This window comes from Spinacia oleracea, chromosome 4, assembly GCF_020520425.1.
Source record: "Spinacia oleracea cultivar Varoflay chromosome 4, BTI_SOV_V1, whole genome shotgun sequence".
Taxonomy (NCBI): domain Eukaryota; kingdom Viridiplantae; phylum Streptophyta; class Magnoliopsida; order Caryophyllales; family Amaranthaceae; genus Spinacia; species Spinacia oleracea.
The window spans coordinates 21,878,458-22,022,636 of NC_079490.1; the positions used below are offsets into that span (position 1 = coordinate 21,878,458).

Genomic DNA, 144,179 nt, shown 5'->3' on the forward strand with positions numbered 1-144,179 from the left:
GGAGCAAATATAATGTAAGCTAAAAAAAATCAAATACAACGAACAAAGACTTTTTGTAAAACAAGATTAAGTGCACTGTCAGTCTACAACTGCTCCTTAAACAATAGATTTTATGTAATGATTAACTTAGGTTATGTTCGGTTGTTCAACTTATATTGTCTGGTATTATCTTAACCTAGGTTCCTTTCTATTCGACTTATCTAGCAAAAACTTATTTATTTGTCCAAAACAAAAACTTATTTTATCTTAATTCATCTATAATGAGTATGAACTTATCTTAATACATTTTGTCTACAATAAGTCAAAATAATTGAACATGACCTTATCTACACTTTTTGTCTTCGTTTGAAAGTCAAACAGACCCTAGTACTCCTTCAACGAATCAAGACTTTACTTGAATAACTTTTTAACAGGAAACAGAAAACACTACTCATACATTTTTTCAGGAAAGAAATAAAAAATATAATAAATTTTCAACAAATTTTAGATTTTTTCTCTGAATTTCTACGGAGTAATTCAAAATCAAATTTTCACAAACAAAAAATGAGGTATAATTACTTGTTTAAAGTGTTGTTGATTGGAGATTCCGGCGTCGGAGAATCCAACTGGCTTTCTCGATAAATTCGTGCCCTAGAATCACCGGCGGCTGGTTTTCGGTCATCGCTGCTGCGACGTGCGCCAAAACGACGAGTTTCATCGAACTATCTTTTCCGATTAATCCTTTCAAAGTCGTCAAATTCTGTGACGGAGTTTTCTTCAGCCACGGTGATACCAGTGGAAACTGATCGGGAATTTCTGATATTGCTTCTGACGGTACTGCTACGGCAGCGTTAGACATTTTCCGCAGCATAAAGTTCATCGTCCCACTTGCACTATTTAAAGATCAATTTTCAACCAAATTAAAATTGAAGTCAAACTTGAGTAAAGCATCTCCATTTTTGTTGTCATTAGAGATTGATTTGAAATTCAAGCTTACCTTGATCGATCTTCGCCGAATTCTGGTGATTTTAGGGGTTATTAGGTGGTGGAGGTAATGTGAAGGGGAGAGTAGTAGACTAGTAGTTGCATCACTTGCAAGGGTGGAGGGAGCTGTAGTGTTGCTGATTGGCGGCAATGGATGATGATGCTGTTGGAGGGACTAGACGAAGGCGGGTGGATGATTTGATAAAATGATTGGAAAATTTGTAATTATTAATCCAATCTTTGTCCGATTTTCTTTAATTAAGCCTACCTATGCGATATTTCTAAATAATCCAACTTTTATGACCCAAGTACTATTATTAAGCCTAGATGACCGGTTACCTGCTACAAAGTCAACGTTAAAAACGTTGACAACCTAAAGTTGGTTTCCCTCCTAAAATATTGGACACGTCATCATCACTTGCCACCTAAACAGGGATTTCATTTTTTTTCAAAAAATCTTTAACCCTTCTCTTCTCTGTACCGTGTTTCAATTCCTCTCTCCTCCATTACTGCTGCTTCAACCATAATTGTACTGGTTCATGACATCATCAGCGATTTTCTTGTGGAAATAGGTGACTTCATCCACGCGCATTCAAATTTCATCTCCAAAATCGTACAATTGAAGGTGAACTTACGAACCTTAGTGTTTTTGTTCCTTTTTTGGTAAATTTTGAATTTTGGGCTTCCTTGATGGTCAGTTCGTAAAAACCCGAGCTGTTGCAATAATAGTTTTTTTATGTTGTGGGATGTTGGTTATTGTGGTCTTATTGAAAATTTAGAAAGAAAAAAAAACCTTGAATTTGAAGAAGATCCAGATCCAACAGGCAATTGCTTTACCCCATCCATAGCAATTGCTGATTATTTTTTATGAACTTCGAATGGAGAGGTATGACCGTATCAACGCGCGGATGGTGCAGACCTGCACGTAGATCTACGTGCACTTGCACCAAAACGCAAAAACATTAAAAGAAAACGCAAAAAATAAAAAAAAAATACAAAAAAGAACATAAGAAACTAAACAGAAAGAACATAATAGAGTAAACGAAAAGAACATTAACCAAAAGCTGAAAATAACACTAATGTTAAAAAACTAAAGAAAATGTACAAAATTGAAAATAACATATTCTCTCTCCTGGTACACTATAAAAAGAACAACTATTTTACAAAAAGAACATCATGTGAAAAATACAACAGAAAAACAAAAAAAAACATATTATTGATAATATTATAAAAAATTAAAAAACAGTAAAAACGTTAAAAAGAACACAAAATAATTAAAAAAGAACAACAACTTTTTTAGAAAACACAAAAAACAAAATCAAAAGAAAAATAAAATAACAAAAACTCAAAAGTTTTAATATAAAAAAGATAACAAAAAAAAGAACAAGAGAACAAAATAGATGAAAAAGAACAATATTTTCTTTTTCCTTATCAAAGAACAGAATGAAAGAGACGAAAAGAACAACAAATTTATGTTCTTTTATTAGTTGTATTTGTTCTTTTCAAACCACTTAGTATTCTAATTAAAAAGACAAAAACGACGATATTTTGATGCACTTAAAACTAGATCTATATTTTTATTTAAATATATTTTTGTTCTTATCCAACGCATCAGATCTATGTTCTTTTATTAAGTGTTATTTGTTCTATTCAAACGATTTTATGTTCTAATTAAAAAAAGACGAAACGACGATATTTTGATGCACTTAAAACTAAATCTATATTTTTTTAAAAGTATTTTTGTTCTTTTACCACGAATCAAACTATGTAGTTTTTTAAGTGTTATGTGTTCTTTTCAAACCATTATATGTTCTTTTTTTAACAATCTATGTACGTTGATATAAAAGAACAAACTATGTTGATGCCACAGTAAAAGTAAGTTGTGAAAAGAACATTACAATTTGAAAAGAACATTACAATTTGAAAAGAACATTAGAGGAAAGAACAAGGAAACGTACCTTAAATACTTGATCAACATTTATCAGGAGCATCAATATCTTTTAATAAATCTTCAAAAATTGATCTCAATCCTCGGAAAATATCACGCTCTCCAGATATTCTCTTGCTTCGAAACTAGCCAAATTGAACTAGTGTTTTTCTTATTCACTCATTTTCAACAAATGAGAAACATTCAGAAAGAATTTTAGAGAGAGAATAAGGAGAAAATATATTTTTTACTCTTTCACTCACCATCTCACTCTTTCTCTCTCAAAAAATCTCTCTTATGTTGAGAGAATGTAAATCCTCTCCTCTTTCTCTCTCTAAAATGTATTTCTAAATGGCTAATGGTTATGATTCATAAGTACAATTTTTTATATATATAGTTGCTGAAAAATAGAAAATGAAAAAATAGGAAGTAGAATCAAAGAATAACAGAGAAGGAGAAAGGAAAAATTCTTAAAGTGTGCATAATGAGAACTATGCACGTGTTTTTATTTTGTTCTTTTAACAGAATATTATAAAAAGAACAAATGAAAAGACTAAAAGAACAAATAGAGAGACTAAAAGAACAAGTCAAGTACCTTGTCCAACAATAATATAGGATTCGGAATCATCATTTTCATCATTCTGTTATGAATTATCAAGCACATTATTCATAATATTTGAAAAAATAATAGGTTAACATGTATAAAACCAAGAAAAAGAACACAATCAAAAGAACAAAGGATAAATAAAAGGTAAGAAGAAAAATAACACAATAAAATAAAAAGAACAACTTATGAAACACAAATGAAATTGAAAATAATTAAAAAGAAGAACACAATAGAATGAAAGAACAAATTATGAAACGCAAATGGTCTATTTTTCTACTATAATGAAACTGTTCTTTTAATACGAGCATAAAGAAACTGTTCTTTTAATACGAGCATATGTTCTTTTAATACGTAAAATTGTTCTTTTCTGGAAAAAATCGTAATTACATAATCAAAATCTTAAAAATCAGCGATTTCAACGAAATCAGCGTGTTGTTACATAATTTGATTCATTAAAATCATCAAAGCTATCAAAACTCGATTATTACAAAAACAAAATCATCAAAATAATCAAAATATCATCAAACACACGATTATTACAAAATCAAAATCATCAAAACATAGAATTTATTATTTCAAAATTGAAAAATTACCTCCCAAAATCTGATTATCAGTTGCATAACTCAGATTTGAAGAAGAAGAATCGATTTAATTTGATGTTGAAGCAGAAAAATCAACGAATTTTTGGGAATTTTCACTACTTTCTCTCTCTAAGAACCATTTTAGAAAACCTAGTTCATACTTTCTCTCTCCTCTTCACAATTTGAGTTCAAAACATAGAATCTAAAAGAATATATATCGCAAGAAGAAAGCAAATCGAATAAAAAACGCGAAAAACAGAGTTGAAAAGAACAGAGCCTTTAATGTTCTTTTGTTCAAGGGTATTGTTCTTTTGTTCAAGGAAAATGTTCTTTTGTTCCCGTGATTTAATGAAACACGCGCGTTTTATGTGTTTTTTATGTCGTTTTATTTCCGGTGCACCTACAGGACGGTGCACACGCCTGCACCATCAAATTTGCGTGACCGTATGAGGGATCGACAATGGTGGAGAAGAGGTAGAAGAGAAATAATGGAGAGGAGTGCAGAGATGAAGCAGAAAATCGCAGAGGAGAGAGGAACGAAAATTAAAATAGCAATTAAAGAAAATAAGGGGAAAAAAATATAAAAATATTATAATTGTTGTATGCCACGTAAGGGTGAATACTGCCTATAGCAGGTTAGTAACTTGTTAGGCTTAATAATAGTAGTTGGGTCATAAAGGTTGGATTATTTAGAAATATCGCATAGGTAGGCTTAATTAAAGAAAATCGGGCAAAGGTTGGATTAATAATTACAAATTTTCCAAAATGATAAACATAAACGTACCGCTTCTTCATGTTATGGTTAGTGAGGCCTTCACCTTATTTCAGATTTCAGATTTCAGATTTCAGATTTCAGATTTCAGATTTCAGATTTCAGATTTCAGATTTCAGGGTCTTATTACTTATTTCAGATTTAATCAGATCAGAAAAAATAAGTTTAAATCAGAAAAAATAAGTTCAGATCAGATCAGACCATATCATATTATTATTATTATTATTATTATTATTATTATTATTATTATTATTATTATTATTATTATTATTATTATTATATCATTGTTATTATTACTATTATTGCTTTAATAAAAAAGAATGTTGTTTTCGGTGGAATTAAAATCTATTATTTAAGGCATAAAAAACATTAAAAAAATATTCAAATTCATCATGTCCAAATTAAAACCATTAAATCCAGATCAGAAATAATATGATCAGATCATGTCCATATCAGAACTGATTTTTACAAATCAGAACCATTATATATCCTGACCAAAACCAGTATGATCACATAATATCCAGATCATAAATGATTTGTACAGATCATGTCCCGATCATGTTCAGATCTGCAAAGATCTTGTCTAGATCAGAACCAATCCTTACAATCATGTACAATCCTTATAGAACCAATATCTTCAGATCAGAACTGATTTGTACATATCATGTCCAGATCAGAATCGATATGTCCATATTAGAACCGGTCTATATATCGACTGTACAGATTATGTTCATATCAGAACTGATCTGCAGAGATCATGTCCATATCATAATTGATTTGTACAAATCATGTCCAGATCAGAACTGGTATGTCCAGATCATGACCAGATCTGAACTGATTTGTACAGATCATGTCCAGATCAAAACTGATCTGTACAAATCATGTCCAGATCATAATTTATCTGTATAGATCATGTCCAGATCATAATTGATATACAAAAATCATGTCCATATCAAAACCGATATGTCCAGATCAGAACCGATCTATCCAGATCAAAATCCATACATGTAGATCAGAACCCATATATTCGGATCGATCTATCTAGATCATGCCTAGATTTGTATTGATTTGTCAAGATCAAGTCCATATCAAAACTCATACATTTAGATCATGTCCAAATTTGAATCAATCTATTTCGATCAAAACTGATTTGTCCAGATCATGTCCTAATTAGAACTTGTATGTACTCATCATGTCTAGATATGTCCAGATCAAAACTTCTCTGTATAGATCATGTCCAAATCTGTACTGATCATGTCGATATTAGAACCGATCTGTCCAGATCAGAACCAAATTTGTACATATCATCCCCAAGTCAGAATCGATATGTACAGATCATATCCATATCAGAATTGATATGTCCAGATCATAACTGATTTATCTAGATCATGTATATGCCTATCTAATATAATGAATAGTTGAATCATGAGCAAAGTCAAATAAATAATAACAATATTATAAATAAGAGTAACATTTATTTTACACATAAGTCGTTTAATATTACTCGATATAGATTTTTGTTTAAACTTAATTCTGAAAAATCGATCAGACCAGACCAGACCAGATAAGGTCAGATCAGATCATACCAGGTCAGATCAGATCATACTAGATCAGATCAGATCAGATGAAACCAGACCATATCCGATCAGAAAAAATAAGTTTACATAATATCAGATCAGAAAAAATAAGTTCAGATCAGACTAGACCAGATAAGATGAACCAGCTGATCAAATCAGGAGAAATAAGGTGAACTAAACGGGGCCTAAGGCCCTGTTTAGTTCACCTTATTTCAGGACCTTATTACTTATTTTAAATTTAATCAGATCATATCAGACCAGACCAGATCAAATCAGACCAGACCAGATCAGATCAGATCAGATCAGATCAGAAAAAATAAGTTCAGTTCAGATCAGATCAGACCAGACCAAATCGGATTATTATTATTATTATTATTATTATTATTATTATTATTATTATTATTATTATTATTATTATTATTACTATTATTATTTCATTGTTATTATTATTATTTCATTGTTATTATTATTAATATTTTATAACTATTATTACTTTAATAAAAAAGAATGTTGTTGTCGGTGAAATTAAAATCTATTATTTAAGGCATAAAAAAACATTAACAAAACATTCAAATTCATCATGTCCAAATTAAAACCATTAAGTCTAGATCAGAAACAATATGATCAGGTCATGTCCATATCAGAACTGATTTTTATAGATCAGAACCATTATATATCCAAACCAGAACCGATATGATCAGATAATATCCAAATCATAACTGATTTGTACAGATCACGTCCAAATCATGTTCAAGTCTGCAAAGATCTTGTCTACATCAGAACCGATCCTTACAGAACCAATATGTTCAGATCAGGTGTGATTTGTACAGATCATGTCCAGATCATAATCGATATGTCTAGATTATAACTGGTCTAGATATCGACTTTGTACAGATTATGGGTGCGTTCTGTTCAACTTATTTGACCTGAACTTATCTGAATTTATCTGAACTTATCTGAACTTATTTTTACTTATTGGAACTTATTGGAACTTATCTGAACTTATATTGAACTTATCTGAACTTATTGGAACTTATTGAAACTTTTAATAGTAGTAATAATAATAATAATAATTAAATTAATAAATTAAAATAATAATAATCATAATAATAATAATAATAATAAATTATAATAATACTCCGTAATAAATATAATTAAAATAAATAAAAATAAAAATAATGATTATTATTAATAACAATAAAAAAAATTATTAAAAAAATAAAAATAAATAATAATAATAAAAATAAATATAACATAAAATAAATAATAATAATAATAATAATAATAAAATAATAAAATAATAATAATAATAGTAATAAAATAAAAAATAATAAGTAATAAATAATAATAATAATAATAATAATAATAATTAATAATATATATATATAAAAAATTAACGTTTTCAGATTTTTACAGATACGGGTTGAAACGGATTCGGATTTTAACGTGTTAGGGTTTTAATGGGTACGGGTTGAAACAGGTTTGGATTTTAACGGGTTTAGGATTTAACGGGTATGGGTTGAAACGGGTTCGGGTTTTAACAGATCCTGGATTAAACGGGTACGGGTTTAAACGGGAACGAGTTGAAAAGGGGTTGGGTTTAAATGGATTTGAGAATCATATTGGTCATCTTCATGTCAGATCGGGTAAATCGGGTTTGAATGTAATGGGTCAATTTTCGCCGAATTTGGGTTCTTATCGGTTCGGGTTAATATCGTGTCGGGTTATTTATAATCATAATAGTAATATATCACTAATAATAATAAGAATAATAATATTAAGAAGAAGAAGAATAATAATATAAGAATAATTATTTAATTATTATTTTTATTATTATTTATTATTATTATTATTTATTTATTTATTTATTATTATTATTATTATTATTATTAATTATTAATATTATTATTATTAATTATTAATATTATTATTATTATTATTTTTATTATTTATTATTATTATTATTATTATTATTATTATTATTATTATTATTATTATTATTATCATTATTATTATTATTATTGAATCTTATTGGAACTTATTGGAACTGAAACTTAATTTTTTAAGGTGAACAAAACACACCCTATGTTCAGATCAGAATTGATCTGCAAAGATCGTGTCCATATCAGAATTGATTTGTACAGATCATGACCAGATCAGAACTGGTCTGCACATATCATGACCAGATCATAACTGATCTGTACAGATCATGTCAAGATCAGAACTGAACTGTACAGATCATGCCAGATCAGAACTGAACTGTACAGATCATGTCCAGATCAGAATTGATCTGTACAAATCATGGCCAGATCAGTATAGATCATGTCCAGATTAGAAATATACACAGATTATGTCCAGATCAAAATCGATTTGTACAGATCATAACCCATATGTGTAGATCATAACCCATATAATCAGATCGATCTATCTAGATCATGTCTAAATCTGTACTGATTTGTAAAGATCATGTCTATATCAAAACCTATATGTCCAGATCAGGTCCCGTATGTCCTTATCATGTCCAAATTTGAATCGATCTATTTCGATCAAAACCGATCTGTCCATATCATGTCCAAATCAGAACTTGTCTTTACCGATCATGTCCATATCAAAACTGCTCTGTATAGATCATGTCCAAATCTGTATTGATCATGTCCATATCAGAACCGACCTGTCCATATCATATCCAGATCAGAACCAAATTTGTACATATCATCCACAAACTAGAACCGATTTGTACAGATCATATCCAGATCAAAACTTATATGTCTAGATCATAACCGATCTATCTAGATCATGTCTAGGTCTATCTAATATAAGGAATAGTTAAATCATGAGCAAAGTGCCAAAGTTAAATAAATAATAACAATATTATAAATTTGTGTAACATTTATTTTACACGTAAGTCGTTTAATATTAATAAATGTAGATTTTTGTTAAAACTTAATTCTGAAAAATCAGATCAGATCGGATCAGAAAAAAATAAGTTTAGATCATATCAGATCAGAAAAAATAAGTTCAGATAAGATCAGACCAGACCAAATCAGGAGAAACAAGGTGAACTAAGGCCCCGTTTAGTTGCTAAATAAAAAATAGAAGGAATATCAATCCTCGTTAATTACTCATCATGATACCAAACGTAAAAACAAAAAGGAACGGAGAAAGTAGTCAGTTGCTTACTTCATTAGGGACCGACTTAAAAAGTTACCCTAACTCCCTAAAGTACATAATTAATTTAAATACACACGATTAATACGTTCATTCATAAAATCACAATGTGATATTTTAGCGTTTAGTTATACGTAATACATGTTAGTTATAGTTTAAAGAGGTAATTACATAAATAATCTCAACAATCTAAAAAGACCTTTGTGGCAGATGAGCCCCACGATTCCAAAGTATGAAATGTTCTGAAATAATCCAAAGCATGTGATATGTCTTCCCGAAATCACTCGATTATCTACCTAAACCGTTTAGCAGGTTACTTTCACCAGTGGAAAAAGGCCCATTTGCGTCGGTGAATTTACATCGCCACTATACACATGTGACGTAAATGATAAATTTTAGCTTTAAGTTTTAGTCATTTGTGTCGCAACTCTACTAATCTGCGACGCAAATGACTATAAGACGCTCGCAGAGTCATTTACGTCGCGGATTAGTAGAGTTGCGACGAAATTTAGTCACTCATTTGCGTCACAGTATTACTAATCTGCGGCGCAAATGATTATAAAAACATCTCAAAGTCATTTACGTCGCTAATTAGTAATACTGCGACGCAAATGCGTTTGAAATATTCAAAAAAATTTAATTGGCGCTCATATACCCATACTTTACTTCTGCGTTTGTACTGCGACCTAAAATAGAAACCAAGAAAAAACCTCGAATCTTCACTGTTTACTCACTGCCGTTCACCGGCCTCTTCGTTCCACTACCTTTCTCCGGCCTCCGGCCTCTTCACTGTCGTCGCTGCCTCCTGCCCGTTCAACGCCGCCGACCTTCGCTCATACCCTCTTCATTGTCGTTCTTCACTGCCGCCGCTGCGTTCTTTCCACTACCTTTCTCCGGTCGCCGCTGCCTCGGACCTCTTCACTGCCGCGTGCCGCCCCTGCTCACAGCCTTTCTCCGGCCAGCTTCACCGCGGGCTGCCCCCTGCTCCAGCTTCACTACCGCCGCAGCCCAACTTGTTAGGTTATGATACATATGAATAAACATAAATCACGCGGAAAAAGCATAAAGCCAGGAAACATATTATTAACACATAATCATTTAGCATAATTCAGATGCATACACTTTGTAGCGTGCCCTCCCTAGCTGCGCCCGAACCGAACAAGAACAAGTCTTTAGGACTCCAAGTGTCGTCCCTCCGTAGATAGTCCACAGCACGTCCGGATCCGCCTTAAGATTGACCAACTAGAATCGCCCTTAAGGTACTATAAATTTTGGCTAATAGGGCAAGTGTTTGTTGCTGATTTTTGCTTGAAAATCTTACCTTTGAATACTTCAATCCTCGATGTAAATATGTGACCCTAGGCACCTATTTATAGAGTTATGGAAAAGGATTTGGAATCCTATTAGGATACTAATTTATTTAATTATAATCCTACTAGGACTCTAATTAAATAAACTAAATCTTTTAGGATTAGATATAATCATATGACGAATCCCGGTACCCTTAGGATTCGAGTAACACACTTCGAGTGATACGCTAGCACTACACGCAGGCCTTGCGGCCCACGCACAGCGCCAGCCCACTCATCGCAGCCCCGCGCGCGTGCCAAGGCCATTGCTAAGCCTGGCCTTGCGCTGGGCCTGGCGTGGCTTGGCAGCGTGTGTTTGGGCGCTTGGGCTTGCTGGGCGTAGGCCTGGCTTCGTGCTGGGCCTTCGTCTAGCTGAAGGAAATAATGCCCTTGGTCCAAGTATGCATTCTATGTTAAATCTAATAAGTGCGGTTCAGTATTAATTAAGATCAAGTGAGCTGAATGCCTAGCTAGAGGCCGCTTCAGTTCAAGTGGAATTAATGATATTAATCCACAGCTTACTCTTGACTGAACCCGTAGGGTCACACAAATAGTACGTAAACGGATCAAGTATTTAATGGCATTAAATACTCCATGTATGGATATTCGGAATCGACGGATCTTGGTTTCAGTGGGAGCTGAGATCGTCACAGGCAAGAAATGAATGCTCCGGAAACGATGATATTGTCGGAAACGGAAATATGGATCGTATCGGAAATATAAATATTATCCAAGTCGTAGATGTTGCCGGAAACGGAAACATGGTACGTATCGGAAAATATTATCGGAAATGGAAATATTGCCGGAATCGGAAATATTGCCGGAAACGGAAATATTGTCAGAATCGGAAATATTATCGGAATCGGAAAATAATTCCGGAAACGGAAATATTAAATATTTGTTCGAAACGGAAATTAATTCCGGAATCGGAAATATTAAATATTGTTCGTATCGGAAATGAATTCCGGAATCGGGAAATTAATCGGAAGCGTATCGTACGAATTAGCATCGGACGAGGCCTGCCAGACGAAGGCCCAGCACGAAGCCGGGCCATCGCCCAGCAAGCCAGCGCGCCACAACGCACCAGCCAAGGCTGCGCCAGGCCCACCGCAAGGCAGGCCCAGCGCGCGCCAACGCTGCGGCAGCGTGTGGGCCTCGTGGCAATGGGCTGCGAGCTCGCGGGCTGCGCGCGCGCGCATGGCGCCCCTCGTGGGCTGCTGTGTGTGCGTGTGTGTGTTTGTGTGCTATACGAATCCTAAAGCTATCAGGTTTCGACATATGATTAAATTCCTAAACCTAAAAGGATGAATTAATTAAATAAGAATTCTATTAGGATTCTAGTTTAATTAATTCGTATCCTAATAGGATTACAATTCCCTTTCCATACCTCTATAAATAAAGGCCTAGGGTCATTATTTTGCATAGAGTATTCAAGTATTCAAAGTGATTTTTGAGAGCAAAAATTCAGTCATATAATTGCCTACATTAGCCGAAAATTCTAAAGTACCTTAAGGGCGATCCTAGTTGGTCAAGCTTAAGGCGGATCCGGACGTGCTGTGGACTATCTACGGAGGGACGACACTTGGAGTCCTAAAGACTTGTTCTTGTTCGGTTCGGGCGCAGCTAGGGAAGGCACACAACAAAGTGTATGCATCTAAACTATGCTAAATGATTATGTGTAAATAATATGCTTTCCTGGCTTTATGGTTTTTCCGCATGATTTATGAATTGTCATATGTATCATAACCTAACAGTGGTATCACGAGCCTCTTATTATTTTCATAATCTAAATTGCATGAACATGGTTAAATATTACAAATTTGCAAGAATTAAAAGGGGTGATTAATTTTCGTAATTGTTAATTAATTGCAAATTGCATTTATTTAATTATACGTACGCAGTTTTTCAGTAGTTTCTTCATTACTCATCCAAATCGAGTGCTTTTTGTGTCAATTCCGCATGTAAAAGGCATTCTAAAATTTTGACACTTTGTTTTTTTCCGCATATAAAGTTTTTTTCGGCCGAACCCAGAATTCTCAAATTCGAAGCCTAACTATGACTTTTCGGAGGTTTTAGTTTTTCGAATGCAAAATTTCGTAAATTTAACATGTTAAATTAAATATTTGTGATTCTTGTTGATAAATCTTGAATTTTTGATTGACCTACTGTATATGTTTAACAAGTTTGAATGCCTAGCCTTGTTAATTATGCAATCTAATTTGTAATTATGATTAATTTGCTGAAAATTGGAATAATTTAGAATTAATTTGATTTTCATAATTAGTTATAATTTAATTAGATACCTATGATTAAAAACCACCATAAAAATTGTAAATTTATGTTAAATTTTAAATTTTTATGACCTAGACTTGAATCCATGTTAATCGGAAATCAATTAAATAATAAATTTTTGATTTTTCGCCCTAAAATTATGAAATTAATATTATTTATTAATTTGTCATTGATTTTGAATATAAATTTTAAATTTTTATGCGATTCGCTCATATAACTTGCACGCACAAAGCAATGGACGCTACGTGTTACCCTTAAGGGGTGTTGTATAGTGCGGGCATGTGACGACGAGCAACGGAGCTCGTCGCCCATGCGGTACGAATGCAATGAGCAAGGCCATGGTGCACGAGCGCAAGGCAGCAGCCCTGCCTTGTGTCGTGGGCTGTGTGCGATGGGAGAATGGGCGAGGGCGAGAGCAAGGCACGAGAAGTCGCGTGTGGGCAGCAAGCGAGCTGCGCCACAGCGCGCACTGCCTCGCGCAAGCATGCGGAGCCTCGCGCGCAGCGAGCGCTAGTGTGCGTGCGACGAGCGCTGCGCCCAGCGATGGCGTGCAGCGTGCTTGTTGCGACGTGCGACGAGCGCTGCGCCCAGCGATGGCGTGCAGCGTGCTTGTTGCGACGTGCGACGAGCGCTGCGCCCAGCGATGGCGTGCAGCGTGCTTGTTGCGACGTGCGACGAGCGCTGCGCCCAGCGATGGGCTGCGGCAGCATGCTTGTTGCGTCGAGCGCTGGCGCGCGCATCGAGCACCAGCTTGCGTGATGCCTTGCGATGGTGAGTAGCAGCGATGCGACGCAGCGCATGGGCTGCGCGCACATGGCCAGCGATGGCTGTGTGCGTGTGGCTAATGGGCGTGCGTTGCGTGGGATTGTTGCGTTGCGATTAGATCGTTTTGAAATTTTAATTTGAAATTTTCAGTTTACGTAATTTTAATTAATTTTAAAATTAATAATTTAAATTATTTTCTTGGATTTTAATTTTGAATATTGTAATTATAATAAATTTTATTTATTCTAATTATTTTACTAAAATTAAAATCATGAATTAATTTAAATACGACTGAAATTAAATTAAACTTTTTGGATTCAATTATAAATTTATATGAGCTTTAAATTTTAATTAAACTTGTATGTTTCCGGTTAGACTAGAAATACATTTTTATGTTTAAAATTAGTAAAGCATATGAATTTATTGGTTTATGTGGGAGCCCTTTTTAGTCATAAACTCTTGATTAGGTCTACAAATCCTTAAGGTTAAAACAACTTGATTAGAATTAATAAGGACTGAATAATTTGTAGATTATTGGTGCCCTTGATTAATTGCTGCAAATGTTTATGTGATGCATAATGTGTTTTACTAACCAGCTATGTGGGCCATTCATGATAATGAATGGGTGAATGGTATATATTGTATATGTACTGTTTTGCAGGTTATGAAGTGACTAGTATGGCCCAAATAGGATAGAAAATATTGTCTGCGTACCATTAATTTGAATGTAATTGGTCTAAAGTACCAAAGTAGTTTTTCAATTCAAATATGGTCTGCGTACCATCAAATAGTTGTAATTAGTTTAAATTATAGCTTATCCTATTTGAAGAAAATGGTGCCTCCCACGGAGATTTTCAAGACAGAATTTGAAGTTAAAGCTTCAAGATGAAGTCGGGCCATACTAGATCACATTTATCTTATGCATGTTTTAAGTTATTTATTGCTTTTAAATATGTCTTAAAATGCATGAGATCAAAAGCTTGATTATGTTGCATGATTAAGGATTTTAGTTCACTTAAAATCAATCCAACATAGTAAGAGCCTTAAGTTCCAAACTTAAAAAAATTGAGTTAAAAGGTGCCATGCCAAAATATACACTTGCTTGGATATCCTTTACATCAATCTAGTAATAGTTTTCGCTCAGCGAGGTGTTACTTATTGGTCCTAAAGGGGCAAGGTACACAAATAATTGTGAGTACATGTTAGTTTTGGTGAAACTCAACGATATAAGTAAGGAGTCCTTTTATGTCGTGGCAAAATCGATAGGTTTACCTAATAAGTTCTTAGACGTACCTATCAACCAAGAATAGTTTCTAGACTATTAGCAAAAGGCTTTTTCTTACCTAAGATGTTTTAGGATTAAGTCGACAAACTGTGCTTAGTTCTTCAATGATTTTAGGATCTTGGAATCATTTTATTCACACCTGCCGGAACACATAACTTGAATAAAATGCTTAATGAACATTGAATTATGCATGTATGCTAGAATTTAAGTTTATTAAGAGAAACTGTGAATGGTTATTTATTTGTTTATTCTTTTCAATTGTAGTTTTAACTATGGCAAACAACAATTCATTCAACATTCGATCAATTCTCGAAAAGGAGAAGTTGAGCGGGAAAAACTTCCTTGACTGGCAAAGGAACTTGCAAATAGTTCTTATGTAGGAAGAAAAGGAGTATGTCCTAGAAGAGGCGATGCCCGAAGCCGCAGGCGACGGGGTCACTCAGGCATCCCTCAATCGTTGGATTGATGCCAACAAGGATGTGAAATGTCTAATGCTCGCCACCATGAGTGCAGATCTGCAGAAAACGTTCATCAACTCAGATGCTTTCACAATCATCAGTGAGTTGAAGAACATGTTCCAAGATCTGGCTCGAGTCGAAAGATTCGAGACTCATAGGAAAATTCTTGAGACCAAGCTTAAGAAAGGCGAGCCCGTAAGTCCACATGTTCTCAAAATGATTGGACTCATTGAGAATATGAGTCGGCTGGATCAGCAATTTTCTCAGGAAATGGCTATAGACACCATCCTCCATTCTCTTCATAGCGGGTATGATCAGTTCAAACTGAACTACAGTATGAATAGTCTGGACAAAATGGCTCAAAAGTGATAAGCAGGATGTGCTTATGGTGCGTGGGGGCAAGTTCAAGAAATCTGGAAAGAAGAGGAATGCTAAGAAAGGTGGCAACAAGGCCAACCCAACTAAGCAAACTGGCGCCAAATCTGTAAAGAGGAAGGTCAGTCAACCCACTTCTGAATCCGAATGCTTCTACTGCAAGAAGAAGGGGCATTGGAAGAGAGATTGCTTGAAGCTAAAGGAAGATCAGAAGAACGGAACAATCGTTCCATCTTCAGGTATTTTCGTTATAGACTGTATACTTGCTAATTCAACTTCTTGGGTATTAGATACAGGTTGTGGCTCACACTTATGTTCCAATCCACAGGGACTAAGAAGAAGTAGAAAGTTAAGCAAGGGAGAAGTCGACCTACGAGTGGGAAATGGAGCACGGATTGCTGCATTAGCTGTAGGAACTTATTATTTGTCGTTGCCCTCCGGGCTAGTTTTGGAACTGGAAGAGTGTTTCCATGTTCCAAGTCTTACTAAAAACATCATTTCAGTTTCTTGCTTAGATGCTAAGGGATTTTCCTTTTTAATAAAAGACAATAGTTGTTCGTTTTATTTTAAAGAGATGTTTTATGGATCTGCTAGATTAGTCAATGGACTTTATTTATTAGATCACGACAAACAAGTATATAACATAAATACCAAAAAGGCCAAAAAGGATGATTCAGATCTCACCTATCAGTGGCATTGTCGATTAGGCCATATAAACTTGAAACGCTTAGAAAGACTTCAAAAGGAAGGAATTCTAGAACCATTTGACTTAGAGGATTATGGTAAATGCGAATCATGTTTACTTGGCAAAATGACAAAGCAACCTTTCTCTAAAGTTGGAGAAAGAGCAAATGAACTATTGGGTTTAATCCATACAGATGTATGTGGACCAATGAGTACAAATGCTAGAGGTGGTTTCAGCTACTTTATCACTTTCACCGATGACTTCAGTAGATATGGTTATGTCTACCTAATGAAGCATAAGTCTGAATCCTTTGACAAATTCAAGGAATTTCAGAGTGAAGTAGAGAATCAATTAGGCAAGAAGATTAAGGCAATGCGGTCTGATAGAGGCGGTGAATATCTGAGCTATGAATTTGATGACCATCTGAAAGAATGTGGAATTCTATCAGAATTGACTCCTCCTGGAACACCACAATGGAACGGTGTGTCGGAACGGAGGAACAGAACCTTGCTAGACATGGTCAGGTCAATGATGGGTCAGGCCAAACTTCCATTAGAATTTTGGGGACATGCACTAAATACAGCTGCACTCACTATAAATAGAGCTCCGTCTAAAGCTGTCGAAAAGACTCCATATGAATTATGGTTTGGAAAGCCTCCAAATGTGTCTTTTCTTAAGATTTGGGGATGTGAAGTATACGTCAAACGATTAATTTCAGACAAACTTCATCCAAAATCTGACAAATGTATCCTTGTGGGCTATCCAAAGGAAACAAAGGGGTATTACTTCTACAATACATCTGAGAACAAGGTGTTTGTTGCTCGAGATGGTGTCTTTTTGGAGAAAGATCACATTTCCAAAATGACAAGTGGGAGAAAAGTAGACCTCGAAGAAATTCGAGTCGAACAACAAACTCTAGAGAATGCTCAAGATGACATCCAGGATGAAACTCAGAGATCTTTAGAAGAATCTGGTGAGAATCATGGTCGATCTAGAAATGTTACCCTGCGTAGATCGCAAAGATATAGATCTCAACCAGAAAGGTACTTAGGTATTTTGACGAACGAGAGCTATGACGTTCTATTACTTGAAAGTGATGAACCTGCGACTTACAAACAAGCTATGACGAGCCCTAGCTCCAAGCAATGGCAACAAGCCATGCAATCTGAATTAGACTCCATGTCTGAAAACCAAGTATGGGATTTGGTCGATTTGCCAGATGGCTACCAAGCCATTGGAAGCAAATGGGTTTTCAAACTGAAAAAGGACAAGGATGGGAAACTTGAAGTTTACAAAGCTAGATTGGTTGCAAAAGGTTACAGGCAAGTCCACGGTGTGGATTACGATGAAACCTTTTCACCAGTTGCAATGCTAAAGTCTATTCGGATAATGTTAGCAATCGCTGCATATTACGATTACGAGATATAGCAGATGGATGTCAAAACTGCTTTCTTAAACGGCGTTTTAACAGAAACTGTGTTTATGACACAGCCTGAAGGTTTTGAGGATCCAAAGAATGCTAAAAAGGTATGCAAGCTAAAGAAGTCAATCTACGGATTGAAGTAGGCATCCAGGAGCTGGAATATACGTTTTGATGAAGCAGTCAGTGACTTTGGTTTCATCAAGAACGCAGACGAATCTTGTGTATACAAGAAGGTCAGTGGGAGCAAAATTGCTTTCCTAGTATTATATGTCGACGACATATTACTTATCGGAAATGACATTTCTATGTTGAACTCTGTCAAGATTTGGCTTGGGAAATGTTTTTCGATGAAAGATCTAGGAGAAGCACAGTACATATTGGGCATCAAGATTTACAGAGATAGATCTAAAAGGATGATTGGACTTAGTCAAAGCACTTATATCAATAAGGTGCTTGATAGGTTCAAGATGGCAGACTCCAAGCGAGGCTACCTACCCATGTCTCATGGAATAACTCTAAGCAAGACTCAGTGCCCAAAAACACTTGATGAGCGTAGACGAATGAATGGGATTCCATATGCATCATTGATTGGTTCAATAATGTATGCTATGATATGTACACGCCCGGATGTTGCGTACGCACTCAGTGCTACGAGCAGATACCAGTCAGACCCAGGAGAGGCGCATTGGACTGCTGCCAAGAATATTCTGAAGTACCTGAAAAGGCACAAAGATGATTTCCTGGTCTATGGTGGAGATGATGAATTAATTGTTAAAGGCTATACGGACGCAAGTTTCCAAACCGACAAAGATGATTTCAGATCACAGTCTGGGTTTGTCTTCTGCCTCAACAGAGGTGCAGTAAGCTGGAAAAGTGCTAAGCAAAGCACCATTGCGGATTCTACAACTGAAGCGGAGTACATTGCTGCACATGAAGCAGCAAAGGAAGCTATATGGCTAAGGAAGTTCATAGGTGAACTTGGTGTAGTCCCCTCCATTAAAGGACCAATAGCCCTGTATTGTGATAATAACGGAGCTATTGCACAGGCAAAGGAGCCTAAACACCACCAGAGAGTCAAGCATGTACTTCGTAGATTTCACCTTCTACGAGAGTTCGTTGAAAGAAAAGAAGTCGAGATAAACAAGATTGGAACTGATGACAACATATCAGATCCATTGACTAAACCTCTGCCGCAGGCGAAGCACAACTCGCACACTGCAGCTATGGGAATCAAGCATATTGGAGAATGGCTTTGATATCCCTGTTTAATGTTTTAAAGTTTTAGAGTTTAAATCTTTGTAAAACATTATTGGTTAATCATTCACAATAAATGAAAAGAATTCATTTTTCCATTTAATTTGTGGTTTATTAAATGATGAGTCCCTTCAATTTGACGATATATTCAAGATAGACTGTCAGGACCAGTCCTGTGACTAAGAAATGTCTATCAAGTGAACTTGAATGTCAAAGTTTGAAAATGGTCCCTAGTCGGAGTTTTCTATAAAATTGGACGCATAGAAAACGTTAGACGATTAGAATGCAAGATGACTAGTAGTTCTGTTTCTTGAACTATGTGGACATGGCAATGTCATAATCATTTGCATAGATACTTACTTTGGGAAGACTAGTATCGGACAAGACCTATGAAACTTTACTGTAAGAGATGAAAATCTGTCATAAGTAAATTTCATTAAAATTATTAGACACTAAATCCTCAATACCTGAGTGATTTGAGATTACTTGTTTGAGAACTGGTTGCTTTGACGTTGACCAACCGTCGCACCGTAAAAGGAGGCCATAAAGGCAACGCTCAGGTAATCACCTATCAAACGAAGTCTAATCTCAAGATCGCAAGATTGGGATTGTCCTCCCATAAATCGGGATGAGATGCTTAAAAGTTGTACAAGGCCACTCGGAGAGCTAGAAACTGTGAAATGCATGGCCGTGCTCGGATGAATCATAGGCTATGATTATCTGTTTATTTGATCAGTTGAACTCTGAAACCGAGGAACACCTCTGGACATAATAAGGATGACAACTCTTACCTTATGTTCAAGAGCAAGCATCGAGTGACAAAGGAATTAGGAAATGCACACTTGTCCCTAAGGACAAGTGGGAGACTGAAGGAAATAATGCCCTTGGTCCAAGTATGCATTCTATGTTAAGTCGAATAAGTGCGGTTCAGTATTAATTAACAAGTTAATAATTCAGTGAGATCAAGTGAGCTGAATGCCTAGCTAGAGGCCGCTTCAGTTCAAGTGGAATTAATGATATTAATCCACAGCTTACTCTTGACTGAACCCGTAGGGTCACACAAATAGTACGTAAACGGATCAAGTATTTAATGGCATTAAATACTCCATCTATGGATATTTGGAATCGACGGATCTTGGTTTCAGTGGGAGCTGAGATCGTCACAGGCAAGAAATGAATGCTCCGGAAACGATGATATTGCCGGAAACGGAAATATGGATCGTATCGGAAATATAAATATTATCCAAGTCGTAGATGTTGCCGGAAACGGAAACATGGTACGTATCGGAAAATATTATCGGAAATGGAAATATTGCCGGAATCAGAAATATTGCCGGAAACGGAAATATTGTCAGAATCGGAAATATTATCGGAATCGGAAAATAATTCCGGAAACGGAAATATTAAATATTTGTTCGAAACGGAAATTAATTCCGGAATCGGAAATATTAAATATTGTTCGTATCGGAAATGAATTCCGGAATCGGGAAATTAATCGGAAGCGTATCGTACGAATTAGCATCGGACGAGGCCTGCCAGACGAAGGCCCAGCACGAAGCCGGGCCATCGCCCAGCAAGCCAGCGCGCCACAACGCACCAGCCAAGGCTGCGCCAGGCCCAGCGCGCGCCAACGCTGCGGCAGCGTATGGGCCTCGTGGCAATGGGCTGCGAGCTCGCGGGCTGCGCGCGCGCGCATGGCGCCCCTCGTGGGCTGCTGTGCGTGCGTGTGTGTGTTTGTGTGCTATACGAATCCTAAAGCTATCAGGTTTCGACATATGATTAAATTCCTAAACCTAAAAGGATGAATTAATTAAATAAGAATTCTATTAGGATTCTAGTTTAATTAATTCGTATCCTAATAGGATTACAATTCCCTTTCCATACCTCTATAAATAAAGGCCTAGGGTCATTATTTTGCATAGAGTATTCAAGTATTCAAAGTGATTTTTGAGAGCAAAAATTCAGTCATATAATTGCCTACATTAGCCGAAAATTCTAAAGTACCTTAAGGGCAATCCTAGTTGGTCAAGCTTAAGGCGGATCCGGACGTGCTGTGGACTATCTACGGAGGGACGACACTTGGAGTCCTAAAGACTTGTTCTTGTTCGGTTCGGGCGCAGCTAGGGAAGGCACGCAACAAAGTGTATGCATCTAAACTATGCTAAATGATTATGTGTAAATAATATGCTTTCCTGGCTTTATGGTTTTTCCGCATGATTTATGAATTGTCATATGTATCATAACCTAACACTAGCAAGTCTCGTCCGATGCTAATTCGTACGACGCGCTTCCGATTAAATTCCCGATTCCGGAATTTATTTCCGATACGAACAATATTTAATATTTCCGATTCCGGAATTAATTTCCGTTTCGAACAAATATTTAATATTTCCGTTTCCGGAATTATTTTCCGATTCCGATAATATTTCCGATTCTGACAATATTTCCGTTTCCGGTAATATTTCTGATTCCGGCAATATTTCCATTCCCGATAATATTTTCCGATACGTACCATGTTTCCGTTTCCGGCAACATCTACGACTTGGATAATATTTACCTTTCCGATACGATCCATATTTCCGTTTCCGGCAATATCATCGTTTCCGGAGTATTCATTTCTTGCCTTTGACGATCTCAGCTCCCACTGAAACCAAGATCCGTCGATTCCGAATATCCATAGATGGAGTATTTAATTCCATTAAATACTTGATCCGTTTACGTACTATTTGTGTGACCCTACGGGTTCAGTCAAGAGTAAGCTGTGGATTAATGTCATTAATTTCACTTGAACTGAAGCGACCTCTAGCTAGGCATTCAGCTCACTTGATCTCACTGAATTATTAACTTGTTAATTAATACTGAACCGCATTTATTAGACTTAACATTAAATTTATACTTGGACCAAGGGCATTATTTCCTTCACAACTTTGAACTTCGCAAACTAAAACATTAAAATGGAGTTTTTTGCGAGTGTGGGAATTTTTTTCTACCAACTGAAATTTGACAGTAACTCTACTCCTCTCTTGGAGATCTGGGGCACAAGAGTGTGTTATTGTGTCCCTCTTTCTAGCGCCAATTGTTCCGGTATAGATGCAACTTACCAAAATCTAGATGAGATAGTCGAACTATGTTGGAGCTAAGAATGATTGAATTGAGAAAACAACAACCTTTGGACCATCAATTTTTTCAATTTTATATGAGTAGGAAAAAAATGGTTTTTTGGGAAGAAGAACAAAGAGAAGAGAAATGTAAAAGAATTTTTTTTTGGTTATTTTTGTGAAGGGATTGGCTTTTAAGAGGTAAATTGGAGGGAAAATGGGTGTGGTTGGCAAAATTGAATGGTCAATGGCCGGAATATTTGAGTAAATGCCTGAAAATAAGTTTTGGATGTGTCTCGCAATTTTTTTAATTTAAAGTATTTCTTCACAATTTTTCTTTTAAATAGTTATTTCTCGTAAATTTTGGATTATAAAAAATTATTTTTAGCACATTTACTTTTATTTTTATTTTTATTTTTATTTTTATATGACTTAAACGCTAACGTCGAAGGCGCTTTTAAACGCTGCCGTGTGTTCTTGCTCACTCCATAACCATAACCATGGAAGCTCTTTCTCTCTCCTCAGCAAAGCTCGTCCTCAACTCCTCTCACCTCCGCTCCAACTACTTCCGCTTTCTCTCTCTTTCCTCTTCCCCAATCTTCCACAAATTGAAGTTCTCTCCTTCAATTTCCACAATTTCCCCAAATAGCACCTCCTTCGCCATCCTCAAATGTTGCAGTTCCTTCACCGCCAAACCCTCGTCGGAGCTCCGGAAACTCAGGCAATCGCATGCAAATCACGACCAGAAGCTTCGAGCTTTACGGGAGCTTTTCGGCAAGCCGGGCGTTGGTATTGATGCTTATATCATCCCTTCCCAGGACGCTCACCAGGTTTCACAATTTCTTCATCTCTATTTTGTCATTGTCCTATATTTTCAATTGCTTGGATTTCTTTTTAGTTCGAACTATTGAATTTTCATACTGTATTCTGAGTTTTTGGGATTTGGAGAAAATATTGGTATTGATCCAGTGCAATTAGAATACGTTTCCACGATTTAATCACTTCAATGCACTGTAATGATTGATGTACTAGATTTCGTGTTTTTTGCTGTGTTTCGACGGTTTCGTTGGGAGTGATAAATGTTCTCAATGGAATGTGATGGATGACTAGGTAGAACAAGTATTAAGCATAGTGTTGGCAAAATGGCAACATCACACCAAATTATTTGTATTATTTGGGTTGTTATGTGGAGTATAAGAATACAAACTTCCATTGTGATTGACAGTGTGTTTGGATAACAACTTTGGAAGGAAAGGGAGGGGAGGGAAGAAGAGAGAAAAAAGAAAGGGAGGTGAGGGATGGAAGAGTGAGCTTGCGTTTTCCTTCCAAATCTTTTCAACATCGGAAGGATTTGGTTTATTAAAAGGAAGGGAAAATGGATCCCTTCAATTTTCTTCTCATCCCTCCCCATAAGTGTGTCCAAACAGGGGAAGTTGAATCCCTCCTTTTCTCTCTTCCCTCTCTTCCCCTCCATATTTATCTGTCCAAACCCACTGTAAAAGATGTACATATGATGAGAGGCAAGTGTTTTTATCATTAGTAATTGTCAAAAGATCAATCATTAGATTCCATGTTGAATCTAGAAATAAGAAGCAAATGATTTCTGTTGGGAGAAGATTCGGTGAGAAAGGGGAAGAAATTATGAAGTGGCTGGGATAGAGAGCGGAAATATCGTATTACTAAATAACATCCCCTTGTGACATGGGTTTATGAGTTGAAGGTAACTCTCTTTCTAGGTTACACACATACTAAATTCATGAATTTTGATCTATATATAGGCTGCCAAACAATTCATGACTTTGCTTTTCAATGGGAAAATTGTAACAGAGTGACAATAGGTTTTTTTTAAGAAAACTAAAAATAAAAACACAAACTTTTAAAAATAGTTTCGAGTTTTTTGTTGTCAATTTTCAAGATCAACATGATTATATTACGGATATGACTAATTTAAGGTCACAATTCCCCCTAAATCACATTGCTTTCAAATTTATAAAACCCGAAAATGAAAACTGGTCCTAAGTTGTTATATTGCCAAAATGCCAAGTCAGGGGAGTTGAAAGGTCACTAAACAATCTAAAACAAATAAAAAGTAATTATTTTTATCCCCCCGAGTTTTGCTAATTGCTCTATTTTAAACATTGAAGTTCTTGAAATCGAGCTTTCTATTATTCCCCCTTTTCACCATTTTATTGATACAAGAAAATCAAGAAGATTTTTTAATACACATTTAAGGTTCCCAGAAGCAGCCTTCATATCATATTATCAGTGTTTGAACTAGCTCAAGGAGCAAGGGGCACTTGAAAATAGGCGTCTCATAGCCTTGGTGCAAAGCACAAGTGTGAGGCTCGCAGTGAAACACATTAATAAAATGAACGTTATGTGTGTAAAGTTGTAAACAAACTGCAGATGTGAAATTAATGCTAGTACCCAATTACTCTATCAGCCTGATCTTTCTTGGTGCTTGGGAAGCAATGCCTCAAGTGTGACAATTCATACACTGCTGCATGTATGCTATGAGCAAAGATGGATTCTTGCTGCCATTGGTGCTAATAGTGGTACACATATGGAACTTGTATTAATCTTTCAATTGTCACTTGCTTGGATTTTGTCTTGTAGAGTGAGTTTATTGCTGAGTGTTATATGCGGAGGGCCTATATTTCTGGTTTTACTGGGAGTGCTGGAACTGCTGTTGTCACAGAGGATAAAGCAGCTTTGTGGACAGATGGGCGGTATTTTCTGCAGGTATGAGAATAAAAATGTTCAGATGTTTTTTTTTCCTGATGAAATTCTGAACTTTCCTTTTACCCCCAACATATTGATTCTTCTATTAATAATCAAGATGCCGGTAACAATCTTAGTTCCAATCTAAACAGCTGGTTCAACAATAAAGAGGAATTTGGGTTGTTACAGAATGGTAGCCGCACCTATAGGTTTCTAGTCCTAAACTTATTGTATTTCTCAAAATGATTTTGTTTTCGAAGTTTATGAAATAAAATTCTATTTACAAGGGTTGTTAAAGGGGAATAAAGCATGTAAATCAAATATATTATGTGCATTATATAGGTGACTAAAGTGTCAAAGTGAAGTGCTCAATTAATCTTATGTGCATTGTGAACTTTATTTGCCTATTATTTATATCCTAAGATGTAAGGAAATTTACTTATGCAACAAGTTATCATAATTAAAGAAGTATGGTACAAGGTATCTTAATAGTCCTATTTCTTTTAGGGATTACTAACACTACTTAAATTATGAAGAAATTTATTAAGGAATTTGTTGTACTCTCCTAAATGAAATTATAGAGGCTTTATAAGTGAAGAATTGTGTACAATGTGATCATTTTCCTTTGTGTCACAAGTTTTTAGGATTTTGTCAATTTGTTTTTCTTTTGATATAGTGCAATGACTAACAACATTAATCATCACAGTTTGGGAGTGCTAACTAAGCATCCACAAGAAACCCTAAAGCTTTTTCCGATGAAAATTAATTTCAATATTTATTGATTGACTTCATTTGAGGGATCATATTACCAAAAAGGATGAATTTGTATTACCTCTAATTATAAATAACCTTGCGAATGAGGCGCCATATGCATAAATCAAGGAAAAATATGTTGACATGCTGGTAGGAGATGAATTCCCTAATTTCACTAAATACGGAATGGGAAACAAATGGTTGGTACCTTCACCCAATGACTGTCCACCTCATCCCTAATAACCAAAACAACATGGTGGTGAAACTGATGAGGAGTTTGATGAGGAAGAAGTGAAGGAAAATGGAATTCAGGGAGAATTGTAGGAAGGGGGTCTCGTACCTCCTAATCGAGAGCATAACGAAGAAATAGGAGAAGGAATTTGGGGAGAATTAAGGAAGTTTGAGATATCTCTTCACCCAGAAAAACCTTAATTCTTCTCCTTGAAATCCCCTTCAACCACCCTTTATAAAGAGAATTTTGTTTCATAAACTTCGAAAACAAAATTATTTTTGACAGAGAATATTTTTAGGACTAGAAACGTATAGCTCTTGCTACCGTTTGTAACACCCTAAAATTTTCTCTGTTAATAGATACTTTTATATCAAGAGGTGGAAAACCAGTTGTTTGGGTCGGGTTTATTCGGGTTGGGTCAATTTAGGTTTTAATGAAAATAAAATTATGTGGGAAACCAACCCATTTCAACTACATTTAATTTCAGTCGGGTTCATTTCGAGTCATCCAATTAATGGTTGGGTAATTGGGTCAGGTCAGGTTTACTTTGCCGGTCTACCATGCACCCGAGTCCGCAACCATTCGAGTCTTACTGCTCAACTTTTCATTACCACCTGAAAGGATATTATGTCATTTATTTTGGGAGGGGGGGAGATCGTCTCTCTAAATTTCATGAATAGCAGTAATTCAGAAATCTAGATGGATGGATGGTGTAAACTAGCAACAGTAACAACTACCTCATTTTGTGCTCCATTAGACATTTTGGAATCTTACATCATGTTCTATTCTTGCAATTCTTTGTATAAAACTTAACTAAACGAGATCACATGCTTAATCTAGCAGCGATTCTTGGTGGTCGCTTGTGTCATTTTACCTTGCAGGCTATGTAAATGATTTTGTTTTGGTCTTATGTCATAATTTCAACCTTCTTTTGTGTCATAATCAGGCTGAAAAGCAACTGAGCTCTGATTGGATACTAATGCGCGCTGGTAATATGGGTGTTCCCACTCTGTCCGAGTGGCTTAATGACGTGCTTCCTCCTGGCTCCAGAGTTGGCATTGATCCTGTAAGGCCAATTTATGATGTGATTGATTTCAGTTGATGACTTTTGCTATGCTGAGGAACTCATCTATTTCTTTATGTTTCAACAAGAATTGTGTTTGCATCATTTGCTAAATTGGCATTTTTTGCTTGCTAAATTGTATGGTTCTGGCGTTGAGGTTAAAATCCCTTTTGTTTAGCTTTTACGATTGTACTTAGTATTTTGTATTTAACATTTCTCTTTTCCTTTTCGTGTTGTCTTGTTTACTTCTCTTTCCATTTTGTATGTCATGGTTAACATATTATATTGGCCTTTCATGATACTACATCTTGGTTATGTGAAGGGAACAGTTCCTTTTTTCCTTTGATGCTGCTGAAGAACTCAGAGAGGATATATCCAAGAAGAACCATGAGTTAGTTCTTCTGTCCAAGACCAATCTTATAGATGAAACGTGGAAGGGGTCAAGGCCAAAACCTCCAAGCAAGCCTGTGAGGTTGCACGAATTGAAATATGCAGGAGTAGACGTGTCATCAAAGCTATCTTGGTTGAGAACCCAGCTTTCAAATGATGGTTGTTCTGCTATAGTGATCACCAAGCTTGATGAAATTGCTTGGTTGCTCAATTTGGTGAGATTCTCAACCCTACTCCAGCTGCTTTATTTTGAGAGTTTAAAATTTGTAGTGATTCTGTTACAGGGCTGTATAGGAGCCTAGATGCATACTATGTAAGATTTAGCATATTTTGTGCTTAATATTTTGTAATTTTTGTATTGTAGAGAGGAAGTGATATTCCCCATTCTCCTGTTATGTATGCATATTTGGTTGTGGAGAGTGATCAGTCCAAGCTATTTATTGATGAAAGTAAAATCACATCAGAAGTGATGGAGTACTTGCAGAATGCTGGCGTAGAGTTGAGACCTTATGATTCAATCTTGAATGCAGTTGAAAAGTAAGATTGCATATGTTAGATATAGACTTAAAATGTTAATGTATATCTGTGTGTTTTCTTTAAATAATTTCCTCCTCTTTAAATGTCTGAGAGTCATGAGATTTTATTGTATATGTGGAGTACGTAGATAGATGCGGTCAGCAGTAACCTGTTCAATGCACACACATATTTCTTATCTCCACATACTTAACTTATTTAAAATGTGGGTGTGCTACTACAATTGTCTTATGATCTTATTTGCTTCCAGTAGAGGTTTATATTGTTAGATAAATTGTGTGATCTGTATTCTGGACCTTCCTATTTTGATATGGTAGCTATGGACTCGAACCAAATTGGTTTCTTACTATATGAAATAGAGTATTAAATCTAAAAACATGTGCAAGACAGCTTTTATTATAGCAGTTGTAACATGACAGTTGGTTGTTGGATTTTGCATTGTAGTTTTATATTGGTGTCTTGAGGTTTCTTTCTTCTTCTACAGCTTGGCAGTTGAAGGAGCTCATCTTCTGATCGACAGAGAGGCTGTAAATGCTGCAATTGTCAACACTTTTAAGTCAACTTCCAATAACAAAAAGGAACATAAGTCTAAGTCATATGGTAGATCTAATGGTGGAGTTAATGGAGCCGCTGCTGTGTATAGAAATTCCCCCATATCCATGGCAAAGGCACTAAAAAATCATGCTGAAATAGAAGGGATGCGCAATTCTCATTTAAGGTATTCGAGTGCCTTTTATTTTCTAAATAATTATGCATAGACACACCACAATATCACATGTTCATCAGTACATGGAAATGCATTGTTGCATATCATTTCATTCTCTGATCACCTTTTTTATACCGACATTTCTTTAAGGGGGGTGAAGTGGGAGAGGGTAAAGGGTGCTTTTTAGACTCTCCACGATTAAATCACAAGTGCACGCAGTTAAATATTCAGGTTCTTGCTAATATGCAACTTTAGAGACGATGATCTTTCATATTCATTTTGTTTTCTTTTTCCTCTGCTATCCATCCTCCTTGCTTTTCTTTTTAGTGGTTTCAACTTTCATGTGTGTGAGGTGGAAGGGTTAGAAATGTGTTGAGAGCACAACTGAGTAACTTTCTTTTTGGTTGACATCAGTAATGTTTATTTGTAGGGATGCAGCTGCCCTAGCACAATTCTGGTCTTGGCTGGAAACTGAAATTCACCAGGGTGCGACATTGACAGAGGTGGAAGTGGCAGACAAACTTCTTCAGTTTCGTTCCAAGCAAGATGGTTTTGTGGATACCAGTTTTGATACTATAAGTGGTACCACTCATTTGCTCTTTTGACCATTGACAGTTTATCTTTTCCAGTCAGCTTTAACCAAGTATTTTAGTATATTTCCAAATCAAGTAATTGTGATGAACACAAAGTGCCAGATGTGGACGTGCCTCAAAATAAACGAGCTTACTGGAATTTGAGAATTGTTGCTACTAGATTATAAACATTTTTATTAATTTGTGGTGCAAGAATTTTTCTTTTACGAACATAATTTTTTTGAAGTGGCAGTAGAGTAGTACTGTTCTATACTTCTATCATAACATACACAATAAAAAGTTACATACTTAAGCTAGTATTTCTTGGGAGATTGATGTCAAAGTGGTACTTCTTCTAAGAACACTGTCGTGTCTTCGATCATCCAAACATGCCAAGGAACATGGCAAAGCAAAAGCCTGAATCAGATCACATGTTGTGTTATAAATGCTCAAGAACTTCTAGGAAAGGTTGACTGACTTGACTATGGTGCAATTTTGTGCTTCTGGCTTTGAATTTTTATGTTCTAATGTCAACAAGGATATGTGACTAACTTTCAAGCTAGGATCGGAAGCATGAAATTTGCAGCCACCTGTTGTACTTTGTATAACTGGCTATATTTTTGGTGATTTTCTGGAATATTTTTATGAAGTGCGTCATGAAAGGGTTGCCCTCTCAGTTTGTTTGTAATCTAGGCTGAACTTCATTACTTTTTTTTGTTGTGATTGTTTCAACTTTCAACTCATGAGGGCAATTAGGTTACCATTTAGACAAGCTTCTACTAGTGACATAAATTACATAAGTGCTTACATTTGTGATTCTGTTCACTTGCTGGTGCTGACATGTTTGACATGTTGCCTTGTAACCATATAATTTCCTTTTTGTGTAGCATGAGGGAGCTTCTTTCATCTGAAAAGAAAGTGGATGATATGCTAATATTATTACAGGAACAAGAATCATCTTATCTTGCTATCTTTATCTATGTCATTCAATTCCCAATTAATCTCAAGGAAGCTTGTCCTTGTGAAATATAAATCTTGTTTCCCGTATCCTGAAAGTCTCACAAAAAAAATCCTCTTGATTTCTAATATTTTGGTCCCCTGAAAGTTTCATCAAACATAAATGAACGGGTCACCCTATGCTTCTTGGCATTGGAAGTAAGGAACATTTGCTAGGACTAGCATCATTTCATCAATTGTTTGGCTAACAAGAATATTGTAAATTACTAATGGTGTAGGGCTAATTAATGCTACCTTTTTACTCACTCAATTTATTTATACTGTCCTGCCAATAAAAAATGCTTTATCGACTTACTAATTGCATGCCGAATGATTTTCAGGTTCTGGTCCGAATGGTGCAATTATACATTACAAACCAGAACCAGATAGTTGCAGCGTTGTAGATCCTAAAAAACTCTTCTTGCTTGACAGTGGCGCACAATATATTGACGGTACAACAGACATAACAAGAACAGTTCATTTTGGTGAACCTACAGCTAGAGAAAAGGAGTGTTTCACTCGTGTTTTACAGGTGCTAAATATTTTCCAAACCCCATAATCTCTTATGAGACAAACAAATATGCTTACTTGGTGTAGACATGTGTTATAGTAGATTAGTAGTACTTAATTGCCTGCCATTTCTTAGGCCCCTCATAAATGAATAAACCAAACAATTACCAAGGAATTATGAATGAATTGTATTTGTATGATAGACAGATGCAAGCTCTTGACTAAGCAGTGCGAATAATGGTGATATTTTTTCCTTTCCTGTTTGTAAATTTCACCAAGTTTTTTCGGGATGAATTGATGAAAGAATATCATCCTCCTATCATAAATCCATACTTAACTGAAAAAAAAGGAATAAACTATTGCGAGAAATAGAAAACTGGAGTAAAGTAACAGTCCAAGAGCCTTCATAAGTTTGTCTATGCCCAGATTCCAATGAAAGGTCATATTAGCGATTCCAATTTTATGAAGGTCATGTTCTGTAATTTTTGTTAATTGACTAATACCAAGTCTGCAGTCATTGATGAATGATGTCATAAATTTGGTTGCAGGGCCATATAGCTCTTGATCAGGCTGTATTCCCCGAAAATACACCTGGCTTTGTTTTGGATGCCTTTGCGCGTTCTTCTCTTTGGAAAATTGGACTTGATTACCGCCATGGTACTTCTGTTACATTCCCCTTTTATTTCTCTGGTTGTTTTACCGATTATAAGCATGTACTGTTTCCTCTCCTTGTGGTGACAAGCTTACTATGATGCTATAAGGATGGTACCTTTTTATGTTCAGGGACTGGCCATGGAGTAGGAGCTGCATTAAATGTTCATGAAGGCCCTCAAAGTATTAGTTTTCGATTTGGAAATATGACATCCTTGCAGAAAGGCATGATTGTTAGCAATGAGCCTGGGTATTATGAAGATCATGCATTTGGAATTCGCATTGAGGTCCTGTTCTATCTTAGCTAGAGTTGCATGTTATGTATTGTTGGTTCTTTTGATGCATATCTGACATGGCATTGCACTGCCTCTTATGTCATATTTCCCCCCCAACTAAGGCTTTATCTTTGCCTTCATTCTCTCTCTATTGTTAGTATGAAAATGATTTACATTTTATTTATCTTCTTTATGCTTTAGAGACTTCTCTATTCCGGATCTTTTAAGGATCGTGAAGCCTTCTCGAATAAGGTGTACTGATGTTAGTACAAGCTTGATTTACATTGATCTCCTACCTAAATCTCTTCTACAACCTTCTAGTCTTCTCTAATTAGTAGTTCTTTTTACCTGAAATAACACTTGTATTGTTAACACATTTCTGAACTTAACTGCACTTGTTTGATTTTCCCTCCCTAAAATTTTCTAAACTAAACCAAGCTTCTAAACTAAACCAAGCTATCCTCTAAACTATAAGTTCGCGGTAAGGAGAAGACAGCAGTCTGTTATAGAAGCTTTCAACAGAAACCTAAAACTTATCTTTGAAATAAGAAGTAGGTGACTTGTGATTACCAAAAAAGGAGTTATGTGGTCTGTTATATTTTACTTTTCTTGAGCCTACAAGATTATGGCAGTGGATCTCTTTTCTCGAGTACTCTGTAATGTTTGCTGCTGATTAAGGATAGCACATGCACATAATTAGAGTCTTCTGTTGTCTTATTGATCATCTTTCTTATTTACATCTTTGATTTCAAACCCAAAAGTGAATCATTTTATATCTCTCATGGAGGTCATAGTGGTATTTGTTTTTGCCTCAAACTTCATCTAGAAGATTATATTTGTTGTGAATCTTTGTCTTATAGTTCTCACTTGGATTTTGTAAAAGACATCAAATGCATCTAATGTCATTCTTTATTTTGTCATTTTTGTCATGCAGAACCTCCTTTCCGTGAAAGAAATGGCTACACCAAACCGCTTTGGAGGTGTTGATTATCTGGGATTCGAAAAGCTTACTTTTGTTCCTATTCAGGTGTTGCTATATTGAGTTTTTTTGCTTATGAGTATTATTAACATGTTTCATTTCACCGATGCCAACATCTTTATATTACCTAAAACTAGAATTTCTTCATTCATTAATCTATGCTTCTGAATGAATAGTACTGCAGCTTGGCAGCATTTTATTAAATAGCTTTAAGAGTTTAGACACTTTAGACCAAGTTAATGAAGGTGAAAGTAATTGCTAAAAATTAACATAGCTTGAGCACCATTAATAGCTAACATCAAACAGCGGGTACACGACAACTACTTTTGCCAAATAGGGCCTTAGAGGTTTAACCTATCAAATCCATGGGGAGTGGTGTGGTGTCATCCCATTAACTTTTGTTACCATTACAAGAGTAGAGGTTCTTCATTATCAAGTATTTTTTATTTTCTGATAGTGTTCAGGCATTCTCTAATTGTTTTTGTGAAGTGGGTGTTGTACCAGCATTTTGTCCTGTCGTCGATTGACTCTTCTGGTTAAAAAAAGTAGTCTTCATCAGGCATCTTAGCAATGTTAGCATGTGCATTTTGAAAGTTGGGTCTCACCAACACCCTCCAAAGATGAAAAAAGTTGCAAAAAAAAAAGTAGGAAATGAAGAAGCAAATAGAAGTATTAAAGCATGTAGGGCACTTTTTGTTACTATTATCCTTTTTATTAGGGGGGGGTGGGGGTGGTCTATTTCCTCTTCCCAATATTAATAAATAACCAGTACAAGCAACAAAGAAATATATATACAGAAAACAAATGCTTCAGAAAGATTATCAGCAAAATATGCTGTGAAACTAATGTCTAGTGATGGCATTGTGCAGAGCAAAATGATGGACTTATCTTTGCTGTCTGCTGAAGAAGTTGATTGGGTTAATGAGTATCATGAACAAGTTTGGCAAAAGGTAATGCGCCTTGAACGAAGCTTTTTATGAAATTGTTACTTGCAGTAGTAACTAGTAAGCATGTAACCTTGGGGGAAAACTTGTCCAGAATATACTAATTGAGTTGTATCATCTTGACTACTGCAGGTGTCACCATTGCTGGATGGTTCAGCAAGTCAATGGCTTTGGGAAAACACACAGCCCCTTGTCAAACAGTGATAGTCGAGGCTGTTTCTGCTTTGCTCTGTGGCTTTTACAAATCATACTCTATTTTGTATATAAATGTTGGGTGCAACTTGATATGCACTTTGGCGGTGATTTGTACAAAATGTTGCACTATTTATTTGTTTATTTTCTTTTTTGGCAAATCTATTTATTTGTTACCATAAGGCTGGTGATGTATTTTAATCCCATTTCAATTCTTTTTCATTGTCTATGAAACAGTATGGCGTAGCTTTTACTTTCAACCTTAAATTCCTTGTTTTGGACATTTCTCTGTACATTCTAATCATACGTGGTAACCCCTGAGGCCCACATACGACTATTTCTACTTTCGAAATGTGGGCCTCAAGTACATGCCATTAAATGGGCCTCATGTACAACAAGTGACTTTGGTGGGTCTCATAGTCTTATGTACAGTCAACATTGCATTTTCGTAATACATCAACGACTATGTAACATACCATCAACAACTTGCATTTTACAATGAACATCTATTAATACACAATCAACAAATATAGATATACCATCAATCCTTACAAAGAAACAATATTGCATTTTAGTAATACTTCCTGGTGCAGCAGAACAAAAGCGATTGCCCTCTAGGATTAACATATTTCCAAATATGTGTGCACTCACAAACCCGAATGAAGCCATAACATATGCCAAAAACCAAGAGCAATTTGTGAGAGGAAGAATATGTTTGATTTTTTCTAGAACTGTGTTTTTTATCGTTTGTTTAAATAATAAGGAGAAGATTGATTAAATCATCAATCCACGGGAATGACAACAGTAAAAACGGGCAGAAACATAATGAAGCTGGAACGGCTGCCATTAATACTAATTTAACCAACGGTTACATAATCATTTACAGATTCGTTTCAACCAAACCTCCTGGTAACAAAAACCCACAAAACCCACCTCACGCCTGCGCATCGCATTCCAAGATCCCACGGCTCGAGCCTGACCCGGCCGGGGCGCGTGTGTTATATGTTCACCCATACCACTCTCACACTTTCTTAAGCAAGGGTTACACACTCAACCAGTATATAAGTAAAGAGGAAATGAGGGATTCTTTCAATGTGGGACAAAAATATTATTCACATTTTTACACTCTTTTCTTTTGTATTTCCCAATAAGAACTTCCAACAAGTTATACCTATTGTCGGCAGCTTAAGGGTTTTAGCATTGATATGGTCAAGCACATATATGCAGTAGAGGGACAAGATTTCTGGTATTCTGCTAACCAGGATGGAAAGGGGAAGTAGAGCGAAAGGATTATTGTCAGTATTGTCACTTATGGTTTTGGGAAAGTAGGTTTAGGATTTTACCTATGCTGCGATAACATGCTACAATAAAAAAATGACTGTTTTATATTTATATTTGATGTGCATGGTCAAGTAAACCTTAGGGTTAATCAGAATAGAATGAGATAATATTTGTCTATCCAGAATATTCACATCTTTTCAGCTTACTTCTAAACTTGGTCATTTTTTTAATTGCATCAATTGAAGATGCAATAGTTGCAGATCTATCAACATTCAAATAATTGATGACATTTTGCACAGAAAACGCCTATGCATCCTCACTCGCATCGTTTGCTCTTATGGAGACTCTCTTTCCAACCACTTATCCTACAACGCTTGACTTGCCAAAGTAAGTGCACAACCACTCCCTCCGCTCCATAATTATGTTATAATGTGTACTTTTCATTTTTCCAATGCACAATTTGTATCATTTATATCTCTAGTTATACATTAGCAAAAAAAAATATAAAATTTTGATATTTTCAAAGTACTCATTGAAATGAATCAATAAGATTTACCATATTATATTTATCTTATGTATTGGAAATAATTTATCGATTCTCTTTAATATTAAATAGTATCAAAATTTTAAATTGGAACATCATTATGGAACGATTGAGTGATAATTATGAATACACAAGAAAAATTATAACAAAAAAACTATAAATTCTATAATCTTATGTTAATTTAAATAATATAATCAACCACACATATTTTATATGAGTTCTAACCTAAACTTAAAAATATATGCTAAATATTACAATCAAGAGACTATATAGATTTTAATCTACTATAGGAGTCTTAACCTAGGCTCAAATTATATTTTAATACAATATAGATTATAAGTTACATCAAGTACGTATCTAATTTGGGCTCAAAGTTTAAGTGCCTTAAAAAAAATGAGTCATGGTAAAAAAAAAATTACTAACTCTTATATTTCTTAAACATAATATTTCTTCAATTTTTCCCCGAAAAAAGTGAAAATAACGTCTATATGGGTTTTGTACGTACATAATACAATGTATACCATGTTTAATTAATATTGACAAATTTAAACTAATTATATTTTACACAATTTAAATTTTTACTATGTCGTTATAGTTAATTATCTCATATTTTGTCAACCATACATAACAAATACAAAAAAAATTTATTTCAATAAAAATATTTCTCTATAAATTAATGTTTACGAGTAATTAATAATTCTCTGTAAACAATTTTATTAACATCCATGTATCATACGGATCCTAACCCACTTAAACTCTTCGGAAACCTGTTTACCTTCCAGTGCAACAAAGATGATAACGGTGGTCGCGGTTAAGAAATCTGCAATAGTAAGTTAAATTTTCATTTATTTAAAACAAATTAATTAGCAGATTTAGATATCCCAAAGTAATTTTTAATTTGTTTGTTATGTTTAATTGACAAATATATATTTCTGATCGAGAAATAATTAAGTCTAATCCCAATCTTAGTTTGAAACTTGAAGATACTATTGGCCATATATTTAGTTCTCATCCTTTTCCAAACCAATTTACAGTTACCGTTATCAAATTCTCAAATTTAGATTATATTTCAAATTATTTAGAGAAGATTAGAAATAAAATCGGTTTTTATGTTCTTGATATGGTATTGAGTTGTACGAAGATTGACGAGTTGAAGAGAGAGATGTTGTTTTTGCTGTTGGACATAAATTGGCTGTTCATTTTCGAGTTGGTTCAAGATCTTTATCCCACCACCATTTAATCGTCTGTGGACTGAGCAAGGAACACCAGACACCTCAATGTTGAACATGGGGGAGAATCTCGCTAGATCGTTGATTCAAATCATCAAACGAGTTTTACAATTGGATGTTCGGAGGATACGACCTTTGTGGACGACTCTGGAAATGTCACTTTTGTTTCCTTAGAGCAACAAAATCAACGTGAGTATGTCTTTCATTATTTAATTTTTAGCTTTTTAAATAGGTAGTTGAGAATCTAACTCTAATAAGCTTGAGTAATGAGCAATGTTTGTTGAAGCCATGTAGTTTTTGGACCGGTTATTTAGAGGTAAACGAAACTGAAACATTTCTCAATAAAATTATTGTTTACGAGTAATTAATAATACTCCATAAACAATTTTATTAACATCCGTGTATTATACGGATCCTAACCTAGTTGTCATAAAATTGTGGTGTCCCCACAACCCACTTAAACTCTTTGGAAACGTGTTTATCTTCCCATGTAACAAAGATGATAACGGTGGTCGCGGTTAAGAAGTCTGCAATAGTAAGTTAAATTTTCATTTATTTAAAGCAAATTAGCAGATTTAGATATCTCAGAGTAATTTTTAATTTTATTAACTAAACTAAACTGAACTTAACTTAACTTAACTTAATATTACTGAAACAAATAAATAAATAATAAATAATAAGTAATAAATAATAAGTAATTAATAATGAATAATGAATAAGAAATAAGAAGTACAACATAAACTATACTACTGTCATTCCCTATTATTATACTATTAATATCTGTTACTTTATCCCTTCAAAAATAGAACTGTTACTTTAATTCCTTTCTAAGGGAACATACGACATACCCCCATGCATCATAAATATGAAACGTCATAATGATATGGTAGCAATGTGCCCTTTGAAAATTGAAACGTCAAGTTCTTTCGAAACCATTTTACCCTATAGACAAAGAGCATTTGCAAAATGATATGGAAGTACACAAGTCAGGTCTCAAAAATTCCCGAGCTTTCTAACTAAATCCATGGAAGTTGTACCTTCATTATCTTTCAGTTTGAACATCTTCTGGATATCATGCCTCCTTCTTAAGTAAGCGAAAACATCAGCTTTATTGTATTTAACAGCAATATGAAGAATGCTTTGACCTATTTTGTCAACATCATTTATAGTGGAGGGACAAGATGATATAAACTCATCCACAATGTGAACATGGCCTGCACCAACTGCCTTGTGTATTGGTGAGGAGCCATCTCTATCACATTTCTTTGCAGAATCCGGAAAATTGTTCAGGAGGTAGCGAACTTGTCAAATATTGTGTAATCTCGTATCATTCTCATTAATAACACACGTATATATAGTACAACTCAGTTACCTAAACCCTAGGTACACATTAGGTAACTTACCATAGTTAGGACTCTACAGAATATTCACAGAATAATATCTAATATCTTAACATATCTTAACATCCCCCCTCAAGGTGGAGCATGTAGATCTCGAATGCCCATCTTGTTCAAAAAAAACTCAAATTGCGCCTTCCCCAACGCTTTGGTGAAGATATCTGCTAACTGAACCTTCGTCGACACGTACGACGGACTGATGATCCCTTCCTTGATTGCATCTCGAATGAAATGACAATCTGACTCGATGTGTTTTGTCCTTTCATGGAACACCGGATTCTGTGCAATATGCAACGCAGACTGACTGTCGCAATACATCCTCATGCCTTGGTCGTGTGTCACCCCCAAGTCGCGTAGTAGTTGTTTCAACCACTTCAACTCACACGTCAGAGCTGCCATCGATCGATATTCTGCCTCAGCAGACGACCGAGAAACAGTATGCTGTTTCTTGGTCTTCCAAGAAACTGGCGACATACCAAGTGACACAAACCATCCAGTCACCGACCGACGCGTCATTGGACACCCTGCCCAATCCGAGTCGCACCACCCCTCCAACTGCAACGCACTGTCCGACCGAAGTAGTATACCTTGACCCGGACACTTCTTCAAATATCTCACTACTCGCAAAGCTGCTTCCCAATGTGCCTCCTTTGGTGCTTGCATAAATTGAGATAGGACATGTACAGAGTAGGCAACGTCTGGTCGCGTGACAGCCAAATAAACCAGACGTCCGATCAGACGCCTGTACTGCTCACCGTCCGACAGGTCTGGCCCGTCTGCCAATGCCAACCTATGATTTTGTTCCATGGGAAAGTCCACAGGCTTTGCTCCCAACAATCCGGCCTCTGAGATGATGTCGAGGGCATATTTTCTCTGACATACATAGAACCCTTGACTACTTCGTGCCACCTCTAACCCAAGGAAGTACTTCAGAGCCCCGAGGTCTTTCATTTTAAAACACTCCTTCAAGTATGCCTTAAAACTCTCAAGCGCAAACTTGTTATTGCCTGCGATAATCATGTCGTCCACATAAATGAGCACACTCAGCTGCAACGTACCTTTAGACAGAGTAAAGAGCGAATAATCGGACAGCGACTGTCGAAATCCATAGTGCGTCAATGCCGTCGACAACTTCTGGAACCAACATCTAGGTGCTTGTTTCAACCCATACAACGACTTTCTCATTCGACACACTTTGTCAAAGTGATTCTTCTGGAATCCAGGAGGAATCTTCATATAGATCTCTTCCTCCAAGTCACCGTGCAAGAACGCATTGTGGACGTCCATCTGATGCACGTCCCACTGTTTGACAGCTGCGACAGCTAGGAAAGTTCGAACTGTCGCCATCTTCGCGACGGTAGCAAATGTCTCATTATAATCCAACCCTTCCTCCTGATGATTCCCTAAACATACCAATCGAGCCTTCAGTCTCAACAAATTCCCATCCTCATCACGCTTCTCAGTATACACCCATTTACTCCCCAGTGCTTTCTTCCCTTCCGGTAAATTTTCCAACGTCCATGTCCCCTGTTCCTCCAACGCGTCGATTTCAGCAGCCATTGCCTGACGCCACCCCTCATGCTGCATCGCTTGTTTAAAACTCTTAGGAACTTGTCCTTCTTGCAATGCTGCTATATAATGCCTGTGCTTTGACGAAAAACGCTCATAATTAACAAAATATGTGATAGGATAAGGAGTACCTGAGAGTGATGACGCCGTAGGTGTTTTGTCGGAAGTACTATATTTTTCCCGTATTGTATGTATCACACAGTCTTTCAGCTTTGTCGACGGAAACTTCGCACGCTTCCCCCTTCCTAACTCTGTATCCTCCACACACTGCCTTGTCTCACTCTCGTCACTACCCGTCGTCTCCTCTACACCTGTCTGTGAGGAGACGACGTCTGAATCCACTCGACTAGGTGTTTCATGTTGTTATTCCTCCCTCACAGGCGACGACACTCCCCTGTCGTCGCCACTGGTCAATGACACCCCCTCATCAGCTCCCGGATGCGACAACACTCCCTCAGTATCACCTGTAGGCGGCGACACCCCAGCAGTATCACCTGCAGGCGACGACACGGTCTCAGGACCCGTAGTCCCACTCTCATCCAAACTCTAATGGTCAATCCCCCCATGACCATCATGCACCAGTGGCAACACATCCGATTCATCTACAAAAGGAAACGTCCCTTCATGAAACTTGACATCCCGTGAGACGAAGAACTCATGTGTCTCTAGATCATAAAGTTGCCATCCCTTCCTGCCAAACGGATAACCCAAAAACACACATCGGCGACTCCGAGACTCAAACTTATCCCCTTTACACCGGAGATTATATGCATAACACAGACACCCAAACACGCGGATAGGCACATACGATGGTGGTTTACCAAACAACATCTCATAAGGTGTTTTATTGTCAAGGATCGGGGTAGGTGTACGGTTTATCAAGTAACAGGCGGCCAAAATACATTCCCCCCAAAATGTTATTGGAAGATTTCCTTGAAAACGTAACGCCCTCCCAACATTCAAAATATGTTGGTGTTTTCTCTCGACTCTCCCATTTTGTTGAGGCGTCCCAACACACGACGACTCAAACAGAATCCCATGTTGACGAAAATAAGTTTGTAAGCAATTGAATTCAGTACCATTATCACTGCGTACTACTCGAAGGGATCTATTAAACTGACACTTAATCATGGCAACAAAATTAAGAAATGTCGATGCAACTTCCATTTTATTACTCAGTAAATAAATCCACACACCTCTAGAATAATCGCCAACAATGGTAAAAAAATACTTTGCCCCACAAGACGAGGGAGTCTTGTAGGGTCCCCATAAATCAAGATGAACCAATTCAAATGTGCGACTAGCACGACTAACACTAACTGGAAAACTCTCCCTACATTGTCTCGCCCGCGGACATACATCACAAATTGTTTTATTCTTCCTAATCGTATGACTCACATGAGGAAGTAACTGCAACACTTTTTCCGACGGATGCCCCATCCGTTGATGCCACAAGTCGACCACACACTCCACTGCTAGCACACGAACCTTTGGAGCCCCACGGAAAAAATATAGTCCTTCCTGTCGATCACCTACGCCAATCACCATCCTCGTCGAGCGGTCCTGAAGAACACACATTTTGTTAGTAAATTGAGCAGCACAATGTAATTCGTCACTTAATTGAGTTACAAAAATTAAATTGCAGTTCAATTTAGGCACAAATAGAACATTATCGAGCACGAAACCATCCTCCAAGACCACCGAACCATATTGGTTTGAATTTGCAGGTTGACCGTCCGGCAACACAACCTGTTGATTTCTTGATGTCTTGATATTTCTCAGGATTGAAATATCACCCGTCACATGACGTGATGCCCCACTGTCAACAATCCATCGTAAATCAAGATTACCTTGCAACTTGTTTGAAGGTCGTGACAAGATGTCAACTATTTGCTGGACTTGCTCCTTCGTCACCCCAACAAGCTCATGATTGGTTGTCGTCACTGCACCCTGCGATCCGTCTCCACTCGTCACAGTGGTTGTCGCCCCTCCTGTGGCATTGCTCACGGCATTGGCACGAGCGACACCACTGGTCGACGACGCTGCCCCACGAGCTACTCTGCCTCCTCTAATCGACGTCCTGCCTCCTCGACCAGGCCCTCGTCCACCTCGTTTCTTCTCATCCCACCATTCAGGAAATCCAATCAGCTGATAACAAGTTTCTTCCTCATGACCCTCACGATTGCAATGACCACAAAATCTGCCACTGACATCTCCCGACCTCGACCGAGCCTTAGTCTCGACCTTGAACGCCATGACACTCTCCGGACCTCTCGCAGCCTTGGCGCGCATGGTCTCGGTATTCATAACCGTCTGGTACGCCTCGTCGAGTCCTGGCAACGGCGATCGTGCTAACAGTTGTGCACGAATGGCTTCATAGTGATCATCCAGGCCAATTAGGAAATAGTGCAGACGATCTTCATCGTGAATGTCCCCCACCTGCTTCGCTATATTACACGTACAACCCGCACATACACACCTGGGAACTCGTGCATACTGTACGTACTCCTTCCATACCTTCGACAAGCGGCCATAGTACTCCATGACGCCCTCAGACGTGCCCTGCTTGCAACCACTCAGAGCCATCTTAATATGGCAGACCCTGGTGCCCGACACGACGCAGTACCGCGTCCTCAAATGACTCCACAACTCGTGAGCAATATCAAAGTCCTCCAGATTCGAACGCAAACTCTCGTCAATGGTGTTTGTGATCCAAGACACCACCATCGAATTGACCGCAATCCAATGTTTCATCTTCGTCTCGTCCGTAATGGGCTCCTTCACAGACCCATCAAGAAAACCAAATTTGAATTTTGAAATCATCGAGCGACGAACCGCTTTGGCCCACTCATCGTAGTTCGACGCTCCTCGAAGTTTTACAGGGGTGATGACAATACCGGGGCCGTCACCTGACCCAAGATAGTAGTCCAGATCGACGGCGGCGGCGATTGTCTTTTGTGGTGGCTCCTCGTCATTACCCATTGTTATGCCCTAGGAATTCGTAACTCCTCAGAACGCAGTACTCAACAAGCGAAGGAATTCGCTGTTCTCAAACTCTCTCAAACTCGTGCGGAAAAAAAATCTAGGGTTTTTAACCTAGGCTCTTGATACCATGTCAAATATTGTGTAATCTCGTATCATTCTCATTAATAACACACGTATATATAGTACAACTCAGTTACCTAAACCCTAGGTACACATTAGGTAACTTACCATAGTTAGGACTCTACAGAATATTCACAGAATAATATCTAATATCTTAACATATCTTAACAGAACTTCTTCTAGGTAACCTTTAGATGCTGCATATGATAGTGGCTTCCATCCTTCTTCATTTATTGAGTCGATAGAATCAGGTAATTCCTTCATTATTTTTTCCAATATGCCTGATTTAGTACTCAACAAAAGATCGAAAAGAAAAGATTGAAGTTATAATCATGTATGTAATAAAGTTTTCTAGGCAAAACAAATAAGCATGCATCAGTTGTTCAGAGGCTAATTAGAGTACATAAGAAAAAGAGTCGTACCCAAATTCCTAGATCTTACAGCAGCGTGTACAACTGACGCCTTTGTAGCCCTTAGCAGACTCTTTTTTATTGATGAGTCAATCCTAGTCCCCGGAATTAGTTGGAAGATGCGCCTCACCATGTTATTGTACCCTCTTTCAATTGCCCAATATAGCGGTGCCAACTCTATGAAATTGAGTGCAACATCTTCACACTTGCCCATAAGGGCAAGGTGCAAGGCAGTATCACCATCTATGTTCCTTTCAAGTAGAAAACTAGGTAACTCAGACCTATTCATAAACTTGACCAGCAAATTTAATATTTGAATATGACCTGCACCAAGTGCCTTTTGTATTGGTAAGGAGCCATCTCTATCGACTTTCTTAGCTGAATGTGGAAAGTTGTTCAGGTAGAAGCGAACTTCTTCTATGCAACCTTCAGATGCTGCATATGATAGTGGCTTCCATCCTTTTTCGTTTTGTGAGTCAATAGAATCGGGTAATTCCTTCATTACTCTTTCCAATATGCCTGATTACTCAACAAAAGAAAAGAATAGTAATCATAATCAAATAACAAGGCATCCATCATTTGTTAGAGGCAGATCAGAGTAAATGAAAAGAAGTCATTCATACCTAGATTCTTAGATCTTACAGCAGCGTGTATGACTGACGCCTCTTTAGCCATAAGCAGACGTTGTCTTATGGACGAGTCAATGGCAGTTCCTGGCATTAGCTGGAAAATGCGCTTTGTACCTTCTTTCAATTGCCCAAAATAGTGGCGACTGTCCATCTTGGTTCAGCAAGTAAGCGGTGGCCTTGGGTGCCGCCTTTATCAAGCAGAGTGCAATGGCCTCATGCTTTCCGATAAGGGCAAGGTGCAAGGCAGTATAACCATTTTTGTTCCTTTCAATAGGCAAAGTAGCTAACTCAGAGTTACTCATAAACTTGATCAGCAACTTTAGTACATCAAGTTTACCTAATCTTGCTGCAATATGGAGTAAATTCCCTCCTTTTCTATCAAGTTCCAACTCTATATGCATTGTTTTGATGATTCCATTTGCAGAGGCCTTTGAAAAAGCACCCCTTATACCCCTAGGGGTACCCTCAATCCATTTCACCTTATACAACTCCTCTAATTCAATGTCCATCCTTGATACTCTCATATCAGCATACGCTACTGCGGATAGTACTTCCTGTCTCGGCAGAAACCACACAGCCTCCTTAGCGAGGTCCACTGGGGAAAGTCCATCATTGTTCAATAAATTATACATCCATTTCTGCATCCAGGTGATATTCCAATCCACCAACTGGTAAGCTACCTCCATATGCTTGAGCTTAATGGCAAGGTGCAAGGCCGTGTCGCCATCTACATTTTGTTTAAGCAACACCTTCTCCTTAAGCTGATCACTTCCCTTGAACTTTAACAACTTAGTTACAGTGAATGCATTTCCAGCTCTTACCACCACATGAACAACAGTTTCTCTTACCATGTTAGTGGTGTACATGAGGTTTAGATCTTTTTCCAAGATTCGTAGGATGTGCTCTACATGACCTTGTTCGGCCAACGCTACCAGTCCATCCCACCCGACACTATACTTGCCCAATTCCATCAACCTAGCTTAAAAATGGGTGTTTTTGGTGGCTTACAACTCAACTGCTACTTTTCTGTGCTTTCCAAATTGAGGGTGTGGCTATCCTGGATTTATAGTCTTTTAAGTCGTTTCCCAAGTCAACATTCATACGAAGCACTTCGTATTTCTTTGACGTTTGAACCTAAGATTACTCCCTCTGTGTGTCCTAAACATAATATCTGTTTGGGCTCCCAATTGACTCTCAATTGGGCCACTAAGTCCAAAGCCCAATGGCTCTAAACAACAACATCGAACCCACCAGTGGCTATTCAGCCATCCATTAAGGCCCAAGGCCCAATAGTAATAAATGACCTATGGGCATTTATTATGCAAACACTATAAATAGGCCGCCAAGGCTCACACCTCAAGGTACGTCCAATTTACCGCCTTAAGACTACTCTTCTAGAGAACTTCTCTCTAGAATCCGAGCATCATTCTTACTTAGGCATCGGAGGGGCTTTCCTCGGAAACACCCCCGAGGCTAGTAACTTTGCTCTTGTGCAGGTGAATTCGGACTCCACTCATTCAAACAAGCAAGATCTTCAACACATACAAAAGGGCCTTCATTCGAAGCCCATTGTTTCCATCTTTACAACACCGGAACAATTTGGCGCCGTCTGTGGGGAAGAACACTTCAAAGCCTTTGAAAGACATCAATCACCTCTTTCCGCGAAAATGGTGAATGATGTTGTTAACAACAATGACGACGATATGATGGTGCGGTCAGATTCAGAATCTGACCAAGAGGGGCACCCTCAATCGATGGCGAGGTCACAGCCAAGCAGAGCTACGACCGCCACAAATGCAGGACCTCCGATTCCAACTAGGGAAGAGCTCACTGCGGCCATGACCATCATGCAAAACTTCCTCTTCAATGAGAAGCAGCAAGGACTGGCAAATGACCGCAGAGAAGAGAGGAGGACCAGGCGAAGGCTGAACGAGCCACCCAGTGCGGAAGTGTCCAGACCCGAACGAGAACTCCTTCCCTCGACAGGTACACACTTGACGTCGAGGTGGATGGAAAGCACGTGGGACACCCAAAAAAGGGCACAACAGCAACCAGATTGGTTTGCGAGACCATCGCCTACTCCAACAGCTCTCCAAAGCGAATCAACTACTCGTAACACTCGGATCCGAAGCTCGGTACTCAGCAGGTTGAGGCCCTCGGTCCACTCAAGGTTAAGACCTTCGATCCATACGAGACTCGGGGTAGGTGAGTCGAGCAGATCTGGCGAACGACCCGAGGTCAGTAGCCGAGAAAGAAGAAGAGACAGGAGGCATGATCGAACCCCTAGCCCCCATCGTACGCCCGAACGTTCTAATCACAGAACCTCGGCAAACGAAGGCATCAGGGCTAGACTCGGGAAAAGAATCATGACTCCTACGTCATCCCCTTTCTCGGACGAGCTGATCATGGAAGAAATACCGAAGGTAAGACTGCCAGCTCACCTAACCTACAGCGGAATCACAGATCCGAGGGATCATGTCATCTCCTACGAGCAGCAAATGTTCTTGAGTCCCTACTCCGAAGCATGCTGGTGTAAATACTTCCCAACCACGCTAACCGGAGTGGCGGGAGAGTGGTTTAGATCGCTGCCGAAGGGATCGATCAAAAGCTGGAAAAAGCTGAAAAAGAGATTCTGCACACAGTTCGTGAGCAACAATCGCCCCGAGCGAACCACAGCAGAACTGACCTCAATCCAACAAGAAAGAGACGAAAGTCTGAGAGAATTCATGGCCAGATTCATGAAGGAATCAACAAACATACCAAACTTGCAGCCAGACGTGGCCATCTTCGCCTTGAAGCACGCGCTCCAGGAAGGGAAGTTCCGTGACGAACTCTCAATGAAGAACCCCTCCAGAATAGCTGACGTGCTCCAAATGGCTGATGCGTTCATCAGAACCGAGGAGTTCAACAAGGCCGCTGCAAGACTGAAAGGATCGTCGGATCCGAGAGACACAAAGAATACCCAGAGCAAGCCCGAGGGTAGCTCAAGGAAGGGGAAAGAGAAAGTAGGAGCTAGAGAGATGAGCCCGAAGAAAGACGGGAGAAGGGGTGAACTTCAACCCAAGTACACCAACTACACTCCACTAGCTCTGCCCCGAAAGGAGATATTCAGCCTCAACAGAAATGACGAAAAGTGGAAACTACCTGGGAAGCTCAAGTCCAACCCAGCTCGGAGAAACAAGAACAAATGGTGCGAGTTCCATGATGACTTCGGTCACCATACCGAAGAATGCAACTCGCTGAAAGACAACATTGAGGACCTCGTTCGCCGAGGCTACCTGAAACAGTACTTGTTAGACCGAAGGGAGGAAAAAGAAAAGGCCGCAAGCGGCAAACAACACGAGCAACCCCAGAAAAGGGTCTACGAAGCAACAGGGCACAAGAAAAATGACATCCTAGTGGTGTTCGGGGGACAGAAGTCTGGCCAGGCCAGCAAAAAACACCTAAGAGCCCTCTCCCATCGGGTCAACTTCAGCGCGGTGGGAGACAACCAGCCACACCCCCCGAACATGACCTTCACTGCTGATGATTGCTTCGGAGTCCAGTACAAACATGACGATCCTCTGGTCATCTCCATGGACCTCAATAACCACAACGTACATCGAGTGTTAGTCGACGGAGGAAGTGCCGTCAATATCATCTTCAGAAACTGCTTCGAGCAGCTGATCCTCGAAGAGCCAGAGGAAGCACTGACGAAAGTCAGTTATCCTCTGATCGGATTCAACGGATCCGCAGCTATCCCTCGAGGAAAGATCACCCTGCCAGTCACAGTGGGCGAAGGCCAGGCAGCAAAAACCCTTCGGGACGAATTTTTGGTAATGGACTGCGACTCCGTATACAACGTAATCATGGGGAGAACCATGATTCACAAGATGCAAGCAGTCCCCTCCACATACCACCAGCTGATGATATACGTCTCGGATGCAGGATTCGCCGAACGAATCAGAGGTGATCAAGAAGTGGCGAGAAGAACCTGCCACACTGCTGTCCGAAAGCCCAAACTAGAGGACGGCCCCAAGGAAGAAAAAGGAGCTAAGGGAGAGGAAAGCGAGGCAAAAAGGAGAAGAGCAAGCACGAGCAGCTTGTCTCCCGCAGAAGTTGATGCCCGCCCCGAAACCCTATCTCCCGAACCAGATCAAGAAATGGAGGATATCTTCCTCGAAGAGGATTCAGACAGGAGCGTCCGAATAGGCAAGGGCCTAAGCTCGGGGCTCCGAATCGATTTGATCCGATTACTCAGGGATCATAAAGACATCTTTGCATGGTCAGCAGCAGATATGCCAGGGATAAATCCGAAGCTGATTTGTCACAAGCTGGACGTCAACGCTGAAGCTCGGCCAGTCAAGCAAAAAAAGAGGAACTACTCCTCGGAGAAAAACAAAGCCATCGCCGAGGAGGTGAAAAAGTTGCAGGAGGCCGGATTCATTGAACCATGCATGTATCCGAAATGGCTGGCCAACGTGGTGATGGTCAAAAAAGCGAACGGCTCCTGGCGAATGTGCGTAGATTTCACAGACCTGAACCGAGCCTGCCCCAAAGACTGCTATCCCCTGCCAAGGATAGATCAATTGGTTGACTCCACCAGCGGCCATGCACTGCTCAGCTTCATGGATGCCTTTTCAGGCTACCACCAAGTATTCATGCACCCCGATGACAGAGCAAAGACAGCGTTCATCACAAGCGCAGGAGTGTTCAACTACAAAATGATGCCTTTCGGCTTGAAAAATGCCGGAGCCACCTACCAGAGGCTAGTTGATCACGTCTTCGCCGACCAGAAAGGGAGGAATGTGGAGGTCTATGTGGACGACTCCATCGTAAAAAGCATCAAGGAAGAGGACCACGTCAAAGACCTGGCAGAGACCTTCGGAAATCTGAGGAAATACAGCATGAAGCTGAACCCAAAAAAATGCGTCTTCGGGGTGAAATCAGGGAAATTCCTCGGATTCATGGTGAGCGAAAGAGGAATTGATGCGAACCCAGACAAAGTCCAAGCGGCATTGGATTTACCCGAGCCGAAGACCAAGAGAGATGTGCAGAGGCTAACCGGCAGGTTAGCCGCACTAACAAGGTTCATATCAAAAGCCTCGGACAAGGGAGCCCCCTTCTTCAAAGCACTGAAACCAAAGAACCTCCCCGGAGGAGAAGCAGAACCAGTCAAGAAAAAAGGGGTCCCGAGGAAAATGGATCCCGAACTGATATGGGAACAGGAGCAAAAAGAAGCTTTTCAGCAACTCAGAGCCCACCTAGCTCAACTGCCGACACTGGCCAGACCAAAGGAGGGGGAAACCCTGTACCTATATGTCGCAGTTAGCCCTGGAACCGTCAGCGCAGTGCTTCTTCGGGAAGAAGAAAAGAAGCAACAGCCAATCTACTTCACCAGCCGAACACTCACAGGGGCCGAAACCCGGTACCCACTCATCGAGAAAGTCGCATATGCAGTAGTGGTAGCTGCACGAAAACTGAGGCCATACTTCGACTCCCACCAGATCACAGTGCTAACTGACCAACCGCTCGAAAAAGTACTCGACAAAATAGAGAGGTCAGGAAGATTGGCTGCCTGGGCCTTCGAACTATCAGAGTTCGGCATCAAATATCAGCCGAGGACAGCAATCAAAGCACAAGCATAGGCAGACTTCTTGGCCGAGTGCTCATACCAGGAAATGTTGGATGATACGAAAAGCACTTGGGAGGTCTTCACTGACGGATCTTCCACAATAAACGGCTCAGGGGCAGGAGTTGTACTGATCCCCCCGACGGGGAAAAGCATAGAGTATGCATTGAAGTTCGGCTTCAAAGCAACCAACAACGAGGCCGAATACGAGGCCGCAATCGCAGGGATAGAGCTTTGTCTATCCCTGGAGGCCGAACATGTTCGCCTCAAAACTGATTCCCAGCTTGTAGCCAACCAGATCCGAGGGGAGTATGAGGCCAAATGGCCCAGCATGACAGCCTATTTAGCAAAAATTAAATCCTTAACGTCAAAGTTAAGATCCTTTGAAGTCATCCTCATTCCCCGAGGACAGAACACGCAAGCAGACGCACTGTCAAAACTCGCAAGCTCAACACTCATCGACCTAAACAGGTCGGTCCACGTGGAAGTTCACCAAGAGAGAAGCATCGACTTGCTACCCACCACAGTATGCAGCTTACGTACCGAACCTAGCTGGATGGACGCAGTAGTTGCATACAAAGAAAGGGGAGAACTTCCCGAAGATAAGCTGCAAGCGAGAAAACTGAAAAGATTCAACAGATGGTTCATCATCAGCGCCGAAGGAGAGCTCATGAGGAAATCATTCTCTGCTCCGCTGCTAAAATGTGTGGGTCCAACAGACGCTGACTACATCTTAAGGGAAATCCACCTCGGGATATGCGGAAACCACATTGGAGGTAGGACATTAGCACATAAAGCCCTTCGGGCTGGGTACTGGTGGCCCACTATGGTTTCCGAGGCAAAGCAGATGGCAAGGAAATGCGAGAAATGCCAAAAGTTCGCACCAGCCATCCATCAACCAGCTCAAACCCTACAATCAACACTGTATCCCTTACCATTCGCACAGTGGGGGTTAGACATCATTGGTCCCTTCCCCTCAGCGACGAACCAGAAGAAGTGGTTGATTGTAGGAGTCGACTATTTTAGCAAATGGATCGAAGCCGAAGCTGTCTCCTCCATCACCGAACCTCAGGTCCGCAAGTTCATATGGCAGAACATCATCACAAGGTTCGGCATACCAAGACTGATGGTCTTCGACCACGGGAAACAGTTCGACAACACCCCGTTGCAAAAGTGGTGCAAACAGTTCGGCATACACCTAGCGTACTCGGCAGTCTGTCACCCACAAAGCAACGGGCAAGCCGAAGCTGCTAACAAACTCATCCTCAATGCACTCAAGAAAAGAGTCGAAGATGACAAAAACAAATGGTTAGAAGAGCTACCCGGAACGCTATGGTCCCTTCGGACCACTGAGAAAGAAGCTACCGGGCAAACACCGTTCCACCTTGTATACGGATCCGAAGCTGTAATTCCTGTGGAAATCGGAACAGAAAGCCTGAGGATCCAGGCATACAACAGGTATGATGGGCTCCAAGGAGAAAGCAACAATCAACTTCTATCTGAAGCTCTCGATCTACTGGACGAAGCTCGGAACGATGCAAGGACACTCAACGCAGCCTATTTGCAGAGGGTCAACAAGCATTACAACCGAAGAGTCAACGCCAGACCCCTAAAAGTCGGTGATCTAGTACTCAGAAACGCCGCCTCGGTTCAGAAAGGACGGATCCATGGCAAACTCTCAGCCACTTGGGAAGGACCATACATCATCCATTCCGAAAAAAGGCCAGGCACGTATATGCTGAAACAGTTAGATGGAACAATTCTGAAGAACCATTGGAATACCGATGTTCTCAAGAAATATTTTGTATGATCTCTGTCTGTAAACCAAGTAAGTTGTTTAATGAGAAGAGGAAAGCCATTGGCACCATGTGTTTCATTAAACTTATCTCTATAATTATTGTCCCTTTATATATATATGCAGCCTCGGATCTGATCAATCCGAGACTAAAAACAGGTTGACTTTGCCCATTCCTTGATAAAATGCAAGAAATGACCAAATCATACACTTCAGGGAATCGTCCAGAATCCTCGGATTCGCGGTACCCTAATAAAATTTGTTCGCAACAAACAGTCGCTCGAATCAAGTTATAAAACTCCGGCTCAGATCCACGGATCGCCGAAGGCATAACTAAAGAGGCAGACTAGCGATCTCTTGCCCAGGTTTCCGAACCACAAGAGATCGGAAGAACAATCCAAACCTCTGAGCAGATCGACGGATTTGAAGAGTCTGGAAACTAAAGAGTCTCTTAGCAGATCTACGGATTTGAAGAACTCGCAAAACTAAAGAGTCTCTTAGCAGATCTACGGATTTGAAGAACTCGCAAAACTAAAGAGTCTCTTAGCAGATCTACGGATTTGAAGAACTCGCAAAACTAAAGAGTCTCTTAGCAGATCTACGGATTTGAAGAACTCACAAAGTCAAAGAGTCTCTTAGCAGATCTACGGATTTGAAGAACTCGCAAAAGTTAAAAAGTCTCTTAACCGATCTACGGATTTAAAGAGCTCGCAAGATCAAAAGGTTTTTAGCAAGTCTACAGAAAGAGGAGCTCGAGAAATCTACGGATTTAAAGACCTAAAATTGCGAAAGAACAAGTTGAAAAGAAGCAGCCAAGTAACAAACATTCATTTTTTATTCAATATTTGGGGGAAGTACAAATACATTGAAAACCTCAAAAATTGAAAACAAAATGAAACAGTTAAAATCGGCAGCCATCAACAGACAATACCGGCCTACCGAAGTACTAAGAAAGCAAAAAGAAACGAGTACAACGCAGCGCCGAGGCAAAAGGGGGAAAAGCAAGCACATATTCGGAAGTCCTCAACTGGAACCGACCGACTCTGAAGAAGACGACTGCCCGAGTCCCTAACTCTTAGGAGTCTCAGGAGCGGCCCCCAGGGGAGCATCCTTCGAAGAACCCCCAGCAGTAGTATCACCCTCGGAAGTGGCCTTCTGGGCCCGAGCCTCTGCAAGAGCAGCTTGGCGTTCAGCTTCAGCTTCATCTCGATCAGCTTGGCATTCCACCAAGTGGTCCTCGGCCTGCATCCATAGGGGAACTTTCTCGTTCCAAGGGAAGTGAGGCATGTGCTTCGCAAACATGCGCCGAGCACCCAGGATGCCGTTCCAGTACTGCTCTCTACACTGATCAGCAGTGTAGAGGTTGACTCGCTCCTGCTCCAGCTTCCGAATATAGTCATCCTTTTCCCGAAGCTTCAGCCGAAGGACAGGCACCTTATCAGCTTGCTGCTGGATCAGCTCCCGATGCTGGACAAAATGGTGGAGCCTTAACTCCGCCTCTTTATGCTCCTTGTCGGCCGCTTCAAATTTAGACTTCATCTCCTGGAAGAGTCTATCTTTTTCCTCAAGTTCGCTAGCGAACTTAGCGGCCATATCCTTCTTTTCCTCAGCAAAGGAAGCGATCTTCTCAGCATCCTCTTCAACTCGGAAGATGAGCTGGCCAACCTCGGTCCCGATCTTCTCAGCAGACTCTCTAGCCTCGCGACTATAATGAAGGTACAGCTGCTTGAGTTCCGTAAGCTCGGAGAGGAGTTGCCCAGCCTTCTGGTCCAAAATGGGAATATCACGAGCATAAGCCTCACGATATTTCCTCAGTTGTTTCTCCTCAACCGAGCTACACTCGGAAGCGAACGAAGACCAGAAAACAGCCTGGGAACGAGAGAAAGATGAGCAAAATAGGAAAAACATAAAACAAAAACACAACTCAAAGAGAAAAATCTAGCAAATTACCTCGTTCAGATAGTACTGGGCCATCATAGCCGGATTCCTCTCTTCGGCCCCAGGAACCCTCCACTGCGGGTTAGCACGAAGCAGATTCTCCCGAGCAGCCTCGGGGCCCACCAAGGATCCCACGTGGGCCAAGGGGTCCTCTCCCAAAATCGGAGCCCTAGCATATCGAGCCATCGCCTCCCTTACTTCTTCGGGGATCCGTTTTAGCGGAACATCCGAACAGGGATCAGCATGGATCAGCCTATCCAGGGCCGAGGTAGAAGTAGAGCCCAAAGTTGAGTGGCGCCTCTTCCTCGTCAAACCTTGCTCGGGCTGCTCCTCCTCTCCAGCAGAGGGAACCTCCTTCTGAACCTCGGGGACCGCAGCTTCGGGGCCCGAGAGATCTATCATCTCCTTGTCTGGACTCTTCTCTCTCTCGAAGGGAAGATCAGCAGACTCCTTCTCCTCAGCTACCTCAGGGACAACCAAACCAGGAACAAAATCGGCTTCAATCGCCTCCATCACCTCGGTGATATCCTGGATTTCGATCCCCGAAGCAGCAGATGGTTTCAGGGGAGAGGGGATGATATCTTCCTCGATCAGCGGCTGATCCACGGGCGGCGGTTCAGCAACCACCACACTCTTTAACTTCTGCCCCGGCAAGGGCATGAAGTGAAGAAGATTCTTAGGAGGAGGCATAACTTCCGAAACCGCTTCCTACATAGCAAGCGTTCAAAGATTAGTTTCAGAAAAAGGGAGAAACGAACTACAAAAACTCCAAGTCAGAACAAATACCTTCTCCGAGGGCTGAGAAGCCTTCGCTTTCTTCGGATGCGTGGAAGGCCTCAAAAGAGTGCTACCCTTCCTTTTGCGTTGATCCTAAAAAGGGGAGACCAAGGGTCAACGAATATAAAAGAAGAAAAAGGAAGAAATAGAGAAAAAAGCGGGAAATACCCGGTTCCTAGATAAAGAGATATCTATCCGAGCCGGAGATGAAACCGAAGGAACGGCACGCGGCACAGCGTCAGTCCCAGGACCCTAAAAAGATGGTCCAGGACCAAGACGTTAGCCGACGGCCAACCGAAAAGAAAAAGACAAACAGAAAATCGAGCCTATAAATGAACACTCACCGGGTCCGAAGTTGTCTTCAACTCAGGAAGCACAACCTTCACAGGAACAGCTTCAACAGAGGAGGCGGAATCCCACGGATCAGCTCGAACTTCGGATATCCGAGCAACCCCCGAAGGAGACAACACGTAATCCTTCAGACGAGGATTACGAGGGTTATCTTTTCCGAACTTGTACTCGGGAGCCGGGTCGTGAATAGTCTTCAAATCCAAAGAAATGCCCAACTTCTTAGGATCAATGCGGCTAAAGCCGTACTCTGCAAAAACAAAGCACAAAACATGTCAGCAAAACGAAGCAGGAAAGAGGACAAACTCACTGAAAAACGGTCTCAGCCGAAAGACACCTACCCCTGTCAAAGATCCTGCTGAGACCGGCAACAGCAAGAATGTCCTCCCTCAAAATGTAATTGAGATTCGGAAGCCAGCTAGACGGCAGTCGATGGTTATCCTCTTGAGCCAAGAACCACTGGAGGAGGTCCACATAGTGGCGATGGTTCCGATCTGGAGCTGCCACACCCCTCATATCAGGATCAGGAGCCACGAACCACTTCGGAGGACGATAAAAGTTGGGATGCTTCGGATCCGTCGGCACACGGACGAGCAACCACTCCGTTTTCCAATTGTGGTCAGAGCTAAGGTAGGGGTACGCCGTGATGTAGTTCGGATCCCCCCTCTTTCGGGACTTCTTGTTGACAATGGTCCACCAACCATACCCATCACCCTTGGAAGCATGGTTGAGAACCAGATCGTGAAGATCCCGAAAAACAGCGACAGAGCAGGGGAAATTGACGAAGTCACACACCCATCTAAATCCGATTATGTGCCTCATAGATTTGGGTGTGAGCTGGGCCAAACTAATGTTGTACGACACCAAAAGCTCGGATACGAACGGATCCAGAGGAAAGCGGAGACCATTCTCCAAATGGTGAGTATACACGGAAATGAACCCCCTCGGTGGATGAGTCACCCGAGGACGCTCTTGCTCAGGAAGCTCGCACCAATACCCCAAGGCATGCTGAATTCCGTATAGCTCCTCGGCCTTCCGATGATAATTCCCTAACTTCGCTTCCACCAACCAGTCACCGCTGACCGATTTCTCCAACGGACCGTCGATCTGCGTGGTCTCATGCAAAATTGAGGCATACTTGCCCTTCGGATCAGCTTCCGTCCAATGAACTGGAAACTCGGAGTAACGACGACGAGCACCCGAAAAGCCAGCTCTCTCACCAGAGGTTGCGCGTTCATCTTCGGAAGCATCCCAACCAATCGAACTCTTCTCCAACGGCCTCTCCGAAGGTCGACCCCTCGAAGATTTCGGTAACCTCCCCGAAGGCACGTTCTCTCTCTCACTCGAGGAGCCAACAACGAACTTGCTTTTGCCCCTATTCTTTGCCATGGTCGCGAAATCTCGATCTAGGGTTTAGATTGAGGGGTAGAAGGAAGAACGAAGAAAAAAGGAGAACTCAGAAACAAATTACCTTTTTCCGAAGCGGAATTCGCCGATAAAGCGAACAACACAAGTTCCCGAAGTCTAAAGTTGGCCGAATTTCGTAGATCTGAAGAAGCAAATTGCACTGCGATCGCCGGAATTTAGAGAGAGAATGGGTTTGAAATAAGGAGTAAAAAGTTCAAAAGGAGCAAAGCACCCAGTATTTATAGAAAAGAGAAAGGGCGCATCAACTTCCTCAAACCCACGATCTCCATGACACAGTACAATTCCCAACACTTGTCATCAATGCAAATCATCCCTTTTCAAAAAAGAGAGGGAACTTTCGGACTTCTGACAGCTGGAAACCCACCCATTTAATTCTAAATGGACCGGGTCTGGGGGGCATGTTGTTTGGGCTCCCAATTGACTCTCAATTGGGCCACTAAGTCCAAAGCCCAATGGCTCTAAACAACAACATCGAACCCACCAGTGGCTATTCAGCCATCCATTAAGGCCCAAGGCCCAATAGTAATAAATGACCTATGGGCATTTATTATGCAAACACTATAAATAGGCCGCCAAGGCTCACACCTCAAGGTACGTCCAATTTACCGCCTTAAGACTACTCTTCTAGAGAACTTCTCTCTAGAATCCGAGCATCATTCTTACTTAGGCATCGGAGGGGCTTTCCTCGGAAACACCCCCGAGGCTAGTAACTTTGCTCTTGTGCAGGTGAATTCGGACTCCACTCATTCAAACAAGCAAGATCTTCAACACATACAAAAGGGCCTTCATTCGAAGCCCATTGTTTCCATCTTTACAACACCGGAACAATATCTATAATTCAATACAAATAATAAAAAATAGCTGATATTTTAAAAATATGTGTAGTGCAACATTAAGACGATCATTAATTTCTTATACGGGATGTTTGGTACTGCCTCCGTTTTAAAAAGATCTTTACAGTTTTCGTTTTAGTCCGTTTCATAATATTTTTTATATTGTGTTTTATTCTATTTATTGACATGAAAATTTACTAGCTAAGTTTCTCCTTCTGTACTATTTTCTTTTTACGTCAAACGTCATTTTTACACATTTTTTTTACTTTATCCCTATCTTATTTTTTTACTCACTTTTTTTTGTCTTAATATTTATATAAATAGTAATGACAAAAATAATTTTGAAATGGAAGTAATTTGGTGTGGGAATAAGAATTTTGAGATTAAAGGGTGGGATGCAATGGTGATTGGTTGTGAGGAAATAAATTGCAATATTAGAGATGTATTATAATTTACAAAATACATATCAGTCAACAAAACGATAAGATAGGAAAAAGACAAGCAATATTTTGTCATTTTGTTAGCTGATATGTATTTTGTAATACATTTCTGATATTGGTCTCCCCGTTCTCGATTGGTCGTTGGAATTTGTATAAATATAGCGAAAAGATAAAATGAGACAAACTTTTAGATATGGCTTTATTATTTCAGTGGTTGATGAATGAGCCTTAGTAACAGGAGTTGCGTCGAAATAACTGAAATTGATCATCTTGAGTAATCGACTAGCTAGTCGTGGCCTTTTTTCCCTTCCCCTATGCATGGATTCCACCAACAATTGGAAGAAAAGAAAAAAGTTGATTCAAGAGGATTAAATCCAAATAAAGGAAGTTACAAGGAAATAAAAGCATAAAAACAAAGAAAAATCTACTGAGGAACTAAACGAGGGAAGGAAATCAATCAAGTCATTGAAGATATGGTGGCTTTTGTTTTTGTTTTTGTTTTTCCCACTCCAAGCTGTCTTGTGGAGCTGATTGAGACTTCTTTCCTTGTGATCACTCTGAGTGAGATTGAATAGAGGTGAATATTTATTGACTGTCTCGCTGGAATGTTGGTCAAAGGTCTGTTTCTAATACAACTTTTTAATTCAAGTTACTTTTGAACACAATCAAATCAGTAAGGTATATATAGTTCACAAATTGATCTAAAAATAAGGTATTTATTTGACAAATTTTCGTTTGCAAAAATGATAGTTATTGTCTAATATTATATCCCGTATAACTCTATAAGACTATAAACCCTTAAGAGGTTCAGTTGAGCCAATAAGTTGAATAATGTATGCAAGATTGAAAACAAAATAGTGTACTAAACCATAATGTTACAACTTAAAGGGCTTTCTTCTTTCATATATAGTCGTACAAAACAAACCAAAATTACTGCTAATTAATTTTATCCCCGAGCTCTCTAGCTAAATCCATGAAAGTTTTGCCTTCCTTATCTTTGAAATGGAAAATCTCGTGGATTTCATTCCTCTTGGTTAAATAAGAGAAAAGATGAGGTCTTGCATATTTAACAGCAATATGAAGAATGCTTCGACTTCTTTTGTCAACATCGTGTATAGTTAAGGGACATGATGATATAAACTCTTCCACAATATGAATATGGCCTGCACCAACCGCCTTGTGTATTGGTAAGGACTAAGGACCCATCTCTATCGTATTTCCTCGCATAATCTGGAAAATTGTTCAGGAAGTAGCGAACTTCATCTAGGTAACCTTCATATGCTGCATATGATAGTGGCTTCCATCCTTCTTCATTTACCGAGTCAATAGAACCGGGTAATTCCTCCATTATTCTTTCCAATATACCTAATTTAGTAAGCAATTAAACAAATGAAGACAAAAAACGTGATCAAAATTATGTAATGAAGAATGCTTCGAATTTGTAGCATTATGGTTTAGTATACTATTTTGTTTTGTAGCAGGCATAATTCCTTTGAGATTAATTCTTAAATTGACCTGGTCCACACCAAATTTATTGTGAACGTACAACTTGTCTTACAAAAAAAGTGAAAAAATAACAACTTGATTCTATTTAAATTATTTTGACGTGTTAATTAGAATTATTAGTACATGTTGTGCTTGAATAATAATGTGATTTTAAGTCACGATTCACTCTTAAACATAACATAAGGTTACTTTGATTAAAAAAAAAAGGTTACTATATCTAAGAAATTTGGTGTTTAATTTATTGTAGTTGTTATATGTATACTCCCTCCATCCCGGAATACTCGACCCGGTTTGACCGGCACAGAGTTTAAGGGACTTGAATTGACTTATTTAATTTAATAGGTAGTAGTTGATAGTGGGGTATTATTTTAATGTAGTTAGTGGGAAATGTGTAAAGGGGTGGGGTTGGGGGAGAGTAGGGGTTGAATTTTTAATTATTTTTTGTATGGAGTAGGGGGTAGGTGGGTTAATAGGGGTGGAGTGAGAAATAATATAATATTGTTAGAATATTTTCATTTTTAGAAACAGGTCAAGTATTAAGGGACGGCCCGATAAGGAAAATAGGTCAAGTATTCCGGGACGGAGGGAGTATAAAGGAGTAGTAGGTATATGAAAAGAGGAGTATGTTGTACCTAGATTCCTAGCTCTTATAGCAGCGTGAACAACTGACGCCTTGTTAGCCCTTAGCAGACTCTTTCTGATGGACGAGTCAATGGCAGTCCCTGGAATTAGTTGGAAGATGCGCCTCACCATATCATTGTACTGTAGTTGAATTGCCAAATGTAATGGTGAGACTCCCTCTTGGTTCAGCAAGTACGCGGCCATGGGTGCCACCTCTATCAAGTAACAAGTAGAGTGCAGTTGCCTCATGTTTGCGGTTTGCCCACAAGGGCAAGGACCAGCTTTGTTCCTTTCAAGTGGCAAACTAACCAACTCAGAGCTATTCATAAACTTGACCAACAACTTTAGCATATCAACCTTGCCTGATCTTGCAGCAATATGGAGTAAATTTCCTCCAAATCGAACAAGTTCCATTTGTATCTCCTCTGTTGTGATCATTCCATTTGCCGAGGCCTGCATCCCTTACACCTATTGGGGTGCCTTCAACCCACTTCACCTTATATAGTTCCTCTAATTCTATGCTTATCATTGCTAATCTCATTTCGATATCTGCTACTCCTGCACATAAACAGACACAAGCTCTGATCATAAACAGACCCCACCCAGCCTCTTCATCAAGGTCACAGGGAGATATTCCCATCCTTGTTCAATTCATGCATCGCGATCTTGTTCCAACCCACCAAACCGAAAGCTGCCTCCTTGTGATTGTTCTTAATGGCAAGGTGCAAGGCCGTATCCCCGTCTACATTTTTCTTAAGCAACACCTTCAACAGCAGATGTTGTTCCATGAACCGCATCAACTTAGTACGTAACAGTGAGCGTGTAGAATAGTTTCTCCAACCACATCTGCTGTGAAAATGAGTTCTGGATCCCTCCTCAAGATACGTAGCATATTCTTTGTATGACCTTGTTGAGCAGCCGCTAAGAGTTCATCCCATCCGTCACCATAATTGCTGCATTTCATCAAGCCCGCTATAAATGGTTTTTTTATAAACATCCAGCACCCTATGTCTTCCATTGAAAGGAACGTAATTAGGAAGGAATGTAGAACTTCAAGTATAGATTAGTGAGCTTAACACTGCTAATTTTCTGTTCTTTCTGTAATTCAGGCTGTGGCTGGAAATAATGGTCCTTAAGTCATTTTCATGTTCCAAGTCAACCTTCATTTTTCTTTGCAGCTAAGATTACGACTCTATACGATGCATTATAGATTTATAGTCCCTTCGTCCTTAAAAGATTGCCCCATATTCCTTTTACGAATGTCCATTCAAGTTTTCCCCATAACCTTTAGTTAATTTATCCACTTGTTTTCTCTATAACTCTCTCCTCGTGGGCCCACACTACCAACTCGTGTGCATATTTTACACAGAGTGAATTTTCAATTTTGGCTATGGGACAATCTTTTAGAGACGGAAAGAGTATCTCATATTCTCATTGGTTGATGAATTGACCTTAGTTTAGAAGTTGTTGTGGGTAGTCGTCGCCTTTCTCTTCCATGGTCCACCAAGCACACATAGATACGTTTTTCTGAGTGGATTTTAGTTGACTGTCATGAGCATTTTGAAGACAAAATATTGAAAGTAATGTGTCTTTTAGTTCTTATGGAAGTTGCGAAGAAATATATGGAAGTTCTGTTTTTCACTTGTTGATGTAGCTGTCACCTTTTTCTTCTTCTACCAATGATGTCTTGGCCTAGTGGTTAAGACTGAGGGCCTGTGTACAATAGGTCTCAGGTTCGAATCCCCCCGCCCCCATTTGTAATTTATATTGCCCTTGTGGCTCATTCGCACCAAAAAAAAAAAGAACCTTTTTCTTCTTCCCCATTAGGTTTTTTGTTCACTCTATTACAAAATTACAAGTAACGGCTTATATAATATGCACTTGATATTTACGCTGCGGATGTAACTAATTAAAATAGAAAACATTTTCACATCAATAAACTTGCTAATTTGTATTCCATAATGCAGAAAGCTCTTCTAAATGCAGTACAAAACAATTACAAATTTTACAGTACGTCTAAAAGCTCTTAATATATACTCCGTACCATAAGATTACGTTGTTTCAGATAAACTTGGTCGAGATAACCTTTGTAAGCTGCATAGGATAATGGCTTCCATCCCTTTCCATTTAACGAGTCAATGAGACTGGGTATTTCCTCCATCACGATCTCTAACATGCCTAAATTAAATAGCATTGCAAAATTATCAGCATAATTAGTCCCAGTTAATTAAGGAAAATGCATTCAACAGTTGAGACTTAAAAATACTAGGACTATTCATTCCTTGATACGATTGAAAGGGTGCTTAACTCAGGGCACAACTACACACAATTAATTGTGCAGACCAGGATTGGCATGAAAGCAATACAATTAATTAATTAAGTTATTTATTTATGTTGCGTCTTTCATGGTTTGATTGGTGACAATGACGATCTCCTACGACGATTCATGTTAGCCAACCCCAAAATATTTTGTGATTTTGGGATTAAGGCTTTGTTGTTGTTGTATTTATGTTGTGTCTTTACAAGTATTTGTTGTTGTTAGTGGCAAAAAATAGAACACTGTTATAATTTCAGGTATAAAAAAATTAAAAAGTGGATACTCTGACGATAATTTACAAACTTCAATTTCTTTTTTTTTCTTTTTTTTTGACAGCCATAAAATACTAAGAATCAGCAAACCAGTCATTTCCTTACCTTGGTATTATATCCCCAGTCTCTTATCCCCTTAAACAAACTGTGCACAATTGAAAGAACAACCTTAGTTAAGAAGTTCTGTAATATTTCCACTATGTATAAATCATGTACAGTTCTATGTATCATATTACAACAGGCGTGTAACAAGTTCATCAAATAACAAGCCTCAACAAGTAGCAACCACCTTACAAAAACCGGCTAATACAGACCTGTTTTTATTTTTCGAAAAGTGAGGACGCCTGCACCAAAATAACAAATAAAACGAATTCCTACTAGGTTGAAATGAAACCTAATACAGCAACTTTGCCCTTATTTTTCCCCTGACAAACAATTGCATGTCGAGATCAATTGAGTTGCGCCCAATAGGTAACCGTCCTGATCAAACTGCTGCCTTATAATTCTTGCACAGAACCAATTTGCATCACAACTTTTGATGTGTTGGGTCGACTTTTGAAAGTACTGCGTACATTTCTCCTATTTCTCTCTCAAAGTATACCTTTGCTTGAGGCCTCTTTACCTGGCAAAGTTTGACAATGGCAGTTCTTCATTAGACAAGTCAAGATCCCCCTAGGAAGTATAGGCAGGGTGATAAAGAGCCTAAATATATAATATATTAAATAAAGGGGTTATGAGTTATGAATTACAAAACAGATTTAACACACTTATACAGATCCATTAGCACAAAGTCTAGAATAAAACACTGCAACTTGAAGTTTTTTTTTTAAGAAGTCTGCAACTAGAAGTTGAAAATGTATTTTCCTAGTTTGAGTTGTGAGCAGAGCCGAGCCAAGCCAAACGAGGTCGAGCACGGGTCGGCAACATTATCACTCTAAATATGGAGTGGAGCTCAAAACTCAAAATAAAATCTCAAGCAGCACAGATGGCAAAAATTTAGAACTCGTATGTTTTACAGCAGTGAGCACATGAAAGGAGAGAAGAGAATCACCTTTAGAGTTGGAGTGAGAAGACCATTTTCGACAGTAAATGGTTCAGGTATCAAGGTAACAGCTTTCACGAATTCAAACCCTCTCAACTGAATGCCATCAAGATAAGTTAGAAAATGATTTCAATTGCAAAGTTGAACAGAAAAAGAAAACATGAAGGAACTTACCCCAGCCTCCCTTCCCAAAGCATCCATATCAGCAAGAACTGCAGTCTTTGCTCTTGGATGTCGGCACAGCTGTCCTAAATCTTCATACTGCATTCATGCAATTCAAATTATCACTAATGGAAATGACTAATGTTTTCTTTTTATACTAATTAACAATTTAAAAAAAATAAACCCACATGACTACACCATGAAGCAGATATCTCACCTCCTGGATAAAGTTAGCCCGTAAAAATGAAAAACAATAAATAAATTTGGGGGGTGGATGCAAACTAAATAAAGGTCATTCCCACACTAATCCCTTAAATAAATCACGTACTATCATCTTTACAGATATTCCTAAAAGGGGAAGGGGGTTAAACAAAGAATGAGGGTGCAATTCAAACTTTATTTTCACTCAAGCCTTTGCCAAATCTCTCTTTCAGCTTCAGAAAACACCCATACTTCCAGGAGCAAATCCCCAGACTTGCAAAATACGGAGTATAATCTTTACCACAGACCAACACACAAAGAGAAAAAGAAATGCAACGCCGCCTCAAATTGGTAAAGAAGCTAGTCTACAATTGGCAAGAAAGTAGTTGATGAACATGATGGGGCAAGTATAAAATCCACCAACTTTAACCTCTTTCCAGGCATCCATACAATCCATGTAACATTTAATTTAACATGTTTCACATTAGTAAATTAGACCTTCATTCCTTTTTATTCATCTGATTAGTAATTGTAACAGAGCAGTCATACAGTACAGCAAATGTTAGCCGAAGTCAAGCAAAGTGACTTTGATCAATCGACACTCTTTTACGCTGTCTCAATTCAACAATGGCTACCGAGTTTCAGGAACGAAGGACCCTATCATGTTTGTTATTGACGCTGAAAGAACATAATGAAGTTAAGTTCATGACATGGTTCCAGACTTCCAGCCCAGCACAATACGATAATTCAAAATAATATACGTGTCAAGCAAACATGTTTTAGTTATCAAAAAAAAAAAAAAAACATGTTTTAGTTGGAACTGCCTTTGCATCACAATATGTCAGGAACTACAATCATAACACAAACTACCTTGATTCCCTCCCCTGAAGCCCAGTCCTTCAATGCATCTGGATCGACAGAGACAACTGCTACCAAAGCGGAATTTAAACTATCACCTGTCAAAATGTCAAGCATAAGTAATAACATTTTTAACAAAGTGAATTCCAAGAAAAGGACCCTTGTATATTCCTACCATATACAAAACATTGTGCTACGAATCTGCACTTGGCATATACGTTCTCAATTTTCTCTGGTGCTATGTACTCTCCTTGAGCTAATTTGAAAATATTTTTTTTCCTGCCCCAAGAAAAAACACAATCTGAGTGGAATATAAAATAATGGTGTTTCTGGTACTTCATTTAAAATTTAAAAGGCACCACTAGCATAATTGAAAAGAAATGCCTGGGCAGTGCAATGGAACGCTTCATTATGTCGACAGAGGTCAACTGTAACAAAGTTAGCTTATGAGCCTTTATTTTCTTCATTTAGTAAAACAAAAAGAGCCATCATCAACAAAATCTCGACATTATACATTCGAACAATATCACAATGGACTTAAGTTCCTGTGCAAAGCATATAAATCTACCAGGACAAAGAAAAAGAAAGGCGATTAACTATTTAGATGTAAGCAGTTTACTAAACCTAAGAAAACCCTGCAAGTCTATGCAAAAAGAGATTTTTTTTTCCTTCCCAATAGATACACACAAAAAAGGATTATTGTAGCTTACATTAATTGTGATAAATATCCTCTCTATTATTGTAGAGATTTGTAAGGAAGGAATGACACAATATCCTCCCTGTTTCTAAGCTTCTTCCTCTCCTCCATTTCCACTCCCGTCCATTTCCCTTTTCATTACTCTCTTATTTCTATCACTACAACAAACAAAGAAACTTGAAATTAGAAACCCGAATTCCATTGGAAGTACAATACAAGTCAGAATCTTTTCCTTGGAACAAAATTAGTTAACTTTTCCTTTCATAAGTCAAGAACTCCACCTTCTCATTTCTCAACTCTATCGTTATATTTCATTATCCCAGTTGGTCTCACAACACTGGTGAGAGCTCTGGAGTTCAACCTAACAGCGTTAATTTATCCCACAATAACTCCAGAAAAAGTATGAGCATTCAATTCCAGGTAGAAACTCCTAAGAATAGCCATCACAGCCTTTCACCAAATCATTTTCTTATACTTTCCCATACAAACCCAATAAAGCGGATCTCTAACGTTGTATATTAGACGGACAAAGTGAATCCTCTTTATACACCTCAATGAGCTATCTCCAAAGGTAACAAGCCATGTCACATTGAAGGATATTATGTGAGCAAGACTCACTATTAACTCGGCTAGGCAAGCAAATGCCAGGTGAGATAGGTATCGCCAGCCTCCGTATTTGGAGAATACCATTCATGTTAAGCCTTCCCGAAGCCAACACCCACACAAATGCTCTCACTCATAGATAAAAAAAATGCGGTATCGGTCGCGGTCGCGGGATCGGTCGCGGAGTTTCGGTAACGGAAATGATGCGTTAGTTGCGGACCGTGTCACGGTTGTCGTTTAGGAATTTGAAATTTGAAAAGAAGCCCCATGCTAGCCCACTCACTACCTAACCTATTCCCCCTCCCCTAAACCGTACACATGACATAATTAAATGAATTCCTTTGTCCACCTTCTCTCTCCTCTCTTGTTTTAGATCTGATTTCAATGGAGTTTCTTCATTTCTTTCCTTCTTCCCTTTCTCTTTGTCGAAAATATGGGGAATTCGGCTGAAACCGGGTAGATGCGAGGTTAATAACGTTTAATGCAGACAAAATTGGTTCGGAACGGTTGAACCGGCCGAGATCTCGCCGTTTTCAAAAACACCTTTACAACTCAGGATATCTCGTATCGCCAACCTCCAAAACCTAGTTAACTCGGCCGAGTTTTTACACCAAACTCTCACCTTAAGAGGGGCTATTTCCTTCCAGATAAAGGTTGCTAATGGAAAGTCTGGATAGTAGGGTGGTCGATTCAAGAAAATAAGAAATGTATACAAGAAGGGAAAACAAAAAGCCTGTAGAATCTCCTAACCACACTCAAGCATCCTCCACATCTTTTAACTTGGACTTACCCTTTATGCTTGTGTTATAGTATCACCCCAAGGTCCATAACCTTTAATATCTTGTGTAGAGTATCTAAAAACAACCGTAGTTTGAAATTCAAATGACTGTAACTCAAGAACATAGAATCATACAAAGGCAGAAAATCCAATACTAGGATGGAGCAGCGACAACATGGTAACCAAGACAGAAGGACAAGGCGGTGTTGGAAAGCATAGCAGCACTATTTGCTTCTCTAACTATTCGTTACATGTCCAAGCTCAAAGACTACTTATAAACCCAAAAAAGGTCTGGCACTCCTGGAACAAGGCATGGTATTCACTGCTGCTAACGGAAGCAACATTAATGAAACAATTGTTCCGAGGGTTATTTATTCAGTATGTTGGATTTTCTGGTGGAACTTGCTCCTCCTTGGGAGACCAAAGGGAAATTTTGAAGAAAATTGATATTACTTGAAAACGCAAGTGGTGGAAGTCAAAACAGCATTAGCCATTAGGCAATAGGTAATAGGTAATAGGTGAATCAGCCAATAGGAGCGAACATGACTTTGCAACTAGATTAGTGGCTGTAAAGTGCCAAGCCAAGACCATGGTAGACTAATCAAGCTGCAGTTGCAAATCACCGTCATGGCAGTTTTTAGTCTCTTTCTTAACAAGCCTTTATCCCATAAGTTGTGATGTAAGTGGGCTCTTAAAGCATTAGCTCGGCCAATTCTCTAAAAAAGTAAGAAAAAAATCTCTAAGTGAGGAATTGTTGTTCTGCAGGCAATCGAACATGATTTCAGCTGGAAGAAATTGAGAAAGCAAAATATAGGAGATGTTTGACAGGAAAACTTCGCACAAACTATACAAGAAACATATTAGAAAGAAAACTGGAAGGAGATAAACGTTGGCTGGGAATAGATCATTAACAGTAAGTTAGGAAGTGCTAATTTTCGGTTCATCATATAACACAGCTCCAGCCTCCAGTTCTTCTCCGAGATCCATAAAGCAATTTAACTCCAATTTACCTATACGATTTAAAAGTATTGTACAACACAAATGTAAAACCATCACTGGCACCCTTGCATCAGATCAACAAATCAGCACCGCTATGTACACATCTATACTTGTAAAAGGTGTTTCCTTGCATGGGTACTCAGCACGCAGTGCTCCATTTTGTAATGGTCCTTTTTTCAAGTTGGATCCATAAATAACTTGGCTATTCACCCCCCTTTATTTAATTTGAGAAGAACATATCATAATGTACTCTAATGGTAAAAGTCTCAAACACACAACCCATAAACTTTAATTAATTAGAGAAGCCACTGGTGACTTTTCATATAATAACAAATGTACCCCGTGTACTTTAATCTTTGTATTAGTCAAAACGGGGGAAAAGAGCAGTAAAAGAACTATTACCACTCGATTACTCGATACCAACACCAACCGCCATCTCTAAGTGCAAGTGAAAATCTTGGCTAAAAAATGGAACTGGCATCTCATGTTGACCGACTAATCACAGAACAAATAGGGTATGTAGGCCCAACTACCACACTAGAAACATAGGTGTGAATTGTCTGTGTTAGAGAATGTGGCTCTCACAGCATATGGTTCGCAGAAAGACTCCTAACTCCATCCCGAGCCTATTCTTCCACAAATCCTCAATCAAACTAGCGTTCTCCAGGCATTATTTTCTAATACCACATATTTTCCACCATCAGCCATGTTCTCTGTGAAAACCTACCCCAGCGATACGGCCATAAAATTAGCCAACCAATGACCATGTTCATGCCGTTGCTAGTTTGCTCCAAAGGTATAATCATTAAACGTTGATTCTAAATACTTAAATCGTTAAATTTCCTCAAATGACACCAAAAAAGACATTTTATTAAAACTCAGAGAGGGAATACAGGAGGACAAGGTGTCCACACGAACGAGCTCTAAAATAATTACAGGTTAGCCCAATTCCTCTGTATCTTCCCACTAATTTAATTTGGGAAAGCCCCAGCCTCCTTAACCCATGGCTAACAAAGTCAGCAAAACCTGAGGGGTAGCAACATCATCAAAAATTTGATCGTTCCTTTCCAGCCAAACACACCAAAACTTTACTATATTGCTAAAGAAACCAGTTTTGAAAAAATTCTAAAACCTCTTCGCTTCCTTTCCATGAAGTAGAAGATGGTCGTTCGGTTGTCGTCCCGTTATCGCTTTGGGGCCAATTGGAAACAACTTCTTTGCAATTGCAGGGGTAAGGTTGCGTACGTCCGACCCCCCTTACCTCGATTCTTGCGGGAGCCTCTTTGAGGCAATAGGGTAATGATAATGATGAATGAATGGTGTACATATTGTTACTGTTGTTAACATGAGGGTAATGTCGGAGTCACAGAGATATTGAAGTAACAATTTATTGAATTAATTTTTGGAAGTGTACATACTACAATTTGATGAGGTATCAGAATTTCATAAAATTGTTGTCTTAATTCAGTTGTAAATTTTTACTACTACGTCCGGCGTAAAGACAATATAAGTCCTCTACTACACACAATCATCACAGATTTCCCGCAACTATTCGGGGAACTGCCCAGGCATTCGGGCAATGAAATTGTTGAAGGTCTTACAAGGAATTCATAATGCCTAAGGCCTAGGTTGATGATTTTCCTTTCTAGTAGTTCTACACTACCCACGTATAATTAACTCAACTTAAACTACAATTTGATATCAAAGGTGAATGGATATCAAGTCAATTGACAATAAATATCCTGAATTAAGCACAACATACCTGTCTATTATCTTGAGGCGGCCTCCAGGTAACCACAACCCAATATCTCCCGTGTAAAGCCAACCATCATCATCAATTACTTCTCTCCTGGAGCGGATAATGAAGTTCAGGTTACTTAAGTGTAACAAGTAAATGGAAAATAAAAATAAGAATATTAGGAGATATTCAGTACGTCTGCACATCATCTTTGAAGTATCCTTTGAAAACAATGGGCCCTCGAACACATATTTCACCGCGAGGATAAGGCTGATCCTCAGATGTGTAATTCATTTCAGGAACATCGACCAGTTTCACCTCTGGAATTGAATTACATCAAAGACCAAAAAAAATATCACTTTTCTTGTTATACATGACTTGTAATAAGATAACGACAACACTGTCAGACAAAAAATCACGTAAAATTGAAAGAATTGGCCACTATAAATTGGAGTTACCATGTTTTTTAATACTATTATTATTATAGTGACATAGATCATATACAAAATAGAAGACATTTGGAACAAGCCAACTAGCTAACTGCAGACAAAATATACTACTAACGAGGAGAAAAAAAACTGTTTTTTATTCAGATAGATGATTTGTCTATTTGGTCAACTAGCAGCCAATATGCCTGTATTCAGTTCATGCCATTCGAGCAGAATTGAACTTACCACAAGCAGGATTAGGGGAACCAACATGACCTGACAAGTTGTCTCCCTCTTCCATTGAGCTTATGACACAGGAGGTCTCAGTCATACCATATCCTTCAATAACTTGGCAACCAAAACACCTATAATTTAAAGACGCAAAGGTTAACACCATGTTTGCTGTAATAAACACTAAAAATTGGTTTGGATCAGACTTCAATCAGTATAACTTATTCATTAACTTACACTTTCAGAAAGTCCATGACGTCAGAGGATAATGGTGAAGCACCAGAACTCATAAAGCGAACTCTGCCACCAAGCTTGGCCTTAATTTTATTGAATACTAGTTTGTCCCAGATTTGCGATGGGTTTCTTCCTGGAAGTATAGCATCTGAATAAGTACTAAAACTAACCAGTAACAAGATAACAACTAAAAATCAAATAATTCAATTGACCTTTCCAGAATTGGAAACGCTTACTTAAAGGAAATATTCAGACCGAGAAAGTAAAAGATATCTACTTTCTGCTACTCTACAAGAAAGAGATACAAATTTACTTCCAAAACAATCATTTTTCCTTTTATTTGGGTTGCGGGGTAGGGGGACACAGGGGGCTCAATTATCAAATTCTCACTTACTCTTTTGGGTTTTTTCAGATCACTTACAGATTTTACATTCACCTCCGGTTTCCTAGAGGACCTAAATCATTCCTAAATGATATCATACCTTATAATGGAATTACTACAAAAGTGATACACCCATAAACAAACACATGGGCACCGAACAGAACAACTCGAGATACTGAAGAAAGGGAGAAAAGGCCAGGGGATGGTTCTCAATACCATTCATTATGGCTTGCTTCTTCGAATTATAGGCAGCATTGAAAAGCCTTTCTTTCAGAGACCCAGAAGTCTTTACAGCATTGATAATCCTAGAACACAAACTTTATATCAGAGACACCAAATTTAAGCCTTAAGTTAGGATTTTAAATGGAAGTAAACTTCAATTTACCCTGCATATATTCTGTTGTAGAGCCGAGGAACACTACAAAAGATGGTTGGTCGCAATGCCAGCAGATCATCCATCAGTTTCAAGTTGTCCTGTGTAGGAAAAGTAAATAAAAAGGACATGACAACCCCTGCTATAGAATTCTAACAAATAAAAAGTCCCTCTAAAGTTTTGTCACTGGAAGAAGGATCAGAGGCAATATCAAAGGAAAAAAAAAACATTATCCAACATCCCCCAAAAATATAGCGATGAAATCACAGGTTATTTCACGTACCCCTTGATAGAAGCCAACAGCAACACCATAGTAGACCGACATGATCTGGTTAGCTCTTTCATATATGTGCGCCAATGGAAGATAGGATATATAACTGCCAAACTTAGCAAGTTAAAAAACATATAAATGCAAGAGAGGAAGAGAAAATATTCGTAAATTCTGCAGATTACTATCATTTACTTACACATCAGTGGGGTAAAATTTGACGGGCATACTCATACCAGCAGTACTTGCAATTAAACTTCCATGAGTCAATACAACTCCCTTCAAGATGAACCCACATATAAGTGATCAATAGAAGATTTCATTGGAAGGAGTGGAAAGATTGTACCTTTGGTGTACCAGTTGTACCACTTGTATAACATATTGTGGCAACATCATCAGGGGTGGGAGGAGACAACGGCTGTAATCTTGCTCGGCCCTGAATAGATAGATTCATCAATAAACATATACACTATGCTACTTTCAGATGATCAGAAAAAGATGTGTGCCACCATCTAAATGAAAAGAGGATCACACAACCCCAGGGAGTCAGCAGATCATAAAACAAACTTTTATCTAGGGGTGTGTTCTATTCATCTGAGTTTCACTTTCTTAACTTACATGAACTTATCTAAACTCATAAAAACTTATTAGAACTTATTAGTTGTAAATTGAACTTGCATAGCCCTTATTTTTCTGAAATTATTTGAACTTAACTAAACTTAATTATCCTGAAAATAAGTGGAAATAAAGCGAACTAAACTTGGTCTAAGTTGTCCCAAGATCTCTAAGGAAAATCCTGCCCAGGGTGCAGCAAGTTAATCCGAATATAAGCAGTCTGGTGCCAGCAGTAACAAGGAGACTATTTCTATTGAAACCCTGGTCTAAGACACCATGATCATTTGTTACTAACAATAAATAAGAAGTGCAGTGCTCATTCATTTTAGGAGTCGTCTTCATGAATCCACTATAAATCGAAGCCAAAGAATGGTGTATTCTTCTGCTCCAGTTCCCAAGAACTTCAGATTTGAAAGTCAATTTTTTTTTCCAAAGACGATAAAATATGCACATTCTTGATAACAGTTTATTAAAATTACGTGTGCATTTCTCATCTTATTTGTTTCATTTTTCTGTATGCAGCGTGACTATGATTGTCGGAAAGGATCCAGAAAGTCAGCAGATTCTTAGAGTATCAAATTTGCCCCAACATCTCTAAAGAGGTTCCTGCCCAAGGTCTGAAACACCATAATTTATCTGCTGCGGAAAAATAAATAAGAAGTGTCTTATCCTAGTCATTATTGGGCCGGGTTAGCTTCAATATCATTAGCAATTAAGCATAATTTCAGATAATTATAATTCAGAAACTCAAAAGTTCATAAATTTAATGGGGAGTGTCAAGTTAGAATGTTAGATAAGATCGAACCTGGCCATTTCAATTAAACATAATTTGACAAATTCTCAAGTGTCAGACAAATCGGGTTCAATAGAATTGTGTAAAGTTATACTAGGCCTAATCTAGACATGTGTAAACATTGCAAGCAATGGACGGGTGCTAGGGTGAAAAGATCCTATTAGATACAGGCATCGGGACTCATTCAGTCATCCCTATATGCACTCTGTGCCCCGTCCTATTACCATTTATAGACTCCCACATCATCTCTGTCAGTAAAGAGAGGAACCAGATGCAGAACTCTTAGAGAAGTATAACAATTTTAGGTTCACTAACAAGGGAAAAGTAACAGACATATTTCAAGCAGATATTCCGGTTTCCCTTGTACATCTACTTGGTTTTATTCAAGATATGGAAAAAAAAAATAGAAAAAGGAAGTGTAAAGTGCAACTAGAGGACAAGTTATTTTAGAAACAAAAAGCAACACTCAAAAAAGGATGCTGATTTCACCTGGTTTAATAGCTTTGAATAGGATATAAGTTTAACTCCTGCTGCCTGAGGAAGTGAAGGCAAGTGCTCATCCATCCCTCCTACCACCTGTGAAAGATGCATGGTAAGAATACTTGAGATATAACAATACTTCATCAGTTCATCATACAAAATGATGTATACAAGGAACCTGTGAGAGCATACCACTATAACACGCACAGTAGGAATCTCTGACAAAAAGCTCAACAACTGCATCAACAAGCAGAGCATAAATTAACTGTATTCATGACACGCTGAATGCAAAATATTATCCTTTTCAAAGAAAAAGGAGATGTAGTGGAGCCAAGGAATTCGTAAATTAATTCCTCACAAAACTATATTGCACTTCCCTTTATCTGGTAACCATAAGCAAGCAACAAATTGCAGAAATAATTCAGTCATTACTCCGTACATCTTTTTCATATTTTGAAAGGCCACTGATATGCGATAGTAATTATTTTAAGTACAACTGTACAACATATAACTACGGATCAGTAACGAAGCTAGTTAATATTGAAAAAATATGTTGCCGAACCACCTATATTATGAGGTTAAATCTTAACAATGAAAAGCAGTTGTCAGAGGTGAAAAGAGTCAAAGACACTGATGGAGGATATGAAATAGCTCGACCATACCTACCACAACTTCTCATACTTGCAACAAATAACTTCATAGACCAGTTCATGCATGGTCCAAAAAAAGGGGTGGTAGAAAATTTTCTTTAAATAAGTTATTTTCCACTTGGTCCCCCCTAAAAAATCCACAAAATAAAAGGGCTCGCCTCTGAAATAATTTTCTACTTCTGAATTTCTGATAACATGGATATAGAAAAAACTCGAGAGCTTAAATTTTTATAATAACAAATCCTTTCATGTTATGATCCTAAGGTAAAATTTTATTGCCTTATTCAAAGGGTTTTTAGTGTATAAAATCTTAGGCTTTCAGGATTATTAATAACAACACCATCAATTTCTGCACCTTCGCTCAACTAGTCAACTTCAAGTTCTCTTAATTTTACAGGATTCGAGTGCAGTGTACACTATTTCTTCAAGATACTCTTACTCCCATATCCCTTTCTGATTCATGTCACTACATTACTGTCAGCAGAAATTGGCGAGCAAGACCTCAGAAAGCAGACTCACAGAATTCAATGTTTCTGGAACACAAAAGATTGCCTGCACTTCCGCATGATTTACAATATATTTAACAGCATCTGGACCTGAAGGTGTAACAAATATCAGAATCCAAAAGACAATTAATAAAGGAGATATATTCTAAAAGCATACAGATTAAGTAGATAAATACCAAGTGTATCATACAAGGGAACTGAAATATATGAATAAGCGGAGCAGGCATGATCCACCACTATCCATTCTGGTCTGTTGATAAAATAAAGTCCCACACTCATGCCCTGTAGGAAATGAACAGTCAACTTTACTAATGGATGTAATATAATCAAATTTGAAGAGCAGATTAGTTGACTAGGCAGAAAAATTCACATCCAAAGTACTAAGATTAAGGATCGGGCACTAATAATGAATGAAGCACAAAACCATACATGGACAAAGTTCCATAAAATTCGACAAAGTCCTTTAGTTCTTAGCCTCACTTTACCATTCTGGCTACCGTTTTAAATGTACATGACCATTAGGCATCAAGTAGAGGCGGGACGGTGCGGAAAACTCACTTTTGATAGACCATAGTTCTGAAGAGCAGATCCTATAGCAGAGCGAGCATTGCTAACTTCTCCATAAGTCATCCACTTGTATCTGCGAAATTATACGGAATAATATGATCAGGCATAGTAGTTTTGGTGGATATTTGTCAATAGGCATAAACTAGTATGAAGTATAAGTTCTAATCAGTCAACGTACTCTCCAACTGTTCCATCCACTCGCACTCTTGTACCCAAGTATTTGTAGTCAGGGAATCTGTCGACTGCATGTCTGCATGAACATTACACAAACAGAAAATGTTAGGCCTGCAAGATTACTCGAAATATATGCAACATGTCATGAACAAAGACAAGAAAGAATCTCACACAAAATTATCATGCAATGTCCCTATCTCTGGATGTTCAGGAAATCTAGTGACAAGCTTCACGGGCGACCGAGCAGACCTGCCTCAAAAGTATGATTAAGCCATGTCTCAGTCAATACAGATAAACAAAAGAAAACAGAGTTAAGTTCATATGTAAAAAAACAGAAGCAGAACCGAGTACAGAGCAAATATATCCTACCTGTACACGTTCCACTTTCCTGTCTGTAACTTTTCAGGAAGGACTACACTATACGTTTCACCTACAAAAGTGCAAAACATCATGTTATTTGATCACATAATCACATCATCCCGCAGAAAGTGCAAACTTTTCATGATGTTTTCTTTCCTTCTACTCAGTAATGTTCAGCTCTGACATCAGCTATGTGTGTCAATTTTCCAACTCAAAGATCTTTGTATTTACATTACTTAAAAATATTCCTAGCATGAAATTGTACACAGCAACAGGTAGGAACAATTGACACAGCAAAATATTTGATAATACAAAGTATTATCTGCTGTTCGGCCCGTTACATGAAACACATATGTGATTGAACTTCAAAAGCCAGAAATATGGCAAGAAATTTCTGTTGGAAGTAAAGCTTGAAAAAGAGTCCGCCCGACCAGGCGCGCGTGCAAAATGAAAATGGGTGATTAATTCGCCCAACTGGGCGGGCTTCACTCGACCGGGCGGTTGTTCGTATTATTTCACTGTTGCACGCGCCCGACCGGGCGGACCAGCGGGCGGAGACCAAAAGACGTACTTTTGTACGGCTTGGCTTCCTCGTGATTCCTTTCGCAACAGCTTTTTTAATTGTTGTTTAAGGAATTTATTCTGTTTGATTATGTTGAGTATTAGGGCATGCTTGGATTGAGCGTAATGCATTAAGAGGTAATAAAAGTCAAATTAAAAAAATAAGGTAATTGAAGGTGATGGTGAGGGGATGAAGTGGTGGCAAAGAGAATAAGCTAGTGTTGGCAAGAAGAAATAAAATGAAAGGGGGAACAAATACCCTCATTATGGGGAAATGGTTACCCACCATCCCACTAGGGTTATTATTACCCTCATTTGACGGGTAATAACTTCCCCCTTCCTCCCTTCTCCTCACAACACCATCACTACCACAACTTCTCATCACAATACCACCACACCGCCCTCCTTGCAACTACCTCAATTCACCTTCATTGTCCTTTTATTAAGGTGGTTTGACTTTTATTACCCCCATAATCCATTATACCCATTCCAAGCATGCCCTTATGGTGGTTAATCCTCTTGATTAAGGGGGTTATCAAACTCTTCATTGTCATCATTAATCCCATTGATTGTTGGCATTGAACTTCCTTGAGTTCTTTGATTTTCTAGAGTTGTTTTAATTCCTCCACTAAATCATTTGTATACACTTCTTTTCTGATTTTGGTGAGTGAGTTTGGTGGTTATTCTCCATGTTTAAGGATATAATTAATCTCTCATTATTATGAGTTAATTATTTTATTACTTTTGATTGTCATTGAGCACTTTTGATCTTTGGAGTTCTTTGAGTGTTTGATTTGCCACTCATTCTTTATACTCTCACTCCTTTGAGTGGAGTAGTAGGGAAAAAATCCTTTTATGGATTCTTCCTCACGATTAATACATGGTTACTCATAGTCTTCAAGCTTTTTAATTCCTTGTTCTTTTAGGCATAAGTTTATGTGGCTCCATCTCATCACCCAAAAGTACATTTGTGTGTTGAGAATTGTGTAAACCTTAGGGAAAAAATCGGTGAATACAATTGTGCACTGCGTTTGCACTAATCTCGTTTTCAAGGAAGTGGTTTGGTTACCACGGCGCAACGATTTCCTAAACTCGTTCTTATTCTTATTCTAGTATTTTGCCTAGGGAACGCAATATTTACAACAATTTCTTACCATACGTCATCTATTATTCCTTTTACATACTCAATTGACATAAACAGCCAGCATCACCCATATTATATTTCAAAACCTCTCCTCTAAGCAGGTAACATGCCCGCTCTTCCATAGCAACAAAAGGCAACCAGTAACTAGTGAACTACCCTTAACTTTGCAGCTTCCACCACGATCTCTTCATTAGCAGCATTTACTTATATGACATAGAGGGTTTTGTTTAACAAATATGAAGTAGAGAATTGGCCATAAGTGGAATCCCAAGAAAGAAACTCCTGGAATATTCCAGATTATCCTATATGAAGTATTGCATTCTCCATGATTCTTATAATACCCTGAGAAAGTTGCCTCAGAAAATCCCCTTGTCCACATTGCACACCATAATTTCTTAGCACAATCAAACCTTAAACCATACGTAGTATCTTCCAGCAGAATCAAAACACTCATAAGTATAACCACTTTGTTCGCCAATTTGGAATACCAAACTCCCCCAGTGGAACAAAAACCTTACGGTAAAAACATAATTGTTCAAGTTCCAACTTCTAAAAGCTGGTATCTGAAAGAAAAAGCTAGCGTCTTTGAACAAAACACTTTTGACTGGGAGGTAAAATGCAAATATTAGAAGTTTAACAAACTCTATAAATGGTTTGAGCCACTAATCCTATAAAGATGGGGAAAATTATTACTAATGCGTATGCTTAAACTTTATCCAGTTAAGATTGGGTGCAACTTTTTTTAATTAAAAAAAACCTAAAAAGTATTACAACCTCTCCCTGTAAGAATAATTTTAATAAATATGTCATTATCAATTTCCAAATCACTTAAAGAGCTGAAATGTTACATTTCAATCATCTTTTCTTCCATTTCCAGTTAGCAAACCACGGTAGGTTCAATTCAAAACAGCAGTTAATTCATACATACCTATTCTTAATGGCATCTCCAAAAAAACAAAAAAGAATAAAAAGGCATGAAACTAGCCCAATCAATCACAAAGCACATATTCCATAGAACAAGAAAAGGCAAATTCCCAGAAACCAAAAGTTACAAAGAACAATAAAATTACAGAAACCCCAGAATAAGTAACCTAACAAACTACCAACACAACAACCCAAAAACAATTCAACCCCATTTGGGAAACCGATATATCAAGAATCTTAGCAGTACAAATTCTCACACTTCCATTTTCCAACAAACATAACTGAAAAGAGTAAAATACCCCTTCACATGATCCCATAAGTCATCCTTAAACCTCACAAAAAGAGGGCCCCAGTTCATTCAACTTCGAAAGGGTTAAATCCTTTTTCCCAACAAAAAGATTGCACTTTAAATACACCCACATAAATATGATTCCATATTTCTTTGAAAATACTATGACAGATTAATTTAGAGAGAGAAGGAGTGGAGGAGAGAGAAACCTTGGTAAAATTCTCCGGCAGTTTGACTGCGGGTGATATTGGAGTTTGGATCATCTTCGGTGGAAATGGGAAGAAGATGTGCTTGAATAGCTTTCAACCTACGTTGAGCTGGAGACTCCATTAATGCTCTCCTGAAGCTTCTCTTCAAATGGGTGATTGTAAAAGTTGGAAATCTTTTAATTCTTTTTGCTTCAGATTTGATTTTAATACAATTGAAATGTAATTTTATCTCAGATCAGAAAAGAAGAAAGAGGGAGAAGGAAAGATGGGAAATTGGGCACGCTATCCAATGGTGGTGTGAAATGCTGATTATGATCAAACGCCTACCAAAATGGATAAAGGAATTATTGAATTTTTCATTTTATTTTTTGATGAAATTCATTTATTGAATTTTGTCATTTTTTCAGATTTTTCTTGTGGTGATAATTAGCCAAGGGGGGTTTGTTCGCTCTTATTATTTTTATAACAAAAAAATCGTGAATTGGAATGACCTTTGTCATTGGTAAACCTCAAATTCACTTGAATTATTGCGATAATTTAATAATGGTAAGTTAATGGTAGATACTAAAACCTAATTATTAACTAATTTTGGTTGGTAAGGAGCCTACTTTTATAAATTCGGTCGATTCTGCTTGTTTCTTTTGTAATTAAATGTAATGTTAGTAATTATTACTTCGTGTAAGTAGGCAATAATATTAAATGGGTACTTATTTTATCCAATGATGAGTTGATAAAATATGGAACAATAAGTTGATTCCATTAATTCATTTCTCAAAACATGAAGGTAAATCACCCACGCCTTTTATTACTTTCTTGCTCTAACCTGGCTAAAGGGGTAAGTTCATTACAAGCCTCGTGGAGAAAGTGTCGGGAGAATATAACAACATTATAGTGGAGGAAAATATCATAAAGTTTGAAGTTGGTTATTTGATATCAAAACTCAACCCAAGACTCGCAAATGGATGAAAATGGCTTAGACCACGTGTGATGATATTTACCCTCAAGCCCTATAAACGTACGTACAATATGTAGACCGATTTCTTGCACTATTGTTGAAAGATGTCTAAATTCCAAAAACATCCCTGTAACAAATAACTAGCTCTTGAGCTTGTTCAAAAAATGAACAGTTATATAGTGTTTGTTTAGCCGTCTTTTAAAGTTTTAATTTTATTGACTGCTTATGATTAGTGAGAATATATGCTTTAGAGGTTCAAAGAATATATAGATTAAATGGTGAATTAATATTAAGTGTTAAAGGGGAAGATGGAGTATAAGAGGCTGACTGGATATATTGGACGTACTATTAGTGAATTGATGTTGAATTAGGAAGATGAAGTAGAAGAGGTGTAGGGGCTGTAAATATATATAGAGTAGTAAACAACAAAACGAAAATTGAAAAAAAAAAAAAAAAAACCAAGGTGATGGATGATAGGTGTGGTGACATGTGTCATTGATATGCCTATTTTATATAGAGTTTTTACCCCCGTCTCTCGGTGATTATTGGTCTTAATTGTGCACTTCAGAGCCATTTTTAGTACTAATGTGCTCCTTGCAGTGTGTTTGTAGTTTCAGGTTTATTGTTTTAGGAGCTAGCATATTTGAATGCATTTCCTACTAATTTAAACCACCACAAGATATGATGTACTTTTGAGAGCACGAACATTGAACTGTAAGAGTTTTCAAGCAACGCGAACAATGAATGAAGTAGAAAAATGATTGTAGTCCACTATTTTAATCATAACTAAAGTTATACAAATCCAAACACAATGATTCTAATTGGGTTGGATTCTAGACTTCAAGAGTTCTTCAACGAGTGGTCATTTGCCTAATTTCGAAGAATAGCGAAGGAGATATGGCGTTTTGAAGATAGAGGATCGTGCAGTTCGTACGCGCGCCCAATCAGGCGAATGACTGCCCGATCGGGCGATGGGCGTCCGATTGGGAAGATTGCGGTCGTCCCGATCTGACGGATGATGTTTTCGCTGCTGTATTGTTTGACAAGCCCATTGCCCGATCGGGTGACGACAACCCCAACCCGCGTTTTTAGTTTAATGATTTGGTTTTTCTCTAGATTTTGAGCAAGACTTTTTTTCTAGACTTTTAGTTTACTACTTAGTTTTATTCTCTCTGTAAACTTTTGTTAATTACTTTTACAATTCAATTCAAAGTTCAAGTTTTTCAATTCCATCGTTCGTTCTTCAATTCGGTATTGTTTATTTCTTCTCTTTATTATTCAATTCTAATTATGTTCACATTAATTATATTTGTTTTGTTTATGTTAATCAAGTGAGAGTAGTTTTATTCTAGGGCTTAGGGATCCATGAATGCATGATTGGGATTGGATTGGATTTAATACTTGATTATTAATTGTCATTTCTATAGTTTGTTTAAATTGTTCGTAAATTCTGTTCGGCCGGACTATTTTGATTGAGTTTGATGAACCTTAGATTATGCGCCGAGAGGTACAAAATCTGATGTTTATGATCTGTGGCTATTAGATAGGAATTATTTCTAGTAAATTGTGAGAGCCTGCTAGTTATACTTCTTAAGGAATTCATAAGATTCGAGAGATGCATGATTTCCTAGTTATGATTATTAGTTGTTTATTTATTGTCCGTCGTCCAATCCTAATATGAATTTGTGGTGAACCGTTGCCCTAGATTTCCTTAATATTGTTATTATCTTGTTTAATTATCGTCGTAGTTATAGTTCCCAAATAAACCTTTTTACCAGTTACTCATAGTCTAGACCTGTTAAATTAGTAGTAGGAAGAACATTGTTTCCCTATGGATTCGATCCTGACTTCCTTTGCTATTTAGTTACTGATTTTAGGTTTATTTTTATTAGGTGATACGACTTTAGCCTATCAGTCATCTATGGTTTCGCTTTTTAAATACTAGGTATAGATTCCCCCAATATCATCCACGTCAACAATTTTAAAGAAAAAAGTTACCATAAAACCTGCATATAACTCAGTAAGCAGTTTTCCCAGGACAAAGTTGTTTCTACTAGCTTTTTTCCCGCTTTAATAAACCCATTTATAATGAAACCGCTGCTAAAACATCGATTGTACGGTAAAATATAATATACAAGTTTTTGTGTTGTTTCCTGCATATTAATTATATGTATTATTATGCGATTTTTTTTGTTTTTGTTAAAGGGATATATTTTGAAAATTTAAGTATCTTTCAGCATAATAATGAGATTTTCGGTCCAGTATACAAGTTCAAATCACAAATTCTTATTTAAGGCTGATGGATTATAACTATTGTACGGCGGAGGTAAAGTTAACTTAAAATGTTTAAAAGTTATCTTGATATAATATAAAAGTTATTTATTTTTATTGATAAAGTTTTTCTCTTTAATAAAAGTTATATCTTCAAAATTACAAATAATGTATAAAATTAATCATGTAACCCTAAAGTTTTTATCCATCATTTTTTTTAATTTTTAAATTTTATAATGTTAAGCAAATCAAAACATGTTAAAGTAATAACAATTCTGTAAAATTATTCCGGTGTAAAATAAGTTTATTGCATACGAGATGGGTGCAAAACTTTTTGTGTTCAAATATTAACTCGTATAAACTTTATCCGACTAAATTACCTAACATTAAATGTTCGACAAAATATGGGTGACTTCAAATCAATAACAGCACTCCGCAGTACAAATCACATTACATAATTGTAAATAAATACTTTTTTACGATATACATTTAAACTCGATTTTTAATTCATTTAAGCTCAAATTTTATTCGTTTAATCTCAAATTTTATTCATTTAATTCACCTTTATCGTTTTATATATATATTTTATTATTTCCACCTTTTATTTCATTTTTCTTACCGATTTCGTTACAAAAATGTCTATTTTTTTTACCCTATTCACAATCTATTGATCAATACCTTTCCCCAAAATATATGTTGTGCTTGTACATACAAGTACATTATTGTTTGAGTTGTTGAATATTGAATTGAATTGAATGGTTTTTGTTTTATATCCAACTATTTCAACGCCAGGATGGTAAGAATTGCCCGAGAAGTGTCTATTTTATAAGCACATTTTGGGGTTTGTGGTTGGTTAGGAATAATCACATTTTTAGAGGGAAAGCGACTACTACTTGTGTGGTTCACGCTTTCATCAAGCAAGGACTGGATCAACATAGAATTTCGCAACAACAACGTATGCCTTTTTTAAGGGTTCTCCATCCTCCTGAAATGGATCCTGTCTATCCTCCGGGGCTTTTCACGGTAATTTTAGATGGGGACGAAAACTAAGGACCGAATACCATAATTGTGATCGATGGATCATGGCACAAGAATACCAGGAATGCAGCTATGGGTTGGTTTTTGGATAACCAACATTTCCCGAGTCAGAAAATTTTAGGTGGAGCATAGGCTCTGCGGATTCAGCCCTTCACACAAAGGTTCGTGTGCATGTATGTGACATGTCTTCACACATAGGCTCTGCAGATTCAGCCCTTCACACAAAGGTTTTGGAAGACTTGTGATTCTTCCAGACGCCCAAGAATTGGTCGAATAGCTGAGATCAGCTGATGTGACTGACATTCAACTCATTTGGATGCTGGACGAAATTAGGAGGATTGTCAAGACCTTTATATGGTGTTGCATCAATAAGGTGGACCGAGAGCGTATTCAACATGCACAAGAACTGACAAAGGCTGCATCTACTCTACTTTTGTCTTTTCTTAGTATGTTGATCTGTTCCTTATGTCCAAAAAAAACAAAAGTTTGAATTGAATGCCACGAAGGGAGGGAAGGGAAGGAAAAAACTCCAAAAAAGAAAATGGTGGACCAGACAAGTGACTCAGTGACTCACTCTCTGAGTCACAAAGATAAAATAGAAAGAGAATGCAATCGCACTATGTCAATTGCGGATATCTGTAGCAATTACTTCACCCGGATTATCCCCAATTCAAACTCTAATTTTGCGATTAGGTTTTTTTTTATTGGGAATCCAAAAACGGAAATTGAGTGCTTCAATTGAGGTCCATCAATGGCGGAAATTGGGAAAACAGTGCTTAATTCAGGATGGTTAGCAGCACGATCCACTGATGTCGATCTCACTGGAGTACAGCTTACTACTACTCACCCACCTTCTGGTCCTTCTTCTCCATGGATGACCGCCTTCGTCCCCGGAACGTAATCATTCATTTTCTCTCCTGTTTAATTGGTTGTTTGTGTAATTGTCTAATTGCATTTCAATTTTGATGAAGTTGGTGAACTTTTCAGCTTGGTGGTATGATTTGTGTGGTTGTTGGGATATTTATTTTAAGTTCTATCTTGGTTTGAGTTGTGGTTTGGATGATCATTGTATTAAAGGATGGTGCTTAAGTTGGTAGCCTTGAGAGGCTTAATGCAAGGTTTTAAATAAATGATCATATTTTCACTTATTTTTTTCCAAACTTACTTGCACTTATATTATACTTGGCTGTTGTGGATCAGAAATTGTGCTAAGTGGTGTCATTATTAAAAAGTTAATGAAAAATTAACTAAATTAAGTACTATTTAAATGAAAAAAATTAAAAGTTAACTGAAATTATGCAATTCTTTTGGCCAAGTGACCCACTTGGTATGTATTGGCTCAGCCACTGGTACTTGGTCAACCCGAGCCTGATTCTGAATGGGCGCCCTTGCCTATTGGCGACAAGAAAGAGGGGCGAGGGTCGACCAGTGTGCGCACAACATGCACAAGCGGGACCGGCGACAAGAATTTATCTGATTGCGGGACTTTGTGGGATTTGGGATGCTTTAGAGCAAGTGGCGGCATAAAATCTATAAAGGCCTACAACAAAACACAAGCAATAAAGCGATGACAACAATTGGTGAAAATTAGGAATTCATTCATTCATACACCTCTATTACCCCTTGTAGAGGTGTATTTTGAATTAGCTACAAACTACCAGTGTAGAAACACTGGATTGACAGTAACATAATAATTCTATATAAAGCCTAGAAACTATTAGAAAGATCTTAGAAATCAATAGATAAGCAAAATACAAGTAAAGGATGGTAGAATTCTAACACTAAGACTAGTGAGATACTCCACATATTGCCAATTGGTTTTAGGATGAAGTTGCACATGACTTGTGTGTAGATGTAGGACAGTGTTTGGCAGTTCAAGTGAAAATAATTTTGGCTGGCATGAGTTAGAGTTTGTTGAAATAATCTGAATTCTCCAAACTATACCCGACTATAAATTCATGCGGGATGTTGAAGTCAGGGAATTAATGCAGATGGTATGCACTAATTGTACTGTAAGTATAACCAGTAGGCAAATTCGTCAGATTAGAAATTGATGTTTGTACCCAGTGAATACATGTATTGATGTCAATGACGGGGAGTACGCGTGAAAGTATTGGGTTTGTGTTTCATGTTATTGGGTTTTTGATACATAGATTTCCTTGGGTCGTTGTGTAAGGATGAGCGTTGTTGGTAAATTTCTAGCTGCTACGAAGCAATCAGCACACAGATTTTACTTCCGATCGGAGGATTTATAATGGTAAGAATGTGAGATGTACACTTGTACACAGTTTGTACTTTGTACCCTGGAAAAGTGGCGAGGTTGTAGAGGCCACGGTACTAACTCTGCTAAGTCATACGGAGTAGTATATAACTTTGGCAATTTGGCATGATTTATCAACTAATCTGGGAGTCTTAGAGTTTATGAAAAGGTTAGCCAAAAACTTTTGGTTGCTGAATTCTCTTGTTGAAAAGCGAAATAACATTCCTTCTTCATCCAGACTATCAGCAATAGCGCATACCTCAGAACATTGCATCTCTTCCCTTCCAGTATGAAAGTTTTGTAGATCAAGTACTTTAGAGCATTGATGCAGATGGGGAGGGTTTTTGTTGTAATTGAAGTTGAGTTACATATGCGCTGATCAAGGATTCTATGTTTTCCTGTTGGGCAGAGTATTGGCGACCCTTGTAGAGAATCAGGTGCTGCCTGATCCATTTTATGGTTTGGAAAACAAATCAATTATTGACATTGCTGATTCTGGGCGGGAACATTATACATTCTGGTTTTTCACAAAATTTCAGTGTAAGCTGGTGCGTAACAGATTGCTTCCTGTTGTCTATTGCGGAATCTATTATTTATGTATATTGTTAGTAGACATTCTTTCGTTGACATTCTCATCTAGAGATGAGCTATTTTCTTACTCCGTATTTTCTTAATCTCCACCTTGTGTTTTATAAATTTTTGCAGGCTGTGAACCAGCATGTGGATTTAAACTTCCGTGGCATAAATTACTCTGCAGAGGTATACTTAAATGGATACAAGAAAGTACTTGGAAAGGGGATGTTCCGTAGGCATTCACTTGATGTCACTGATATATTATCTCCTAATGGTCAAAACCTTCTAGCTGTTATTGTTCACCCTCCGGATCATCCTGGCAAAATTCCTTCTTCAGGTGGCCAAGGTGGTGATCACGAGGTATGCCATTTTGCTAATTCAACAATATAATTTAATCATTTTACATATTTACCAGGGGAACCTATTCTTGTGAAATTAACAGCAGCATCAGGAGAAGTCTACATTGATGTTGCTTAAATAGTCTAATAGATCATCAAACTACTGACGTAGCCATAATTGTTTTGTACATATTTGCTATATTTCCTGCTTATGTGGTCGATCTTGTTCTTATTGGTGATATGCAACATCATTAAACCAATAATATTGTAAATGGGTGTGAAGATTTGGACCCAATATTTAAAATTTACTACATGAAGTCATGAACACATATACAATATAAATCTAAAATAAAAAAGAGTTCAGGGGATCACATATTACTGTCTGGTTATTGGTGTATTTTATCTGTTCATAAAGTTGTGAATATGCTATTTTATGTTACTATCTGGAAAAGTTCCTAATCAATATGCACTGTCCATTTCCCTTTTCTTTCCTGTCTTTGTTCTGCATGATAGATTGGAAAAGATGTCGCAGCCCAGTATGTGGAAGGATGGGATTGGATGACTCCTATCAGGTGAAGCCCCATGTGAGACAATGTGAAGTTGTACTCTGGAATTTCTTTGCTTCCTCCACTTGTTCCATTTTAGTTTTTATTTTATTTTATTTTTTTAAGTATTTCTTTTCGGTGAGGGGCTTTAGGGAGTTGAGCTTAGCTAAGGTGTTGTTAGGTTACCACCTGTGGTAGTCAGCTATTGGCTTATATTGTATGTGAATTCAAAGTTCTTTATAAAACTTCCGTGGAATAAAAGTTTTCTTGCTAGAATCACTTATTATAAAGTTACATGCTAGAATTAGGGTAGCTGAGCAAGTACAGTAAGACTGTTAAATATGTTAATATACCTCTGCTTTTATTGTTCGACTCATTTACTTTACCTACACTTGATACATGTGGATAAAGTAAGAGAGAGGGAAAAAAATGGTTAGGTGTAGCAAAAAGCTGAATAGATTAAGAGAGAGTGAGTGAGTGGAAATGTGTAAATATTGTGGGATAAAAGGGGTAAGTTAGTAAAGAGAGTTTGCCAAAAATGGAATAAAGTAAAATTATGTAGAACAAGAAACAACCCTAAACAGAAAGTGAGTGTAACAAAAGCATCAGAGGTAGTATATGACAGTTAATTTTCTGTAATCAGTCATGTTAGAAAAATTCCGTGTGATTGTGCAAGATATCAATATAAGATGTTTCATATAAATGTGAAGTTTGCTTGGTTTTAAATTGCATAAGTGATTTACAATGAGAATTATACACTTATATAAGTACTATAGAGCTTAGTTTAAAAAAGTGCGCCCAAGGCGCGCCTAGGCGCAAGGCTCACCTAGGCTCAGCCTTCGGCGCCTTGGCTCTCCAGGCTCACTGATGTCAACCAGGCGCGCGAAGGCGCGCGCCTTAGGTAAGCCGCAAGTCGCAGCGCCTTGTGCGCCTTCAGTCTTCAGGCGCGATAGGATGACGTGGATCTTTTATTTACATTTTTTTCTTTTTTAATGATATAAACACACCCCATGTGACCTATCAACGGTCATATCTTTACAACCCTAGCTTTTTGGGTAGTGGAAGTAGCATAATATGAGTTAATTTTCATATTTCCAGCTTGTAATTACTATGGAAGGTTCTAATTCTGGCACTCCATCGACGGGATCATGCAATGCTTATGAACCGGCAAGAAAATATGGCACTCCACTAAAAATATGTTGTTTTGAGTATAAATTCTGTTAATTTTTTTCTATGCCGAATTTTAAGGTTTATTAGAAAATTATGTGCGCTTTGTATCCAAAAGGCGCGCGCCTGCGCCTTGCGCCTAGGCTCCATGACCCTTGTGCGCCTTAGTGCGCCTTGCGCCTTTTTAAACTAAGCTATAGAGTATAGTATGAAGTTGTATTTACTCGCACTGTGTTCATGATACATTTTGCACATACAGAAAAGGTTGTGAATCTTATGAATCAAATCAATAACATATTCTTACATACGGATGTCTTTTCTGTTTAAATGATTCAGGGACAGAAACACTGGCATTTGGGATGAGGTTTCACTTTCAACCACTGGGGTAGGCAATCTGCCGAAAATTCTTAACTCGTGTTTTTGTTTAATCTTTTCTTTTCACAGACTTCTAAGAATCTCGAGGTTTCATCTTGAAATCACCGTTTTCCCGCATCTTTGGAAATAGTTTTCCTGGCTGGCTTAATACTCCACAATTTTCTGATTCTGGGCATACAGCTCAGCAGGCTTCCCAGGGCAGACTGCTGCATCATGGAATCTGGAAGCTGCAGTTGTGTGTTACTACTGAAGTTTGTATATTAAAAAAGGAGTTGTCTGCTTAGGCTTTTAGATGCCCAAGAATTACTGAATAACTATACCAGTTTCTTCGTGCAACTTTTTTAACAAGTTCTTAAATTTCATAGCAGTTAGGAACATTTATTTCTTAATGGACAGAATGGATAAGATCTTTTAAATTTTTTGTAAGATTAACCCAAATGTAGTTTGGGCAAGAGTAATTCTGATCTGAATAGGTGCTTGCCTAAGTCATAAGCATTAGCAATCATAACCAATCAGCAAGAAATTGGTTTGAGGTTGCACTGGGTTTTAACTGCAAATGTATTCTAGTATATTCACTTAAAAAATGTTCATATTAGAAACCTTGCTTTCTCTTGTGTTAATTATTTTCTTGCTATAAATTATGTCAAATGTATGATGTTGGTGTCTGACTTGTGTTTCAGCCGGTTAAAATAATGGATCCCCACTTAGTGTCATCATTTTTTGATGACTATAAGAGGGCGTACCTGCATGCTACAGTAGAACTAGAAAATAGGAGTGGTTGGGTTGCAGAATGTTCATTAAGCATCCAGGTAGAGACTGAAGTTGAGGATAATATCTGCCTGGTGGAGCATCTTCAGACTCAACAACTGTCTATCCCTCCAGGAGCACGTGTTCAGTATTCATTTCCTGAGGTTTGTACATATCTTTCTATTTCAATATTATCTTCCCTGCTGGAACTCTGGTGAACTCCCCAAATCAGAAATCGTATTACGTATTCTATCAACAAAACGATACTTTTTTGAGCATATGGAATTTCGAATTCTCTTTATTCAAGTCGGAGAACCAGCTACTTAAAAACAGGAAGGAAGAAAAGGTCTAGGGAACCAGCTAGTAGTTTGCGTAGAACCTTTTTTGGGTGTGAATGCAAGGCAACATACTCTTTATTTTTCTCTCTTGCTAGAACTTCATATTTGTTTATACTTGATTGAGGCTGGGTTGCATACCTCTTACAGTTTCAAGATGTGGATCTGCTGGATCCTTGCTGGGTGGTACCTATTCTTTTGGGAAGAACCATTCTTTTACATGTCCCTTTTTTTTATAATACAAGACCATTGCAAACAGCCTCTAAATCTAATAATTTTGAGTGGATAAGGCAATTTATACATCATCTTGATCTCCTCAGATGCTCTTGTGGTGATTGGCACTATGTTTAGGTTGTTGCTGCATTTTCATAATGCAAAATCTAAAAGATGATTGATTATTCTCTTGTTACTTTGTTTTTTTTCGTATAAAGTGTCAAGTCTCTTGGAGTTCAAAACGACTGAACTTTCTTCCTTGACCTTGACACTAGTCCTAGCATTTCTCTGTTCAATGAATTTCTTCAGCTGGATTGCTGGAAATTTGTCAGAAATCAGAATGGAACTTTGGTTGTGTGTATGAAGGGAGTGAGATTCGTAGTTCTTATTAGCAAGTATACACCTAAATGCCTAATAACTTCAATGTGCAGATTTTCTTCTACAAGCCAAATCTCTGGTGGCCAAATGGAATGGGCAAGCAATCCTTATATAATGTCACTATTGATGTGGATGTCAAAGGTTATGGAGAATCTGATATGTGGAACCATTTGTTTGGATTTCGCAAAATTGAGAACTATATTGACAGTGCTACTGGTGGGAGGTATGATAAGTGATAACAAGTAAACTATGCTTTACCTTACTCCGTATTATAGATGCAGGGAACCTTACATCATTGTTGTTTAATTTACAGGTTGTTTAAGGTTAATGGAGAACCTGTTTTTATCCGTGGTGGTAATTGGATATTGTCAGATGGTTTACTGCGGCTTTCCAAGAAGCGATATCAAACAGACATAAAGTTTCATGCTGATATGAACTTTAACATGATGCGCTGCTGGGGTGGGGGATTGGCTGAGAGACCCGAATTTTATCATTATTGTGATGTATATGGTCTGTTGGTAAGTTATGTTCCTTGGTCTTTAAACCCTGGTTGTTTCTTTCTGAGTGTTTGGTCCGTGAAATGAATAATCTTGATTATATGCATTCAATTTTCTTAATCTTTCTTTATGTTTGTCTTCCCTTCTATTTTTATCTGTCCCTCCTTCTTGTGAATTGATTAGTCTTCCAGTGGGAAATTAGTGTTCTTTTGACTGTCCATTATACAATATTCCCTCGAACTTTGGATGGAATTAGTATATGCTCGGTTCTTTTATTTTTATTTTTATGCTTATTGCTTTCTGGTATATCTGAAGTGAGCTCATTATTTTGTAACAACGTGAATCTTGTAAAACTGGTATATTACAAATTCATGGTGGCTTATCTGTAGACTGGAACAATCCGATATGTAGTTTTGGATGTGAATGTTTGTCCTTTGAAAAGCAGCGAAAGGAGATAATTAATGCTTTGATAAGGATTTCAACTTTCTGTTCTGCATAGAATTATTTTGTAATATGTGTTTTGAAATCGTCTTGTGACATTTATTGTATACTGGTATGTCGCCGGCCCAGCTATTACTATTTGTTCATGTGCCTATTTCTCCCACTGTAATCACAGGAATTTCCATACAAAAAGACTTAAGACCCATATTACTACGGTCATTCCATACAAAAAGACTTAAGACCCATATTACTACGGTCACGATCTCTCTCTTTCTCTCTCTCTCACACACACAAACACACACACACACACACACACACACACGATAAGGTATTGACGATATAATCTGAAATCATATTTAAAATGTAATCGGAATTTTCCAATTTGTCAATTCACACTGCAACAATTGATATAAAGCCTTTGAGATGCTGCTTCCACAACCCCTAAGCCATCTGAGCTGTGATAAGGAGAGAGACGGAGAGAGGAAAAAAAAAATCAGGAGGAGGGAGCAGCGCTTGTAAAATGCCACTTCTGTCGTCATGGTCCTCCCCCTCTCCATCTTCTTTATCTGAAAGGAATTCTCTCTCATGATTAACCAAGCAGGTTACTGATAATATGTTAGGCATTAGGTGTATGTGAAGGTTTCCTGTTTTACACCATTTTGTACTGAGTTTTTTCCAGACTTTGAGCTTGTTTTTATTTACACTTGATGATATCTTTTACAAGGATGAAACTGGTGCTCAATATTCTGGCTCCATGATTATTAGTGTGGAGGGAAGCTGTCTCTAACTCGTACGAAGTATATCTTTGCAGTAATGATTTATGTTTGGAGAATGTAACAGCATGTTGTGGTGAATTATTGCATCATCTCGCAATTATTTTTTCTGCAGGTGTGGCAGGAGTTTTGGATTACTGGTGATGTTGATGGACGAGGAGATCCTATATCAAATCCAAATGGTCCCTTGGACCATGATCTTTTTATGCTCTGTGCTAGAGACACTGTCAAGCTCCTCAGAAATCATGCCAGTCTTGCTCTGTGGGTCGGTGGAAACGAACAAACTCCACCAGATGACATTAATGCCGCTCTTAAACACGACCTTAGACTCCATCCTCAGTTTGAGAATGGCAATGGAAATTTCTCTTTGATGGAAGAAAATTCATTGATGTCTGGTGCTGATCCTAGTCAATATCTGGATGGTACTCGAGTTTATGTTCAAGGGTCAATGTGGGATGGTTTTGCTGACGGGAAAGGAAACTTCACAGATGGTCCTTATGAAATCCAGAACCCCGAAGACTTCTTTAAGGATAATTACTACAAATATGGATTTAATCCCGAGGTTGGATCTGTCGGGATGCCAGTTGCAGCTACCGTTAGGGCAACTATGCCTAAAGAAGGTTGGAAGATTCCAGTTTTTAAAAAGCTTGACAGTGGTTATGTAGAAGAGGTGCCAAATCCAATATGGGAATATCATAAATACATCCCTTATTCTAAACCAGGCTTGGTTCATGATCAGATCCTACAATACGGAACTCCAAATGATCTAGATGATTTTTGCCTGAAGGTGAACTCACATCTCTCTTTGTTTGGTAAAATAACTTTCTGGAGCTTTAACCTGAATGTAGGTCATGGATTGACATGTCTTATTGTCTCAGGCTCAACTTGTTAACTATGTACAATATAGAGCTTTACTTGAGGGATGGACTTCCCATATGTGGAGTAAATTTACAGGTGTCTTAATATGGAAAACTCAAAATCCATGGACAGGTATGAGGGGCCAGTTTTATGATCACCTTCTTAACCAAACAGGTGGTTTCTATGGATGTCGTTCTGCTGCTGAACCCGTCCACGTACAGCTAAATCTTGCAACCTATTGTTTGGAGGTATATCTAATTGTAGATTTTACCTGTCCTTTCCTTGATTCTCGTGACTGCAGAAGTTTATATTGTTAAATCCTATGTTACCCTGACTCCGATACCCATGTCACACACGGGTATGTGTCCAATTGTCCGACACGGCTATTTTGTGGAAAAATTGCATGATTTTGGCCCAAAATGAAGTGTCAAAGTGCTCATACTCATGTCCGAGTGTCGAGGATCCGACACGGGTATTTGAGGTAAAATGAAGAGCCGGGTAACAGAGTTAATAAAATCTATTATAGATGCATGAGTTGAAATATGTTCCATATTCTTGATATGGATTTGATATATGCAAAATTGGTGTTTGCTTTTAGATGTAATGAAAGATGACATTCCTCTTCAGGTAGTTAATACAACATCAGAGCAGCTGTCTGATGTAGCTATAGAAGCCACAGTATGGGATCTGGAAGGAATATGCCCATACTACAATGTGCACGAGAGGCTCACGATTCCCCCTAAAAAGACACTAACTATTGCAGCTATGAAGTATCCAGAATCAGAAAATCCAAAGCCAGTTTATTTCCTTCTCCTCAAGCTATATCGCATGTCTGATTATGGTATTCTATCAAGAAACTTCTACTGGTTGCATCTGCCTGGTGGTGATTACAAGTTGCTTGAACCGTATAGAATGAAAAAAATACCCCTCAAGATAACATCAAAAGTTTCCAGTCAAGGTAATGCTTTTGAAGTAGTGATGAAAGTCGAGAACACGTCCAAGAAGCCAAACCTTGAGAATCAGTTGGACAAGAACAGTTTCTGCCATAAAGATGTCAATGGTGACTGTGATGATAACACTCACAATAACCAGCAAGCTAGTTTTTTCCAGAAGATTAACAGATGTTTTTCCCGGGAAAGTAACAGTTCAAGGGTTGTTGAAATCAATGGAGCAGATGTAGGGGTTGCTTTCTTCTTGCATTTCTCAGTTCACGCATCGAAAAAAGAGAGCAAGGAAGGGGAAGACACAAGAATTCTTCCTGTGCATTATTCTGACAACTATTTTTCTCTGGTACCAGGTGAAATCATGTCAATAAAAATGGCATTTGAGGTTTCCCCAGGTGTTACTCCAAGGATTAGACTTAATGGGTGGAATTACGATGACGACCTTACTGTTTTGTAAGTTGTGCTTAAATAATGTGAATTTAAGTCAAGGTTCACTTTTTGAAAAAATAGGGTTACTTTGATTCTAAAAATGGCTACATCTAATAAATTAGTGTTTAGTTTATTATAATCAATGTATGAACAATGAACATTATGTATGTAAAATGGTTAATAGAGGAAATTGTACTTGCACTAATATTATTGTTAACAAGGTCTACTAAAAAATAATCCCTATGCAATGGTCTTGTGCAAATTTGCGGAGTATTATACTATTATGATCTATCAATCTCCATTTCTTTTCATTCATTTTTAATGCCTTTGTGATCGTTGATATGGACCAACCTTTTCTTTAAAAAAGAATGGAGAGGATGATATTACAATGTGTGTTGCATTATTTTAGTGAGACAAGTAGTACTACAAATGTACTAGTAAGAATAGGTGCATCCAATTGATAGGGAAAAAGAGGGAAGTGAGATAAATTTGTCTGCATTAATATTGGATCTCAAAAGTACAAATTGTATGATTGTAACCTCAATGATTGAGTTTTAATCGCTGATTTGATTAGTAGTCTCGCATCAGATACTAATTGTAGCTGTACATTAAATACATGTACCAAAACTTTGAGACTAGGGAGAAGGCAGCCTTATCAGATTGCACCATGTCTGTGGAGAGCTCTGCGGCCCAACTCCAAAGGCCCATCAAGGAGATGGGCGGGGCTCCGGCTTATAAGGAAATGGAGGAGAGCTATGTCGAAACTTGGACCAGCACGGCGTTGACGTATGCTGGAACATGCAGGGAAGCTTTTGATAGGAGTAATATGAATGGAAATGTGAAGATATTAGTTCAACGCAAAATAGTGAGGCTGATAACAACAATGAGTGGTTGTGCAAACATGGCTTCTCTCTTCTCCCTCACCCATTTTAAGCTTGATTACTAGGGATTATCCTTCTCTCCCTTGGCGAGAGGGCCTCTGGGGATGTTCTTAACTTGGTTGAGTGTTTGGTTTATGTTATTTTCTTTCGTTAGGTTTTCTTCCTTGTTTGTTTTTGCAGGTGTTTTGATCGTCTCTCTCGAATTTTCTTCTTTACCGTTTCTAGCATGGTCAGTGACGTCTCTTAATCTCAGGATGGGGATCTAATGAGGTCAGAGCTTAAGGAAAACGAACAAGTCATGGCGGATGTGGACATGAATGAAGTGCAATCTTCTGATGAAGTAACCATCTTGACACCACCGAAACCCTTCTCCTTCCGTGATGGTGTTGATGGCTCAAATCTATGGTTCAATGAAACAAAAAAGATTAAGGAGACTACGTTAGAATGGGAAGATCAACATGTTGATCCACCAGATACAGCCAAATCTGTGGATTTCAATAAAGAAGTTCTTGAAAAATTAAGGCAACCATGAAACTTAACATTTACGGGGAAGTGCCTAGGGATTGCTGTTAGACCCGCATTCATCACCCAACGTGTACGAATTATGTGAAGACCAAAAGGTAGCCTCGAAGTTATTGACCTTGGTCACAATGTTTTCTTATTTAGGTTCTCTCTAATTGATGATTACAAAAGAGCGCTCCTTGGGGGGCCTTTGGTTTATTCTCGATCATTATCTAATGATCACTAAATGGAAGCCTAATTTTAGGCCATCCACAAATCCTTTTGATAAAATTACGATGTGGATCCGATTTCCAGAATTGCCTGTAGAATACTACGATAAGCAGGCCTTATTCGAAATTGCAAAAATAATCGGCTCTCCAATAAGAGTGGATTACGCCACGGATTACCTAACAAGGACAAGGTACGTTCATGTTTGTCTTGATATTGATTTTAATAAAGCTTTAATTACTTCGGTTTGGGTGGTAAATCAATGGAAAAAAAATTGATTACGAAAACATCCATTCACTATGTTTTCTTTGCGGAAAAATTGGACACTCAAAGATAAGTGTACAATCCAAGATTCGGAAAATGAAGGCAAGATCCATGAAGCCAATCAACGGCCTCCACATCAACCACTACTAACCACCCGTTGACTTTGCAAAACAAGCAAACTTTATACCAAAAAGAACCCTCTTCTGATCCAAATAAAACCAACGAAGATATGGGCCATGATCCAGGTGAGTATGGGCCTTGGACAATGGTTACAAACAAAAAATAAGCCACACCAAATAAATCCAACTTACAAAAATAAACCCAACCCCAAAAAAATAGTGTACCCAATTTTGATACGTAAAGCTCAAAATAAAGCAAAAACTATTTCCCATGGAAATAAATGGACCTTATTGGAGAAGGAAGATATGGAGAGCAAAATGACTGAAGCATATGAAGAGTTAAATCTTGAAACATCCAATGAAGGTACTTCCACAGAGATTTTAAGCATGTTCCCATGTGCAAACTCTTCTTCTCCCCAAAGCATCACCACATGGAAGATGCCAAAATGGTGAGCGTTGTGACCCAATTACCTTCCGTTCCTTCATCTTCTCCATCTAACCTGCCTTCAAATACTCCTTTATTTCCTTCTTCCCTTCACACCAATTCCAACAGAAAAAAAACCAAACTCAGAAAGCAAAAACTCCAAGAATTCTAACAATGGAAAATCAACGCAAGGTTTATCAAACACGGAAAAAATATCTTTAACGCCGATCATCAAGGATTCTTCAGAGGGGAGACAACTTACCCCAACCTCCGCTCTCAACCTCTAAAACCTCAATCACTAGATACTTCTGTTCCTCCCCCCAAAACACCAATTCCACCTCCATCACCACCTCTATCATCAACGTACCCCTCCACCTCCATCACTTCGTCACTTCTCGCCTATCCCAAACCGCTTGACCTCCTTGAACAAGTCATCATCCCTCTACTTTCGTCACACATTCCCCCCATTCCTCAATCTTGCCCACCAGTAAACAATACCATACCACCTCCATCGACAACCTATCGGCGTCGATATGACTCCGCCAACTCTAGAGAAGATTCTCTAATGCACAACTCGCTTCTCCAACTCCAGTCAATGTAGACTTCCAAGCTACACCAACGACTGAGAATGCTCACCCACATTCTATAGTTTGCACCCTTATCTTCAATCCCCGATAAAAAAACCAGTCAACCGTCCCTTGCTGTCAAGGACATCCGAGCTAAATCTCGAACTGCCCGTAAACCTTACAACCACATACACGGTGCTAAAGGGTGTGCTGGGGATTCATATAGAGATATTCTATTGGGGAGTGGCAACGAATGCACCGAAGCATATTTGGGGACTAACAACTCCACTGCAGATGAAAGAGATTCATCAGATGGAACAATCCCACAATTGGAAGGATTGGGAGCAGTACTTTCCTTCAATTCCTCTCAGTGATATTTCTGCCTCAATTGATAAGGCTCCTCAATCGCTCGATATTGACATGAAGATGGTTGTATGGAACGTTTGTGGGGCCTCAAAGGACGAGTTCATGCGCATGCGTGGGACATTATCAGCAATCACAAGCCTTCTATTTTCATCATCCTTGAGACTAAGAATGGAGATGAAAGAGCCAAGATTGTGGGAAAATTTATGGGTTTTGATGAAGTCCTAATGGTCCAGCCAGAGGGGAGACGTGGAGGTATATGGGCTTTCTATAATCCTAATATGGCTAGTTTAATTGTTCACAATGAAAAAACCCCCCATTACTCTCATGCTCTTTTAAAAATTAACCCTAATCTGTCCGAGGTTCTCATTACTGGAGTCTATGCCCCAAGTACTAGTGCCAAACGTCACGAGCTTTGGCCAGAGATCAAATCTTCCCTTCCACCTTCTGATACTCCCTGGTTAGTATTGGGAGATCTTAATGTGGTGACAACCCAAATTAAAAAGTTAGGGGGTGGGAGGTTTAATAGTAACCAGTGGGAAGACATGAAGATGCTGGGGGATACGGCGACCCTGGTTGATATGGGATTTCAAGGGAATCCGTACACCTGGTCGAATTCTAGAGAAGGTTTTGGCCTAATTAGAGAGAGGCTTGATCATGCACTAGCAAATCCAACTTGGATGAATACCTTCCCCAACACTCAGGTTCTTCACTTACCCAAGACTTATTCTGGTCATTGACCTTTATTAATCTCTATTTATGCTGATAAATTTTCTAGCCCCTTCCCCTTTAGATGTAAAGAAGCATGGTTAGATCATCCTAGGTTTAAAGATTTTTTTATTAAAAACTGGAAAGATAAAATTATGAATTTCATGGATGGAAGAAATTCTTTTATGCATAACATTAGAAACTGGAATACCAATATTTTTGGCAACCTGACTTTAACTAAAAAGAGACTTTTATGGAGAATTGGTGGGATCCAAATTAGTGTTGCTAGACATTTTTTAAATTTCTTTTTCATTTGGAAAAAGATTTACTCTAGTTAAATCAAATTATCAAAAAGATATAATCATTTGGGCTCAAAAAGCTGGAATTAACTGGCGTAAATTTCCTGATTGGAACACCAGATATTTTCATACTGTACTCTTACTAAAATCAAAAGATCTAGGAGCAAGATTATTTGCTTACAAGATGATAATGAGAATTGGATTTATGACCAGTATACCTTGAAAACCATGGCTATGATTTATTTTATGTCAATCTTCTCTAAAACCCAGTCAGTCAGCCTTATCTATATTTCTTATAGGTTTGCAAAAGATATCCCTGACCATGATTCTGCTAGTCCCCTCTATAGAAGAAAGCCCTATTAAAAGTCTATGACCTGATGGAATACAACTTCTCTTCCTGCAAAAATTTTGGAACTCCTTAGGTGGAAGTATTACTAGTTTCATAAAGGAATGTTTTGCTTCTTCTTCTATTCCTTCTTCAATCAATAAATCTTATCTATGTCTTATTCCAAAAACATAAGTTCCAGTTAGGATGAAAGAGTTTTAAGCCTACAAGTTAATTACTAAAGTCATTGCTGCTATACTTAAACCCCTCATGCCTAACCTCATTAGTCCCTTACAATCTAGCTTCGTAATGGGAAGAACTATAGATGAGAATGTGATCATTATAAAAGAAGTTTCTCATATTTTTAATAAAGCCTCTAAAAGGCAAACTTTATGGCTTTGAAAATTAACTTAACTAAGGCTTTTAGTAGTACTAAATGGAGTTTTATTCGTGATACTCCCCTCTGCTATAACTTTCTCCATCCTTTAGTCAAACTCATTATGGAATGTGTTTCAACCATCCTCTATTTATGTCCTATGGAATTGACAAATAACTGATCAATTTATGAGAGGGATCCGCCAAGGTGATCCTCTCCCCCCTTCCTCTTTGTGATATGTCTTGAATGTCTTTCTCAAATGATATAGAAAAAGGTAAATGCTAAAAAATGGAAACCAATGAAGGTTTCTAAAAATGTTTTCCTTTCCAATCTCTTCTATGTGGATGATGTTTTCCTATTTGGAAAAGCTATTGTTACCAACATTGATATCATGAAAGAAACCCTAGAAGAGTTCAATTCCATTTCGGGCCTTCATGTATTTCTCCAAATCCTCTATTATTTTTCCTAAGGAAATGGATTTTGATGTCAGAACCTCTATTAAAAATGCTTGTAATTTCATGGATTCTACCTCATTTGGGAATATCTAGGGAATAACATTATCCTTTTAAATTAAAAAGCTGACTTTTATAACTTACTTGACAAAACCGCTAGTAAAATTAGTGGTTGGCAAGCCAAGTTTCTTAACATGGCAGGTAGATATATGTACTATATATGATTAAATAGGTTCTGAATGCCTACCCTCTATACGCTATGTAATAAACTAGTATCCTCCCCGTGTCATTTATCTAGGAATTAGAGTCTAAATGTGAAAAAAAATCCTTTGCAATAGAGTGGATAGATCCAAGTATATTCCTAGGACTAATTGGGATAAAATCTGTAATCCAATCAATAAAGGAGGCCTTGGGATTAGGAATTTCAAAATATGGAACCTTGCCTTTATGGCTAAGCTTGGGTGGAAAATCCTTACGCAACCGGAGAAATTATGGGTTAGGATTCTAAACTCTAGATACTTACAGTATTCAAACTTTATGGATTGCAAACCTTCTCCCTCCACGCCCCCCTTTGAAATATATCCTTAAAGGTCGTGATATTCTAAAGAAATGAATTATCATAAACATTGGTAATGGAAAAGACACTTCTCTTTGGTATCACCATTGGGTCGGGGATGTTCTTTTTTACCTAATTCCCAATATTAAAATCCTGGAGTCAATTGCTCATTGGAGGGTCGCTTAAATTATTAGAAATAACACTTTGGACTTGTCTTCAATTCTTATTCCATTTCAAATCTAATCTTAGCTACTCCTCTTTCGATTATTGAAGTATGTGAAGATTCTCTTAGGTGGACTCTTGATAAAAATGGTTCTTTCTCTATAAAGTCTGCCTATAATTCAAGCTATAGTATTATCTATACGGTTTTCTCTCTGGAAGAAGTTATGGAAAATTCATGTCCCATATAAATATAAAATGCTTCTCTAGAGCCTTTGTCATTCTATTCTTTCGGTTATTAAAGTCCACTCCCTAAAAGTTATAGGTCTAGACCCTATTTGTGTTAGATGCAATACCTCAGTTGAGAACCACCTTCATCTTTTTAGGGACTGTCATAGTACTTCAGTCTTCTAGTCAATGAACTTTCAATATCATCACCCTTCATTTGATCTTGAACTTTCAAAAAAATTCGCTAATAACTGGGAGGATTGGATCCTTTATAATCTTTCAGGGTCTAGTCAATGGAAAACTATATTTTCAATTGCAGTTTGGCATATCTGCTCCTATCGAAATAAAGCAGCCTTTTGATGCAAAATGGGAAATGCTTGTTCTTTTTATAACAAATTATGGGTTGACTATAAATGTACTAACTAGTTGATTCAGATCGACAAGGAGCAGGCTACTACAACGTCCTCCAACCCCATTCCAGCCAGAGTTTGGTCTCTCCTTAAAAGAATTTTTACAAGCTCAACACATATGGTTCATGGATTTCTATTAATAATGCTGTAGGAGGTGGTATTATTTGCTGTGATAAAGGGACATGGAAGATTGGTTTCTCTGTAAAGTTCAAAACTCTAGGTCCTACATCTTCTAAACTGATGGCCATCAAAGAAGGATTGATCATTTCCTAGAAGAGGAAGATCACGAACCTGGAGTTGGAAACTGATGCGCGAACTCTTAAACACATGTTGGACAATCCTCAAGACTATCGTGATCACCAATTGGCTCCTCTAATCATTGATGTGGTTGCTCTGCTTAAAAGAAATTGGAAGGTAATCGTTCTGCATGTCAAAAGAACTGCAAATAAAGTTGCGCATGGACTAGCTGGCATTGGCAGAATCATGGATGTGGAACGTACTTACCATTTCCAACCACCATAGACGGTTGAGGAGTGTTATTTTAATGAGCTTCCCCCTACTATGGATGATTGACCTCTCCTGCCCCATCATCGTTAAACTCTTAATGTTTACATGGTTGTTCTACGACTTCTCTTTAGTTTGTTATTTTTGCTCTCATAAACTATTTTCTCTACCACTAGGGATTTGGCATGCAAAGTTTGTACAATAGTCAATCATCTACCTTCTTTTGCGTAGTCTTCCACCCTATTCATAGATGGCCTTTTTTTGTTTGATGCAAGCTTGGAAGAATTAAATAAAAGTTAACAAAAATTACTTTCTTCACTGTCTGTATTATAGTTTTCCATGGCTGTTACTTTGCTAAGACTGTAGCAAACATTATAACTCCTTTGGGGGTTATGGTTCTCTAAGTTAATGCAATATATCTCCTTCCTTGCGTTAAAAAAATTAGTGAAGCTGAGTCAGTTGACTAGTAATGCTTTGGCTCTTGTTAAGCGTTATTATGTTTCTGCTGCTAGAAATGTTCATCATCATCATCATCATCATCATCATCGTCATAATAATAATAATAATAATAATAATAATAATAATAATAATCCTTAGATTTACTTTTTGTTCGTTAGCTTTTTTATTTTTATTTTAAATTATAATCCTAAGGCTGTAAAGGAAATAAGTAATGAAAGATGGAAAATAATAATAATAAAGACAATATATGTTTGAATATAATGATACGACTTACCCTAATACAGGTGTCTGAGACTCATATATATAATAATATCATATAATAGTACAATTATGAGTATACCCTTAGTATCCTCTATTACACATTTACACCCCTCAATCCGTGCAGGAGAAACCATGTGCAGATTGGATCTAAAAACTCAAAACACTAACCTGACAAAACTTTTGTAAAAAGTTCAGCGATTTATAACTCAGTAGGGACATAACGTACAACTAAATCACCATGAGCACCATGTTGGTGATGATGCAAAGTGGTTAATATCTGGAGTATAATCGTACAAAGCTAGCAGTGTAGACCGCAAGTACATTGTGGCAAAAAGTGTTTTTCCGCGACCTAGTCGCGGAGCATACTAACGTTGTTTGTATTTTTCTTCATTAACCAATAGTGACCGTGGAGTTTGGGATTCTAATAATGTTCACAAAATTTGCGGGCCCCTAGCCTCTAACATTCTTCCTCTTCTAATTAATTGGTGTAATCCTATTTCTACGCGGAATATATATATATATATCAATGATGAAGTTCCTTTTCTTATATACGTATATATACGAGATTAACCCTAAACACAATATACCAAGACACAAACCCTAAATTCTTTTAGAGATCTGGGCAATTCTTGAGCAGTTCCACCTTTCAAGTTCGGGTGCACGGATTTGAAGGAGAGTAGTGTTAACCTTGGGGGGCATTCGTCACTTGAGGGCCTGTACCGGTAGTGGCCAATTTTTTTCTAAGTCAGTGGCCTTCATACCACGACGCAACTATTTTTCTACATGATCTATAATCGGGCAACATCTTATATGACTAGTATTCATAAATTTTTGGTTTCAACAGTTACTTTTCCTACCATTTAGAAGAAAATTTTATTACTGTTGATTCTTGAATTGCATTGATCAACAATTTGAATTGGTATAGGAAGAAACTATTCGATTGAATTCGGCAAGTTAATTACTGAGTAAATGTTTGGGTATTGGCGAATAATTTACATATGTAATTTGTTGTATTGGGTGGATAAAGTTTAATACGTTTTTGTAATACCTCATATTTTTCGAAATTTATAAATATATTTTTATTATATTTATAAGGATTTTTATGAATTTAATTGCAATTAATGGGAATTAAAAATTAATTATGAAAACCGTATTTTTATTAAAAAAATTCAACAAATTTATTTAATCGGGATTTGTTGGGTCGTATTTTGAAAACGAATTTAATTTAATCAAAGCCCAGTTAAATTCCATGATCAAACCCAACAAGGCTTGCAAGGAATTAATATTAAACAAGCCCGTAAGCAAGCCCAACCTTAAACCCTAAAACCTAGCCCATGAAGGGATGATAACCTATAAATACCCCTCCCCTTCATGAGATCCCCAAACTTTAATTTCTGAATTTTCTCTCTTCTCTCTCTCTCCTGTTTCGTCCGCCCTTTTCTTCAGCCACAAGGCACGAGCCTCGTACTCGAGTGCCCAACGGTGCCTCACGCGCGCCACACCCGCTGCCCTCTCTCGCCTTCGCAGCCCGCAGCGCCCAGCGCTCGTGCACGAGGTTGCTGCTGCTGCTGTGTGAGCGCACCTGCGCGTGCCCCTCTCCCTCTCGCCCAGCGCCCAACGCCCTCACCCTCGTCCAGCGCCCTCACCCTCGCCCACACATAGCGATGCTCGCTGCTATGTTGTGCGCTGCTCGAGTGCCGTGCTCGTGTGTTTTGCCTCACCGTCGCTCCCACACACACAACACATCAATTGTTGTGTGTATGGGTTGTTGATTGTTGATAATCAAATTGTATACTTTCAAACTTTTCAATTTTCAGTTTTAAATTGTTTTAATTATTTAATTGTGATTATTTATTTATTTGGGTTATTTAAATTGATTGGAATGGTTATGAACACCGTGTTTTAATATTTAGTATTCGAATGGATGAGATTGGTTTTGATTCAAAAGAATTTTAATTTTCAGATTTCAAGGTTAATTAAATTGTCAATTTTTAAGGTCAAAACATGATTTCATTAATAATCTATTAGTAGGATTTTAATTCTGATCGTTCAATAGATTGATTCACATAATTTAATGACGATTTAAATTATGGGAATCAACTTAACTTTTCAGATTTGTTATTAAGCTTTAAAGAGTTGATTTTAATGAGTTTAAAGCTCAAAAGTCAATGTTTTTATGCTAGGACTTGAGTTGACTATTTGAGACTATTAAATTGACAAATAACGATTAATTTCTAATTAAACCAAGGGTTTTAGTTTCTTAAATAGTTGCTGAAAATTAAGTAAACATGATTAATAATTAAGTTTCTCCTTTGTGTTTATAGGAGTTGATTTCCAGTGAGTCGTGATTTGCACAGTGGCCCCCGTACTTAGGTATTCCAGGTACGTACAAGACTAGGATGACCACCCATCCCTTGAGGACTTTATGAAGTGTATTGAATGCGAATCATGTGAACTTATATATTGGGAATTCATGTTTGATGTGTAGACAAGCATGTGAGAATTATAATTAAATCTATGTGAACGAGCATGTTATGAATTGACTTATGCTTTATAGATTTTGTTGGACTATCATGTTATGGACTTTTATAATCGTTGAATTATGTCAAGCATGTTGTTCAAGTTGGTTTGCATGTATGAGAGTTGCGCATGCAAGTTATTATGGTTATGCTATAGCACGGGATGTCTAGCATACTTTGAGCTTATGGAATATTGCCGGAGTGCATTTTTTATTCTATCGCAGGTGTAGAATATGGTTAGAGAGTCTATGTGAATTGAACTAAGGACTATTCTTGCTAAGGGCACACCGCGCTTGTTAATAGGCAATGTCGGGTGTGAGGGGGTCGAAAAAGCACGAGGCTAATGCGTGACCTCGTCCCTCGTGGACGTGACGTTGTCAGATCAAGTGTAATTGGATTTCCTGTGAGTTTACACCCAATCGACTAGTAATATAGGAGTCGCCATTCAGTTTTTAACGACAATGAGAAAAACTGACAAAACCCGGTTATCGTGACATAAAGGGAGTGCAATTATGTTCGACCACGACGGCCATAGGTTCCCTTGTGATCCCTGGTGTGAGGATCGCTCAACGTACACCCGCAGGGCAGAGATTGAGAGTTTGGGGGACTGTAACTACCGAGAGAAGTGCTCATTGATAACTCTAGAGGCAGGTTATCCTTACTAGCTCAGCATAAATAATCGAAGGGACATGCGTTAAACTATTAAACTATTCTGAATTGATTTTAGCAATATGCAACACATAACACTAAATCGATCGTGATTATCTTATTTAGATTGATTTAAGGTACCTAGCATGGTAATTCAATTGTCCAAAGTATTATCTTATTAGGCGTGATAGATCAATCAAGTTAATAGTTTGACAATTTTATAAAAGGGTGATGAAAGCGATTAAATCATATGAGGGACACATTACAACGCACCCTTGTGAGGTGCGTTACGGTTCTCAGAAAACTAACCACTTGGCTTTGCTATTTCTCCTTTTATTTAACGAATCTCGGGTTTCCAAGCAATGTTCCAGTATTTAGGCTTAATTCATCAGCTACAAGGGGCAGGATGCGTTCTGTTCGACTTTTGGGTGGATTGCGACAGAACGCCGGATCAATTTCGCAGCGTGAGGCTAGGCTTAAGGCTAGAGTCAATACTCAGGTTATGGAATTTGTGTTTTGTGTCACGTCGGTTTTGAGGCTGTATTTATAGGAAAGAGTTTGTGGAAAGATAGATTTTTAGAATACGAATCCAAAAAGAATTCAGAGACGACACGGCCCCTGACATTTTCAGCGCCCAGGGCTGGGCGCCGAACCAGGCGTTGAAAATGGGATCTGGGCCGACTTCTTTGTCAGATTTGGACTCTTAGAACGCGGAGCTTTTGAGACTTATCCGAGTCTTTTAGTGCGTATTAACTTTATGACGGAATGCGTCTGGGCCCGTTACGAACTCTAGGTTCGTTAGGAATTTAATTAATACGTAACTCTTATTTTCGAATTATACTAGGAATAGAATTCCTTTTGAAAATTCTATCTCTTTTAGGATTTATGTTGGAGTGCAACACCTAATTCTGGCAGGTTTCTATCTTTTATGACTTTGCCACTTTTAACAACTACCTTTTATGATAGCTACTATTTTTAGCAGGTTTCCATAAATAGCAGTTTTGGCTGAAATGAAAAGGGTGATTGAGATTCGTTATTTTATAGGAGATGCGTTGCCAAGTGGAGATTTGCGTTCTCATCATTGAACCTTCCCTTCCGGGAATGGGGACAAAAGTAGGTGTCTACAGTTAGCCCCCACTTTGACTGAGTCTCGAGATGAGACGATGGTCAAAGTACTGGACGGAGTGCGTCATACAAGCCAGGGTGTACGTGACCTGTTTTGCGAGGGTCTCACGAGCCCCCGAGTGATAACATTTGACTTGAGGGTCATCACTTGAAGTGTTAACACATTCCTCACGTGTCATTGGAATCTGTTAACCGATAGTATAGAAACTCCCTCACTTTGTCATTGGAAGTATCTAAAGATGTTTTCGAAATCAAAGCTATAAAGTGTAACTAGGCCTGGCCAAGCCCAATCACGAGGTAAAACGTTTTAAAAGATTCTCATTTTTAAGGTTAGCTAAACGAGAAAACCCCCTTGTTTTTATAGGACGTAAAACGAAGGAAAATCCAGCACATCGCTTTTTTTTTTTGGGAAAACGGAAAACCAATCCTTTGATTTTTGGAAAAGGAAAACCAGAAAAAGTTATCGCTGCAGCGACTAAGGACCTTCGCGGTTAGTGACGCAGACCCCGCCCGCTGAAGGTGGGCGAGCCTGTCCTGCTGAGGGTGGACGCCCCGTCCGATAGAAGTGGACGAATCTGTTTTAATGTTTTGAAAATAAGGACCTACGCGGTTTGTGACGTAGACCCCGCCCGCTGAAGGTGGGAGAGCCTGTCCGCTGAGGGTGGACGCCCCGTCCGATAGAAGTGGACGAATCTGTTTTGATGTTTTGAAAATAAGGACCTACGCGGTTTGTGACGTAGACCCCGCCGGCTGAAGATGGCGAGCCTGTTTTGTGTTTTTGAAGATTTCATTTTCGAAAACTGAGGACCTGCGTGGTTAGTGACGCAGACCCCGCCCGCTGAAGGTGGGCGAGCCTGTCTGCTGGAGGTGAGCGAACTTGAATTCGTCTTTCCGATTTGGGGCCCGCGCGGTTCGTGGCGCGATCTTGCCCGATTGAGGTGGGAAAGTCCATATTTCCTTTGTTCTTGGGATTTCTTTTGAGAATTTCTTTTTATTCATTCTTGTAAGAGCGAATTCTTTCGAGGGATGCTCGAATTTAGTTGCAACCTGAATGTGGGTTGACAACGTGTTTAGACGGACCATTGTCTCGTGGTCATCATATTTCATGGTTTTGAGCTAGTCTTTACGGCCCAATTTTGCCACCTCTGGGTCCTTGATTAGAGGACTATGTATAAGTACCAACGGCGACCTTGTCTTGAGGTCGTAATCCGGTTTTATCTTTTGAGATTATCCAAACACGGGACTTCGTACAGCGTAGTCCGGGAATGTTGTTTTAACTTTGCATACTCTCTTTTTAAATGTTTATTTTCTTTCGAGCCCCCAAGCATTTGTGCTTGATGGTCATTTCTTGTCAAAGAGGTTCCTTGGGGATATGCATTTTGTAATGTCCTTGATCGTGTTTGGGATCGTGCTCGTAAGTGTGAGCGATCTTTGTAGTGGTATGCTACTTTGATGAAGTCGTGGAGTGCGACTTCATTTTCCGGGCGACAAAGTGCTTCGGTTTTCAACAATTAATACATCGAGCTCACTTTGGCCCGACTTGATCTTTTGACAAATAAACGCTTTTTATTTTAAGAAACCAACGACTTGATTTTTTGTGTTTCGAAGAATGACTTTGTTTATTTTTTTTATATCGCCTTATCAAAATGTACATATATTTGAGATGAGTCTAAGTTTCGACAAGCTTTAACATTTGTTTTCACTATTCGGGCTCTAACGGTGCTTTGGGCTTGATCTTGATTGCAACAGGGCCTCGTACGATTTTAAGTCCTTTCCTGCTCCGCGTTTTGAAGGGTCCGGGTCTTGGACTAGATTTCCGGCGCCCCAGGCAGGGCGTTAATAATTTCGGCGCCCAGCCTTGGGCGCTGGAAATGCTATTTCGACAGTTTTATTTTCTTAATTCCGGATTTCTTAACACGTTTCCGAATGGGATCAGGATGTCACTTGATGCTTTCGTGTATATATAGGGGTCAAGTACGTCTTTCTTTTTCACCACTCTCCATCTTCCTTTCTAGCTTTTACTATTTCCTATTCTTGCCATGTCGATTCCCCCTTTCTCCCTCGAACGAGTTGTTAGGCGTTGGCTAAGAGCCCTTAATCCCACAGAAAAGGCTTTGTTGAAAGGATACCAATTAGAGGCATTCTTAGGCTTACAACAAATTAATATTGATTATAACTTTCTGTATGCGGCCCTAGATTTTTGGGATTCTGATCACCATGTTTTTGTTTTTCGGGGCAGTGAAGTATGCCCTCTGCCAGATGAGTTTGCCGCGATCCTTTGTTATCCTACCAATGCTACTCCTGCTACCCCTGGCACTGTTGAAGAGGGTAAAACAACCATAGGGGCTTTCCTAGGACTAGATGCTAACATGCTTGCTGAGATCGTTGTGGGTGATAAGGTTAGTTTGGCAAAGCTTATGAAACACCATTTTAGACCTAGTAAGAATATGACCGAACAAAAATTGAATATTCGAGCATTGGTATTCTTCTTGTTGAACCACTATTTACTGTCGAATAATAATGTCGAGTTCGGTGACATAAGGTTGTTCCCCTTGATTAGCCAGATGGAGAGTTGTTATTCCATTATGCCGTTGGTTGTTGCCGAGACCTTGCTGAGTGCGGATGAGTTAAAGAAGGATGCCAAGTCTGAAATTTTCAAGGGGAGCCCCCGATTGCTGCAGGTAATCGATCGTTTATTTGCACGCACATATTTATTTCTTATTCTTTTCGTTTTCCCCTGACTGGAGCTGATTTTCAGCGCCCAGGGCTGGGCGTCGTATATTCTGGCGCCTGGTCCTGGGCGTTGAAAGTGCGTCACAGGCATTATTATTTTTCTGATCGTACCCTTTTTTTTTTGCAGATTTGGCTCATGGAACGACTCAGGCTTTTAGAAACTCCCACCGATCCTAAACGTTATCGCCCTATAGCCTTGGGTAACCGAAAGTATTTGCATCACGGCTAGAACGAGGCCGAGTGGGCCTCCTATTTTACTCATGGCATATGCTCTATCAAGTGGGTGGTACCGTGGTGGGGTTTGACTAATATGACGGGGGGTTCCGAGGCATTAGTTTATGTTTCTTTGTTGGGGTTGTCTCGGCCCATTTACATCTTTCCTTACCGAGTCATGCGACAGTACGGCTTAAGACAGACTATCCCATTTTCCGATACGGTACCACCTAAAGTAGCGGTCTTTTCCGAAGCACGGGTTCAAGCGTGGGCTAAGTATTATGGTGGCCTCCCGCGTTGGACCGTGGCTACCGATGGCTTTGTGGGTCTTTCTGAAAACTACAAGTTGTGGATGAGTTCCGATGATAATGCTGTGAGAACTAAGGCTCGAAATGAAGAGCCGGCTGAGCTTTTGATACCTCGAGGTAGGGCTAAGTATGAGAATCGTGATACTGCTAATCTTCGCGATCATGGTATTAAGACTGTAAAAGCTCGTCCTGATCGAAAGCGAAAGGAAGTTCCTCCCCGTTCCAGTTCTAGGCCTAAAAAGGTGCCTAAGATAAAGGGACCTGCTGTTCACCCAAAAAATGCAAGCTCTCGCAGGGATCGTCGCCGGAATAATGTATGGGTTAGGAAAGTTCAGCCCCTAGCAGAACCAGTGGCTAATCCAATTGATGTTGATAATCCTTCCCCTACCATTGTTTGTGCCCTTGAGGCTGAGCGGGCTATAGCTGTTCAAACTGAAAATGTTTCTGAGGCCTTGGCGTCCTTGGAAGTTAGTGTCAAGGAGCCTGTTCTTATGGAGATTGATATAGGGGCAGCGCAGAAGCCTGTGGGGGTGGACCCTGCGCACATTGCCCTCCACAACACTTTGTTTGATGATCCGGAAGAACTCGAGTAATGTAGTTCTTGTTAGGGTGTAGGTGCCCTTTGTTTATTTCAGTTGTGTTTGTTTTTCATTCCTTAGCACTTTTATTTTCCTTCTTATTATGTTTAAATACTAATGAAGGCGTGATTTTATTTTTCCTTGTTTTCCTTTTGTTTCTCTTTTTTATTTGCTCATTTCTAACACTTATGCACGTTTTTTTATTTGATTTGGACAGAATCCATAAATAGGATTGCCTACGTATCCTTGCGAAATAACTTTAACTTAGAATCAGGTCGCGCGTAGTTCTCACTAGAATAGATTCTAGGATGCCGAATTCGATAAGTATGTTCTAAGATTGGAAACATATTATTTGAAACGGTCGAATAAGTGAAGTTTATTATTTATTTTAATCTGTTGCTTTGCCGAAAAATAAAAAATTGTTTTTATTTTTTGAGTACATTTTTTTTTGAGTACACGTATTTTGCACATCATTTTTTTTCATGCGTTTTTTTTGTGGTACGTATACGTGCTGTACCCCCCAAGTGTTCGTTATTTTTCCGTGTATGTGCGGATAAAATGATGAGCACTTCTGGGTAAAAAGTCGGCAAGCAGAGAGATTCAGCGCCCAGGCTGGGGCGTTAAAGATTTCGGCGCCCAGCCCTGGGCGCTGAAAATGATTCCGGGGCAAGTTTCTTGGCGCGTTGCCTCTTTTCCTCGACATGTTCTTGCATTTATTTCTTTTTCTTTGTTTTGTTTTACTGTTTGTTCGCCAGGAATAAATTTTGACGCTATTTTGGAAGCTTTTTGGACTGTTAGCGTTAGACGCATTTTCGTCTGGAGTAATTTTTCTATTCGTGACTCGAAACGGCTTTGAAAACGGAGTTAGGGTGCGGAAGATATGAAGATCTTTGTGTAGGCTTTTGGGTGGGTTGAGGTGCGCGTTGTTAATGAAGGGTATGGTGGGGTTACGTTTTATTAATTTTCTTTTTAAGCAACATTTGCATTTATTTTGGATTTGATTTCCTTTGATTTCTTTGGGTTGCATGGGTTGACTTTTATGATTGCACGGGTTGACCTTTACGTCTTGGAGATATATAGGGGATGGTACAGTTTATTTTGTGGATTTCGAGAATTGGTTTTGATGTCACGATTCAAGACCGAGTGGGCCTTGCTATTGGGCCTAAAGTGGGCCACTTCCTTATATTTTTTTGATTTTATATTTGCAAATATGATTAGTGCTTGTTTAGTGTTAGAATAATATTTTAGGAGAAATCTTACGCCTTTATTAGTAAGGAAAACACACTGAAATAAATTAATCAATATTCTAGGGGGTTTTTAGGACCATATCTAGGGCTTTATTCTTTCTATCATCTAAAGAACTAATATGCGTTTTGCTAAAGTGCTCTCTACGGCTCAAGCCTTGGGTTTAGTCTCATAGAACTTTGGTCCTTCGCCTGTACTCATTTTAAACTCTATTCCCTTTGCGTTGACCCACTGACATGTCTTCACCCATCCGTTCTCGGCCTCTTCTAGTGTTGATGTAGGAGTGATTAACCGAGTTGGATCGAAACTTTCATCTTGTAGAGCTAGGGTAGTCATCACAGTCTCGTCCTCCATAGGCTTCGATTCGTTAAACAATGTCCATAGAGCTTGGTTGTCCAATATTTCAGCGGTTTCAGTCTTGGTGAGGTGGGGTGCCTCATCCAAAGTATGACAGTCATGGAAAATTTCGAATCCGGGATTTAGTAGGCCATTCTGAACGAAGGGTTCAGGGAAGTCACAGCATGGGTGTTCTTCTCCTTCTCGGACAAACATACCGTTAAGGGTTCTTTGATATGGGGAAAGGAGGGTGGCTCGTTTTGTCTTGGCTGGCTTAAGGCGTAGCCTAGACAAGTGATCAGCAATATCTTCCTCCGTTGGTTCATAGCCTAGGCCAAAGGGAGTAGATTTTTTGGGTGGGGGATGGAACATGTAGTTCTTCTTCCTTATGCCCAATGGATTTCCCGGGAAATAGCCCTGAGCTAGCAATATTTTAGGGAAGATCCGGGATGCACGCGGATCTAGAAATGCTAAATTATAGTCCTCAATGAATTGGATGGCTTCATCCACTTGAAAACCGTAAAGGTCTTCCGCAGTGTCGGCTGTTCCAACCATAGTACAGCTGAAGTCGAGAGGAGGGGCGCGTATTTCCAGGATTACCCCGTTATGGTTAAGTTTAACTATTTGATGCAGGGTAGAAGACACACCTCCTAAGTCATGGAGCCAAGGGCGTCCTAAGAGGAGGTTGAAAGTGGGCTTGATGTCGATTATTTGAAACTCCGTGGTACGTGCCACAGGCCCGGTTTGTATTTTGAGGTTGATTTTTCCTAACACAGGCCTTCGAGAGTTATCATAAGCTCGTACTCCTTGCGTGGAGGTTTGGAAGTCATCGCTTCCTAGCCCCAAGCAATGGGCGGTTCGCAATGGGCAAACATTTACCGCTGAACCGTTATCTACGAGTGCTAGGGGGATGTTTTGTCCTCTGCATCCAACCACTAGATAGAGGGCCTTGTTATGGGCGCCTCCTTCTTCAGGTAATTCTTTGTCAGTAAAAACTATTGCTTTTTCCTCAACATCTCTTGTGACGTGGTTAACCAACGAGTCAGGTGTGATGTCCGTAGGGACTGAGATGAGGTCAAGTGAGCGAATGAGTTTTTCATGATGTTCCTTTGAAGTGCACATGAGATCCCAGATGGTAATCTCGGCTTTAGTTTTTTTTAGTTGCTTCAAGAGAGGATTTTCGATGACTTCTGCGACGGTGGTGTGCCGCACGTTTTCAGGAGTCTGTCTGACTGGGATGTCGTCTATAGGAGGTGGGAGAATATCCTGTTGGTACACCCTTCCGGACCGAGTGAGATTGTCAACTTCGGACTCTTGAGGGGCGGTGTCAATCGGAGCATGCCCGGGCCAAGTTTCAGTAAAGAGGTCCTGGCCCGACACTTGAGACAGGTAGACATCTTCAGCATCATCATCCCACACGCCGCACACTTCTCTCTTGATTTGATCCATAGGGACCACGGTGAGTGGTGCACCTTGAGGCGTGATATACACCGTAGGGTCAAAGTCCTTATTTTCTGGTTGGTCGAGAGAGATGTGACAAGAACCGAGTGGGCTCTTGTTGTTGTTGGGTTTGCCAACATTAGGGAGGTATTATTTCATCCTCTATCATATCCTGGATTGTGTTTTTTAGATTCCAGCAGTTTTCAGTGTCATGCCCATTTCCTTGATGGAATTTGCAATAGGTGCCCTCGACCCAATATTTACTTTTGAATGAAGGGTCAGGTGTGGGGCCTATGGGCCTTAGCTTTCCTTGATTGGTTAGTCTTTGGAGGGCTTGTACCAGAGTCGACCCGAGTGGGGCAAACTTTCGATCTCGGGTCCACCTTCCAGGGCTCCTTCGGGTTGGGGTTTCCTCTAAGGTGTGGACCTCTTGGGCTTGAGGCGTGTGGCCCCTGTTGTAGGTGTTACTTTTGTATGCAGGCTTGCTTTGTACTGTTTTTGCAAGGTCATCCTCGATCTTTATTCCTACATCATAAACCCTTTTGAAGGTATCAAGGCCCAAGTACCTAAGGTGTTGTTTATAAGCTGGGTCTAGGTTGTCAATGAACTTTTGGACCAATTCCGTTTCAGGAGGCCTATTGATTAGTTGGGCCGCTTGGTCTCTCCATCTAGCAAAATAGGTCGTGAAACCTTCATTTTTCTTTTGGAAGAGTACTTCCAGCTCGCGCATGGTGACATGAAAATCCATGTTCGACGAGTATTGCTTGACGAAGACATTGACAAAGTCCTCCCAAGTGCGGAAGAGCTTAGGGTCCTGGTGGTAATACCATTTGAGTGGCACAGGTTCCAAGGACAAAGGAAAGGCAGGCAAATACATGGATTTGTCCACACCTCTCAAGTTCATGGCATTCACGAAGCTCAAGAGATGATCACGGGGATTGTCCGTGGCTTTGAACTTTGGTAAGTCAGATGAACTGAACTTTTCCGGTAGTTTGCCGGGAAAAGGTTTAGGATCGAGGGAGAAATACTTGCTCCCCATGGTTTGCTGCAGAACCATTTTTTCGATCTTCTTCTCGTTATCGAGGTCATTTTTGGCTTGCGCGGCTGCTAAGGATTCGTTTTCCATTCTCAGTTGGTTCATAAGTTGGGTCATTTGGACCATTTGGTCTCGTAATTCTTCCATGGACGTGTTTGAGGGTGCGAATCGGGGTTGGAGAAGCGGAGATCCTTGAAAGGGGGAATGGCGGATGGAGCTTGGAGTTACTAGACTTTGTGTTGGTGATGTAGCTTCGAGATGCACTAACCTTTGATTTTCAGATCGACACCAAGTGGCAGAACCAGCCCTATGCATAAGACAAACTAAAGTTTAGGCCCAAAGTTAAGCATTACTCAGTCTAGACTTCCGACTCTTTCTATTGGTTTTCTATTCTCACTTATGTTGGTACACTTTGACTCTACTTTTAGTCATTATTTGGATTTTCGAAACATTTGCCCGTGTGACATTCAAAGTTATTTTAATTAGCATGTTCGGTTTTGGTGCCAAACATTGTCGTCGTAGGAGGCCTAATAACGACACAAGGAGTTGTTTATTTTATAAGTCGTTCTTAGAATTGAGTGCCTTTTTCATACGTCCTCGTAGCAAATTTGTTACGAATTTTTTATTGCTACGTATATTTTATGCGTGGGCACCGAGGCTACTGTGCCTGACCCAAAGGCCAGGCAGCAACTTCAGTGCCCAGCAGGGGCGTAGAAAATAATTGGCGCCCAGCCAGGGGAGTTGAAAATGCGTCCCTGACTGGTACTCATATTCTGTTCGTCTATCCTTTTTTCGTACGACTTAATTTTGCGTGCTTGCCTAGTAACGTCCTTTACCCGTTGTGCAGCGTTGTGGGATCCGTTACAGGCCGTCCTGGGCGTCGCTGATTTTTGTGGCGATCTCCCGGGGTTGCGGAACACGTATTTTGGTATAACTCTTTGGCCAATCAATGTTTCTGAATGTTTGGGCAATTTTTATGGTCGTTGGTTTTCCGGTATTATTTGTCATACACAATCACAACACAATCACATAATTCGCTACACATAACTAGCATTACAACATGAAGCAAAAAATAATATGTCACGTAGTTTATGATAGGCTTCTATGGGTAATATTTGCGCCTGGCTTGGTACCGCTTCTATCGTAGTTCCAACACATGCCCCGGTCGAGGTAGTGCATTCAACAGACGAATTTCGTCCCAAGAGGCCAATCACGATGTAAGCCAGGGGGCATGCACCAATGAGAGGGACCTAGTGGGCGAGCGATTGGGTTTGGGACAGGTGTACTACTAGCGAAAGTGCCGAGTGGACAACATTCGAAGCATATGCACCCCCCGAGTGTTGATGGGTATCCTTAGTCCCAACTCCCGAGATGAAACACACCAAGGGAGCCAAGATTCGTTATGCGGTTCTGTCCGTTCACATTAATATGCCGTTTTTCAGGTCGTCCCAACTTGATAAGGAAATAAACGCGGAGTAGGATCGTTTTACCCTTCGGCTATTTTGATTACCTACGAGCACGAGTATTTCATTAACGTTCCCCAGTGGAGTTGCCACTGTGAGGGGGTCGAAAAAGCACGAGGCTAATGCGTGACCTCGTCCCTCGTGGGCGTGACATTGTCAGATCAAGTGTAATTGGATTTCCTGTGAGTTTACACCCAATCGACTAGTAATATAGGAGTCACCATTCAGTTTTTAACGACAATGAGAAAAAATGACAAAACCCGGTTATCGTGACATAAAGGGAGTGCAATTATGTTCGACCACGACGGCCATAGGTTCCCTTTTGATCCCTGGTGTGGGGATCGCTCAACGTACACCCGCATGGCAGAGATTGAGAGTTCGGGGGACTGTAACTACCAAGAGGAGTGCTCATCGATAACTCCAGAGGCAGGTTATCCTTACTAGCTCAGCATAAATAATCGAAGGGACATGCGTTAAACTATTAAACTATTCTGAATTGATTTTAGCAATATGCAACACATAATACTAAATCGGTCGTGATTATCTTATTTAGATTGATTTAAGGTACCTAGCATGATAGTTCAATTGTCCAAGGTATTATCTTATTAGGCGAGATAGATCAATCAAGTTAATAGTTTGACAATTTTATAAAAGGGTGATGAAAGCGATTAAATCATATGAGGGACACATTACAACGCACCCTTGAGAGGTGCGTTACGGTTCTCAGAAAACTAACCACTTGGCTTTGTTATTTCTCCTTTTATTTAACGAATCTCGGGTTTCCAAGCAATGTTCCAGTATTTAGGCTTAATTCATCAGCTACAAGGGGCAGGATGCGTTCTGTATGACTTTTGGGTCGATTGCGACAGAACGCCGGATCAATTTCGCAGCGTGAGGCTAGGCTTAAGGCTAGAGTCAATACTCAGGTTATGGAATTTGTGTGTTGTGTCACGTCGGTTTTGAGGCTGTATTTATAGGAAAGAGTTTGTGGAAAGATAGATTTTTAGAATACGAATCCAAAAAGAATTCGGAGACGACACGGCCCCAGGCATTTTCAGCGCCCAGGGCTGGGCGCCGAAGATTTCGGCGCCCAGATCCAGGCGGTGAAAATGGGATCTGGGCCGACTTCTTTGTCAGATTTGAACTCTTAGAACGCGGAGCTTTTGAGACTTATCCGAGTCTTTTAGTGCGTATTAACTTTATGACGGAATGCGTCTGGGCCCGTTACGAACTCTACGTTCGTTAGGATTTTAATTAATATGTAACTCTTATTTTCGAATTATACTGGGAATAGAATTCCTTTTGCAAATTCTATCTCTTTTAGGATTTATGTTGAAGTGCAACACCTAATTCTGACAGGTTTCTATCTTTTATGACGTTGCCACTTTTAACAACTACCTTTTACGGCAGCTACTATTTTTAACATGTTTCCATAAATAGCAGTTTTGGCTGAAATGAAAAGGGTGATTGAGATTCGTTATTTTATAGGAGATGCGTTGCCAAATAGAGATTTGCGTTCTCATCATCCAACCTTCCCTTCCGGGAATGGGGACAAAAGTAGGTGTCTACATCGGGTTATCTCAAACAATATTTTTGAGAAGGAACAATGGGAGTAATTTCACGTGAGTCTATGTTTGATCACAAGTCCTAAAGGATTAAAATGAAGTGTCATTGTTGAGTTGTTTTATTGTTTGATTGTTTGCATGTTATGTCTTGTGTAGAGTCTTGAGTCGCTTTGAACATAACATACTAATTAACGTAAAGTGTAACCCGAATGAGCTTCAAAACTCTTGGAACGTATATACCTTGAGTATGAACAATAGGGGGAGTCTTGCCGGAAAACTCGTACTCCTTGAATGATACGAGACATTGTTTCATTCTTTCTTTTTAGGCCGTTGTGCATTGGAATTCCGTCGGTATGGTCCGACTGTCGGTAGGAGTCCGACTTATTATTATTTGGTGTATGGTGGGACCCAATCACCCTTTTCTTTCCTTTTGAGGATACTTTATTTTACCCGTTCGAAGCTACTTCTTTATTAAACTGTGATTCAAGAGTCGTGTCAAGTGCCGAGTCTTGTCTCCATGTTTACTTGTTTATTAATTAGCTTTTGCATGTGGATTATTAATTCGTTGAGTGAAGCATGTTATGATAGAATGTTATTCTAGCTTGTTCGTACTCAGCTTTTGCTGACTTCGTGCTTCATGTCTTTTGGTCATGGCCTTCGCCTTAATGAATCTATGATGATCCATCATTGCATTTGCGTTGTTGGGGAGTAGATTTTAATAAAGCAGGTTTGTAGAGATAACTTACGGGAGAAGTTATCATGGGATTCGTGTTGAGAGTTGTTTTCTTCCGTATTTTATAAACTCTATTTAATTTCTAGTCATGACTATTACTTCATTTATTTGAACTATAGTTAATAGATTTTAAATGATTTAATACTTTGGTTTTGGGCCTTGGCGGTTCCAAGTTGTTAATTGACCATTAACTATTTAATACGTTTTGAAAGTTACTTAATTCCGCTGCGTAATTCTGGTAAATAGCCTTAACCGTTATCACGGTGGCGGTAATATCTTGGTAATTCCTTTGTTTTAAGTTGGAAAATGTTTTATAAAAATCAAGGAATTATTAGGGTGTTACAGTTTTGGTTGTCATCAAATTACTCAATGAATTAACTTAGTGACATCAGCAAGATGTACATCATATGGTGTATGCATGAGATGTGTGGATAAACTATATGGAGTATGGATTTTGGCCAATAACATGGTTATTTTATTCGTTGAATAAACAAATTTATTATCCGATCATAATCGATTTTTCTACTACGGTTTATCAATCTATTTGAAAATTTTTGTTACGGAAAACTTGGAGTCAAGTAGTAGTGCCATCATAGAAGTGAAGGGAAGTATATTCCCCATACTGCCAGATATGGCAGTTAGTCTTTTGATCATTTGTTGCGGCGTGCGGATTTATCAATGTGTATGTTGGTGTGTGTTTGTGAGAGCGTTGTTGCTTGCTTGCGGTAGTGTTGTGGGGCTGCGCATGAGAGTCCATACCCAGTAGACTTCACGACCTCGCTGTGGCTTTGCGGGTTTCTAGGAAAAAAAATTGATTTAGAGCTTTAATTTGACCAGTTGAGTCCACAACATGAACGTGGCTTTGGGTTTTTAAGTTGGTGAAGTAGTACGTAGTTGTAAACAACATAATACGAAGCATGTGATTCAACTATATTTTTATCGTTGGTACCCGAAAAGTAGATTATGAAAACTTGCTGAGTGGTTTCAAGAAGTTACTTGTGTTATTTCACATGGGGGACTCTGGCTAAGGTGTGTGCCGTGGCCTGGCTGGTGCGGTATCTTATCGGCATGCACACAAGTCACTAGTCAAGTGAGTGATTAACTCTAAGAAATGATTCAAAGACTCCAACATGCTAACAGGGAAGTTCCTTCTTACTTTATTTATTGTCAAACTTTAATTTTACATAATATGTCTATTGTGTTATGTAGTTTATGCATGATAATATCTTGGTGAATTATTATGCAATATGGGGGCTAGTTAAGTTTGAGACTAACAAGTAAACTAGCTTGGCTTACTTTGGTGAGTATTTTGTATAGGAGACGATACTTAGTGGCCCTGGTAAAGATAATGAGTTCATAATTTGGGTAAGTTCCCAATGTATGGGGGCAGCAGTGATTCATCATTTCATGAGGTTGAGAATGGTCTTACTGAAGGTTATCATGTTAAATCACACGTATCTTTAAGCCTAGGTATTGTGACAAGTTCTTGAAACTGTGGGGGTGTACATCTTAGGTGAGACCTTTAACCTTATTGTGGGCCATAACAAACCTAGTTTGTATACTTATGACATACTTGTAATGTTGTGGATATTGTATAAGCTGATTTGCATATTGCCTGTCTTTTCATTTATTTGAATTGAACGATTCACAAGTGAATCCCGTGAAATTTTGAATTGATTAACAATCTTGCAGGGATATGATAAAGGTACCTTTATATTCACTCACTGCCATTAGTTTCGCTTTGCTTCTAGTAATTTCTAATGGGTTGGACGAGTCATTTTTACTGAGGTGTAGCAAAGGCAATAGCACAACTAGTGGAATACATACTCTTTCTTGTTTGTTCTAAAGAATTTATGAGGGACTAATGAAGTTCACGGGGGTATCTTCTAGAAGTATTGGATAACTTTCATGAATCATCGTAAGAGGTCATGTGCATTAGTAGGAACTAGTTGGATGAGTGTTGTAATATAAAGGTGATTATGAGTCTTTTAATTAATATCTATTTTAACTTGGATATGCTAGCTCAGACTTGCCCAATCTTAGCAAGGTTGGGTACTAAAGTTTCTTTCAGGTGCCAGTTCAAAGGTAAGAGCTTGTAAAAGGCTAAGGGCAAGTTATGTTTTTAGAGGATTCACCATGGCTTTAGTATTGACCGTATATTTTATATCTCTTGTTACTAAGTTTGTCCAACTTAGGGGGTCTAGTAGCATCAACATATTTTTATGTGTGATTGGAGTTCAAAGACATTTTTAAATTGCATTGTTGTGTGGCACCTTAATTAGATAAGGACGTGTACATAGTGCAATTACCTGATGGTTGTTTCCTAGTAAGGAATTTTTGGTAGTGGTCTTGAGCAGTCTAATGTCTGTTGTAGATACCTAGGCGTGGTATGAGTATTTTCATTTAACTTGTCTTATCTCTATGGCTTTATTATGATTGGCTAATGGTTGTGTATGTATTAATGGACTTTGATGATTGACTAATCATATGGTGTTGCATTAAGTATACACATGAAGCTTTAGACGAGACTAACGCTAAATCAATTCAAGCCAAAGTGTTGGTTGATTAAGTTCGATACTATTATTGGTGGTAAGACCAGTGAATTGGTAAAGTACGTCTAAAATCAATCTCCTTGTGTAAAGAAGTTATGTGGTAAGTCAACTATCGTGTATACTAGCCAATAAAAATTTATTGTGACTCTAGCCAACTGGTGTGAAAAGAGACTGAGAAGGTATGTCTCAAAAAGTTGTGTATGCTAGGAGTTTGATATTCTAATACTTGACAGTTGTTTTCTTGACTAGGTGTTGTCTTTGTAGTGAAGTAAATTAACTGGCTAGTTGAGCCAACATTAATGTTTTAATTACCGTGATTTATCACCTAAGATTTCTCATATTCATGACCGGTCTGGCAGAGTGACTCGGGCACCGCGAGAAATTTCCCTTTCATTGATAATGACAGTGATTGTGGTTGGGTTTTGGAGTTTGGGTTCGCGCTCGGCTGGATAGATTCGTCCATCAGACTGGGCAGCATAGGTTCTGTTATTGGTCGTTTTGTACGACGTGAGGTCGACGCGGGAACAAGTCATCGCAAGTCAGTCCATCCTCGGATCCTATTAAGGAAGCAATCAAGGTTGGTTCCTATATTCAAGGAGCCATTATCCCCACTTCATGCTTGTTGGACAAGGTCAAGGAAGCTAACAAGGATCAAGCAAACGGTTAGAGAAGATCAAGCGATCAGTTGAGAAGATCGTGGAGGCGGTTGAGAGTATCACGGAACAACTAACAACATGATTCCGTCTTCTATGCTAGACCTAGTACTATATAAAGATCACCACTCTACAATGATAAGGCACTTCCAAGATCTACGATAAAATACACACTTCTCCATTATCTATACCTCCGTCTAAATATATGCCCAAACTATGCCTGATGCCTGCTACTCCTGGTAGACGACGTACACATTACACCTAAAAGCAAGAAGCTCTTTCTCGTAGCTCATGCCATCAACAAGAACAAACCCACCTTCTAAGCTCCACCTAGATATTCCACTAAACTCTTAATCACCCTTATTTATCCTATTCCCATATTATCTTATACAGAAGACCTTGTTAACATTCTGCCTTATCTTACCAAATGACATCCGATCATATTATAAACCATACGCCATCCCTTATCTTTTACGGATGTTTGTCCGTTAACAGTTCCCTGACCTATTTATATACTCTACACATTCCCCAATACCTTCTATGGTCACGCTTTATTGTTAACTATGTCTACATACGAAAATATACATTGTACTTGTACTCACGTACCTAGGATATTTATGCCGACAACATAGTAGATTGGTGGACTCGTTGCCACCCGCGGTTTTTATCCCTTTCGGGTTTTCCGCGTCACCATCTCTTGTCTCGTCTCCCTTTATTTTATGCCCTTTATTTCTTGTCATTTATTTACTTTATTTAATCTAATCGTTTATGTCCCAACCAAAGGTCGTCCATACGAAATTTGGCATAAACAGGTTCAGTCTTCAAAATGTTGACTTTCACTGGGTTTTTTATGTCACAAATTCGGGCAGACCGGACGATGGCTCATTTACATTTCTCATTGGAGTCTGCATCGCATATGAGCACTGAAGTTCAATATGAAGATGATTCCTTATTGGTGGATCATGCTAGTCAAGTGATTATGATAATTATTGCATGATAGTTCGACGTGGGGTTTCCTTCAATTCTCTACAATTTAACTCACTGGCTTGTATGTGCAGCCGAAAAATCTGAGCTTTCTGAAGGTTAAAAAAACTATGGTGTGAGACGAGATCTAGCAGTAAACGTGGTACTCCTCGTGGAGTATTGATTCTAGACAAGAGAAGAACTACTCAAATCTTTATACGAAGGATGAACCATTTGTAGATGTCTAACCCGTTGAGGGGAATGAGTTTTAAAATCCATGCGTTAATCCGTCCCTTAAGGGGTGATGATGAGTTAGAGATTAAGGCTTTGCATTTGTTTGGCCTCACAGACCTAGACCTCCTATTTGGATGGTGTCGTGAGAAGTTCTGGTGGATACATTTCTTAATGTGCTAGTTTCATAGACATGTTGGACGGAGTCAGAGATGTTTGATGTGAACACTGATATTTATGATTAGCCTCATAGATTGAGGTCACTTGTCTAAGTGATGTCATGAGATGTTCTGGTTGATTTTCTGGTATCTGGTCTCGTAGACCGAGGTCACTTGTCTAAGTGATGTCATGAGATGTTCTTGTAGATACGATGGTTTCTTTGCTCAACCTCATAGACCAAAACCATTTGAGTAAATGGTGTCATGAGAAGATCTATATAACTAGCCTCACAAACATAGGCCACTCGAGTTAGTGGTGTCGTGAGATGATCGGTGAGTTGTATAGATGGAAGGTTAAACTTAAATTTTCTTAATATTCGTGGAACACCTGCGGTGAATGTGAAGGGATGACCTCCTTTTATGAGTGATGGGATATCTCTCTAGAGCGTTCACTAAGAGTCCCCTTGATGAGCGGCCGTGTTATTTATCGAGGAATTTCTCAAGCTCTTATGGCAAGGTACGTGTTGTCGGGTCACTTTAATAATCTAGGAGTTCAATTCTATGGACACTCTCTAGACCGTTAAACACCCCACTCCACTATGTATTAGTTCAAACCTTTGGATACTAACATTTAAGTACTAAACCCTCATTTTACTGCTCAGATTCTCGTAGATTCGTACAAATTTGCATTAGTGGAGGATTGTTGGTGATAATGCAAAATGGTTAATATTTGGAGTATAATCGTACAAAGGTAGCAGTGTAGACCGCAAGTACATTGTGGCAAATAGAGTTTTTCCGCGGCCAAGTCGCGGAGCATACTGATGTTGTTTGTATTTCGCTTCATCAACCAATAGTGACGTGGAGTTTGGGATTCTTACGATGTTTACAAAATTGGCGGGCCCCACTAAAATTCTTCCTCTTCTAATTAATTTTTGTACTCCTATTTCTACGTGGAATATATATCAAAGATGAAGTTCCTTTTCTTATATATATATATATATATATATATATATATATATATATATATATATATATATATATATATATATATATATATATATATATATATATATATATATATATATATATATATATATATATATATATATATATATATATATATATATATATATATATATATATATATATATATGGATTTTTTGGTATTTACTACCTTAAAAATACACCACTTTTGTATTTACTACCTTATGAAATTTTTATTATAAATTACTACCTTAAAGTATGATTTTTTTTGCAATCACTACCACTTTACGGTTTTCTCATTTTAAAATTGAGATATCTCATTCGTTTCTTAATCATTTTAAGTGATTCAAAGCCCATTCTTCTCGTTTATGTGTAACGATTCCATAGGGATCTTGCTTTTAACATTTTGTAAAAGGTTAAACATATTAAATATTATCTTTAAAACTTTAAAATATTTATGAATCACCAAACGAATTATTTTGAAATGTCGTTCTCAATTAAATCCTTATAGAAAAAGGAAAATAATGAACTTTGAATCACTTTAAACGGTTAAGAAACGAAAGAAATATCCCAGTTTTAAAATGAGAAAACTGTAAAGTGGTAGTAAATGAAAAAAAATTGGAACTTTAAGGTAGTAATTTAAAATAAAAATTTCATAAGGTAGTAAATACAAAAGTGGTGTATTTTTAAGGTAGTAAATACCAAAATTTCCTATATATATATATATATATATATATATATATATATATATATATATATATATATATATATATATATATATATATATATATATATATATATATATATATATATATATATATATATGAGATTAACCCTAAACACTATATACCAAGATACAAAGCCTTAATTATATTAGAGATCTGAGCAATTCTTGAGCAGTTCCACCTTTCAAATTCAGGTGCACAGATTTGAAGGAGAGTTGTGTTAACCTTGGGGGGCATTCGTGTAACACCCCGACCTCTAATTCACTTATTAAGGAATACATAGCAGCGGAATTAACCTAATTCGGCCGGGACAATACTACCGTAACTCCCACTTGGGAATTACAAGGCAACCATCATAATAATTACTATTAAACTCCAAAATTAACATAATAATCCTTTTTAATTCCTTAATAAAAGTATGTAACTTAATCAAGAATCTTCACTTAAACTTTACAACTTAACATTAACTTAGGTGAACATTGTAATAGTGAAATCCTCGCCACTACTCGTTTCCGTGGTCCCCAGCAGTACCTAAAACAGAAAACAAAACGGTGAGCCGAAGACTCAATAACGAGTTACCCTAGTATCGTAACATCATTTCAATTCATTTTATTTAATAAACATGGAGAATAGAATATCGTAAAACGTTTAATAAATCATCATTTCAGAAGCATCATTTTGGAAACATCATTTCAGTAATATCATTTCAGGAACATTAATTCAGGAACATCATTTCAGGAACATCATTTCATTAATCTTTTCCTTTTAACAGTATTATTCTGGTCGTTAGGACTTTACAGGAAAACATGGTAGGATGTCTCCTACGAACAGGGGAAGCCAGTGCTTCATAACAGGGGGAGCCAGTGCTCCATAACAGGGGAAACCAGTGCTTCTTATCAGGGGGAACCTTGGTTCCATATCAGGGGAAGCCAGTGCTTCTTATCAGGGGGAACCTTTGTTCCATATCAGGGGAAGCCAGTGCTTCTTATCAGGGGGAACCTTGGTTCCATATCAGGGGAAGCCAGTGCTTCTTATCAGGGGGAACCTTGGTTCCATATCAGGGGAAACCAGTGCTTCTTATCAGGGGGAGCCTAGGCTCCATATCAGGGGAAGTTGACCAGTTCTTACACTTTCATTTATCATGTTTACATTTCTTTTAATAGAACATTAATCAGGAAAATCTCATTCATTCAGGGTATTTCAATAAAATCATTAAATCTCGTTATTTCATAAAATCATTTCTTTCAGGAATAATAATTCATTAAATCAGTACTTTGCATAAAGCTGCATTATCGTAAAACAATTCAATCGAATCATACTTGTAATCCCGCAAATCATAAAACATCATTATAAAACATCAATCATTCATAACATCATTCATAAATACATTTCGAAGGGATTGCGGGTACTAGCAATAACCGTTACCTCAATTCCACGATTTGCTAAGCCTTTTCATTGGTTATTTCGTCCTGAGCTCCGAGCCCGAATTTAAAACCCAAATAGTTTGATTTTGGGCCAGCCCTTCTTTTTGGTTTTGGGTTAACTGAAGTCAGTGTTGCAAAAAAAAATTGAAATTGGTCTCTTGACTTCCTAGAAGTCGACCAAAACAGAGAAGAGGAAGGCGAGCAGTAGAGGGAGGGGAAGGGAGGAAAGAAGGAGGCGGTGGCTCGGCTTGGGCGGCTCGGTGGTGGCTGGTGACTAGGGTAGGGTGGCGCCGCAGTTTATCGCCGGTGATGGTGACGGTGATGGTGGTTATGCGGCGGCGGACCACGAGGATGAGAGGGGGTGAGAAAAGGGGAGAGAACAGGGGAGGGGAACGTGGGGTGGTTCAGGGAGGTACGGTGGTCGTGGCCTGCGCACAGAAGAGAAGGGAGGAGGAACGTGGCAGCACGACGGCGCCGACGGCTGGGCGCGAAGGAGAGCAAAGGCAGGGGAGAGGTTGCGCAAAACAGGGGAGGGGGGTATTTCATATTGGTTCTGGGCGGCGGCGCAATGGTTCGCCGGAGTATTTGGGGGCGGAGGTTGTTTTACAAGGTGGAGGGGGTGGTTGGGAGCGGTGGTGCGACGCTGGTGGTGCCGCAAGGGAAGAAAACGGAAGAAGGAACAGGGGCGTGAGTGGCTGCGGGGAAGGGAGAGAAAATAAGGGGGTGTTGGGTCGCGTTTTGCCGGAGATGGTGGCGGAGGTGAGGCGGGTAAATGGTGGTGGAGGTGGCTGACGATGGAGGTGGAAGAGAATGGGGGTGGCGGTTGACAGTGGTGGTGTTTACGGTGGTTTTCGGTGGTGGTTTGAGTCAGAGGAAAACAAAGGAAAATGGATTTGAATTTCGATTTGGTTTCTGAAATTGAAAATGGTTTTTGTAAGCATGTAGAGTGAATGAGAAGGAGAATTTGCTTGGGGCTCAAGGTTGAATGTAGACCGAATTGAGGGAAAGAGAGGAAGTAAGGAATTGCTTCCTTCTTCCTGGTACACGTGAAGAGCAAAGAAAGAAAACAAAAAATGAAGTTTTTATTCTTTTAAGGCATTTTGTTGTTTTGTCATTTCACTTTAGTTAGGCAAACAATTCAGAAATTTGATTTCTATTTTTAGGAAATTAATTTGAATAGAAAAATTTAATTAAAATTAAGTTTTAAAATAATCCTTTATATAAATATCGTTAGCGGAAAATGAATTTAGTTTCCGAATACATAAGAACGTTTTGAAATTATTAAAAATCCGAAATCAATTACGAAATAACTAATATTTAAAAAGTAGCTTAAGCTCGTAAATTTGAAATTAATTCATAGAACTTGAAAATTAATAAATAGTGTAACAATATTTAAAAATTCAAGCGAAATAAAACTTCGTTAATTAAAAAAAAAATAAAAATAAATAAAGTTCGAATTTTAGGATTTAAAACGATTTTAAGCTAAATAGAAATAATTAAGCATAATTAATCAAGTTTTAAAAATTCGGGGTATTACACTATTACCCCCTTAGAAAAAGTTTCGTCCTCGAAACTTGAAAATTTGATTTATAAAATATTTGTTGAAAATTGAAAACACTCGAATAAAAGTATGATGTTTTATTTTAAAACCAAGATCTCACAATTTTATTTCAATCCCGCCAATGTCTAACTTCATTCCGCCATCATTTTTTAGGACTCCGCTTCAACTCGAGACCTAGAATCGAAGAGTAAAGAATACAAAAGGGGCAAAATTATATTGATACTTAATCGTCATTAAAGTCAATTACATTCCGCCATCGTCTTTCGTATATCCACTTTACTTCATAAAATAGGATCAAGGAGCAAAGAACAAAAAAGGGGCAAATTGTTAGCTTAGACTAAGCTCCCATTTTACTTTGTGATATCTTGTTTGAAAATATTTTCTACCGAAAATAGTAACTTTCATGCAAAATTATAATGCTGAAAATATATGTATATGTAATGAAAATAAATATTTGTCTACCAATTGCAATACTCAAATAATTTGTAAAATCATTTATTATATCAATCTCGTACTCTGAGCTCAGGAGAACTTCCATCGGAGACGTCATCCATAAATAACAATTAGATTACCAGTACAATCATGTCAGCACAAACATAATCATATCATAATGACATAATTCATAAATTGAAAATTTTCATATTCAACATAAGCATAACATTCATAATCATTTGATCTAACACACGAGCATGGTTGACCATAACATAATCATTCATAGAAAACATAGTCATTCATGCATCACACCGTTCATGGACGAGTAATTAGAGATATGTCGTTTTCATTTTCTATTGGCCTCTTTGTTGCAGGGATCATGTCGTTTGACTTTCGTTATTCCATTCGTTTCAATTTCGATCACCGATCTTTTCTTCTACGTCAAACAACTTCGTTGACTAAGTTTGTTGCAGGGGTTCGAGTCCATTCACGTGACAGGAAATACATCGTAGATATACGAATTCGCTACTTATCCTTAGTATCTTAAGTCGACAAACCTGGGATTTTGCGGATAATGCTAAACAATCAAGCATGCCTTTATCATAAACAAACTAGATTCCAGAAACTTAGTTCATACTACCTGGTTTTACAGACATGTCATTTCGTCGATTTCTTTTCTTAACTCAATTGCATTCCTCAATCATTCATAATTCTTTTCGAACTTCCTAACATTTATTGATATCATCAACCTCATAGACAGACTAATTCTCGATAACTTATTTTTGTAAGTTCCTCAAAGCTTTATATGCAAACTCAATTCCATATTTTCACCATAAATAACATTTTGCAAAACCTTAAATTCTTTCGCTTAACTTTCTTTATGGAGATAATCACACATCCTTTTAAATAAATACATAAAAATAAATCTTACAAATGATGCAGAAAAGTAAACTAAAAATCGATTTCAATCATAACTTTAATGCTTTAAACCTCGATTTATTTGTTGATTTGCCATTTACGAAATACAAACTCATGCTCTTTCGATACTCTATCATTCAACCTTTTTTATAACTAATTCTTGATAACTCCTTTTGATAAAATCCTCAAGATCTTATTCATGTTTCAACTCAAACGGGTCTTTTACCATAACTCATGGGGTTCATAACATTCATGTATAACTTCTTAGCTTCCTTAATAGAGGCATATCAATCCTTTTTCAGATACTAGACTTGTGTACTTATAAACACCAAAATATTCATCATGGGTAACACGGAAAGATAACTCTAGAATCAATTTCATTCACAATTTGTACACTTTAAACTTCGAATAATCTCAACTTAATTAGTGGTCCACCACTCATGAAATACAACCTTATGCTCGCTTGGTACTCTTAACATTTATACTATCCTTAAAAATTTCATAACCATAAAAATTCCTCAAAACGATTCATATCCACAAAATCTTGAGTTCGAGCCGTGCTTACCTTAAGTTCTTCCAAGAAAACAGTAATGCTTAAACTTTGCCTTGTCTGTCTAGGGTAGAAAACTTATGACATGTGATGATAAAATGAAATCAAGGGAAGTTCGGTTAAAATAATATCAGCTTTGTCGTAATCTTCGTCTTTCATCATGTAAGTTCTTGCATATGTCGTGATCGTGTTGGATTATGATTAACCCTAGGATTGTTGTTGTTTCGTTCATGATTGGTCGAGGTTGACGAAATGCTCTTTCCCTCCACGTATTCGTTCCTACACGACATTAGTTTCTTATTCATCGGGGCATTGCAAAGTCTCCAATAGTTGATCCATCTTGTTGGTCAAATCTTCAAATTCCATCGAATCGGCTTGCCGTCATAGATTGGTGGATTCCAGGGTGAAATTTTCTCAAATAGTGATGCATTTTCGTTCGATTTCGTTTTTCGAGAATATTTGACCGATTAAGTTGACATCGTACTTGCAGTTCCTAATCGTTTCATCATCTCCTCGTGGTCTTCTATCAATTGATCGTCACAAGACTCATCATGGAAAACATCATTGTGGACGACGTCATCGTGAATATTGCGTTTGTTGTGAGCTTCATTCGTGGTATCGTTAGTAACCTCGATAATCGATATTTCGCATAACATATTCAATCAGGAAAACATAAATAACATGAGAATAAATCCCTTTCATCCCGTTCCTACACTCACATTCATTCCATTTTAACTTGACTTGATCTTAACATATTCTTTTTAACTTATTCCTTAAAACTCTTTGCTTAAAGCCTATTGAATTCTATTTCGTGCGAAACCCATAAGGTTTAGCACTTATGGTACAGAACCTTGGCTCTGAATACCAAACTGTAACACCCCGACCTCTAATTCACTTATTAAGGAATACTTAGCAGCGGAATTAACCTAATTCGGTCGGGACAATACTACCGTAACTCCCTCTTGGGAATTACAAGGCAACCATCATAATAATTACTATTAAACTCCAAAATTAACATAATAATCCTTTTTAATTCCTTAATAAAAGTATGTAACTTAATCAAGAATCTTCACTTAAACTTTACAACTTAACATTAACTTAGGTGAACATTGTAATAGTGAAATCCTCGCCACTACTCGTTTTCGTGGTCCCCAGCTGTACCTAAAACAGAAAACAAAACGGTGAGCCGAAGACTCAATAACGAGTTACCCTAGTGTCGTAACATCATTTCAATTCATTTTATTTAATAAACAGGGAGAATAGAATATCGTAAAACGTTTAATAAATCATCATTTCAGAAGCATCATTTTGGAAACATCATTTCAGTAATATCATTTCAGGAACATTAATTCAGGAACATCATTTCAGGAACATCATTTCATTAATCTTTTTCCTTTTAACAGTATTATTCTGGTCGTTAGGACTTTACAGGAAAACATGGTAGGACGTCTCCTACGAACAGGGGAAGCCAGTGCTTCATAACAGGGGGAGCCAGTGCTCTGAAGGAAATAATGCCCTTGGTCCAAGTATGCATTCAATGTTAAGTTTAATAAATGCGGTTCAGTATTAATTAACAAGTTAATAATTCAGTGAGATCAAGTGAGCTGAATGCCTAGCTAGAGGCCGCTTCAGTTCAAGTGGAATTAATGATATTAATCCACAGCTTACTCTTGACTGAACCCGTAGGGTCACACAAATAGTACGTAAACGGATCAAGTATTTAATGGCATTAAATACTCCATCTATGGATATTCGGAATCGACGGATCTTGGTTTCAGTGGGAGCTGAGATCGTCACAGGCAAGAAATGAATACTCCGGAAACGATGATATTGCCGGAAACGGAAATATGGATCGTATCGGAAATATAAATATTATCCAAGTCGTAGATGTTGCCGGAAACGGAAACATGGTACGTATCGGAAAATATTATCGGAAATGGAAATATTGCCGGAATCGGAAATATTGCCAGAAAAGGAAATATTGTCAGAATCGGAAAATAATTCCGGAAACGGAAATATTAAATATTTGTTCGAAACGGAAATTAATTCCGGAATCTGAAATATTGAATATTGTTCGTATTGGAAATGAATTCCGGAATCGGGAAATTAAATCGGAAGCGTATCGTACGAATTAGCATCGGACGAGGCCTGCCAGACGAAGGCCCAGCACGAAGCCGGGCCATCGCCCAGCAAGCCAGCGCGCCACAAACGCACCAGCCAAGGCTGCGCCAGGCCCACCGCAAGGCATACCCAGCGCGCGCCAAGGCCACGGCAGCATGTGGGCTTGCGGCAGTGGGCTGCGAGCTCGTGGGCTGCGCGCGCGCGCATGGCGCCCCTCGTGGGCTGCTGTGCGTGCGTGTGTGTTTGTGTGCTACTCGAATCCTGGAGCTACCGGGATTTGTCATATGATTAAATCCAATCCTAAAAGATTTAGTTTATTTAATTAGAGTCCTAGTAGGATTATAATTAAATAAATTAGTATCCTAATAGGATTCCAAATCCTTTTCCATAACTCTATAAATAGGTGCCTAGGGTCACATATTTACTGAGATTATTCAAGTATTCAAAGTGAGTTTTTGAGAGCAAAATTCAATTACACAATTGCCTATAAAGTGCCGAAAATAATAGTACCTTAAGGGCGATTCTAGTTGGTCAATCTTAAGGCGGATCCGGACGTGCTGTGGACTATCTACGGAGGGACGACACTTGGAGTCCTAAAGACTTGTTCTTGTTCGGTTCGGGCGCAGCTAGGGAAGGCACGCAACAAAGAGTATGCATCTAAACTATGCTAAATGATTATGTGTAAATAATATGTTTTCCTGGCTTTATGGTTTTTCCGCATGATTTATGAATTGTCATATGTATCATAACCTAACAGTGGTATCAGAGCCTCTTATTATTTTCATAATCTAAATTGCATGAACATGGTTAAATATTACAAATTTGCAAGAATTAAAAGGGGTGATTAATTTTCGTAATTGTTAATTAATTGCAAATTGCGTTTATTTAATTATACGTACGCAGTTTTTCGGCAGTTTCTTCGTTACTCATCCAAATCGAGTGATTTTTGTGTCAATTCCGCATGTAAAAGGCATTCTAAAATTTTGACAAAAATTAAATTTTTCGGCCGAATCCAGAATTCTCAAATTCGAAGCCTAACTATGACTTTTCGGAGGTTTTAGTTTTTCGAATGCAAAATTTCGTAAATTTAAGATGTTAAGTTAAATATTTGCGATTCTTGTTGATAAATCTTGAATTTTTGATTGACCTACTGTATATGTTTAACAAGTTTGAATGCCTATCCTTGTTAATTATGCAATATAATTTGTAATTATGATTAATTTGTTGAAAATTAGAATAATTTAGAATTAATTTGATTTTCATAATTAATTATAATTTAATTAGATACCTATGATTAAAAACCACCATTAAAAATTGTAAATTTATGATAAATTTTAAATTTTTATGACCTAGGCTTGAATCCATGTTAATCGGAAATCAATTGAATAATAAATTTTCGATTTTTCGCCCTAAAATTATGAAATTAATATTATTTATTAATTTGTCATTAATTTTAAATATAAATTATTTAAATTTTATGCGATTCGCTCATATAACTTGCACGCACAAAGCAATGGACGCTACGTGTTACCCTTAAGGGGTGTTGTATAGTGCGGGCATGTGACGACGAGCAAGGGAGCTCGTCGCCCATGCGGCACGAATGCAATGAGCAAGGCCATGGTGCACGAGCACAAGGTAGCAGCCCTGCCTTGTGTCGTGGGCTGTGAGCAATGGACGAATGGGCAAGGGCGAAAGCAGGCACAACAGTCGCGTGTGGGCAGCAAGCGAGCTGCGCCACAATGCGCACTGCCTCGAGCAAGCGTGCGAAGCATCGCGCGCAGCGAGCGCAAGCTCGCGTGCCACGAGTGCTACGCCCAGCGTCGATGCCTCGCGCAGCGAGCGATGGCTCGCAGGATCGAGCGCTGGCAAGCGCGCGCAGCGAGCGCTGGCGAGCGCGAGCAGCGAGCGCTGGCGAGCGCGCGCAGCGAGCGCTGGCTCGCATGAAGCGAGCGCTGGCGAGCGAACGCAGCGAGCGATGGCTCGCGTGCATCGATTGCTGGCGCGCGCAGCGAGCACCAGCTCGCGTGATGGCTTGCGAAGGAGAGCAGCAGCAGCGATGCGACGCAGCGCATGGGCTGCGCGCACATGGCCAGCGATGGCTGTGTGCGTGTGGCCCATGGGCGTACGTTGCGTGGGGTTGTTGCGTTGCGATTAGATCGTTTTGAAATTTTAATTTGAAATTTTCAGTTTACGTAATTTTAATTAATTTTAAAATTAATAATTTAAATTATTTTCTTGGATTTTAATTTTGAATATTGTAATTATAATAAATTTTATTTATTCTAATTATTTTACTAAAATTAAAATCATGAATTAATTTAAATACGACTGAAATTAAATTAAATTTTTTGGATTCAATTATAAATTTATATGAGCTTTAAATTTTAATTAAATTTGTATGTTTCCGGTTAGACTAGAAATACATTTTTATGTTTAAAATTAGTAAAGCATATGAATTTATTGGTTTAAGTGGGAGCCCTTTTAGTCATAAACTCTTGATTAGGTCTACAAATCCTTAAGGTTAAAACAACTTGATTAGAATTAATAAGGACTGAATAATTGGTAGATTATTGGTGCCCTTGATTAATTGCTGCAAATGTTTACGTGATGCATAATGTGTTTTACTAACCATCTATGTGGGCCATTCATGATAATGAATGGGTGAATGGTATATATTGTATATGTACTGTTTTGCAGGTTATGAAGTGACTAGTATGGCCCAAATAGGATAGAAAATATGGTCTGCGTACCATTAATTTGAATGTAATTGGTCTAAAGTACCAAAGTTGTTTTTCAATTCAAATATGGTCTGCGTACCATCAAATAGTTGTAATTAGTTTTAATTATAGCTTATCCTATTTGAGAAAATGGTGCCTCCCACGGAGATTTTCAAGACGGACTTTGAAGTTAAAGCTTCAAGATGAAGTCGGGCCATACTAGATCACATTTATCTTATGCATGTTTTAAGTTATTTATTGCTTTTAAATATGTCTTAAAATGCATGAGATCAAAGCTTGATTATGTTGCATGATTATGGATTTTAGTTCACTTAAAATCTAACCAACATAGTAAGAGCCTTAAGTTCCAAACTTAAAAATTGAGTTAAAAGGTGCCATGCCAAAATATACACTTGCTTGGATATCCTTTACATCAATCTAGTAATAGTTTTCGCTCAGCGAGGTGTTACTTATTGGTCCTAAAGGGGCAAGGTACACAAATAATTGTGAGTACATGTTAGTTTTGGTGAAACTCAACGATATAAGTAAGGAGTCCTTTTATGTCGTGGCAAAATCGATAGGTTTACCTAATAAGTTCTTAGACGTACCTATCAACCAAGAGTAGTTTCTAGACTATTAGCAAAAAGGCTTTTGCTCTAAAATGTTTTAGAATTGAGTCGACAAACTGTGCTTAATTCTTCAATGGTTTTAGGGTCTTAGAATCATTTTATTCACACCTGCCGGAACACATAATTCGAATAAAATGCTAATAACTTGTTTGAATTGCATGATTGCTTTAATTTCAAGTTATTATTCATGATAAATGTTTAGACTTTGCATGCTTCAATATATGTTTTAATTATTGTTTATAATTAAATATCTTGCACTGCAGTAAATCCTTTTAGAAAGGTAACAATAAACTTCCTCGATTGGTAGTGAATCCAAGAACGATTCACGGAAATGAGAGAAAATGAGCAATTTAAAATGTACGTTTCTTTTAGCGACTTTTATGGTTGTTTTCGAGTATCAAAATCGAATGGCAAACCAATTGGTGCTTGTGAATTCAAAATACACTGTAGTTTTGAGATCATAAAGCATTGAGTTTAATACGCTCAGCTTTACCAATGGTTAACAACCTAATTTCTTTGTCCATTTAATTCTCGAATGAGTCTAGTCCCTAGACATTCGAATAGATCGATGCTTAGAGAACTTTAGAAGCTTCTGGTAAGATCATCTAGTTGAAACTTAATATTCAACATAAATTAAATGGTAAGAACCTTGTTGGGGTGACATTGGACATGTCTAACAAAGTATAAAAGTCAACACTAAAGAATTCAATTCTTAAGACTATAAGAAAGGGTACAAGAAATAGGAAAACGAGGAACAAATGAAAGGAATTTACGATTCCGTTTCTACCTATAAGTTTATGTTTAAAGAGAAGTGACCTAGCAATCAAACTTCCTTGGTATCATATACCGCTTGAGGTTCTTACTTCGGTAAAAACTCAAACAATGGAAGCTAGGCTACACTAATGACCTACAAGTGGGAAATGAAGCATGGCAATGCTACATTAGTTGTAGGGTCATCTAGTTTGTTTTAAGTCCTTTCAATGGCTGGAACTTAATGGCTATTTTGTTCCATAATCAGCATACCTAAATTTCTGTTTTTCAAACACAGAAAGACTCACATTCAAGAAAAACAAAAACAATGTTTGTTTGTTTATTTGAGTGAAATGGTCAATTACGGCTTGAGTCAATATGCTTGATTAAAACAAACAACTCTTTAACAATAAAAACTTTACTAGGTTCAAATCAACCCCTTGATTTGAGTTCCACTAATCTTTGGCATTGTTGCTTAGACCATATCAACAAGTTAACATTCAAAAGCTCTATTTTGATGGACTTTTGAAAGTTAATTGATTTCTAGATCAATTTAAGACGACTAGTCTTACTTGTTGAAAGTAACAAAAGATATGAACTATTGTTAGAACGCCTAGACAATAGAGTTCAAAGCTAAAGAAAGATTTTATGACTTTATTATTTCACATGGATTTGAGTGAATATAGGTTTATTTACTCAAAGTGATATAAGTTTGAATCTGTTTGACTAGTTCAAAGATTCAGAAGTATAAAATCCACTTGGCAAGAAATCATAAAGATCTAGGTTAGATCATGTTGATGATTACTTGAGACCAAATATGATCATCAATGATTGTGTGTTGTAATTTCACAATCTAGGTCCATAAGATATGGCATATCTTAGTTGGAATAATCGAAGTCAATTAGCACTTGATTCGATCAATGATGAATCATAAAGACTTTTCCTATAATTTCTAAAACAAAATGCTCAACTACCACCAAACTAAACCAAATTCGTCAAAGCTATTGAAAAGTAATTTCAGAATAACTTTTCATAAAATATATCTAGAGAGTTGCAAAACTCAGTGGGAGCTTAGTGTTTGTCATTCGACAAACTAAGGCCCAAGTATAGATATATGTTTCATTGTGATTTATTCAAATGAGACACAAGGGTATTGTTTCTACCACGAATTTTTGAGAACATAATGTTTGTTTGCTCGAAATGATGTCCTTTTGGAGATTCGTTTCCAAAATGACAAGTGGGAGAAAATAGACCTCGAAAGTCTTCGAGGCGAACAACAAACATAAACGGACATTCCGGAGGCTTTTCGAAGTGCTTCAGAAAAACCGAACTTATTCTTTAAGGACTTTAGAAGTGGCTTTAAAGAATAGACATCTCTTAGAAGACTTTACAAGTGCTTCAAAGAGAATAGAATATTCAAAGGACTCTCAAAGTGCCTGTTGATATTCTATTGTTTGATGTTCTATACCCAAGTAGGCATAGAATTCAAGTCACTGAAACTATGAGATTCTTCTATTAGATAGTGAAGAAACATAGAGATCAGGTCAATGAAACTATGAGATTCTTCTATTAAATAGTGAAGAAACCTACAACTTGCAGTCAAACTATTATCATATAGATTAATGAGTTTGTGACTTGTAAGAAAGCTATGACGAAATATAGATTCCCTAAAATGGTTAGAGGACATATATAGACTATATGTTTAATTGGTTAAAGGCCATAAAACATACTCAATGTTTTGATGACAAAATTGAAATTTTGTTGATTTGCAAGAATAGTTTCACACCTATTGGTTGCAAGTTTGTTATAAGGATAAAAACCATCAAACATGGAATTGTGTTCACACACAAAGCTAGATTAGTTGCTAAAGGTTACAAGCAAATTCATGGTGTGAATTGTGTTGAAACCTCATGCATAATCGTAATGCTCAAGTCTATAATTCAAGTAATGATTGCATATTGGTACATATAGCAATTGGATGACAAAACGTATTCCTCAATCAAATGTTGGAATAAACTATGTACATGGTATGTCATAGGATTTGTGGATCCAAATAAATGCTTGAAAGAGAAAGCTAGCTTATAAAATCTAAGTACAGATTTAAGCAAGCAATTGGGAATTGGAATTATATTTTAATGAAGCTAATAAGTATTTTAGTTTCATAAAATATACATGATTCTTATAGATATATAAGAAGTTTAGTGGGAGTACTTAAAACTTAATTGGTCCTATGTGTATTACACACATATCTCTCTATTGTGAAATAACATTCAAATGCTAATGACTTAGATTTGAAATTATTCATCAATGATGGACCATGGCGAAACTTAGTACATACTGGGTATTAAGATCTATTTACAAAGATCTTATGATATTGTTTTGGATTAAGTAATGGCATTTACTAAATCAAACACGAAAGTCTCCATTGGAGATATTTGACCCATGTGAATAAATCTAAGTAAAGGATGTTTGAACTATGTATAAGCATTTACTAAGTTAAACATCAAAGAGTCTAAATGAGATTCTTAACCTATATTATATGTCAAAGAATTTAGCTGAATTTAGTATCTACTGAAACTAGATAAGCTAAAGTTACATGAATAGAATTCAATTGGGAATTATTCTGCAAAAGAATTTATCATGTATGATATAATATGAGGATCGCCAAAAACGTATCGTATGACTTTAGGCATGACGAACATATACCAATCTCTATTGATCTAAGTAAAGATCAACTAGATTGAGATCAAGAAAAACTTATGGTACTTGAAAAGGTACATAGGAATAGTTCTTGATTCAAGGAAATAAAGATATGCTAAATATTGATGCTACACGCATAAACACTGGCAAAGGATCAAGCAAAGACCCTTTGGAGTTAACCATTGACAAGGACGAGCTAAAGAGCATCGTGTTTCGAAATAGCAACATGGATTGGAGACCATGAGTTGTTGCGTGGGAAATTAAAATATTAATTTCTATGTTCTAAGATACAGCTGGAAAGTCTTCCACATATCTGTGAACTGCTTGGATAAGCAAATCCAAACAAAGCATCACTGGCAACCTAAATAGTTGAAGTAAAAGTACTTATTGCCTAAGAAGCAATAAAACAGGGTTGTTTTAAAGAGTTCTTCACTGAACGTGGGAAGATCACCTATCTGCTGGCTTGATGGTTCTTCATTGAAAAATGCGTAGAACCACTCTTGAAGCAAGAAAAAGGTCTGCTAACTTGATGGTTCTTCATTGAGAAATGCGTAGAACCACCATTGTAGCGAGAAAGACTAGATCACAAAATAAACATACTCAAAAGATCTTATCATCTATCTCGAAGAACATTCGATGAAAAGGATATTAAGATTGGCAAAGCATGATAACTAAACCTATGCAACAAGTGAGAAGCAACACTTACATTGTAGCACTGGAAATCAAGCATAGCTTTGAATTCCATGAAATGTTTTAAAGATGGGTTAGAGGCCCATGGTAGTAAAACGTTGAGGTTGAACATTTATCATATATGAAATGTATTTTCATATTCCATTTAATCTTGGTTTAGTATTAAATGATGAGTCCCTTCAATTTGACGATATATTCAAGATAGACCGTTAGGACCAGTCCTGTGACTAAGAAATGTCTATCAAGTGAACTTGAATGTCAAAGGTTGAAAATGGTCCCTAGTCGGAGTTTTCTATAAAATTGGACGCATAGAAAACGTTAGACGACTGGAATGCAAGATGACTAGTAGTTCTGTTTCTTGAACTATGTGGACATGGCAATGTCATAATCATTTGCATAGATACTTACTTTGGGAAGACTAGTATCGGACAAGACCTATGAAACTTTACTGTAAGAGATGAAAATCTGTCATAAGTAAATTTCATTAAAATTATTAGACACTAAATCCTCAATACCTGAGTGATTTGAGGTTACTTGTTTGAGAACTGGTTGCTTTGACGTTGACCAACCGTCGCACCGTAAAAGGAGGCTATAAAGGCAACGCTCAGGTAATCACCTATCAAACGAAGTCTAATCTCAAGATCGCAAGATTGGGATTGTCCTCCCATAAATCGGGATGAGATGCTTAAAAGTTGTACAAGGCCACTCGGAGAGCTAGAAACTGTGAAATGCATGGCTGTGCTCGGATGAATCATAGGCTATGATTATCTGTTTATTTGATCAGTTGAACTCTGAAACCGAGGAACACCTCTGGACATAATAAGGATGACAACTCTTACCTTATGTTCAAGAGCAAGCATCGAGCGACAAAGGAATTAGGAAATGCACACTTGTCCCTAAGGACAAATGGGAGACTGAAGGAAATAATGCCCTTGGTCCAAGTATGCACTCAATGTTAAGTCTAATAAATGCGGTTCAGTATTAATTAACAAGTTAATAATTCAGTGAGATCAAGTGAGCTGAATGCCTAGCTAGAGGCCGCTTCAGTTCAAGTGGAATTAATGATATTAATCCACAGCTTACTCTTGACTGAACCCGTAGGGTCACACAAATAGTACGTAAACGGATCAAGTATTTAATGGCATTAAATACTCCATCTATGGATATTCGGAATCGACGGATCTTGGTTTCAGTGGGAGCTGAGATCGTCACAGGCAAGAAATGAATACTCCGGAAACGATGATATTGCCGGAAACGGAAATATGGATCGTATCGGAAATATAAATATTATCCAAGTCGTAGATGTTGCCGAAAACGGAAACATGGTACGTATCGGAAAATATTATCGGAAATGGAAATATTGCCGGAATCGGAAATATTGCCGGAAAAAGAAATATTGTCAGAATCGGAAATATTATCGGAATCGGAAAATAATTCCGGAAACGGAAATATTAAATATTTGTTCGAAACGGAAATTAATTCCGGAATCGGAAATATTGAATATTGTTCGTATCGGAAATGAATTCCGGAATCGGGAAATTAAATCGGAAGCGTATCGTACGAATTAGCATCGGACGAGGCCTGCCAGACGAAGGCCCAGCACGAAGCCGGGCCATCGCCCAGCAAGCCAGCGCGCCACAAACGCACCAGCCAAGCCTGCGCAAGGCCCACCGCAAGGCAGGCCCAGCGAGCGCCAAGGCCACGGCAGCGTGTGGGCTTGCGGCAGTGGGCTGCGAGCTCGTGGGCTGCGCGCGCGCGCATGGCGCCCCTCGTGGGCTGCTGTGCGTGCGTGTGTGTTTGTGTGCTACTCGAATCCTGGAGCTACCGGGATTTGTCATATGATTAAATCCAATCCTAAAAGATTTAGTTTATTTAATTAGAGTCCTAGTAGGATTATAATTAAATAAATTAGTATCCTAGTAGGATTCCAAATCCTTTTCCATAACTCTATAAATAGGTGCCTAGGGTCACATATTTACTGAGATTATTGAAGTATTCAAAGTGAGTTTTTGAGAGAAAAATTCAATTACACAATTGCCTATAAAGTGCCGAAAATAATAGTACCTTAAGGGCGATTCTAGTTGGTCAATCTTAAGGCGGATCCGGACGTGCTGTGGACTATCTACGGAGGGACGACACTTGGAGTCCTAAAGACTTGTTCTTGTTCGGTTCGGGCGCAGCTAGGGAAGGCACGCAACAAAGAGTATGCATCTAAACTATGCTAAATGATTATGTGTAAATAATATGTTTTCCTGGCTTTATGGTTTTTCCGCATGATTTATGAATTGTCATATGTATCATAACCTAACATGCTCCATAACAGGGGAAGCCAGTGCTTCTTATCAGGGGGAACCTTGGTTCCATATCAGGGGAAGCCAGTGCTTCTTATCAGGGGGAACCTTTGTTCAATATCAGGGGAAGTCAGTGCTTCTTATCAGGGGGAACCTTGGTTCCATATCAGGAGAAGCTAGTGCTTCTTATCAGGGGGAACCTTGGTTCCATATCAGGGAAGCCAGTGCTTCTTATCAGAGGGAACTTGGGCTCCATATCAGGGGAACTAGACCAGTTCTTACACTTTCATTTATCATGTTTACATTTCTTTTAATAGAACATTAATCAGGAAAATCTCATTCATTCAGGGTATTTCAATAAAATCATTAATCTCGTTATTTCATAAAATTATTTCTTTCAGGAATAATAATTCATTAAATCAGTACTTTGCATAAAGCTGCATTATCGTAAAACAATTCAATCGAATCATACTTGTAATCCCGCAAATCATAAAACATCATTATAAAAACATCAATCATTCATAACATCATTCATAAATACATTTCGAAGGGATTGCGGGTATGACAGGCTTAAGTCGTATCACCTAATAAAAAAAAAACCTAAGGTCCACTAGCTAGGTAGCAAGGGAAGTCGGGATCGAATCCACAGGGAAACAGGCGTTCTTTCTATTATCAATTAATTAGTCTAGACTATTGTGAACAAGAGTTGGTTGGTGGTTTGTATACTAAGACTACGAATGATAATTAAACACGAATGAATCAATATATTAAGGAATCTAGGGTATAGGTTTGCCAACAAATAATAATCCAGGATATTGAACAATCACGATAATCAACAAAGTAATTAATTAGACTAGCATGCTCTCTCAAGTCGATACTAATCATAGACTTAGAATTAACGGGCTCTCGCTACATATTAACTCTAATTCCACCTATTGACACAAGCCTAAACATCAAACTGCATCTCTCGAATCTTAATTTGATATTGCATAACTACTACAATTAAACCTGCGCAAATCTAATTTTATAGTTAAATAAACCAATCAATAGGAATCAATTACAATGCCAACAATCATAATCATTCAATCATCCCTTTATATTATTCATGGATCCCCAACCCTAGAAATTAAACTACTCAAGCATGTTGACAATAAACAAGGCAATAATCACAATTGAAAGCATTATTAAAGCAAGACAATGAATTGAAATAAGAAATAATACCTATTGAAGAACAAAGGGAAGTGAAAGCTTGAATTTTTATTGAGAATTAAACTAAGTGTTTTTGCATAAACTAGAGAGAAAACTAGGCTAAGGAAAATAATACTAAGCTCTAATACTAGAAAATAAAGTGTCCACTAAAAATAATCAAATCTTGTTTATATAGTTTACCAAAATAAAGCGTAAAAAACGGAAAATAAAAGCGCGAAAAACTGATGGAGGACTCGATAGTCGGCCCGATCGGGCCAAAATCCGCCCGATCGGGCGGTTTGTGAACTCTCCACATAGGCTCCAGGATGACCGCCCGATCCGGATCGGGCGAGCTGCGCCCGATCGGGCGTGCGTTGATGAATCCAGATTGCCTCAATTCCGCTCGATGGTTGCATTTCGCCCTCAGCTTCCAGGGCGATTTGGAATCTTCAATGTAGCTCGCCCATATCACTGAGTCTAACTCCCGGGGCTCAACCATAAGCATCCGAGGCTCAACCATAAGCATCCGAGGCTCCCGAAAGTCGACGATGAAGGTTCCGAACTTCCTCGGGCTCATATAGTGGCCTAGATCAACATGAAACGGGTCTAAAAAGATTAATTTCTCATAATCAAACCTGAAACTCAAGGCACACTCAATAACACACATTAGTACTAGAAACGGCTCCTAAGAGCACGTTTGACACATAAAAGTACTAAGGGACGGGGGTAAAAATACTATATAAAACATGCATATCAAACCTCCCCAAGCTAGATCCTTGCTTGTCCCTAAGCAAGGAAATCATCGATGAACACAAAACCAACTTCACCCCCGACATAATTCAAAATGAAAAACATAATTCGAGGAAAAATCCAACAAGCATGCATCAATGTCAACCAATCAAGTTCATTCAATCTCCAATCCACCTTAACAATCGTCACGCAAAGCGAACCACAAGTGTAAAATGGAATTCAAGACTAGTGCTCACACACTCGTCACTCATTTATGTGGCGGATAAAAAATGTACCAGTTCGCTCCCCTCCAAACATATATGTGTACAATGCCCTCCCAAACTCACAACACTCGTGTGTCTAGAAAAACATGCACTCAACCTAGTAGTCGACTCGGAATGTGTCATGTCATAACTTGCATTGATAAACAACTACTTTCACATTAATACAACTCTATGCACAAAGGTCAGAAGGTCTTTCAAGCTTGTAATGATAGGCTTAGGTAAGGGTGTGGTAAATTTGGGTAAAATGTGAGCTTAAAGCCTTGGCTTTGGGGAGCATAAATCCTAAAAACAACCGTGATCAATCAACATAATGACCATAATCTCCCACTCAACACATGAATAAAAACAACAACCAACCACACTATACTTTCTTGCCTTGATTTCACAATTGTAATATCGGAGTGACAAAAGCTTGAATTATCTTGAGAATAACGATTTTTTTTTCTTCCCTTTTTTTTTCTTGCTCAATCTCATTTTTTTTTCTTTTGGAACCTTCACACATTTTTTTTATTCTCCTCATCTCATTCATTTTTCAGCTCATTTTTCAACAACAATCATGATAAGAAGAACTTCCCTTTTCAATACTCAATATGCTCAAAATGTACCACACTACAACTCCCTCACCTCACTACTATTAGCTCCCCCAAGCTAGGCTTGGGACTAGTAACCAATGGGGAATTTACGGGCTTGTAATGTGGTTAGTCACCGAATAAAGGGCACAAGCACAACATGGGTAGAAAAAGAGGGTACAAATGTATCTAATTTCATCTGAAGGCTACCTAAATAAAAAAAATGCCTTCGTCCTCCACAATGTGCATGTATATGAGTCATAAAACACTACTAATAGTTGCAAACCAATACTCAAAATCAACGACACACCAGGAAGCTATGACACATCCTAACCAAGTCAACTAGTCAAGCACCAAGTCCACAAGTAGTTAGTCAGAGTTGACTCATGTTTAGGCATCAAAGCAATCGAATATCAAATCATGGCTAACACATCTACATTGCCCATCATCAAATACCAAGAATCAAAACAATTTCCGCTCAAGGGGCACATGGAAGCATGATATTGTATTCATCGGAACGTATTTTTGTATTTTTTTTTTCAAAGCAATAAACTAATCTAGAAAGCATTAAACACACCAAAGAAACACACCAAAATAAAGAAATGTGAAAGGAAAAGAAAAACATACCTACAATGTACAAGTAATGTGAACCCCCCCCCCCCAAACCAAGTCAGACAATGTCCTCATTGGCTCAAGGGTATCGAACCAACTCGATCTCGTCTCCATCATTGACGGCCATGGCTGCCATCATCATCATCATCACCATCATCTCTGCCACCATGCCC

At 38.3% G+C, this 144,179-nt stretch overlaps 9 protein-coding genes across 16 annotated transcripts in view; 3 read left to right on the top strand and 6 right to left on the bottom strand.

The window, feature by feature from the left end:
- The window catches only part of LOC110798593 (mechanosensitive ion channel protein 5-like), a 5,697-nt gene extending 4,518 nt beyond the window's left edge, over positions 1 to 1,179 (bottom strand). For 3 of the 7 annotated variants that reach the window (XM_056843671.1, XM_056843672.1, XM_056843670.1), the window contains exons 1-2: positions 977 to 1,177; positions 559 to 872 (exon numbers count right to left, since the gene is read on the bottom strand). The gene's annotated coding sequence lies outside the window, so the exon portion shown is untranslated. Of the gene's footprint in view, positions 1 to 558; positions 873 to 976 lie in introns of all 7 variants that reach the window. The other 4 variants (XR_008932910.1, XR_008932911.1, XM_022003780.2 and 1 more) reach the window with 2 other exon arrangements.
- Positions 1,180 to 23,013: 21,834 nt separating this feature from the next.
- Positions 23,014 to 34,357, top strand: LOC110798592 (aminopeptidase P2). The gene is made up of 13 exons (XM_022003779.2): positions 23,014 to 23,409; positions 25,196 to 25,321; positions 27,232 to 27,351; positions 27,678 to 27,953; positions 28,103 to 28,275; positions 28,757 to 28,990; positions 29,409 to 29,560; positions 30,888 to 31,078; positions 31,605 to 31,713; positions 31,840 to 31,994; positions 32,917 to 33,009; positions 33,831 to 33,911; positions 34,038 to 34,357. The coding sequence occupies exons 1-13, from the start codon at positions 23,080 to 23,082 to the stop codon at positions 34,107 to 34,109; spliced, it is 2,112 nt and encodes a 703-aa protein (XP_021859471.1). The 5' UTR covers positions 23,014 to 23,079; the 3' UTR covers positions 34,110 to 34,357.
- A 3,787-nt stretch (positions 34,358 to 38,144) lies between these two features.
- Positions 38,145 to 44,307, bottom strand: LOC130471386 (protein ACCELERATED CELL DEATH 6-like). Its single transcript, XM_056841462.1, has 5 exons — positions 44,256 to 44,307; positions 43,664 to 44,151; positions 42,953 to 43,108; positions 40,582 to 40,663; positions 38,145 to 38,452 (listed from the first exon to the last, which is right to left on the bottom strand). Exons 1-5 carry the CDS (start codon positions 44,305 to 44,307, stop codon positions 38,145 to 38,147), a joined length of 1,086 nt encoding a protein of 361 aa, XP_056697440.1.
- On the bottom strand, positions 44,138 to 45,327 carry LOC130460076 (uncharacterized). Its single transcript, XM_056827731.1, has one exon. It carries the CDS (start codon positions 45,230 to 45,232, stop codon positions 44,333 to 44,335), a length of 900 nt encoding a protein of 299 aa, XP_056683709.1. The 5' UTR covers positions 45,233 to 45,327; the 3' UTR covers positions 44,138 to 44,332.
- Positions 45,328 to 52,735: 7,408 nt separating this feature from the next.
- LOC130471387 (uncharacterized) lies at positions 52,736 to 54,856 on the bottom strand. The gene is made up of 4 exons (XM_056841463.1): positions 54,727 to 54,856; positions 54,392 to 54,475; positions 53,920 to 54,313; positions 52,736 to 52,836 (listed from the first exon to the last, which is right to left on the bottom strand). The coding sequence occupies exons 3-4, from the start codon at positions 54,293 to 54,295 to the stop codon at positions 52,736 to 52,738; spliced, it is 477 nt and encodes a 158-aa protein (XP_056697441.1). The 5' UTR covers positions 54,296 to 54,313; positions 54,392 to 54,475; positions 54,727 to 54,856.
- Positions 54,857 to 58,159: 3,303 nt separating this feature from the next.
- LOC130460064 (uncharacterized) lies at positions 58,160 to 60,942 on the bottom strand. Its single transcript, XM_056827717.1, has 2 exons — positions 59,570 to 60,942; positions 58,160 to 58,796 (listed from the first exon to the last, which is right to left on the bottom strand). Exons 1-2 carry the CDS (start codon positions 60,015 to 60,017, stop codon positions 58,534 to 58,536), a joined length of 711 nt encoding a protein of 236 aa, XP_056683695.1. The 5' UTR covers positions 60,018 to 60,942; the 3' UTR covers positions 58,160 to 58,533.
- A 1,378-nt stretch (positions 60,943 to 62,320) lies between these two features.
- Positions 62,321 to 78,856, bottom strand: LOC110798591 (long chain acyl-CoA synthetase 7, peroxisomal). Its single transcript, XM_022003778.2, has 23 exons — positions 78,414 to 78,856; positions 75,296 to 75,356; positions 75,098 to 75,175; positions 74,931 to 75,002; positions 74,744 to 74,825; positions 74,362 to 74,467; positions 74,199 to 74,275; positions 73,222 to 73,266; positions 73,039 to 73,125; positions 71,488 to 71,577; positions 71,341 to 71,420; positions 71,157 to 71,250; positions 70,886 to 70,974; positions 70,717 to 70,805; positions 70,122 to 70,251; positions 69,900 to 70,018; positions 69,422 to 69,545; positions 69,250 to 69,336; positions 64,586 to 64,689; positions 64,423 to 64,508; positions 63,364 to 63,450; positions 63,199 to 63,285; positions 62,321 to 62,769 (listed from the first exon to the last, which is right to left on the bottom strand). Exons 1-23 carry the CDS (start codon positions 78,532 to 78,534, stop codon positions 62,674 to 62,676), a joined length of 2,091 nt encoding a protein of 696 aa, XP_021859470.1. The 5' UTR covers positions 78,535 to 78,856; the 3' UTR covers positions 62,321 to 62,673.
- A 4,291-nt stretch (positions 78,857 to 83,147) lies between these two features.
- Positions 83,148 to 93,755, top strand: LOC110798590 (mannosylglycoprotein endo-beta-mannosidase). Of its 2 annotated transcripts, XM_022003775.2 has the most exons (11): positions 83,148 to 83,574; positions 85,347 to 85,485; positions 85,643 to 85,870; positions 86,362 to 86,420; positions 87,897 to 87,945; positions 88,616 to 88,846; positions 89,662 to 89,831; positions 89,922 to 90,126; positions 91,435 to 92,106; positions 92,198 to 92,425; positions 92,805 to 93,755. In XM_022003775.2, exons 1-11 carry the CDS (start codon positions 83,429 to 83,431, stop codon positions 93,576 to 93,578), a joined length of 2,901 nt encoding a protein of 966 aa, XP_021859467.1. In that variant the 5' UTR covers positions 83,148 to 83,428; the 3' UTR covers positions 93,579 to 93,755. The 2 variants fall into 2 exon arrangements, with proteins under 2 accessions (XP_021859467.1, XP_021859468.1); XM_022003776.2 differs by lacking the exon at positions 85,347 to 85,485 and having other exon boundaries at positions 83,174 to 83,574.
- Positions 93,756 to 93,844: 89 nt separating this feature from the next.
- Positions 93,845 to 101,329, top strand: LOC130459623 (uncharacterized). The gene is made up of 2 exons (XM_056827088.1): positions 93,845 to 97,600; positions 100,435 to 101,329. Exons 1-2 carry the CDS (start codon positions 96,968 to 96,970, stop codon positions 100,558 to 100,560), a joined length of 759 nt encoding a protein of 252 aa, XP_056683066.1. The 5' UTR covers positions 93,845 to 96,967; the 3' UTR covers positions 100,561 to 101,329.
- The last annotated feature ends 42,850 nt before the right edge of the window (positions 101,330 to 144,179 follow it).

What these genes read in the sequence shown, in the direction of transcription:
- LOC130459623 (XM_056827088.1), top strand. Translation starts at nt 96,968, where the DNA reads ATGGAACGTTTGTGGGGCCTCAAAGGACGAGTTCATGCGCATGCGTGG. An exon ending in ATACCTTCCCCAACACTCAG is followed by an intron (nt 97,601 to 100,434) that starts GTTCTTCACTTA and finishes TAGTTGATTCAG; the next exon opens with ATCGACAAGGAGCAGGCTAC.
- LOC110798592 (XM_022003779.2), top strand. Translation starts at nt 23,080, where the DNA reads ATGGAAGCTCTTTCTCTCTCCTCAGCAAAGCTCGTCCTCAACTCCTCT. An exon ending in CTTCCCAGGACGCTCACCAG is followed by an intron (nt 23,410 to 25,195) that starts GTTTCACAATTT and finishes TTTGTCTTGTAG; the next exon opens with AGTGAGTTTATTGCTGAGTG. An exon ending in CAGTTTTGATACTATAAGTG is followed by an intron (nt 29,561 to 30,887) that starts GTACCACTCATT and finishes AATGATTTTCAG; the next exon opens with GTTCTGGTCCGAATGGTGCA.
- LOC110798590 (XM_022003775.2), top strand. Translation starts at nt 83,429, where the DNA reads ATGGCGGAAATTGGGAAAACAGTGCTTAATTCAGGATGGTTAGCAGCA. An exon ending in ACCGCCTTCGTCCCCGGAAC is followed by an intron (nt 83,575 to 85,346) that starts GTAATCATTCAT and finishes CCTGTTGGGCAG; the next exon opens with AGTATTGGCGACCCTTGTAG. An exon ending in GATTGGATGACTCCTATCAG is followed by an intron (nt 86,421 to 87,896) that starts GTGAAGCCCCAT and finishes TAAATGATTCAG; the next exon opens with GGACAGAAACACTGGCATTT.
- LOC110798591 (XM_022003778.2), bottom strand. Translation starts at nt 78,534, where the DNA reads ATGGAGTCTCCAGCTCAACGTAGGTTGAAAGCTATTCAAGCACATCTT. An exon ending in ACATTGCATGATAATTTTGT is followed by an intron (nt 75,003 to 75,097) that starts GTGAGATTCTTT and finishes ATGTTCATGCAG; the next exon opens with ACATGCAGTCGACAGATTCC. An exon ending in TTCCCCTAATCCTGCTTGTG is followed by an intron (nt 69,546 to 69,899) that starts GTAAGTTCAATT and finishes ATTCAATTCCAG; the next exon opens with AGGTGAAACTGGTCGATGTT.
- LOC130460076 (XM_056827731.1), bottom strand. Translation starts at nt 45,232, where the DNA reads ATGGAATTGGGCAAGTATAGTGTCGGGTGGGATGGACTGGTAGCGTTG.
- LOC130471386 (XM_056841462.1), bottom strand. Translation starts at nt 44,307, where the DNA reads ATGGCTAAAGAGGCGTCAGTCATACACGCTGCTGTAAGATCTAAGAAT. An exon ending in TGTAAGATCTAAGAATCTAG is followed by an intron (nt 44,152 to 44,255) that starts GTATGAATGACT and finishes TTGAGTAATCAG; the next exon opens with GCATATTGGAAAGAGTAATG. An exon ending in ACGATGAGTGGGCCAAAGCG is followed by an intron (nt 40,664 to 42,952) that starts GTTCGTCGCTCG and finishes ATTGACCATTAG; the next exon opens with AGTTTGGATGAGAGTGGGAC.
- LOC130460064 (XM_056827717.1), bottom strand. Translation starts at nt 60,017, where the DNA reads ATGCAGGCCTCGGCAAATGGAATGATCACAACAGAGGAGATACAAATG. An exon ending in TATAAGAGCTAGGAATCTAG is followed by an intron (nt 58,797 to 59,569) that starts GTACAACATACT and finishes TTACTAAATTAG; the next exon opens with GTATATTGGAAAGAATAATG.
- LOC130471387 (XM_056841463.1), bottom strand. Translation starts at nt 54,295, where the DNA reads ATGCCTCCTCCTAAGAATCTTCTTCACTTCATGCCCTTGCCGGGGCAG. An exon ending in GGAGGAGCAGCCCGAGCAAG is followed by an intron (nt 52,837 to 53,919) that starts GTTTGACGAGGA and finishes CTGCTCTTGCAG; the next exon opens with AGGCTCGGGCCCAGAAGGCC.